Source organism: Fundulus heteroclitus, chromosome 9 (assembly GCF_011125445.2).
Source record: "Fundulus heteroclitus isolate FHET01 chromosome 9, MU-UCD_Fhet_4.1, whole genome shotgun sequence".
Classification (NCBI taxonomy): domain Eukaryota; kingdom Metazoa; phylum Chordata; class Actinopteri; order Cyprinodontiformes; family Fundulidae; genus Fundulus; species Fundulus heteroclitus.
Window position 1 is genome coordinate 14,733,599 of NC_046369.1, and position 144,179 is coordinate 14,877,777.

The 144,179-nt window shown below is 39.4% G+C and overlaps 3 protein-coding genes and 2 long non-coding RNA genes across 5 annotated transcripts; 1 reads left to right on the top strand and 4 right to left on the bottom strand.

Moving 5' to 3' along the window:
• Window positions 1–4,710: 4,710 nt before the first annotated feature.
• On the bottom strand, window positions 4,711–42,807 carry LOC118564148. The gene is made up of 3 exons (XR_004931672.1): window positions 42,731–42,807; window positions 42,531–42,579; window positions 4,711–4,942 (listed from the first exon to the last, which is right to left on the bottom strand). It is a non-coding gene; the product is annotated as an uncharacterized LOC118564148 (long non-coding RNA).
• Window positions 42,808–42,881: 74 nt separating this feature from the next.
• LOC110369140 lies at window positions 42,882–70,130 on the top strand. Its single transcript, XR_002428743.2, has 3 exons — window positions 42,882–43,158; window positions 56,404–56,581; window positions 69,363–70,130. It is a non-coding gene; the product is annotated as an uncharacterized LOC110369140 (long non-coding RNA).
• A 10,908-nt stretch (window positions 70,131–81,038) lies between these two features.
• ankle1 (ankyrin repeat and LEM domain containing 1) lies at window positions 81,039–101,587 on the bottom strand. Its single transcript, XM_012872589.3, has 9 exons — window positions 101,175–101,587; window positions 98,946–99,098; window positions 98,687–98,792; window positions 95,815–95,941; window positions 92,938–95,262; window positions 92,674–92,842; window positions 90,050–90,212; window positions 89,819–89,951; window positions 81,039–81,887 (listed from the first exon to the last, which is right to left on the bottom strand). Exons 1-9 carry the CDS (start codon window positions 101,237–101,239, stop codon window positions 81,721–81,723), a joined length of 3,408 nt encoding a protein of 1,135 aa, XP_012728043.2. The 5' UTR covers window positions 101,240–101,587; the 3' UTR covers window positions 81,039–81,720.
• Window positions 101,588–103,732: 2,145 nt separating this feature from the next.
• On the bottom strand, window positions 103,733–112,299 carry LOC105933169 (alkaline phosphatase). Its single transcript, XM_012872588.3, has 11 exons — window positions 112,141–112,299; window positions 111,584–111,700; window positions 110,396–110,511; window positions 109,169–109,343; window positions 108,794–108,966; window positions 107,489–107,614; window positions 107,288–107,357; window positions 106,648–106,782; window positions 105,125–105,316; window positions 104,917–105,033; window positions 103,733–104,367 (listed from the first exon to the last, which is right to left on the bottom strand). Exons 1-11 carry the CDS (start codon window positions 112,214–112,216, stop codon window positions 104,102–104,104), a joined length of 1,563 nt encoding a protein of 520 aa, XP_012728042.2. The 5' UTR covers window positions 112,217–112,299; the 3' UTR covers window positions 103,733–104,101.
• A 2,174-nt stretch (window positions 112,300–114,473) lies between these two features.
• Window positions 114,474–128,419, bottom strand: alpi.1 (alkaline phosphatase, intestinal, tandem duplicate 1). The gene is made up of 11 exons (XM_012872566.3): window positions 128,244–128,419; window positions 127,639–127,764; window positions 124,979–125,094; window positions 120,910–121,084; window positions 120,470–120,642; window positions 118,858–118,992; window positions 118,694–118,769; window positions 118,196–118,330; window positions 117,813–118,004; window positions 117,436–117,552; window positions 114,474–115,605 (listed from the first exon to the last, which is right to left on the bottom strand). Exons 1-11 carry the CDS (start codon window positions 128,335–128,337, stop codon window positions 115,331–115,333), a joined length of 1,614 nt encoding a protein of 537 aa, XP_012728020.2. The 5' UTR covers window positions 128,338–128,419; the 3' UTR covers window positions 114,474–115,330.
• Window positions 128,420–144,179: the final 15,760 nt, after the last annotated feature.

Below are 144,179 nucleotides of genomic sequence, written 5' to 3' on the forward strand. Positions count from 1 at the left end.
TTCAAGCAGTTTTGTCAAGGCATGACTTCAAAGAATACTGTAATACATGCCTTTATCTCACCTTGTCTCAAGTATTACAATGCACATTAATTAATACACACAGACATGAGCACATCTCATGTGTCTTGTCCTCCCTTTATTTGCTTCCTGTGCATCACAGAATTTATTCTAATATCTTAATGTTGGCTTATAAATTCTTAAATGTTCTTGCCCCTCTTTACCTCTGGTTTACTCGAGCCTCATCTTCCATCGGGGGTCCTTAGATCAGCCACCTATCTGGTTGGAGTTGTCCAAAAAACAAGGAGATCGAGCTTTTTCTGTTTTTGGACACATTGACTTTAAACAGTAGACTGCCATCATTGCTTCCTGTTTTTACATCTCGTTTCAAAAAAAAATTTGTTCGTCCTTTTCTCTTTCTGTAGTCATTGTATTTATAGTTACAAGGAGCTCATATCATTAAATGTTCAATATTATTATTTACTGAGCAAATGTCAGGGTGAACTCTTAATAACTTACAGCCAATTTATGTGAAAACCATATTTAAACAGTAAACATTTTTAAAATTTGATAAATTTAATTATTCGAAATTAGCTCAAGAAACTTTCAAGAATCTTATCAACCATTTGCATAATCTGAACTGGACTGATGAAACATTAAATAAAATAAGCGTTTTTGGGTACAGTTGTTGATTTAGGTGGGGGGGAACATCCAGTTTGAACAGTTAAATCAATGATGAAGTCACATTAAAAGCAAAAAGATGTCATTCAGAACCATGTGAAAATAATCTAGTTCATCACAGGAGGATGCTAAGACCATCGTAGTTAAAGGCAACACCCTAGCAGAAAAGGGCAAATGGGCTCTAAACATGTTGAAAGGCTTACGACAAAGAGGCCTTCAGTTTACTACTCTTGAGGAACCTCAATAGAGGAAAGTAGGAAACAATAGTGGGTTAACATGATTGTAATTGTGGCTTTGAGAAGGACAGGGAGCTTTCTGTTGTCTTTGCTGTTCCTTTCCCAGTGAAGGGGAAGTGAGGCGTACTGATGACAAAAGCGACAAGTGCTTGGGAGCACAAAGGAGCTGGTTAAGCATGGCCCTAAACTCCAGGAAGTGTTAATCAACTGAATCCTTAGGCAGCCGAGCTACTGTGCAATTTTCACCCTGAGGTAGATTGGAGTTTAGCGGCTGGGAGGCGATAGCGAAGGGAACATTGAGTTATGAGGGATTTGTTGAGTATGGCTGATTTGTTTGATTTGTTACTAACATATTTGTTCGGGCTTCATGCCAGCGTTTATTTGCTTCATTAGCAGCTGGTTTAAGCATTCACGCTTACAGTAATCTTAGTCTGCAAAAGGATGACAAAAAATCTGAAGGAAATATTTAAATCTGTGACAAAACTATTAATGTCCTCTATATTGTGTTAATACTGAAGACACTTTGTGTTTTTTTTCCTTCACCTTAAAACACAAAGATATAACATTGTTCCATCACCTCACAACTTAAATAACACATGATATAGTTATTTTACCCTCCAACAGCCATGAAAGAACACGGAGACAGCGGGAGCCATTTAAAACATCCAGATTAACTGCTAAACAGATTTTCTGGGCACATTATGACATCTCTATGATTCTACTGGCTTGCAGCGGAATACGCGGGCTCAGAAATAATACACTGCCCAATCCCTGCGTACACAAATATATCTATAATGAGCAGTGTCCTAGATGTTCAATTCATTACAGAGGTTCTAATGCTTTCATCTTGCGCTCCAGCATGAGTGTAATGCAACAAACCGTGCATGTCACAGAAGTTGTGGGCGCTTTGTGTGGTTGCCTGTGTGCAAGAGGGAACAGTGAAGGGTTAGTTCTAAGTATGAGCACATTTGTATTAAATCTTTCTGCTCTTCTAGCTCGAGAAGCCAGCTTTAATTAGCACTGTCTGCCCGAGTTAATACCATGCACGCCTGCCCACAAACAGGCAACAACAGGAAGTAAGCAAGGGCCTCTTCACCTCAAAGCAACATTTTCTTTCCTTTATACAATTTTAGTGAGGGCTCATATCCAAAAGGATCCCTGGATTGCTCTCCACGGGGAGTTGAAGGCTTCCAACTGCTGCACTCTGGCTCAGGCTTGGATGAGCAAAATTCCTAATTAATTGTTTAGGTTTCCCGGTAAATGAATCTTGTTCTCTGCTTCTTTTTTTTTTCTTTTTTCTTTTTGCCTTTGAGATGGGGGTTGAGTGAACTAGTTAGGAATTAAGATTGCAAGTTTTCATGGAATGCACTTCTTTCTAATTCATTCAGTGATCTCCTCTGAGATGTCAAGCTGTAGCTTATCTGCCTGCTTTGATAGAAACTTCATGTGTTGGCAGGTTTTTTTTTTTCTCCACTCACTTCCAACACTTGAAACTGTTGACTCTAATGGAAATCTTTGAAGAGGAACTGCTGTGACCTTAATTAAACATGTGAAGAAAAAAAAAACTGGGCACACTCTCAGCTTGAATGTAAAGCAGACCTTACAAAAATAGTCCATACATTTTTGTGGCCAAAGCCAACCTCAGAATGTGAAGCATTTTATTTGATGTTTCAATAAAGCTGTAACAAGTCCTTGCCTATAGCTAAGATGTCTTTCTAGTTTCTCGCTATTGACCATTCTCAGTCATAATGTTTGAAGTGCTGTCATAGATCCACTAACAGTCAATATAAACTAAATAAAAGTATGGATTGCTATATAGCTATATTTTATGCATTTATTATCATTTTCTAGCTGAATATTATGCCAGAATCTTTATTTTTAAATAAAAAGACTTCTAACTCACTTCCAACTAAGCAAACAAGCTATGCACTACACATTAACTAAGCAAGCTTTATTATTTCTATGACTTACAGTAGCGTGAAAAGTAAATGTGCACCATTTTGAATTGTGTGGCCTATTTGTTCTCAATTTTTGGTAACGCTTCAACCTCCAAATATTGATTTTAGCCTATTACATTTTTCTTGGATAACTATGACGCTGCAGTATAAAAGAACAGAACATAAATGTTGTTTTTATAAACTGTGAATAATTTTTTTTTTGTATTGGGAACATAGGCAACGCCACACTGTGTGTGTCTGCCTGCGTGCGTGCGTGTGTGCATGTGACAAATTGCTTAGAAACTGATATTTTAAGCTACCCTATAACTTCTCATTTGCAATTTTCACAATTAGCATGATCACCATTACTGCAGACATCAGTCTGGGTGTGCATTACCAGGAGAATGGATACCCTTACCTTCCAAAATGCTGCAAAAGTTTCCAAATCAAGTAGGTTTTATGACAGACACAACCCAAGATCAAAGGGCTAAAGAATAAAACAGTGATGTTCAGCCTTCCTGTTACCTGCTTAAGACTTGCTCTCTTTTGAAGCAGTGGCCTGACGGAACTGACATGTCTCTTTAGAAAGTACAGATTTTAACTTCTTACACATTTTGTGCTTTTTCAGATTTAATTTTTTTGAAGCCTCACTAAAACAGAATTCTCAAAATACCCACCGTATGTTTTCGGACAATAAGGCACACTTAAAATCTTTAAATATTCTCATAAATTGATGGTACGCCTTATGATCTGGTGCACCTTATTTATGATTATCGTTGTGCTTACTGACTGATTTTATGTGGTACAATGTGCTCAAAAATCTGTTAAAATGGGTGGGTACGACTTTGGCAAGCAACGAAGCACTCCACTTAATGGCTATTTGGAACATTATGGTACACTGTCACTACATGATTGGACCCCTGAGCTGTCCTCAAGACTGCCTGATTGTAATATATATATATTGAGTGTCTTTGACGTAGTAAGAGACTCTTACTAAGAGTCATGCAAAGTAAAGGGGACAAACATTGCAAAGTCAAGATGTCGAAAGATTGTGTAAGATACATGGCACATGTGGAGAACGTTTTAAAATTATTTATCACAGTCACGATCTTTTTACATCACAAAAACCTGGTAGTTTACCAGGTGTGTATAATTTTGTGAAAGCCACAGTAAAAAGCATCCATTTGGCAATATGGTGACATGGTGACCATACCATGCCTGTCTTTGCTGCTGTTTTCCAACAGAGACCCTTCTTACTGTGCATGGTCCTCATCAAGCCAGTGGCTAAGAGAAATGGGTCTCTGTCTTATGTCATCTCTACACCCCTGGGAAACAGGAAGTTGTAAATCACAACTTAAAAGTTCATAGAACTTAAAAATAAGTTATATGAAGAATTTAAAAGGCATACAAGTTTCATACAAGTTGTTATGGTTTGCAATATCTTTAATTTTGTATATCTTTCATATATATATATATATATATATATATATATATATATATATATATATATATATATATATATATATATATATAGTTATTTCTGGACCATTTCTGTTGCATGGTTCCCAAAAATATTGAAATGATAAATCGGAATAAAAAAAAGCTATTAGTGCGACAATGTGCTTAAATCGTTCTATGACTTTTGTTCATAATTGTACAGAGAATTACTCACAATGCAGGGCAAGAAGACATGCACTATCTTTGTAGTACATAGAAATAACAGATAAATAAAACCTATGTATGCATTCAAATATCTAAAACTGATCTCTGTCTCTGCAAAACTAGTATTTTAAAACAGTTATTTAAAAAAAAAGATCTGGAGTGCAGGCTGAGTAAAGCTCAGCAAAGGGTGAAGAGAAATGACACTTTCATACTTTTGATAAGGAATTTATGATCTTAAACACAAAATAGAGTTAGAGATATCACTGGTCTGCAAGCTCAGCACCAAGGGCCGCTGATGCTGTATTATTAGTGTGCAAGATGGAGTTAGTTCAGTCATCACCCAGTGTGAGGTGGCGGCTGTCTCTGCTCGTCTGGCTGCTCCTCTGCTCCTCTCTCACTGCATTAACAGCAGGGAGTCGCCTCCCAAAGCTTGAAAAAGACACACTCCATTAATTCTTCTGCAGGACCCAGACACAGCTCAGATGTGTGATGAAAAAAAGAACATAAAAAAGAGATAAAACACCAAACTCAGCTAAAATTCACTGCACATCGCTTTTTGTTTTTCACATAATTTTTATGTTTGTGTACACGCACACAGAATTAAACTTGTGTGCAACACAGATGTCTTTTAATCTCAAGTGAGCAGAATTTTCAAGAGACAATTCTGTGTGAATTAGTATTACTTACTGGCAAAATTAAACAAAGGATGCATAACTAAAAGAACTTTACATTTCTTAACATTTTATTTAATGTTATAACAACATAAGTAACAGATAGGGTCAGTGGGGATAAAGCTGCTTGCTTATTTTTGGCTTTTGACTAGTGTTGAGATTTAGCCACTAACACTGAGTGATAGTTTGACATCATCATCCGTAACTAAATGTATACTTGTCACCCTCGCTGTTGAAGTATTACTGATTCACTTTTGAAATGTTATGGCAAATCCATGTTATTTTGTTTTCACTGCACTTGATGTTGGCAACAGCTGCAGTTGTTTGTGCTCTGCAAAAAAAAAAAATTCTTTCTGATATAAAATCAAACTGTACTCGGAGGTTCTTCTGGTAATTGATATGAATATTTTTCTTTGTAAGGTTTGACTTGTGTTGCCATTCAAGCACACATTAATGACCAAAAAGTATGGGTATTGATTTATGCTCTTTCACAGGAGGGACAGGAGAGCAATCAGCTTCTTCCTCATAACACGTGGTGCATAAAAATAATTGGCAGTGTCCAATTATCCTTTGATTTATGTTCAGGAGATCTGACAAGCCAAGTGAATCCAAACTTTTTTTTTAATCAGGAAGCCTCAAATATGACTTACAGAGAGGTTTCTGTATAAAGTCTGACTTTTGAGAAATTGCACAAAAACAACAGTGCTATGATATTTCTGATGTTTTTTTACTTTTTTGTAAGTAAAAAACAGCAGACATTTTTGGATGTTTATTTGAAAAGTATCATTGACTTTGGATGTGCACTCACAAAAGCAACCTTTTCAAGAAGGTAAAATGTACGAATGTAAAAAGTGGTGTGTGGGGACAGTTGGGGGGAGGGGCTGCTGACTGCTGTCAAATTTATAACCAATAGAAATGTATTAACATTTGAGCCTGATTAATTTACAAACAACCCCTCACAAGGTAAATCTTCACTAAAACAGATGTCTATATAATTAGTTGGTCTAATCTAGTTTACGTGATTTAGCATCCTTTTCCTGACTTCTGTCACAGGCTTACAGTTTCAGAATAAATGAAATGTTTGGATTGATCAACCATACAGTAAAGAAATCACGTGAAAATGCCAGCATCAATTACTCATGTTTTATGCATCAATAAGCAGCAGAAACAGAGGTAAAATCATTTTAAAGGAAGAAAAACTATACCCTCAGTGTTTCAAGATGGTTAGCATTTAGGTTACCCAACATCATCACACAAATGTGTTCGTACAGTGTAGAAATACCACTTGCAATATTTAGGAAAAAAATTTGTTTCCATATCAAAGTTTAAATCAAACTACAGATCTCATGAAGTTTATATCTGTATCTCACATAGTGCAGATGGTGAGTAAGTTAGCCACATCTACACTACCACTCAAAGTTTGGGGTCACCCAAAAAATGTCATGTTTTTTCCGCGAAAAGTCAGACTTTACTAATCAAATTAGTTAGCAAATGTAAAAAAATATATAGTCAATTTGACATTGCAGCTGTCAATTTGTTGAGGTAATCTGAGGGAATTTCACCCCTTGCTTACTGAAGCATGGGTTTCATGGGCACTTTTTAGAAACCAAACAGTCAAGCCCCTCCCACAACAGCTCAATATGGTTGACATCTGGTGACCGTGCTGGCCAGTCCATTATAAACAAAATGCCACATTGACAATGTGTACACTGCATTTCTGGTTGATTTAATGTTATTTTCATTGAATAAAATTGTGCTTTTTGATAAAAATATAAAGACATTTCTAAATGACCTCAAACTTTTTGGCGATAGTGTATGTTTCTATAAAGGAATTTACATATAGTATCATCAGCATCTTTGTACAGTAAATTTTTTCCAGCTTCCAACTTTGTTGTTTAACTGTCTACATAATCTATGTAGACATAGCTGTAATGCTTTTCAATTCTAGTCAGTACATGAATAGGAATGTGGCGGGCAATGAAATTTACAGGGTCCTGCCGGAGGACACTGCACACATTGTGCACAGCTGTCACGCCCACCTATTTCCAGAGATGGACAGTGAGAAAATTGGAGTAAATAACAAATGTCTAACATCAAGGACCCACATGAAAGATCAAGAGGCATAGCTAAACACTTTATAGGGTAGGGATACAGTGACAGGTCAAGCTTGAGACAGAGCACTCAGAAAGAATGTCTTCCAACCATGAAATGTCATTGCTGTCAATCACTGGGCAGATTTAAACTGGCATCAGACATGGTATAAGGTGGCTTCTGTCAGTTAGGACATATCATTGTTGTTTTTCAGACAGAAAGACCTTAATTCAAACAAATGAATACATAATTATGCTCGGGTGCAGTTTGATCCATGTGTTGGATTGGATGATGGGAAAATGTAAGACGAGAGTATTGAAATTAGATGTCCGCTCAATTCAGTTGGTTTGATTGACCATGAGTAGTGTTAAGGTAGGTCAGTAAACAGAACAGTATCGCTTAATATTCTGTTGATTCACCTAATGTCCTGGCAACATACATTCCCTTACTGCGGCAGCCTCATTAGAAATGCTTTTCCTAATTTTAGCTGGTCAGCATACGAAAAAACAACAACACAGTTCTGATTAGGAATAAACCTGTAGTCTGTTCACATAGGCAAATGATTTAGTGTGTTGACTTGTTTTAATAGACATTTAACAGACACTAAAAATTTTCTTGGTTTTGATGCATTTAATAAATGGGAAAAAGTTCAGATTTTTCAGTGTCTGACCTACTGATGACAGGACAGAGTCAATAAAGCAAAATGACCAATTCTAGATTCTGACTGATTGATCAAGAATCAAGAATCTTTATCACTATGTGTTAGCATAGATTAAATTTGTGATGAGACAAATGTGATGAGACAAATTCCCTGCTTTAATGGAGCAATTTCTCATTCAAGAGATTTAAAAAAATAAATTCTGGACCAGAATATCATCATTACACATTCTCAAAAGGTGCCTAATGCAAGTTTTGGATATGAATATAATTAATATAATTAAATATAATTTTTTCCCCATAAATGTTCTTACAATTGCCTAACGTGTAAAATGAATTATCCTCTGTTTACCGCAGTTGCCTCTACATTATTGACTGGATTAGTCAGTTTATGAGAGAGTGATTCGGGCTGAATCCTCTGGGCTTGCACATGGGTGTGACGTGCTGCGTGCGCTCCTTCACCTGGCTACTTTGTTGAGTCTCCGTCATAATTGATGCATTAGCGAGAGAACACTGGCAAACTTCAATATTTCATGCATGTGAATAACACTGGTGTCATTTTAACTTGTCACCAGAGGGGGCAGGTGTCTGCAAAAATCCTGGAATTTCCGCTATGCTCCTTTAATAGAGTGTGTGGGTTTCCTTTGCTAGGGCTAAGGCACTCTAGAACTCCCTAGACGTTGAAATACTTTCAAAACTATTGCATCATTTTTGAATCTTAAAATAGTTAAAGCAACTAGAAAATTAAGCTGTTCAAGAAAAATGTCTTGTGTTCACATGCCATTGTTATCCTTTTTCTGAATACCTACACTTCATAATCATGCAGTATATTAAAAAAGGTATAATGGCCAATCTTTTTTCAGCTTTCAGTTCCAGGGATTATCTTATCTATTGTTGTTCCACATGTCAATCATTGTGACATGTAACATCAATGTGCGTGCACATTCCTTGCTAGTTTCCTCTTGCTGGCTGTGTTAATGTATCCAGTTAGCTTCGGTTTCAGTCAGTCGTTGTAGCTCTACTGCTCTAACTTTATACTTTGAAAATGGCTGAGAGTCGCCAAGAAGCAAACTAGCTTACAACTTTAGGAGAGGAAGAGGAAGGCCTTAGATGACAGAAATGAGACCAGAATGTATTTGGGAGATTCTTTCACGTGATCCCCCTGATGTGCAGATGAGCGGGTAAGATATAAGAATAATGCATGCGCAATTATTCAAAATGGAATTGGACATTTCTTACCCGAATTTCTGGAAAAATCATCCATTCTTCCTATAATGGGCCAATATGTGGGATAAATATAAGTCCAATGGGTATAAATATTTTTGCACTGCATAAAACAGATGTTTTCTTCCTTTTTGGTTTGTGAACAAGCAAACTGATAAAACTCTAAATGTGAAACGCAACGAATGTCAACTGCACATGTCAAAAAAAATGTTCATGTATATGTTCTCCACAGTCCCAAAACATTGAATTTTCTTGCAGCACATCATTTAGCTGAGATAAATGGCAAACTGTGAGCCAGCAAGGGAGAGGCTACATCAGCTTATGCTTGGGTGAGCATGTAGGGCATGGATGCGCCACACGCCCTGAGGTGAGTGGAGCAGGGCTGTTTTTTTTCTTTTCTTTTTTATACATACAAGTCAACCATGCTTCACTGCTTCCTTGTGACACAACCCCTGCCTTTGCAAAGAGTCAGGCCTGTCCTGAATTAAAGAAATATATTCTTAAAAAAAAAAAAAATCTAATAAATAAATGATAAATTGTTTGAAGTAAAAAAAAACATTCTGATGGTTTTTGGAACATGACATTAGTTAATGGTGGTATACTTGTACAATTTTAATTAAACCCATTTGCAACACATATTTATTTATGTTTCATCTGTTTTGCTGTGTAGCAAAAGCAATGAGGTTAAGGTCAGAGCCCACTATCGAGTTTTACTCTTACTCTTACTCTATAATTCTTACTCTATGCTTACATGATGGCCTTTCCCTTAAATTCCAGATAAATAAAGCTTTAACTTTGGGGGAGAGAAAAACAGCCAGAACACCAATACTTACTCTGGAGGAGCTACAAAGATCTGCAGCACAGGTAGTAGAATCTGTTGATAGGGCATCAATTAGTCATGCACTCTAAATCTGGCCTTTATTGAAGAATGACAAGAAGAAAGTTGGTGTTGTCAAAAAGCATAAACTGTTTGGAGTTTGTGTCAAACCTTGTAAGGGACACTGCTAACATGAAGGGGGTGAAACACATTCAAACAGAAAACGAAATCTGAAAAATTACCCCGAACGAACCATTCTTTGTTTGTTTTAAAGGAGACACTTGTGGAAAACAGGAAACTCCCAGAGACACGGAGAAGAACCACTGCTGGAACAGAAGACAGGTTAGTGGCTGCTGAGAACTCAGGGAATGTGAGGAAACTCTAAAATAAAGCTGGTAACCTTTTCAGATGCCAGGCTGGGACACGGTGCTGTTAAGTGATTCTTTCCGTCCGTTGAGAATCCAGCCAGCAATAGTGGAGAGCAAGATGACGTCACAACAGGCTGTGGCTCGTATATAGAGGGAGCTAGCTTTAAACTCTGTGGAACCATCAGGCTGAATCTCAGAAGCTTGATCAGGATCAGTAAGACAGGCGTGGGTCATGCATGTAAAGGCTGGGTATGCCAACCAAATCCAAGGGTTAGCCAAAAGCCGATGGTCAATGGGAAGAATCAAGGTCATGGTTCAGAAATCAGATGAGGACAAGGTAAGACAAGGAAATCCAGAAGACCTAGTCGGGGTTCATAACAAGGCAGGCTGTCAAAAAGCGCTGCACATCTACAGGCAAAGGCTTTCAATAATCTGGCACTGTCATTCAGCAGCAGGCCTACAAAGCTGGAGAAGCAGGTGAGAGTGAAGAAATTGATTGTGTGTGCCTTGGAAGACATTAAATGAGTGTGAAGCAGGAGATGCACGGATGCATGCAAACAGACAGGCCAGAATCATAACATATGTCGTGAAACTTGGGAATTGCTGTTTGCATGCTCTGTCCATCCAATGTGTTTGAGCTTAAGATGATTTGCTCCCTATTAAAGAAATATGTAGTGCCAAGAAACGTCAGCAAATTCATGAGGCTCTAGATGTGCAAAGCGGTTTAAGACATATCCCAAAAGACTTGCAGCTCTAAAGGGGGCGGAAAACCAATGGTGACCAAATTATTCAGATTGTTATCTAAAAAAATTAAATAAATAAAAAAACATGGAGAGAAGTGCTAGCAAGTGCTGGGCCAGGAACACAATAGGGTCATGGAGAACAAAGCCATGGGTCTTGGGACGATTTCAAGACAGCAAATAAAATTTAGCAAGCATTTGTAAAATGACAGTAATTGCTGTTTGTGTTCTCGTTATCTAACTTGACCTACGTTTATGCAGTGTTGTGCAGTGTTTCACAATGTCCACCCACCATCTCACAGGTTACAAGTCTCTGTCAATTGCATTGTCTGAAAGGAAAAGTTTGGAAACAGATGCTTTAGGTGTCATGTATGGGGCGGTATTTATGCAAATGAAAATAGTCATATGTAAGAGGACAGTGCTGAATTTAACATACCAAAAGAGATTTGGTGTACTCTGTTCTTGGGAATGTGACCTATCAAATCTTCTGATGGAAATGAGCAATCCAATCCTTATTCCTTGTTAGAAATCCTTGGTGAGATTAGATATATAATTTGAATATGAATAAGACTATCTGGGCTAATTATAACCCCTCATTCAGCTACCTCGTTTGCGCAGAGCAATGCAGTTGAAAGAAAAAGTCGAAAAGAAGAAAAACACAGATGATTGGAGGATGAGACCAAGCAGCAGGATGAAAAGAAGTAGGAGGGGGAAAGAGGAAAGAAATGATGAGGAAGAAGTCAAAAAGATCAATCCCTAGTTTGGGATTATCTGTGCTCCGATAACATCCTCCACCCCACCCATTGCCACGAAGATCTGCTACCTTTTAGGGGTAAATAATTCATTCACCTCAATGTGCACACTTCCACATACACAAAAAAAGCACCTTCGCTCATACTGCATCCCCCCCCATCCAGATAATGCTGCTGGCCAATTTTACATCTTGCTCCACGGTTACAGTCTCCAAATGCGATTAGCGCTTATCTGAAGAGAGACCAAACCACCGTCATCATCGAGTTCATCATCATATCCATATTCATGTCTTTTAAATCCCCTCCAGAGTAAAACTAAAGGGATTCAAGCACCTGAAAACACTGAGCTCTTAGTGGCGGAGGAAGGATTGCAGATTCCTCTATTGAGGTCAGAGCTTGGTATGAAACATATTCAGGAGTTTTGTTCTCACGAAAAAGCATTGGTTGCAGAAAAAAAAAGTGACAATTTTGTTCAAACAGAACAGGATTAAAACCATTGTGTACCATTATAAAAATTTTGTTTTTTATCAATTTTAAATAAAACAAAAAAAAATTGTATAGAGTTTACTTCCAAGTCAACTGTCCAATTGTCTTGCTATTTGTTTATTTATTTATTTATTTTGTCAAGCAGCATATGTTGCTTCATGAACAAATATTATTTCTTAAGCTTTAAAGAGACAGCATCCATAATATGAAATCAAAACAAATTATTATTATTTTTATTATTATTTGTGAACCTATCCAGTATGATACTGTCATCCCCAAATTAGTTTGATCTAGGAGGGGAGTAGTTTTTGCTGCAGTTCGTTTGTATATAATTTATACCCCAGAGTAGTATATGTCATTAAAAATGGAAATATGCATCCATTTGCTCATTTTTAATGTAATGTAATTTATCTGGTCACTTCCTGTGATTGTTATCCAAGCTTTTGCCCAAAACCTGCAATCAGGCCTAATTTATCAAAGTCTGAGCAACATAAGAAAAATAAGATGTCACAGTAACGTACATTTCGTCATCTGTACCCACCCACTGGGGTCAGCGAGAGGTCTCCACAGAGATCCACGTGCAGCCGAGATTTCTGTGAACACGTTTGGCTGTACATGCCGGGAGGGACAACGACACTCCCAGTCAGAGGGTGCCGCCAAAATGAATGGCAACAGCACATTATCCAGGCCTTAAAGGCTGCAGTGAAAAGTGTAGATCCCAGAGAGGTGCGTGGTTGTTCAGCTGAGCTACAAACAGAATAAATAGGAGCGCGGGGTTTGATCGCAAGGATCAAGCAGCTCACATACATGGGCACGGCGAGGTATATCAAGCCCTTAAAGGCTATACTAATCTGTCCAACAAAAAAAAAAAAATCAAGAACAAGGACTTTGAAACCAACATAATATTTATAGATCCTGCATCTCAGTTTTATAAATGCAATGCTACTCGTCAAGAAATCAGCAGACATTGTTAAGAAGAAAGGCAAATTTATTCAAGACACAACTGGAAACATTTGGATGTTGTAAGACGGACGTTCAAGGCTACCTTAAAGCCTCTTGAAGTGAAATGCTAAAGAAATTAAAAAAAATTCCAAATGTTACATTAGAATGCTGCACTTCAGGGCTCACACACACTGTGTACAGTATGTGTGAGCAGGGAAGGTAGAGTAACAAAAAGATGGAGCATAATGCAAAGCAGGTCGAACATCTGCTCCCAAATTGGCAGATGATGAAAATAAAGAATACCAGCTACGCTGTTTTTTGTTGTTGTTGTTTCTGTCTTGCTTGTTCTTACCTTCCCTTACGTTTCATTGTAGTTAAACAGCTGATCGTTCGGGATGGAGCCCCACTCCAGAGGTGCAATCTCCTCACCCTGCAGCTCATCTACTCATCAAGCCTCCAGCATACGATAAGACCAGTGTGAACCTCTGTTCTTTAACCAAAATGTTCATCTTTTTTTGCCATAATTACACCTATTTTTCTCCAGTTCTTCTGATTTTTTTTCTTCTGGCGTCACAAAACTTTGCTAAAAAAACTCTACCCTAAGTTGCTTGTCACTTTTCTGATGTTCTCTTTGTCACCTCCCATGAACTCATGTGAACTCACACGAGGCACATCCTCTGGAGGTTGCCTGCTAAAAACCATGTGCCTGAACTGTGCCACCTTAAAGGTCACACATGGCCTCCTCAACATAAGTATTGAGCCGTAACTTCCCTGTCTTCTCTTTTTTGTCAACGCTGACCTGTCCCATCTGATGAACTTATGAGACAAATATGTGTTAGAATACAACTACATAAAGACAATAATTTCGTTACTTTGCCAGGTAAAACAATCTGTTGGACCAACCAGCAAGGCTAAATTGGTAATCAGTTCCAGTAGCCGTATGGTTTTGTATCCACCGTTTGCTGTTCCCCAATTAAACATTTCATGTTATCACTTTTCTTAGCTTGTTGTGGTTGGTTTCCAACATGAATTAGGTCAAACAAAAAAATTTTAAAAGACTTCCATTTGTAAAATAATTGTTTTTTTCCAATGATTTGAATTATTCAGACGAGAAAAGTTGAAGGAAAACAAAATGGTGCTCCGTTTCAGATCCAAAACCACAAAATGAAATATGTGGTAAGATTAAAGCTTTCCCTTTTACATTTCTACTCCTCTTGCTTCGCCTTTCATTGTATTTCTAATGCTTTTTTGTCTCTCCTATGTTCTGCCTTCCTATGCCGTGGCTTCAGGTCTTCTATACTACTGTAACGAACGTTTCCCATCATCAACCACATAGGCCTACCTTCAAAACCACGGCCTCAACGGTTGTTTACCGCTTCCACCTCCTTCTTTACTGTGTGTGTGTGTGTGTGTGTGTGTGTGTGTGTGTGTAAGAGTACTGCGTGCAGCCTGCAGCTGCCGAAAAAGCATCTGAAACCCTGATAGCATCATCGCACAGGAAAGAAGCGAGAGACCTAGAGACACTAGCTTGTGCTGCTAAATTTGGAGGAAAGGGGAGAAGTGGGGTTGAGTGCTGCATATAATCTGTCTTATTGTGGAAAAGGCAGATGTTCAGTGAGCATGGGAACCCATCAAACCTCTTCACTGTGGCTTTTTTTATTGAAGGAAGAGTCGCAACGTGTCCTTACCCCAAAGTTTGTCGCTACTAATTAGTAACGATGGGTGTACAGTGTGTGTAACTGAATATGTATACAAAGGTTTTATGGCTCTATCAAAGGATGGATGGTAAACTCAGCCGTGTAGACGTGCATCCTCTCCAAACCTTTTAACCCTAAAAATAACTTCTTCTGAGGCGTCTATCTTTTTTTGTTGCTTTTTGTAGACATTGCTATTCGTATTCAAAGCTGATGACTGAAGCAATGTCATATTGCTGTTGCTTGATTGTCGGTATTTCGTATTGAAAGTATTTTCAATATACATTTTAGGCGTAAATAGTTGTATATTCAAAAATGCCTCGCTGCGCCAGGAATCACTTGATCCAGTCTACAGCAAGTGGTGTTTTCCAACAACATTACATCCAAAGACACTGCAGATATTTCCAAGTACAGGCTTATGTGGAACTGTAAGCTACATCACAAACAATAGTTGAGTGTGATATTTTTACAGTCTACCTTACAAGAATGTTAATAACTTGAACTTTTGACATTTTGTCATGTCACAACCAGCAAATTCAATGTATTTCTTAGGGATTTTATATGATTCAAAAACACAACAGAAGTGTATAAGTGTATAAGTGAGGAGGAAATTAAACATGGGTTACAAAATCTTCCACTAATACAAATAATAATACACTAAGAAAAACAGTGATGTGTATTAGTATGGATGGCCTCTAAGTTAATATCTTGTTGAATCAGTTGCCTTGTGAGTTATATCTTCGCCAGCGTTGCACATCTACAGACTAAAGTTTTGGCACTTTCTTGATCTGAGAAGCAGCCAAGCTCAGACTCAGTCAGATTGGATAGAAAGGGCACATAAACATCCATTTGCTACTCTTGCCACAGATTACTAGATTAGGGTTTAAACCTTTAACACAAAGTTATGCTGCAAACTAAACTATTCTGTTTCAGCCCTGGCTGTGTGTTTAGGGTTATTGTCCTTCTTGTTCCACTCTCTCTGAGGCCTCTAATAGTTTTTCCACAATTTCTTTGTATTTAGCTTCTTTCATCTTCTCTCCAACTCTGACCATTTCCTTCTCCCTATTAAAGAAAAGCATCCCACTCCATCATGCTGATATGTAGCATTAGTTTTCTCTCACAATTCTGGTGTCAACCAACCAAAACGTCCGTTCCCATATGTTTGCTGTGTCCCCTTGACAGCGGGATCTGTGGAGTGCACCACCAATAGTTTTCTTGTGAACAGATGCTCCCACCTGAGCTGTGGAGCTCTGCAACTGCTCCATTGGCTTCTCAGCAGATTCTCAATCTTAATTCTCTGATTTGTCGGTTTATGTGGTACCACCATGTCTTGATATTTATAGACTTATACGATGTTCTACATTTTCAGATAATGGATTAAAGAGCGTATCATTAGATGTTCAAAGTAGTGGATGATGTTTTATGATCTAATCCTGTGTTAAACCTCTCCTCAGGTTTATCCTTGACCTTTCTTCGTGTGTTCCTTGTTCTTCATGGTGATGTTTGTTTTTTTAAAGTTCTCTAACAAACCACTGTGGTCTTCACGGAACAGCTGTATTCATACTAAAATTCAATTACACACAGGTGGAGTTTAAAATCAGTTGTTTGTACTGGAGTAAAGCGGGCAATACTTATACACACCACGGTCATGCACTGTTTCCAGTTGATGGATCATACAAGATATTATTGAAACGCAGTAAAATGTGTGGCTTTCATCTGACAAAAATGTAAACATGTTTAAGCGCTATGGATATTTGCCATACAATATATTTTTGCATTTATTCATTCACAAAGATCCCCCACATATTTACCTTCTCCTATTCCACGGACTGATCACTGAAACAAAAAAAACCAAAACAAAAATAAAAATAAAATAAAAAAAGCACTAATGTTAAAAATTCCATAGAAATACTTCAAATATTAAACCGGTGTAAATAGTGGTATTCTATGAATAATAAAAAAAAGGAATATCTACTACTAAACTACAACCTTACATTGAAGCTAAGTTAAAAAAAAAAAAACTTTCAAGTTACTTTCAGTGCAGTTCTAAAGAGTGCCATGAAATTAGGAATAAAGGAAAATGTCTGAACATTGACTGTTTTAAGGGTTGGATCTATAAAGAGAAAGTTCCTTGATCCTAAGTTTTCAATAAATATTCCCAAGGCAAGAGATGCATATCTTTTCATAATCTGGTTTACCAATCAGCTAATCTAATGTGCTGTGGGTGAACTTTGTTCACACTCCACATGTTCTATCCTTGTCCCCTCTGCCATACCCCCCTTCCCCTTCTCTCTGACTCCACTCCTTTCATCACTCCACATCCGCAGGGGAGATGTAAAGCTTTTGGAGTAAATCAAGGCTCTCTCCTTCATAAACGCCCTTGCAATTAACTTAGCTCTTTCTCCTTCTGATTTACGCCGACCATGTTGGGGACTGGAGTCAGTCACAGGCCCTCTGGGTTTCAAAAGAAAAGACTCGTTGGCCAACTTCCCTCACACTCTTTCTGAAAGACACACTCATGCGCGCACGCATTCGCATATGGAACCGCAGAAATTGCTTACGCATAGACAGATTCATTCACATCTGCTGCGCTGAAAAGAAAACGATGAGTGGAAAGGAATAAAAAAGCAACGAGTGAAACAATGTGGCCTAATGACAGAGGAGTTGATGACTGGAAGCTGCTGCTCCAGTTCATCTGACACTGTTTCTCGAAATGCAGGACGTACAGAACATCCATGAACATATATGTTAAATCTGTCTGCAACATATTACGTAAAAAAAAAAAAAAAAAAATCTTTTAAAACGCATTATAAACATCGATAAGTTGTAATTACAATCTTAGTGAAAAAGTGTTGTTTTCTGGAACAATAATTCAAAAATAATTTGCTCTAAAATAGAAAGAAAACGATCACCAGGAAATACAGTTTTGTGATTCTCTGTGACGTTTTTGGAAAGGTTCACAACTTCATTCCTTTCAAAATGACATGAATAGTAAATAAAAGAAACAGTAAAGAAAAGTTGGCGTTTTGTAGCATTTTCAGCTTGAATGAGAGCTATACCCCGCAATGTTTCACAAGTATTGCACAACTTGGCTGCCGAGTGGAGAACACCTGTAGTTTTGGTGGTTTTATTTCTTGAACTGGAACCAACCATATGGGCGTCTTGGACTTTGAAGTTTTCCAAGTTCAGCAAGACTGTTCGTAGGTATATGGGGGTGGCTGTTTGACAGAAATGGCTGCATTGCTTTTTTTTTTACTGTGAGATATAACCTCAGATGTGTGTTTTTTTTCCCCTTTCCTATTCCACTAATAGTAATGCTCTGCCTCATTTGCTCGTATTATACTTAACGTAAATGATACTAATTTAAATGAAATGCATCAAATGTTCACCGTTCACTTTTTTTTTTTTTTGTCTTATATGGTTATGTTCAAGGAAAACAGAAATGAGCTAAATGTGGTACAATACGTACTAATAAGGGGTGGGGGTTGGCAGGATGAGGCTGTGGGCAGTAGGATTAAGGAGAGCTCGTTGAGAAGACGCCGTTACTGAAACAGCGTGTGTCACTTCTGAGAGAAGTACTGCAGAGTATTATGCTGAAGAGTCCTTGAGCAAAAATATTAACATATACCACACATTAAGTCACTTAAAATGTTGCAATAGATCTTTGTCAGATTAAAGAGCTGCTTCTGAAGATGACTGAAAGCACCAGAATTCATTATACGCTCAGGTGCCATTTGTCAGCTCATGGAATATGTAATTTCTTTGTATTTTCACAATGCACTAGACTGCTTATCTAAAATAAATGTGTTAGCTGAGCCCAAATACCCTGTGTAAATGTGTCCTTTTGTTTTTAACAGAGTGCTGTGTATTTAGCATGGCTTCTGTGCTTACTAGTTCAGCAGAACTGCAGCTAACAAAGGGGTGTGCAGCTAGCGAAAGACTTCTGATGTTGCGCGGCGCATTTCTAAGTTTTTTTTTTTGCGTTCAAATCCTCTGTGTGCTGTTTATAGAGAAGCGTCTAAATTTAGCGCGGCAACATCCATGATTTTAATCATTTGTTCCCAAACTAGCCGGAAAAGATCAACTTTCACATCCTTCAAGGGCTTTGTACTTCAAATGCGCCCACAGATCTCTCCGTTTGTCACACTGCGACTCCCAGAACATCTCCGATTCTATTTGTGTCTCAGTCTATTTACTTAAACGCATTTCAAATGTATTGGCAAAGGCCCCTCCCAAAACCAACCCACATTTCCAAAGCCTGCTGCGCCCCCCGACACGCACTCTTTCACACACTGTCACACACACACACACACACACACATACACACATGGCCCTGGAAAATGCTGTGCCCTGCCCTTGTCTGTTATAGCGGCCTCACACACACTGGCTTCATTCTTCCACGCCATGGACTGAGAAGGTTGATGCATCTGTGTATTTCTGTGTGTGTTAGAGTGCACCGGTGCACACAATGTAATGAGCACGCTGGGACGCCGGTGTGTGTGTGTGTGTGTGTGTGTGTGATTGTGTGAGCATGCGTGAGCGCAGTGGATTAAAGGAAGCAGTTATGTGTTTCATGTTTTTCTAGTGATTACACTGTTAGCATTTGTGGTCAAGGCATAAACTGCAGATGGGTTTTATCCATGCGAAAGGCTAATGTGAGCACATCTATTTGCATGTGACGGACGCAGCTAGAGCGTGTCGAGATGTGTGGGGGGAGAATTCAGGCAGATGACCTTCTTCAACCACCTCTCATCCCCTGTCCAATCCAGAACGCCGTCCCACCTCGACGTGCCTCCACCTCAAACTTTTTCAGCTCCGTTGCACCGTGATCGGGCTTGTGCGCAATGTTCCTAGCTTGCCCGGAAGTGAAATCACCACCATTCCTGGATTTTAAATGCATTACCTTGTAGCTCATAACTTACTAGTACATTCATTTCTATGCATACTTTGACCTGTTTGCTGTTGAGTGCTTTCGGTCATAGTGTTGCATTAGAATTCAAGACATACTCCAACACTTGCACACACAAAAAAAAAAAAAAAAAAAAAAAACTGCTCGTCTGATGCAGTGTAACACCAAAAGCTTTTTTTTTTTTTATGTCTTAATACATTGAGTGTCTCCGGTGATGCAACCAAGTTGCCGTATGATTATATAACCTTATTTTGTGTACAGGTTTGTACTCCTATTGCAACCACACTCATGTCCAGCCTTAAAATGTGCTCACTGTGTGGTCCTTTGTCCAAAGAAAAACTGTTCCAGATCACTTTGCCATAGTTTTTTGCATTAATCTCCTTTAAAATCTGTTTTTAGAAGTATAATCCCCCTTGTCCTTTAGCCCATCCATCTCCGTAAGATTATTTTTTTTTTAAATCTGCACAGCAGGTAGACGTGACTCTACTTTACATAGCATTTATACAGTAAGCTTATAAAGTAAACCTCAGAGTCTTTTTTGTGTATCGTGATCTTTGGTCGAAGCGTGTGCTTTAATGCTAAGGTGCCCTGAATGTGGTGTTGCTTAGCAATGAAAGGAAAAAAGGGGTAAAGTCCTGTAAAATCCTATGCCAAGTGCCTTTAATATGTCAATAAATGTAGAATTAATCTATTGTTTTGCAGTATTCTCCACATTTATTGGCATTTTGTTATAAAAGGCCAATAAATGTAAAAAAAAAAAAAATAAATAATAATAATTATTACAAGAAATCCATAAAAAATTATTCACACAAAAGGTAAAAGACTGCATTCAATTTCACCACGTTTATTCAGTGGCTAAAAAACAAATCCGCCACACTTTGTAATTAGAAATATACATAAATACGACGCATCGCAGAGGTCCATTTCTCTTAAGCTGTCATCAAAATGGCAAAGTCAGTTGAGAAGTAGTGATTGTGTTCCTCTTTAACTGAAACAGAAAATGGCTACAAGGGAATAGCTTCTCACGTAAAGTTCAGAGCAATAATGGAAAAAGTTGAAAACAACTGGAGCGAACATACAAAGCTGGACACAGACATCTGCGACCTTGCAATTGCACACATTGAGGAGGATAGTAAGTGATGTAAAAAATAATCTCCAAAGTTTACTGAAGTAGCAGCTTCTAATTTTTAAATGTAAGGGAATTTAATTCCTACGTCTTGATCAAGGGTAACAGAGTGCAGGTATTTAAATCAAAGTCTGGAATTAGTGTAATTATGATGATTATGAAACTTAAAGTAAAACCTTCTTTTTTTTTTTACTTTAAACTTGAGTTTGTTTTTCAAAGCAACCTGAATTCAGTAATTCTTTATTACATTCAAACTGTATTCTTTTTTTTTTGTATGCCGTCTTTGTTTTGCATTCTTTATAATGTAACAAAAATGACTTTGATCCGGGAATGGCAGAGCATGTGAGGGCATTTACACGCTAAACTAAAATGTACCATGATGTGGCCTGACATGCTTAAACCCTAAACCTAAAGCTACCCCTGGCTTTTTTTTTTTCCTTTTCGTTCACCACTCGGGCACTAAATCAGAGAGACAGAAACATAACAGCAGCTTACCTTGGTGTCAGCCCAAGGCACCAAGTGCTTTTCTCCCCTCCCTACATCTTCACTTTGTAGCCCCTGCCAAACACTGTCACCCCAAATCTCCCACTAGCCCGCCTCCTTATGGCAGCAGTGCTCACAAGGCGACCGCAGTGGCATGGCGGAGCCACACGGCACCATCTGCTTGAGCAGGACACGTGGTGGATGGAAAGGACGGGCTTCCTCCATGTGCTCTATCCCCTCAACCTTCTTTATCCCAAATCCTTCTCCCTGTGTGCCGCAGCCCCGATCACCCCCCACCGTCACCCCCCCCAGCCCCTCTACTTTCCGCCATCCCACCCCCCACAGAAAAAAAAAAAATCCTGCTGATAATTTTTAAGGAATGAAGAGTCCCTCTGTGGTCGGATTTATGAACTCTTGTTGTAGTCATAGCAACCAGCTGCAACTTGTATTTTAGGAGGGGGGAGATGGGCGGAGTGAAGGGGATTTTGGGTGGGGAGAGCGGCAATGAAATCAGTGTGTGTGTGTGTGTGTGTGTGTGTGTGTGTGTGTGTGTGTGTGTGTGTGTGTGTGTGTGTGTGTGTGTGTGTGTGTGTGTTTTCATGGTGCTGGTAATGTTGTTGGGGGTGTCCTGTGGAGAAAGAAGAGGCATTGTTGTATTGGTATTCAGGGTGTCAGCAAACCAGAGTAATTGCTTGGTCTTTATGAAAACGGGGATGAGCTAAAAGCTTGAATGGGGAGATGCATTCATTCCCAAAACTCCCCGAATAGAAGAAAAAAGGCAATATACACTTGTTCTATTTTTATTAACTGCTGTTGAATATTAAGTTGATCTCTCTCTCTCTCTCTCTCTCTCTCTCTCTCTCTCTCTCTCTCTCTTTTTTTTTTAGCTTAGCAATGAAAGGGTCAATTCAGTCTGCCGTCATGTAAGCGCGGGACGCAAATGTTCATCCCAGCCGTCCCTTCACGATACATTTTGGAACTTTTTGCATTTACCTCATGCTAGCACCTCCGTATCTTATGCTGCGTGTAAATCCAAGTAACATACGGCCGTGTGATCTGTTTACTGTCTCACCGGCTGTGTTTCTGCAGCTCACTCTGGGATGTATATATCTAGCTTTTAGCTTCTTATCACACCCTTGCAGCGTTCCCTTTAAAGCTCAAACTCAACCACTATAGAGACATACTTGCTGTGGGAGAGAAAAAAAAAATGAGAGAAAGAGTAGAGAAATGGGGAGGGAAGGAAATAGAGAGGGGAAAGAAAAAAAAAAAAAACTCCTGACACCTCAGACTCCACTTCACAGCCAGTGGAGGAAGAAAGTGAGCAAGCCGCTAAGCCTTTCCTCCCCACAGCCGCCTGCAAGGTGAAGATATTGCTGCTCACATTTGGACAGATGCGGAGATCCTTTTGCATTGTGTGTGTGTGTGTGTGTGTGTGCGGGTGGGTGGGTGTGTGTACTGTAGACCTTCAGCCATCTCTGTTGAATTTCATATTTTTATTGTCAATGATTAAGTCAGATAGCACGAAAATAAAAAAAATAAAACAGTCAAAGCGAAATTTGGAATGTTTACTTTTTTCTTGTGGGAGATTTCAATTTGCAACCCGTTGTAAACTGTTTGTGTCGACATTAAGGGTGAATTGGACACTTGCTGGGAACAATAGATGCTTGCTGAGGTTTATGTATCCCAAATAGCCAATTCCAAGAGCCTGTAAATGGGTTTGTTATGCTCTAATTTCTAATTGCACAGCAGGATTTTTTGAGTGCATGCTATGAAAGGCTCTGTGATTGAGCTGCGAGGGGAGTCAAAACAAACATACTGTTAAAAAAACGCGGCCCTGTTCGGTGTAAAGCTGGGTACTGTGTGTGTCGAGACAGCGGCGGTATAATCAAACATGACATGATCTTATTGCTCTCCCGATGTCAATTGCTAGTGGCAAACACTCAGGGTCAGGGGGGGGGGAGCTTCGGCTAAAGAGAGGATAGCCACTGCTGCTTGCAGAAAAGCAAAAACAACAACAACAAAAAAAGGGATTTAGAAAAAGTAAAAACAGCTGCAGATAAAATTGCGCAAAACAGATCGCTTGGAGGACGTCTTGCTGTCTTGTCCAAACCCTAAACTCATGACTTATGCACTTTCATGTTGCATTATATTTAATTATAGATCATACCGGGGCAACCCTTAACAGAGTCTGCATGCCTCACAGGTACAAACAGTTGAATAATTCAGCAGCTGGCATGTCGGGTAGGATGTGGTGTGAGTGCAGCGGGAGAATAAACCCGCTCTTGTTCAACTCCCCGCTTCATCTTGCTGCGGGACAAAAATGGAGATTGAAGGAGGTTAAATATCTGATTTTTAACCAGCTTGTCCCAGGCCTGAGTGACCGGAGATACGTGTCGGGTATCTGGCAGAGAGGGGGGGGAAAAAAAAGGAAACACATCAACGATTTAGTTTACGCGAGACTGACAGCAGCTGGGTGGTGTTTTTCTTTCTTTCTTTTTTTTTTAAGGCCAGTTCATGTCATTGGCAAACCATTTGTGCGAGAAGCAATTCAAACACAGAGAAGACAATAAAGCATTCAGTTATGTCCAGAGTTTCAGACTTCACTATGTAACAAATGGAGATTTGACTGCTTTCCTTCCTGACCAAATCCATTACTGTTATCTGTGGATACCATATCATCTTAGACTCTCTCCATTAGTTGGGGGGGAAATTGCAAATGGGGCTGCGTGTAAAAATGGAACTGCCGATAAAAGGGAGAGAGAACAGCAAATACTAGCATTGCTGTGTTTTGTTTTCCCTTATCACCTTTATTTTAGGGATTTTCTAGATTCCTAAATGAGTTTGAAAAAAAAAGTGTCATCCAGATTAAAATTCAACCCAGTATTACAATAGATGTACATATATTTGATGTTTCTTTATCTTATAGTTTCTCAAAAATAAGATATAACCTAGAACGGACAAGTATTCCTAAAATCTGAAAAGTCTATTATTTTGCCTGATAAATGTGGGGAAAAGGTAAAACCTAGAAGAAGATATTGCTACCCTTTTTTGCTGCGGCTTTCACAACATAAAATGCCCAAGTGAGGCATAAATTCAGCTGGCGCTCTTTTACAGGGAAACAAAATTGGGGCAGAATGAAAGCTGTCTTTTCCATTCGTCACAGATATAACCAATGTGATTTGGCAGAGGATCGTCAGTGCTGCTTACAGAGCTTCTCTTCACTGAATCCTAAACTGAGGGAAAGTATCAGTTTTAGAGTGTTCATTTGCTCATAAAAGCTATTAGGCTAAAATTGCTCCCATAGATACCATGCTCCTATAGGATGCAAAATATTTAATGATGAATCTGACCAGTAGTTTTGTAATTTGAGGCTTTCGGTGCCTTGCTAAAGCACACACACACTGCTTGAACCTGTCCACACTTTGTCACGTTACACCTATGAACAATGTATTTTAATGGGAGTGTATGTGATAGACACAAAGTAGCACATAACTGTAAAGCCAAACGACAATAATATGTAGTGTTCATTTTTATATTTCCAAATGAAGATCTCAAAAGGGTGTCAGAAACTATATTGCAATTAACTGTCTGGAGAAATTTCTTAGTAAGTAAATATTCTTTAAAAGCCAGAGAAGTTCGATAACATAGGTGAACAAACAGTATGAAGATTTAAGAACACGAGAAAGTTGGGGCGACGTTTAATCAGGGTTAGGTTATAAAACAGTTACTTAAGCTTTGAACACAATTAAATTGATAATTTAATAACAGAACAATTGATTTCCTATGCAGTCTGAAAAATCTGGGATTTAATTTCAGTGGCCAGTAATTTCAGGTCTGGATGAGCAAAGAAAAAAAGAAATATTAATTTCTGTTTCTAGTCTTTATTCCCTATACCAATGTTTAATGATGTGTCCTCCATTCCTTCCTTCCTTTATTTTTTGTATCTTTCTCTCCTCATGTTGTTCCTTCCTTTTTTTGCATCATGTGTTCATCATGTTCTCGCTTACTTCCTTGTATCTGTCCTCTTCTTCTTCTTTACTTCTCCTTAATCCCTTGTATACTTCATTCCCATCTTTAGTCCTTCTTTGCATTACTCATTCCTCCAGTATGGCCTTCCTTCTATCCTTCCTTCCTTGTTCTTAATTTCTTTTTTGTATCCTGCCCTCTTCATTCCTCAAATCCTTTTTCCCTTTGTCACTTCCCTCCATTGCATCCTTCATTCATTCTACTTCCTTCTTCCCAGGTGTCAAATGAAAAGCCTAGACACTGAGATCACTCAATATAAATTCTAAGTATTTCATATTTTCAAATTTTAAAAGAGGAATTTAAAGGAAGAAGAAGGAAAGCATATAACCAGTTTAAATGAAATTTGTGTAATGCTGGAAAGACTATGTCACAACTGCAGCACTGCCAAGTTTTGACTGTCTCGGTAGTTCTTGCCCAGTCTCATCTGACAGGATGTGCAGAAATCCACTGTTTATGTTAGACAATCTCAACAGGACAATTAGAGGGGATACAAAAAGTCTAACTACTCCTGATGAAGTGAGAGATTTTTGTGAAGTAAAAAAAGGACGCAAAGATAAATCATTCCCATTTTCTTCCACTTTAAACATCTTTGTGCTGTTCCGTTCAACTGAAAAACAAACGCTTGTTTATGAGGTGATCATGAAAAATAAAATAAAAATTTGCAGTAACCTCATAGCAGAAGTGTGGATACCTTAGAGATAACACTGTGTTGAAGCACCTTTTGAATACATTTTAGCATTCGGTATGTTTTGCTAGTAGACTGTCAGTATTGCACATCTTGACCTTGCCCTTGCTGCCTTGCAAACATTCTTCCAATCTTTAATTCTACATAGGCCGTTTCAAAAATAAAATTTTCTTCAGGTGAAACCAATTTAAAAAGTAGAATTGCACATCATCTTAAAACTAGGGTCGGTGAATTTTGCGGAAGTCTCTTTTGCATAACTGCACTTGCACAAGACCGACTTATGTCGTTCTTCCTCTCTTCTGGGGGATCGCGTCTTAAAAATCTCCCAAATCCACTCTGGTTTTCTTACTTTCTGCTGAGGCCTTCCTCTTCTTCTCATAAACATGAACGTGGTTCGCTTCATGCGACTCTCAGCCATGGTCAAAGTATACGGTGAGAGCAGCGGAGCTACGATGAATGGCTAACCTAGCCGATAACCTAACCGGATACTACATAAATGCCAGAAGTTCGCATGTAGCCAGGGGCAATTATAAAGCAACGAGCACGGACATTGGCATTACGTGAGCACGTCAGAATGATTGGAATGTGGGACAACCAATAGATATGGCGATACCCCTGGAACTTGAGGGATAGAGGGGGGTGAGTATATATCGTCTATGGATAAGAACAGGAACAAAACTCAGAAAAATTCATGCTCTTCGGACCGAGGGGCATGGATTGGTTAGTTTTTACAGGCCTGCAGCTCCCACAGAAAACAATTTTTTACCTCCTTTTTGTGAATATATAATGTATTTACTCATATTTGTATTTACTAGGGTAATATAATGTATTTACTACTTTCAGGATGCAAAGACCATTTATCCAGTATTACAAAAAGTGTTCCTGAACAGGATTACCAACTATAGCTTTAAACTGATAGATTAAGATGACCTCAGCTAATTATGAATAGTAGGCGATTTTTCCGGAGATTTAGGTAAGAAACAGCAAACTCTTTTTTTAAATAACTGCACCTTTTATCAAGACCATCGTACCCGCTCTTCCGCTACTCAGGGGGATCGGATAAAAGAATCTTCCAAAAACACTCTGGTGTTATTTCTTTCTTCTGAGGCCTTCCTCTTCTCATAAACTTGAGAGACAGTTTGCTTCTTGCGACTCTCAGCCATTTACAAAGCATACGGTGAGAGCAGCGGCGCTACAATGAATGGCTAACACCAAAGCTAACCAGATACATAAACACTAGAAGTGCGCACGTGCACCCAGAAAGCGGAAACTAACAAGGAGCGTGCACACACACCGGCATTATGTGAGCTTGTCACAATGACTGCCATGTGGGACAACCAATTGATAAGGTGAACCCAAAGCCAAAAAAGATCGGCCACTATAACTTTAATGATTTGGATCAAAACATTGACTCAAATTTAACTGTTAATGATTTTAGTCTCCTTTGTTAATGGGCTGTGTTGTTTTTAAGCTAAGTTTACCTTTTGTAATTAGGGCCAAACTTTCAAGTTTGGTTTCATCAAGCTACAGTATAACACATTTTCTGGCCTGGTTTAGGGAGAGTTTAGTCAGGCTTTTTAGCCAGGAATCCAAGAATCCAAGTCACATATAAAACTTACGTTTTGGTTACTTCTGTTCAAAATCTTGTGTCAAAAGATTAGGCTTGGCTATTCAAATTATCATGCTCACTGTTTTGATTCAAACATAACAGAAACTTAAACATGTACCAGGATAAAACCCTTGTCATTCTGTTTGTGCTTGACCAACACATCAAACTGTATTTAACACAACAGAAATAGTTGTTTTGTACTCTTACAGCGCTGGCACACTTTGGGAAAAAAACAGGCCACAGACACAATATCTAAAAAAGATGCTTCTAGTAAGATTTTAGTGTTTCCAGCTGCCGTCTCTGCTGACTGTGCTGGGAGGAAGCGTTGGATGCACAGCGGGAGACAGGAGTGGGTGGAATGTGTTCTGCTCCTTAGTGGTTCCCGCTGAAACTCAACAAAGAGAGGGAAACTGCGTATCTGTGCCGTCATCTTCTCCAGTGGAGTTAGTGGAAGAAGAAAGGGTGACTTTGCCTGTGGCTTGTTGGATATGTCTCTACTTTATTAGTTTAAATCTTCTGAAACAGTGTAACAAAAGTAAATTCAGAAGGCATGAGGTTTATTTGAATCAGACTCAAGGGGAGTGATAATTGTTGCCAAATTGTCCTGTCTGTATTGGATCCCCCCCAGTTTTGCTATTTTACTTTACAACTTATAATGTTTGAAACAGATAGAAAAGTGTAAGGTTTTAACATGCATGTGATAAAACAAAGATGGGTTATGGGACATGCAATTAAAAAGTAAGATGTGGGAGGGAGTGACTGACTGGGAAAGTAGTATGCACAAGAGAGAGAGGAGTGGATGTAAGGGACAGAAAGCATCCGGAATAAATTCCCAGAGATGGCCACGCATGGCTGGGCTGAACTGGCCTGGATCTGGGAGGTGGAGGTTGGGTGGGTGGAGGGGTTGAGAGGCTCTGCACGTCCAGCTGGACAGAAAAAGAGAGGGAGAGGCCCCCAAGCGCTGACAGGTGTAGCCTTCCACTCCAGCTGAGGCCACACAGCTGACCTGGATCTCTGGATATTTGTCTTTATGCATATTTCTCCCTAGCTCCCCCTGTCCAAATATGTTCCAATTTAAACTCAAAAGGTTACACATGTAACAATTTTCAATACCTGCTCCCTATTCATCATTTTTGCAGGGCCAAGCTCCCCAACCAAGGAGCCAAACATTTTTTGGTCAGTAAGGCAAGTATCTTTAAGAGTAGGCTTAAAACTATCCTTTTTGATAAAGCATATTGTTAGAATGTCTTAGGTTATGCTGAGCTATCTCTGTAGTAGTAACGCTGCTATAGACTTAGGCTGTTGGAAGGCATAATAGCCTATTTTCCACACTATGCTACATTCTCCTACTACTCTCCTACTTTACATTATTTGGCATTATTTAAACATGTCGCTACATGCTCATTCAGGAAAAGTGAATGCTTGAAGTCAGTGACCTAATGCAATATGCAGGGTTTCCTCAGACAGACAAATGTTTTAGCCAGTCTGTCTGTATGGTTTGACAAAACTGACTTTGTTAAGTGCCTTCATATGATGCGTTGTGAACTGGTGCTATTTAAATGAAGTGAATTGAAAGTTGAAACTCAATGCGTTCATTGTGCTTATTGGCTAGGTGAACATATTCTACAGCATAAACGCCATTCAGTGATATGATATAAAAGAATAGACTATAAACACAGTCTAGGATCCTGAGCCACAACCATCTGAAAAAGACCTGTTCGCTCTCCTAAAGTTCCATCAATTATTACCACTTCTTAAATAATATACTCTCCGAAAACTTTATTGGGTAAACCTTGCCAGGACTGTATTGGACCTTCTATTGGCTTCCAACTTCTCTGGGTAACTGTCATAATTTCAAAACTGCGGTCATGGAAGCATCAAGACAATCACCAAGAATATTTAGGTGGGCTTTGGCATTTAAAAATGATTCAGGGTGCCATATTTATGGTCACTTTTATGCCCTTTATCATACTCTTATCATCAGACCCATGCCTATTGCACAGGACAAGAAAACGTTTCACTTTTTAGCTCCTTATAGAGTAACACAAGCATAACTATCTAATATTTCCTGGCAAATTGATCTGGCTTTCTGCACAGATAACTGCACTGCAGCCAGCTGCTTAACATACATACTGCCAGTAACATGTCTAAAGAAGTTTCAAAACAGCATCACCTAGAAAAGAATGATAAGTGGTACTAATTCAGGTTTCAGTCACTGATGGTCTTTGTTTTTTTCGCAACTTTCTCCTAATTAGCAAAATTTGTATTTGTTATAAAAAGAACTGAACTACATAAAGAAAAACAATAGAAAGCTAAAACTACAGGTTCCAGAAAGCCCAGCACCTTTCTTTTTTTTATTGGCAGCTACCAGCAACGGTGAGTTACAGCTGAAATCTTGGAAGTTACAAAACTCTGCACACTGCATTTTTCTTATTCTTTGCCTGCAGCTCTTCACAGACTGCATTGGGGAGGAAATGCATATGAATGTCTTGATATTGCTGGCCAAGTAAAAGACTGCATCTTTAAAGAAGCCTTGGAAACAAAGTAAAGTACAGTCGGCTAAATGTGTATCCAGTAACTGAACCCTGGCAGAAAATGAGACTAGCCACCTGAAACTGGCCTCCTGAGGTCCTGCAGAAAATAATCTGAGCCAAAGATTCTCCAAGAACAAAGGGGTTGTCTCTAATGATGAAGCGGTTTCCCTTCCACTTCCATGAAGAAGACGGGATTTAAAACATGCGCCAGTCGGAGCAGACGCTCGCTGCAGCTGCTAGACCAAGATTCGCTGCCATCTCTTCTCTGTTCATCAGACCTTCTGAACTCAATGTGCTCTCCTGTTCATCAGAATGGATAACGGTAAAAGGTTACGTCTGCGCAGAGAAAATTTGTTCAGGATAAAACTATTCAAATATTGTTTTTTCATTGTGTTTTGCTTTGTTTTGATGCCTTAGCGTTGTCGGGCCAAGACAAAGGGGAGCCTGGGCGACTGGTGATTGAAACCATCTGAATGGGTGGTTTGAGCACTGATAGGCCAATAATGTGAGCTTGATTTAATTTGTCAGTCTTTTCCCTTCTTCTCTTCCCTCTAACCTGCACAAAATATGTCCGTATAGTTCTTTATAAACGTATCAAATTGTGTTGTCGCTATTCCATCTGCTAATGATAAGACAGAAGCCACCATTAGTCCTGCTGTGTTTAGTACACAACTCGTTCTGTTCTCCCTCTTACACATTAATATTTTCATCAGTGGTACGTAAAAATATAGGTCGGACTTAGGCCGTTTGCTGTGACATCACAGCCCTCTGTCCACCAAATTGTGATTCCACAGCACACAGCCCTCTTGGTAGTCTATTATTACATTCAATCAGCCACTGTGTTGGTTAACACAACATTTAGAATCATCCGTCCACCCATAATTTATACCCACTTATCCTTCCAGGGTTGTGGAGGGGCTAGTGCCTATCTCCAGTTGACTTTGCACAAGAGCCGGGGTCCATCATGGACAGGTCAACATTTAGAATCAGTGTTCCCAAAAGTTAGTAATTCATAATTCAATAAATAATATTTTAAACATTATTTTATAAAAATAGTAATTTATGTTCCTCTCTGCTTTGCATTGTGAAGTGGTTATTTTAACAATTAGCAGGTGTTGACCTCTCTTAGTTTTCAGAGCTAATTTGGCCTCAATCCCAACTCCTCAAAATAAACCATGATTCCTAGACATACATATTCACTCTGAACTGGAATATTACTGCAAAGTTTTAGTTGTTTGTTTTAGTTTTATACCTATTTGCTCCTCTTTATATTTGACCTGTGTCATCTATTAGTTTTTCTCATTCTTTTAATTTTATTTAGTAGCTTAGTTAAATGTTATTAATTAAATAATTTCTTGGTTTAAGTATTTTAACTGCTTGAGTTCAATTGTAGTATTCTGCTAATGAATTCTTGCATTTTGGAGAGAGGTTGGTTGTTCTTATTTCTTATTGGAGTGTAATGTTTGATGTTCGAGAATACCTCTGCACAAATTCACTTCTTCATAAATTTTTCTATGCTGCATGTCCCTCACCAGGCAGGTATTCATAAAACAATGACTGACTAGAGAGCTAGTTTGCTATTATTTCCTGAAGATCAGGTAGTTTCCCAACATAGTAATGGTGCGTTCGCACCGAACGCTGTGACTTCGAAATTTGCGCCTGCACTGCACGGTGTTGACCGCTGTGCATTTCGCATGCACAAAAGGTGGCACTGGCTTCAGTGCGAGTCACCCCACCATCAAATAGGAGAAGCTCTATCCGCTTTTCTGTTCAACTCAACATGGCGGACCGGGGTTTTACCAAGCTAGTCACGGTGCTGCATTTAATGGGGAAAGAACAACAGCCCTGACGTCCCTGCTATGGAGCTCAGACAGAAGCACCGGGAGAGCAGTGGAAGACAGCATAGCAAGGCGCCGACAGACAGATTACCCAACCCGCCCACAGAAAGGACGGCTGGTCCATCCAGTTCTGGAGCTACAAGAGGAGGACGAATGATGAATGGTTTAACAGTCCTTTCAAGGGCTAAATTAAAACGTCTTCTTTCAAAGCCAAGCAAAAACCTCTAAAGAGCATTCCATCCATCCATCCATCCATTTTCTAACACGTCTATCCCTTGTGGGGTCGTGATGGGTGCTGGTGCCTATCTCCAGCTGTCAAGAGGCGGGGTACACCCTGGACAGGTCGCCAGTCTATCGCAGGGCAACACAGAGACAAACAGGACAAACCACCATTCTCACACACACTCACACCTAAGGAGAATTTAGAGAGGCCTAAAGAGCGTTCCTTCCTTAATAATTTTTCAATCTCCTATTTTGTTTGATAAAAGCTTTGTCTCCGCTGCGCTCCTCCACCCTGTGTCACAACAACAACAACCAGTCCCTGGTTGGTTGTCGTGACACGATTTGACAGAAAAGTTCAGATTTTTTAACTCCAGTGAAAGTCTGCACTCCGCTCCGCTCCGCTCGTTTGCAGCAACTGCACAAAGGTGCCCCATTCACTGCTCCTGACCGCGCCATTTGTGTAGATATAACATGTAAATCCACCATTCACGCCACGGACACCACGTTCAGTCCGAACGCACCATAATGTCGATTAAATTTATTACTTTATTGATAATTGCCTTTGCCACTTATTAATAGTTATTCATAGCCAAACCAAACCTATTGTTGCACAAAAACTAAAAAAAATTTTGTGTTGCCTGTGGCATTGTTTTTGAAATTTGTGAAATAACATAATGAAAGGATGTCATATTGAAACCTAAATCTAATCAAACAGTAATTAGGAACAAGCCTGAAAAACCATAGGTGTAAGGCAGTCATTTCCTTCAAGAAAAAAAACATTAAAGTACACAGAGTATGAAACTTGAATGTTTGTAAAGTGCCTTGAGATGACGTGTTGTAAACTGACGGTATATAAATAAAATTTTATTGAATTTAATCTTTTTAGTCCTTCTTATGCCTACTTGCCTAACCTTATGCAAACTTAGTTTGCCATTTATCAGGCAAATATGCTTTATTGGGTGTGGTTCTGGTTGTTGTTCCATGAAAGAAGACGAGGTGTATATACAATGGAAGGTGTCGTTTTTGGCTGAGTCAGCAACAAGTATAGGGCGACAGCAAATGCTTCATACTAGATTCACAATAAAGACATGACAATTAAACAACTTAGCTCTCCAGATATGATGGACACCACAGAATAACCACCAAAAATGTAATGAATGCAATTGCACTAGGGACAAAAGTAAATTGGACAATAAGACATTAATGATGCAAGAAGACTCAATGCTTATACTTACATATCATCCTTGGCATTGTCAGTGCTTCTGAAATTTAAACCACTTTTACCATAACTTTTACTGCTTCCCACCATAAAGACAACAGAGCCTTCTTAAGCAAAGCGTTTTATTTCCCCCAGTTTGCTTTGCAGAAGAGAAACAAGCTAATGTAATCTTTATTCACTCTAATTCAAAGCTTCAGCTCTGTTTGTATAGTGTAGTTAATTATTAGATTCCCTTCCCAAAATCAATGTGATAATGATTAACTGTGTTTAAAATTACACTTACATTACATTTAATAGATGGTTTGTAGCCACTTCAACTGTTCCTTTTATTATCACGCAGTGCACAAGATCTCTCCCAATCCTCTTCTTGTGAAATTTTGTCAGATTACTATAAGTTTATGATTTCATATTGTGAAAATGATCCTTCTTTTTTATGTTTCATCACCCAGACTGTTCTGACTTGCAGAGATGTCAGCAAAATTGAAATTAGCCCCAATTTAATTCAGTTTGCTATCCCCGCCTAATTAGGTGATGAGACTCTACACATGATGAAAAATTAGTATTCCAATATGACAAGTAAAAATGATAAGGTCAATGCTCTTGAACAAAGAGAGCTTATTTTCCACAAATTGACTAAAGAGGAAATTATGCTCATGTTCAAATAGCAATGAACTGGAGCAAGTGGATGAGAACAGATTGATTTGCAGTTAGCAACAAAAGGAATCAGATGGTGTGAATCAGGCAAGAGGAAAAGCACAAAGGCTGGTAAAACACTATGAGAAGCTTCATGGAAGTCATGTTGCTTTATTTTCAGACGTCTTAGTTTAATGCACTGTACCTATTCAAAACTTTGTGTTTACATGCCTACAGAGGGTTCACACTTGTGTGTGTGTGTGTGTATAACTTTAATGTTCTTAAATGCAGCACACTAATGCCTCTGCCTTGGCAAAATTGTGATATCAGTCAGTTTCTGCATTTATGAAGACATTTTTGCATTTTCATCAGTTGTACTTTTTCTTGTGCTTTCCAGAAAGCAAAACCTTACCTCAAGAGGAAACATTTCTGTAAACACTCCTATTAAGATTTAACGCTAAACTGCACAACTTCTGTTACTTTGGGGACCAGCATTTTTTGTCTTCGCCATCATATTGGTCCATTTCCACAAATGTGTGCAAAAGTGTGTGCAACCACAGCTACACATACACACACTTACGTGCACAACCGAGCCTCTGGTTGCATGTACAACCCATACTCACCCAACTGCACTCGCACGTACACTCCGGTGGATACTATCAGTCGTGCTCAGCTGAGGCTCTGGGCCTGTCCGGTCCCCACGGCGTGGCGGTGACCAGGGAAGGGAAGAGCTTATCTCGCCCCCAGGCCCTTCCCTCGGCCCCAAACCTTGGCTTCAGGAGCAAGTCGGCAGATGCCATGCAGACCCCCGGCATGCCGTGTTTGTGCGGCCAAAGCATATAGCGTATAATGCTTAAGGGACGGGCATTTGAACCAGACAGTCGATCTTGCCTGTCTATCCATCTGTGTGTAAATGTGTGTGGTTGTGCAGACCACACAGCAGATGGAGGTAAAAGCTCTTAGTATGACCAACTCCCACAGTCCAACCTGGGCCGCTTCAGAGCATTTGGTACCCACACACACATTCTATCAGCGTAGTATAAAATACGTCTGGATGTTACCCAAGCGCGATGTTCTTTTCATTCTATGAATTTAAACGAAACACAGTCACTGAGATGTTAGATTACGAAAAGAAAGAGAGGAGAATAACCATGATGTGCTGTGCCATCAAAAATAATCATACCCTTTTTTTGGCACTTTTTTGTCCATTTTAACGCTGGTTGTGTGGTAGTCATCATCCTGTTGGAAGGTGATTCAACAGCATGCCATCTCAATTCTTTTAGGATTACATTGTGATTACACTTGCTCCAAGCACCCCTGGGTGCCTGGAGCAAACACCCAGGGGGGGTGAACGGACAGTGCAGTGAATGGAATACAGTGCACTCGCAGCCCATTTAGTATGGGCTTTGTTTTCAGTGTGAGGAATGTCATGTGAGGCGTGTGAAGTCAGGAAAATGTGTGTCTCACACTCATTGCATGAGACTTGAGAGCTCTTCATTAGTTTGGGTGTATCTGGTTGCTAAAGAGCGCTATAGTTGCGATTTTCTTTGCTGTTAGCTGAGCCGCTAATCAATCAAGCCTGCTGCCAATTCGCCAAATTGTGAGTCCACATCCATAGCACACCGCCATCTGGGAAGTCTATCACCCTATTCAACCAGTATTGAGGTGGCTAGTTATTAACACAACATTTAGAATCAATTGTACAAGCTGTTAATGATCTCTAATTCAGCAAACCATTTTTAAAACATCACTTTATTAAAATGACTGGCTTTATGTTCCTTTCTGATTTGCATTTTGAACTGGGCATTTTAACATGTGGCAACTGTTGTTTTTCATTAGCATTAAAGCAAATTTGACCTCATTCCAGATTCCAAAAAAACAACCTTGGTTCTTAAAAATACATATTAAAGACTTAAGTGTGCATATGTTCTCCCTTACCTATTGTTCTATAACACTACTTCTGACCAGACAGGTATTCATAAAACACTAGCGGAATATTATTTCATGATAAGCGAATGGTGCCCCGACTTGGTCAATTTGGTAACTTTGGCTCTTGATTTTTAGTCATTTATGGCCAAACCAAACCCCAACAATAGCGTTTAGAGTTGATTTCACGTAAAAACTCTTCAGAGCAGATGATCAGGTGTCTCCTGGAATAATGGCTCAAAAAATTTTGGATATCCATTTTACTATCATCACATTCATAAACAACTCCGTCAGAACAGGCTTGTATCTATAAGGCCATGAAGATGAGAGGGAGCATTTTGGAATGCACATGTGTAAACCCGTTCACAAGATTAACAGAGATCCAGGTAACATAACTGAGAAGCGTCCTTCATCTCAGCGATTTATGCCAAGTGTTCCCAAAACGTTGGTCTAAAGATAGGGATACAACACGTTGCAAATTACCTATACAGTGATGGGTGTTGTTTAACACAGCAGCACAGAGCGGTCTTCTCTTTTCGACTGGCAATGCTTTGAACCCCACAGCTAAAATAAGGTGAATGTTTTCTGTCGTTAGAGAAAATTCCACATGCTCGCATGTTCGGACAAACCAGTTGTAGTGTTAGCCTTTCTGGGCGACTGCCGCAGAATAAGAATTATGCCACTGGAGTTTATTTTTTTGAGTGCGAGCATCTTCCTCTTGGCTGTTTGAAGGTATTAAAGAGAGAGTGACATTTTAGCTCGCTGGGTAAGCTCCAATCACAGAAGCTTGCAACCGATGAAAACATTCACTGGCTTGACTTTGCTCAAGTCCTGTTTCAGCAAAGACACCCATCCTCTAATACTGCAGCTTTTTTTTCCCCTTTGATGTGCAATCACACATTCACATGTCTGCCGCTCAGACACTCACCCAAGCACAATACATTTGCTGAAATAAAGACACTGCAGTGTATGTGACCCATTTTGCAGAGGCAGGGCTTTGCTTTCATAACAGCGGAGCATGAGGGAATGTGCAAGTGTATGAATGCGTAAATGGTGTATTCTTGCGCTGGGACGCTGCTGCACGACAAGCTTTTAAATCTTGAAAAGGAAATGATAGGTTGGTTTCTTGGCGAGAAATGCTGCTGTCATGCGTCCAGCAATAAGGCCGTTAGCCATACTTCACTGGGGTTTGCGCGCGAGAGACAGAACCAAACGTGCTACCAAAAGGTGGAAAAAGGAGGAAGCGTCATAATCTGGTCACAAAAAAAGGAAAAGATATAGTCCATGGACTGCGTGCGTTCTTAAGTGTGTGGACAAGCCTCAAAACCCTTGAACACACTCCTCGAGCAGTTAATAATCACTGTTTCACGGCGATTGAGGAGCAAAGCAGAGATAATGTTTTGTATTGAGATAACACCTTGCCTCATTCCTGCCGCCTCGCATTAACGCAGGAGACAAACGGAACAGGAGCATCGCCTTGAAGCCATCCAAATGAGGGTGTCTGCAATGGAGTGAAGTGAACTGAAGTGAAGGAGGAGGTGGAGGAGGCAGAAGAGGGAAGTGGAGAGGGGGGAGGGGGGGGCATGAGGGGTAGGAGGCAAGTGCCACAAAAATCAGGGAGAGGCTGCTCGACCCTCGCGGCGCATTACGGCAGCAGTCAAGTGAATGTGAAAACAAGGGAAAGCTTTGCGGAATATCGATTTAATGCTGCAGCCTGAGCAGGGGGAAGATGCGTGCTCCAGATTACATGCGCTCTATTTCCCACCCATACAGGATCCTTGAGCTCCTCTGTCTCCACACTCTGGAGGACCACAGAGAGACGGGGAGAGGATGCTCTTTTATGTGCCGTTTCCCTCTGTGAAGTCCAACTGTGTAAAGAATTAATGCAGAAATAAAGAAAACTGCAGGAGAACACAAATAGGAGGAACGTTTTGATGCCAACCTCCGTGTCTATTGGTTGGCTTCCTCTCTTTTAATTATGTCCACATCTCCTAAATAATAAATGGGTTTGGGACCTTATGAGGGTAAAATAAATCTATAGTAAAATGAACTGGTGTAGATCTTTTCAAGCTATAATAGTAAAGTAGCAGGAACATTTCCAAACTACTGTTTAGTACGCTTGTGAGAATGAAAATGTGTTGTTAACTGTGAGATGTGTGTGATAAGGAAATATATTCTCTCTTCTTTTGTATTTATCATGTTTGTGAAAATATGTCACATTGCACTCTACAGGAGACTACTGTGTCATATTTCTTACAAAGACAATTTATGATAAGACACCATGGGCTCATTACTGAGCAAGTTATCCATGAAAACTAATCTGCAGATCAAACTGGATGAGTCACAAATTGTATCGTGCTGAAATTGTCTTATCGTGAACTTTTTTATTTTCCCTGCGACATCAAAGTCAGATCTAAACCATGAAAAGATCTGTGGAGTTCACAGGACTGTGTTCTACTGTAGACTCTAGAAGTCACCGCTGGTTTTTGACATGGTTCACGGCTTAGGGAAGCATTCCGTCAAGTTGAGCCACAAGCGCTGATAAAAAACGGTATCCGCTAGGTGTTCCCTGAGTAGTTTCTCTTTAAAATATTGGAATGTCCATTCAATGGGAAGTGGGCAATCTCTTTTGTTTTGCACAGTCTTAGCACAGTAAAAGAAAAAATAGGCCATTGTTGAAAGATTTCTTAAGTGCTAAATTTGGTGATTTGTGCTAGACTCCAGGATTATTTCATTATTAAGTGAGGAACCAGGACAGCACTTCATCAGTCATAGTTCAAAATCTGTAATCCATAAACTGGCCAAACATAAACTACAGTATTTGCAATTTTTAATAGGATATTATATTTCAAGTGTTGTGCATTAAACACTAGCATATTGGTAATGTATTCAGCGAGTTGGATAAACTAACTGTCCTTCATGTCCACACCTGATGTTTATTTTTAGGGGCTGAGATGCTAAAAATGATGAAGAGTTGAGGGAAAATTGTTTAATGGTAAAGCAAGACACTGTCAGAAATGTTGGTTAACTATAATCAACATTATCGTTGCAATTTTCTGCAACAGAATGGCTAAGAAATATTTTTCGTGATATTGTGCAGCCCTAGTTGCAACCAGCACATTCAACTGAAATTTTCTGACAAAAATGGCACTATTTAACGGGAATAAACATGCATTTTAAATGGTGTAAGATTTGTTTCCAAGAAGCAGCATTATAGCTAAGAAAAAAATAAATTGACCAAATTTCATTAACTCTTGTGTTGATCACGATAAGAGTGAAAACTGCTATGTATGGTTGAACAAGGTGTAGCAAACGCTGATCTGTTGGCTGCTCACGATAATGCAAATCTCCTGTTCCTTAACAAAATTGGACCAAGATCTGGTGAGTGCAGAGGACCGTGAACCAGCTAGCAAGCATCTGAGCTTTGTGATGTGGTTCATTGCCTGGATGGAAGCAACCTTGCCTGCAAGCTGAGTTCTTGTGGTATTTGTGTATTCACAGTATTTTGTGTATTCGCGGTATTCACACAGACACGGGAATCCATCTTGTCCCGCTCCCATCTCAATCGTTCAGGCCCGGACCAAAAAACGTTTCGGACCAATCACGTTGCAGTGTTATGATTTAAGGCGAAACATAAAGCTGTGATGAAAACATGAGCTGCTGAGCCCACAACCGAACCAACATAGAAGAGCAGGACGACACGTGTAGCTGCTGCTGTTTTGTCAGACTCCACGATTTCTTCTTTGAAAGTAGAACAGCAATAAGTGCCTTGACCAGCATAAACTTGTTGTGGTTTCTCGTACCGCCTGCTGCTTACATAATAGGCTAAAACTAACCTTTGGTAGGCGGGCACTAGGTGCCACTTCGCTCAATCAGCTTGGAGAGTTCTGCTGGATGCACATTATCAATCTGTCTTGCCAGGTTAGGATGCAGGTAGCTACCAGAAGATGAGTACACATAAAGGGGGGAACATGCTCAGCAGCAATACTCAAATTGAGTAGGTCCTTTGGACAGGTACTTCTGAGCAAAAATAAAAAAATAAAATAAAAAAAATTCTAAATTGGTACTAAGGGCCCAAGGTATGCCAAGACAATGTCCCTCATACCATGACACCAAGGCCACCGGCCTAAGCTGATGATAGGATTGCCGTTTCATGATGTTTATTCCAAATTCTACCCCTAAAATCTAAATATAGCTCAAACTTGAGGCTCATGGGCTTGCAAAAAGTTTTTAAACAGTCTGTTATTTTCCAATTATGATGAGTATGTGTGCATTTTAGTCACAGTTTCCTCTCAATAGCTTGCTTCCAAGGTGATCTTTAGCTGCTGGAGCTCATCTTCCTCAGTGTTTTACATGTTGCGCATTCAGAGATGGTATTACGTATACAGAAAGTCTTTATTTGATAAATATTAACCGAACATTCTGTTGGCAGCTTGTAAAAAAGCAATCAGGAGAAAATGGAATACGTCAGGTTGACAACTAACACAGGATCACTGGATGAAAATTGTGAACAAAATATATTTGATGGATCAGTTGACTCATAATTTAAGGACTTATAAAGACGAGTGCTCAATTAAAAGTAGGCAGAAGTGGGTTATCTCATCAACGACAGGCAACGAAAAACTGAACTGATAATCTATAAACAAATGTGAGATGCATGACAATCCAACATGTTAGTTTTTGTTTTTTGTAATTATTTGTCTCCTCTTTCCCTAAGAGACCTGTGTTGTTCTGTCAAAAACGCAATAAAGAAAAAGGGGGAAACAAGGAAAAAGTCTTTATTTGAGCTGATGTTGCCTTTCTAAAAGCTGAAACCAGACAGCCCATTCTCCTCTGACCGCCGACATCTACACAGCATTTTCAGCCACAGGATTGCCGCTCACAAGAACTGTTCTACTTATTGGACCATTCTCTGTAAACCCGAGAGATGGTTGTGCATGAAAATCAAAGTAGCCTAGTTCACCATTTCCTGAAAACTCAGGTCAGCCCGCCTGACACCAACAACTAAAATGTCATTTTCAAAGTCACTTAAACAACCTTTCTTCCCCATCAGCCAAATGTCATATGTAGCACATCTAGATGCACAGAACCGCTGCCATGATAAGTGGTAGATGGGTGTGTATGTGTGTGTGTGTGTATGCAGGCATAGCATAGTAGGATTTTAAAATAGTCGGCCTGATTTTCAAAGCCTGAGAGACGACACACGTAACAATAAAAAAAATAAATCGTAGATAAAACAGGTTTGGTTGTACAGTGTGTGGTGTCGGGTCAGACGGCAAGCACAACACACCACAAGCAAACAGATTTCACTCAGGGTCGTTCAGATATCAGACCGGAAATCTTGCAAAACCTCTCAAGATCAAAACTTGCATTCAGAGTAAATAAACGTGGACGACGGGGACGTTTGTGGACTGATTTTAACAGAGAAATAACAAAACAAAAATAAAAAGGCACCGGTTAAACAAGTGGAGACCTTGTGACCGTGAGGCTCTACGTTTGTTGTACTAATATAAGGAGATGAGTTGTTTTTTTTTTTTGTTTTTTTTGGTCTCGGGGTTTCCCTCACCTCGCTTTCTGATTGGCTACATGTCATATTTAACCTGCTCGTTTGTCCTCGGGGAACACCACACACACGGTAGGATATCAGACCAATTCAATCCAACATGTTAAATATCCCCGATTTGAGGTCAGAGCGGTCCTGACGTTCCACCATTTGGACCAGATCCCTCTTAACACACCACACACACAGCAGGATAATCTCTTAAGATTATTTTAAGAGACACACAGATTTGTGCTTTGATCATTGGGATTAGCATATTGTAGATATATTGTACTTTTATTGACATTCAGAGGACGATTTTTGATTGTGTTACATCCAACATCACCATGTGCACATGTTCTGCTGGATTTTTTGTTTTCCCTGAAATTGGCTGCAGCTTTCTGCTCTCATCTCATTCTAGTTAATAAGAAACTGATTGGGTGATCATCTGAACCCAAAAATAATTGAAACATGAGTATTTTGTTTTGTGTAAAGTTGATACAAACTTCTTTGGGCAATTTATTTTTTTTTGACAATGTTATTATCCTTTTAAGCACATAAATGTTAATTTTTCATGTTTTACTTTGAAATGTTAGTATTTTATGGAGTTAAACCAAAAATGTTGTTTTTACTTGAATGCATACTGATAAGTAAAATTATAAATACTTTAAAACTTTAATGTGGAGAAGCAGGTTTACCGTCAATGGTGCCATTCATCCAAGAAAGGCAACTGAGGTAGATTGAAGCAAAAACAAAGAACGGAAATTTTAATGGGAGAGCTGCAGATTGCTAAAAATGTTTTTAAAGTTCACACATGAGGACTTACCCAGGAAACCAGCCAGGAAATGGAGCGCGTAGATGTTTCCTGATTCGCTCTTGGCAAAAAAAAAAAAAAAAAAAAAAGCAAACCAGTGGATTAAAAAGCATAACATCTCAATACCAATTTGTTACTTATGCTCTCTTACCGCCCACCCCCCACCCGGTTTTGCCATGTTGAAAATTATGAACACTCAGATTCACACTCACATTCTTGCGCACAGCCAAATGAGGAGGCGCCTCCGCGTCCGACCTGGGCCAATGGTGCGCATGGTAGCCTTATCATACTTCTATCCGGCTGGCCAATGGGCGCAGCGCTCCCCTGCTCACATGACGCCTGTTCCGTGCGCTCCCCCGTCCTTTCAGGCGCTCAATCCCGGCGAGTGCAGGCATCACTGAAGACCTGACGTCGGAGGAAATCGGACGTCCGCTCTTCGCGCTCCTCTCCCTGCAACCGATTGACCAGGCGTTAATCTTAGACAGAACTTTATCTGCTTCCAACGAGGCTGATAAAGCGCTCATGTCGGCGGAGGACGAACCGCTGGAAGAGACTTTTTTTTTTTTTGTGTGCGTGTGTGTCCATACGGGGGAAAGCCAGGCGGCGAGACAATAACACCCAGAAGTTATTGAAATGAATTGTAAGTGACGAGATATGATATTTTCCCCTTTTTTTCGGGTTGCTTTTGTTCGCAAAAGTAATGATTTGTAATCAACTTTATTTTCAAATGTATGTGTTGTTTCACTTTTGCACGGCATGCGTTCTGTTCGTTTTTTTTTCTTTCCGTTTTTTTTTTGTCCTCAAAAAGATAGATGTTCAAACATTTAAAAAAAACAACACACTATGTGCAAATATATCATGACAAATTTGACTTCGGTTAATGTTTGAGAAATATGAGTTTATTTGTTCCTGTCTTTGCTGCCGGCATTCTTTGTGTGCGTCTCTGTGAATGTCCTCATTGTGAATGTGTGCGCTGTCTCCGCGCAGCGCCATAGAATGAAATATAGATAAAAAGCACACAGTAAACCCGTTGACCCCAGTCAGGCAGGCGGGCGGGCGGGCAGGCTGTGCAGCCGGTCCACACGGCTCAATGAGGACAATTAAGGGGGGCCAACAGGAGAAATGGAGTACTTGAGGCGCACTGAAACAGGTCTGCCCTTCACTTGAGAACTGCCTGACAGAGATGAAGGTGGATTAAAATTCTTATATCAAGATTAAAAAAAAAACGTTTTTCCTCTAATTTCTTAAATAAAGTTCCTTAAATGTCAAATTTCAGTGAATTAGATTTCACCTTATGCACCTTATGGGGTCATGTCACTCAGTGAACCTTTTTATTGATTGGAAATTAGAGGGTGATGGGGGTCACACGGGGAGGGAGCGCAAAATTTATGTACACTGGAGTCCAAGTAAAAAAAAAAAAAAAAAAATAGGAGCCCTCTGATTTTTTTTTTCTTTTTTTTTTCTTTTTTTTTTTGCACCTACCACACCATCAGAAGGAAAGAGCAGGGGACCGGGGCCATTTGATGTTTTGAAAGGCTTCAGATGGCTTTAATTAGGACCTATAAAATCTGTCTGCCCCATTCTCTCAGGCAGCAGTCTGGAGAAGCAAGGGAGGGAGGGGAATGGGGCGAGAAGAGAGAAGGAGAAAAAGAAAAAAGAAAGAGAAAAGCAAACCCGACACAGAAATTCACTTCAGCGGAGCATCGTCTAATCAAATTTTTATAACCCTGCTCTTTTTTTTTTTTTTTCTTTTTGTCGCTCCCTCCCTTGACTCCCACCCTCTGTTCCTTGATGCTGGTGGTATGTAGGCAGTGCCTCTTATTCCCCCTCTTTGTCTGGGTGCTGTGTTATCTACTTTCACCCACCCCATCCTCCCACCCACCCTCCAACCTAACCATCGCCTACAGTATGCCGACCCGAGACACCTGAAGGCTAGACATAATGATCAAGAGAAGTTTCAGTCTGTCTGAAGTGCAGCCAGTTGTTTTTTAGGTTTTCATCTTCTCCTCCCACTTTTTTTTTTTTCTTTCCCCCGCTCCTGTTCTCCTGCTGGCCCGGCTTGCCCAGCCCGTCCCTCGCTCCTCGAGCCCAAATCAACACACGCAATGTTGTTTGTGAGTTTGTGTCTTTGCATGCACAAGGGTTGCTGCTTTGCTGCTGCCGCCGTGCAGCCTAGTATGGATGTTGGATGAATGTGGGTGACTCACAGAGCTGCAACAGACACATGCACAAACACACACACACATGAGGAAACATCAAAGACTTCTGCTGTCTTCTATTGTGTGTGTTTGTGTGTTTGTGTGTGTGTGTGTGTGTGTGTGTGACTGAGGAAGATTCTGTTTGTGTTCATCAGGCAAGCATCTACAAGAATGTAGTTTTTGGTGGTATGCTCTGTAGTTCCCTATACATCGTTTGCTCAATATCACTATTGTTACAAAAAATGTTTTCATGCTAACCGCTGCACTCTTTGATCCATGATGTTTTTTTTTATTTTTTTATCGTTTAAGTTCTTCCTCTTTGGGCGGCTTTAACTGTTGATACAGAATACGGTCCATAACCCACCAGAACGTCCTTAGTCAAGTCTTAGCTGAGTACTCCATCTCTTGAACAAAGACTGATTGATGGCGTAGAGAAGCCCTTCCGATGGCCCGCCCCGAGCGCAATTCTGTTGAGTAGTCATGGAAAAGACAACATTGCTTTGCCATCTCAGAAACACATGTAAATGTGGTTGAGAAGGGAGATGTGGAATATATCTCAGATATATAAATATAAGATGCATTTTTCTTCAAATGTGAATGAAAGATGATTGAAATTGTTCTAACGGGATAACCAGGTCTGACTTTCAGTGTCTTTGGGTTGGTAAAATTTGGATGTGACCTATGAGCTAAAAAAAAAGTCACATTTCCAACATGTTTTTTTGAGGCTAATAAGAACTGAGAACTGGCTATTAAAAGATGCCTTCAGACGTCCGCTGGCCATGTTGGAGGGAGTTGTCTTTAAGTTTAACGATTAAAGTCTTTTAGCACATGAGTCCTAAATACATACTATAAAATGATAAATTATTGGAATGTGAAGGTTCCAACCAGGCAGATACACGGTCCTTTCACAGATTTATCTTCAACAGCTTCTCCCACTTGAACATCTCTTTGTTTTCTCGATGCGGATTACGTCACGATTCTTACCGTTTAGCTATTATAGATATTAAGACAGCTTGGTTTGCAGAATATGATCCGCTGGATTCTGAAACCCAGAACAAATGTGGTCCATTTGTCACCAGTGTATTACTATTATTATTAACCTGCAGATAAGTCTTTATTTTGTCTCAACTAAGCGCTCCATCTCTTGAACAAAGACTGATTTGTGTCGCTGTGAGATGCATACAATGGCCCACCATCGATAAAATTGAATTCCACAGCTACAGAGAAGACATATCTTTTCGAACTAAATATTCACATTTGGTTAAAATTCACACTTGAAGATCTTTGATTTCTTGGTGCTTGTTGGTTGAGATTGTATATTTTTGTTTATGACGGCATAGCTCCGTTTTAAACTAGTTTACCTCACAGAAAATGGCTCGTAGGGGGCTTAAATGCTGATTTTTGAATATGGTGTGTAAAACGAACCATATTCAAAAAACATGTTACAGTTAAATACGCCTTCTCTTGAGCAAAGACTGAATCGTGTCACTGAAGCTCTCACAAAGCAACATTTTATTACACAGACATGGAAAAGATGATGCTCCATGTCAATATGCTAGGAGAACCACAGACATCCATGTGAAGACCCCAGTTGATGTCTGGATGTGATTAAGGTAATTGGCTGTGACTTAATGGTCTAACCAAGCTTGAATTTGAGCGTCCTTTTTTTTTTTTTTTTAGGCTAACAATTTTAAACATAAAAACATTCATAGTTCAAAGTTCAATAAAGACAAGGACTGCTCAAGCTAAAATAGTCATAAAGAAGATGTCCATATATGGGACATTTTTAAGTTGACCATTAAGGTTTTTGTGGCTTTTAAAAATAAAAATTTCTAAAAAGGCAAAGTAAATATATTCATCTTAAGATCAAAGTTGGCGAATGTGCTTTGGCAGATTTATCTCCAAAGCTTTTTCCCGTTAGACGCCTCCTTTGTTTTCACCTCTTTGTTAGTTTTGCATGACATCATTCCATTTCTGACGGGTTAGCTGGAGATTAAGCTAGTTTGCCTGGCAGAAAACGGCTGGTCGGGCTCTTTGTTAGACACCCGGTGAACAAGGAGATATTTTTAGCAAGCCACCAGTTGTTTTTCTCGAATGGTCCATTTTTGATAAACTTGTTTGTTTGAGGATTATCTCGGAACAGCTGGAGTGGGGTGGGTGTTCTGTGTGTATGTGTATGTGTGTGTGTGTGTGTGGGGGGGGGGGGGCCTCAACAACAACGTAATCTGCTCAAATGCGATGTTTTGAAGAACAAGTGTCTGTAAAAATCTGTCACTGAGCTCCAGTCGCAAACCTCGCTCTTGTTTTGTGTTTGTTTTCTGCAACTCTTCGCATCATCGCATCAAGGGGGCACGGGGCCTGTCTCTTCTTCTGCCACCACCCTCTCAAGGGGGAAGTAATAAAAAAGCTCAATGGGTGCAACAAGCTGTTCCTCCCTCCTAGACTTTGAGGCTCTCTACCTGGAGATGAATAGGAGGCCCCTCTGTATGGAAGGAGGTTTATTGAAGGTTGAAGATGGGGAGGATGTGTGGTGTAGCTTAGAGACCCTTTGCAGCGAAATCATCTAGTTGTGCCATTTTTCCGACATCACTTTCATTTGAACTTATTAAAATGATTTGATCACACAAAAGGTCTGTTTTCTTGTAACCACCACCCGGGGGGGGGGGGGGGGGGTAAAAAAAAGTAGTCTTCACAGCTTGATAATGCAACATCTATGGTAATAACGTTGACCAATCACAAAGCCGCAGATTAGGATTTTGGTAACCAGATTTATGCGTGAAGAAGAGAAGTCATGGTCAGGAATGTAAATGGTGGAGTCATTCAATTACAATCATGCCCTTTCCTGGGAAAAGTCCCCAGCCGTGAAGAGGTTAATTGTTTTTGAATCTCCATCCGAGGGGAGAAAATAGAGGAACAGGAGGGATAATTGAGCTGCTGATAGTTGAGTGGGTTATGGATTACTGTGCCTTTTTTTTTTTCCAAAAGGAGAAAAGAAAAGGAGGTGACCAGCAGAGGAAGGAGAGAAGGGGGGGGGGAGAAAAGGAAGGAAGGGGGCGTGAAAGACTCGCTTGTGCGATTTAGCCATCCGTCTGGCCTCCTTTTAGGAAGAGGGGAAAACGCTTACCGACCCTGTTTAGCCCACGAGGTGACTCTTGGCCCCTTCGCCTGCTCCTCCCTGCTCCAGGTGCAAGCCCTCACTGCTGGCAGCTCACACACAGAAACTCGCTGCGAGCCAATTCCTCACAAACACTGCAAACAGGGGAAAAGTACCGCATAAAAAAAAGCAGCTCCCATTCATATCTCCCCCCCCCCCCCCCCCCGCCCCCCCTCCCTTTAGCTTCATACTACCCTATTGTCTGGGGTTGAAGATCCAAACCTGCTTGTCGGGATGCGGTGAGTGCTGCCATAATATGTTTCCTCCAACCACGATGATGGATAACTGTCTTTAAAAGGGGAGTAAATGGGATTTTTACATGGTGTAATAATCACAGAAGTGTTAATCAGAGGGATGTCATGTATAATTACAACAGTGTTTGATATCGCCACAGAAAACTACCTCGGGCCATTAGCAAAAGTTTCCCGATGTTATTAATGGGCGTTAATAAGATTCAAGAAAGCCCAGATTGAATAAGCCCTTTGCATGGCCCACTGGTTAAAGCACTGTAAGGTTAATGAACCAATTTACATCCTTTTCTGCTGCCATCTGGGTGGAGTGACAAGGCAGATGCTTCCCCACGCTGCACTGCGCTGTTCAACATGGTGGAATGTGTCAAGTCCTCAGAGGTCAATGAGCACGTTTAGCGTTTGGCTTCTGGTCAGAAACATCCGAGAGGGAGCTGAAAATCAATTCTTCCAAACTGAGAGGAGGCCCTTACCAGACTGCGTTTTGTTTCTTGTCTCCATTTAACCATTTTTTTTCCCCAAGTGGATAAAAAGGAAGACTTGCTCAAAGTAGAAATGAACTCTCTAGCATGGATTGTACCCTGACCTCAGGAGCCTCAGATAATGCTGATCTTGACAGAGATGAGCCACAAAATATCACAATGCTTGAGACAGGGGAGGAGGAAAAAAAGAAAAGAAAAAAAAAAGAGGATTAGGATCCGTCAATCTCTCTGCCATCCTCGTCTGGGTGATCATGTTACCAGTGGAGCGTTTTGGAAGCAGAAGAACAAAATGAGGGATGTGGGCGATCAATAAAGCAGTGTGAAAGCGGAGGGATATACTTTAAAAAAAAAGGAAAGGCTGCGGTTGGCACGGCCAGGGTCTTGCCCCATTTGGTGGAATCAGATAAGGGGCTTTGGAGTAAAGGATGTTTAGCTCCAGGGCGGCTTGAATTTACGGATATCCCTTTCACTGGCACCCACTGCAGACTGATCTCATCAGCAAATGGGCAAAATCAAACTAAAATGAAATTCGGGGATCTATGCGGTGTCTTTTTTTTTAATACAGTACACGTGAAAGAGCAGCCGAATGATTGGACGAGTAAAATAAAACAGGGTGTATATAATCCCAGCATTGTGTAACATGGAGCCGTTTTTCTCTAAGCGCCGGGTTGGGTTGCCCCTCCGAGGAACGGCGGCTTACGCGTCAGCCGTCACTTTACGCGCTGTACGGAAAATAAAATCGGCCAAGGTTTTTGCGACGACAATGTGTCGGAGCCAGCGCGAGTGTTTGTCTCAGATTAGTTCTTTGTGCCACCAGAGAGGGAAAAGGCGAAGTGAAGCAGTGGGGGGCGATGGGGTGGGGGAACAATACAGCCCCAATCCCAGTTGAAAGAAATAATTTGCACAATTTTCTGAGAGCAGTATTTGTCCGGTTGGATGGTTCTATCAAAGCCCGGCAGCCACAGTGGAACGTGATTTTTAAATGACATGGTGAGCTACAAAGCTGGCGATATGTCGGGTTAGAGTCATTTCTCAGCTGAACGATCTCCAGGTGACTGCAGCTAACGTGTTCCCCTGTTTCTTTTCTTTTTTTTTCTTTTCTCAAAGACGACTAATTTTTACTGATGGTTGTGACACCAGCGCTGCCACAGCTTCTGTTCACAGGCTTAGCTTGTATAGCACTTGCTGGGTGGAGATGAAAAGACATTAGAGGAACATTTTATGCCTTTTGAATTCATCTGCAAACACGCAAATCAGAAGCTTTATGTGTCTTGTACTTCTTACGGGATTATCAACCTTGTTTTTCCCCTCGTTTCTATCCACTCTCTGCTCCTCGAAATTCTCCTACTTCTATCACGCAAGCTTAAATTGTCACATTGATGATTTTTAAGAGTGAGGGTGAAGATATATTAAGCGTGATTTTATAAGTTAAAATCTGTTCTCTTGCAGTTGGGATAAAAGGGGATTTGCCTCTGCGCACATCTGTTATCTTAAGTTCCAAAACCCCCTACAGTCTTTCATGGTGACTCACTTCTTTCCGAGCCATTTATGCTTGAAAACGTCCCGAGGATGAACAGCACGTTTTCTCGGGTTTTATCGTCAATGAGGGACCATTGGGCATAATGAAGTTTCTGTTTCCCAGCGTGAGTTTGGAAGGCTCATGATTACAAATGCTCCTCTCATTGTCTCTCATCATCTCTTCCCCTAATTGAAGACAATATAATGAGACAATGGGGTCTCGCTCATCATTCTGCATCAGCGGCGCTCTCCGTGGAACGTGCCGGTCGGTTGAAAAGCGGGGTTGGCGATACTGGGCGGGGCGTGCGAGCGTACGGACACTTGAACGAGCTTGAGCCTCGTTTAATATGGACCCAAGAATATGGACAATTAAAGTACGTCTCCCAGGGGGGCTGTTCATTTCTGGTCAGCTCCTCCACTTCATGGCCGCCTGCCCTTGTAAACACTCCTGGATGTGTCTGGGACATGGGTTTGGAGGGGAGGGGGCGGGGACTTGTTGGCGGGAAGATCTGCCTCTGGAGGGGCTGTCTCAGACGATTAGGACAGCTGAGAGAAGAGGGTCCCTCTGTGCCTGGCCCCCTTCACCTCCCTAATATGCTCTGAATAAGTCTACCTCCTCCCTGCGTTTGTTGTGGGGCTTTAGTGGGAGGTGGGGGGGGTGGATTATGTCTGGCTATGGTTTAGGAGTGTTTGTCATCTGCCCTCTTGAGGCCTACGTTGGCCCCCTTTGTCTGAATGTCAGGTCAACAATGTCAAAACACACAATGCGCCTATCCAATCAGAGCACCTTGGGTTAAGAAGCGACAGCAGGATTGCTTTGTAAATTCACTGGAATGTCTTCTAAAAGCCTTTTTCCTTGTTTCAATTTTTAACTCTATGTATTTTTGCACATTATTCCGTTCTACTCATTGTTTTTAATGGCCAGGGAGGCATCACATTTCCTATAACATTCCTTTTTTTTTTTTGCTCTTCAGTAAATTACATTTGAAATACACAAGAAACGTATTCTTAGAATATTGACACTGTATGATTTTTTTTTTTCCGATGAGTAAACAAAGGGCTTTTGATATGAGTCACTGAAAATCAACAAACTCGACGCAGTGTTGCGCTAATGCTCAGTTCTTATGAAAAGGAAAATCGATCAAAGAGGCAGAAGAGGTGCTCATCAATAATCCAAAATGATTTGCTGTCACATGTTCATAGCTAATGTATTTTTGCCAGTAGGAGATCCATCAAGCCTCTTAATAGTTTCTTTAATAAATCAGCTAAATGCACGTCTCAGCCTAACTTTGTTTTCAACCTGACAGAAATTATTGAAAAATAAATAAATTGTCTTCTAACTTACACTAATTTATTCTTCGTTGAATGAATAAAATAATGCACTAGGAAATGCAAGACTAGATGAAACTTTAATAGTCAGTTGGGGTTTATTCCGTATCATAGAGAAACAAAAATCTAATTAAAATAAATTGCTATTAGCCACTTTATACTGGTTAATATTCTTTTTCTAGGTGGCTACATATATTATCTGCACATCAAATTACTGGTCTCAGAGGAGTCTCTATATGGTTCTACACAGAGCAACTCTGTATGAAATTTGGAAGAAGGATTCATTCATCACCGCACAATGGCTAACAAAGAGGCCACTGAGTTCTGGCCAAGTATCACAAGTTATATTGAATGCACACAAAACGGTCTAGCAGCACACTCAGGAGGCAGAAAAACCTCTCAATGACTGATAACCGTTCTGCAAGATTTAGCTTCTGTGGGAGAAAATGACCTCGGTGGCTTTGCCATCAAGTCATTTAGGGCCCAAGGAAATTACACACATTCCTCTTTCCCAGTTACCAGAATAAACTTGAATGTAGAATGGCAAACGTTCTGTATGATTATGCTGAACTTCGTATAGTAACTGTATTATTTAGTAAACCATGCATATGTTGGTGTTGCATGTTTTTAAAAGAAATCAAAAGTTCAAAACTATAGGGACATTGAGATTTAAGTATGATTAATTAATGGCTTGCTTACATTTCCACAATAAAATGCAATGTAAGGCAGACTATTTTCTTTCTGTACTACTAACTGTGGTTTATTTTTTTGATAAAATTTATGAAAACTAGAATCACACATTCATTACAGGCATGGTTTGATACTGAGATTCTCACAGCATGATAACTTTGCGTAAAGGCCTCCTCACCTATCAGTGCATCCATGGAAATGCTCCCAGTTAGCTTAAAGAACTGCTTGCTTCACACACCACAGTACGTTTCCCTCCATTCAACAACTTCGGAACTCCAAATCCCAAGAACCAAACTAACTTTCATTGGAGGCCAGGCCTTCTGTACAGCTGTACCTCCAAAGGCTCTCCCAGAGAACCTCAGGGCGTCACAGACTGGCAAGTCCTTCAAGAAAGGACTAAAAAACCCTGCTGTAAAAAATATATTTTTACTTAATTTTAATCATTTCTGATTTTACACTTTTATTCCATTTTTTTTCTTTATAAACTTTTAATTGTAGCACTTTGAGATTGGCAAACAGATGTAAAGTGCATTAAAAATAAAATGTATTACTATTTTTGAGTAAATATAGGTCATCATAATATTTTAATAAAAAGGTACATTATCTAGTTGTTGCTTTTCTATTTTAAAAAAGAATAACTATTACTTTTGCCATTTTTAACAAATCTTGATCAAGTTCATAATGACTAATAGCATTTTTGGTTTTCAAAACATTAAACACCTGCTAAATTTAGCGGTATTAAACTGCTTATTTTGGCTGATGGAATGCTTTTTTACCGTAACAGAAGCAAACTTATGTTTGCTGGGTAATTAGTCAGGCTCTCTGCTCTGGTAGCCTGCCGACTTAACAGACAACTGCAGTTCTAAAGCAATGTTACTTTAACAACAGCGATAGGTGGCATTAATGCAGTCTCCAAAGCATGACTACTGTTCTTTTGCAACTCAGTGCTTCCAAACAGCCAACCCTGTCTTTCTTGTAAGCAGGGGGGAAGTTTTAAGAGCCTTAAAGGGGTAGCGTAACACTAAGTCACGTCAAAGTGGCTCTATAACTGTATTCCATTCCTCTGATCTGCTCTAGTTTATAAATCAAAACATTGTACTTAAATTATCTTTATCCCAAAAGCTGTTTTCTTTTTACATCTGCGCAATTAAAAGTAGCTAATTGTTTGGAATCACAAGACACACATATCTATGATTTATAGCATTCTCATCTTGGAATGTCTTAAATCGAAATGTTCCCAGTTTGTTGCTTAAATGAATGTAAAGATGAAACTGGGAGTGTGGTTAAACCTTCTCCAATATTGATATTTGTTGGGGTTGTAAAAGTTTAACTTAGAGAAGTTCTAATAAATTTCACTCTTTGCCACTTATTCCTGTCTTGTGTTTTTTTTTTTTTTTTTGTCACACCTTGCACAACTATAACTGGGATCCTGTTGTTCTAACAGTTCCAAAGTTTTTAAAGCACCCAAAAATACTTCAAAACACCAAATTACCAGAAGTCTTTCCCTTTTTTCCTCACATGAAAGGCAGAGTTTATTTAAGGTTTTGATGTGATTTTCACACGGCCTGACTGTACCCAAAGAGGTATAATAAACTTATAAATACTAAGATTTTCTCAGTAAGCCCTTTAAGACACTTTCTCTTTTTAGCTCAGGATTTACAAAAAGAGTTTGACTAACACACCAAGTGTTGTATGTGCGTTTGTAAGAACAGGTAATTACAGCTGTGTGTGTGTGTACTTGAAATCAAGGATAAAACTGAATGAAAGATGTTGATACTCAAGGCTTGTATCCCATTTGAAAAAGAGAAACAACTGGTGGAGCGTAGTTGCTGTAATTTAGTTTTTTTTTGTATTTGCGCTTTTTATTTATTTTCACGTTTATTGAAAATCTCAGTACCAGATGGTGGCAAAATTCTGTAAAAAAAGCATCTAAACAGAAAGGTAAAATCTAGCACTTTTTCTCTTTTTTTTTGAAGGCTCAAAGGCTTCAGGACAACACAAGTCTATTCAAATCATCAAATAGACAATAGTTACAAGAAGGAAAATACAACGCAGATGATCTGTGTGGGCAGGGAAGCCTCAAAGGTTTTGCATCATGTCTGCCACGTTCGACCTGGGGGCACTGGAGTCTACGTGGATGCAGAAACGCACACAGTTGGGAATGCGCGCCACCGTTTTTCCGTCATGGCACAGCAGGAGTCTGTCTTCATCTGTCCTATTGATTAATGAAGCAGGCGCAGCGGGTGTCGCATGCAGGCAGGAGTTTAGATCAAGGCGCGGAGCTGCAGACACACACACACACACACACACACACATGACATGTTCTTTCTGTCTTACAGCCTGAGCTCCACACACAGACAGCCATGACACATGCGTGTACATGGAATCTGAGAGACGTGGCTCGCCGTGTGTCACCGCTTACATATACTGCCTATCCTGGAGGTCAGAGTGAATTAACGTGACCCGCCACATACAACCCCACATAGCTGGGAACGTGTTTACAATAAACACGCCGTTTTGTAGATCAGTTATGGTTAACGATCCGATTTTCCTCCAAGCTGCCGTGGCGTTTGTGTGTTTTTAGCTAAAAAAAGGTGCCGCTCGACCTACGCCTGCGTCCGCCTCGCTATCAAACGAGACGTTCCCCAGAAACTACCACAGGAGCAGTATTTATGGTATTAGGGAGCTGGATTTGCAGCTCCTGGCTAACCTCAGCGGGCTACTGCCTGGTATTTTTTTTTTTTTTTTTTTTTTGCATAAATGAGAAATTATACGTTATGTACTCGCGGCTATTTTTACCAATTCCCCGTCAGAATATCTCGCACATTATTATTTAACCGTGAAAGCCAATGAGCAGAGCCGCTTTTCAAAGAGAAGAAATTAGTCTTGATATCCCCCCCCCCCCCCCACTTGTCTTTTCCATCTTTGCTTTAGAGTTTAAAATTAGCTTCACTGCCCAAACCAGCTGTGCTCCTTTGGAAATTACTTTCAGCGATGGTTAAATCTGGAGTCGAAGGGTTCACTGAGGGTGTGGTCACTTGAAACCCACCTTTTTTTTTTTTTTTTTCCTTTCACCACAAACGCTGCCTGAACTCGCACTCATCTAGGTCTGAATAAATAGCAGAAAAGTACAGAAAGAATGACAAAAATTGACTGTTAGACCCCTACTTATCCCCCGCTCCACCCCCACCGACCTTCCTCCACCTATATTTTTCCTCCTGGATCCCCCTCCCTTCCTCTCTCCTCTGGCGTTCCTGTTGAGGCATGCCTCCGTCCCCGCCAACCAGCATCACTCAGGGCAGGATGAGGGGGCAAGGAGAGAAAGGAGGGGAGGAGGACAGACAAAGGAGCACTGTTGCCTCCTTGTCCAAGGGTCGACACCAGACTGGAGGGGAGTGGTTAGAGGGGCGCAGGCGAGGAGAGAGTGTGACCGAAGAGGGTTTATCATTAAGAAAAAGAGATTGGAATGAATGGAAGGATAGCAGGGGTGTCTGCACTGCTCCCAGTAATAAAGAGGACAAGCGGTGCCAGTCATTTTTCCGCACTTGCAGCTGGCACGCTTTTTTTTTTTTTTTTTTTTTTTTTTTTTTTAGCAGTGCTAACACTTGGAGCGAGTGTGTGCGAGGGAGTGATAGAGGAGGGACATTGTTTTCTGGCTATTGTGCATTATTTGCTTAACCCTCGTGCTTTATCGGTGCAGCTGTATGCTACAAATGAGACGGCGAAAAGGAGGGTTTGTGTGCTCAATGGCGGCTGTCACAGCTGTTAGCAATTTCATCAGTGCACTGTAAGACGCACCCCCCCCCCCCCCCCCCCTCCTGCTCGCACGCTCGCAAAACAAACCGTGTCAATTATTTCGAAGCTGTTACAGCCATGAGAAAATTGCCCACACTGCGCATGTCAGCACCGTTTAGGCAAAGAGAAGAAGGCCGAAACGGACAGAGGAACAAGTCAAAACAGTTATGCAAACTATAAATGACACTTATGTAGTCATATGATGCGTAAATGTTTGCCTTTCATTAAATGACTGTTCTTTACCATAGACCGCCAATTAGTGTTTGCTGACATTAATTTTAGCTCCCCTTTTTTTTTTGTTTTGTAAGCAAAGATAGTGTTGATTTGTAATTTTGTATGCCATGCAGGAGAAAGGATTTGGACAAATGGAGCTTTAAATGTATGTTGTTGTTTTTATTATTTTATTTCTTCCAGTATTTCACTTAAAGAATCTTTTGGATCATTTCTTAATAATTTGTCATCCCCTTTTAGGTCCTCCTCTGAGTCAGGTCATGAAGGGAGCTGACACAAGAGGAAGAAGCTGAAGAGAAGAGTTGGCTCTCACCAAAGAGTCGAGAAGGAAAGCAGAACCCATCCCCCCATCATCATCATCATCATCATCATCATCACCAACAACTAAATTAGTGAGGTGCGAGACGAATATGACAAGGTGAGAACTTAGTTTGTGCCTTGTTCCACAGAATCTCTCTCCACTGTCCTTTTCCACCTGGTTGCCTGAGTCAGGTGTTCACCAGGGGTAGGTTTGATGTTTGCATGCTTGCATGTTTCTGTTTAAGCTCTGAACTGAGCCTGTCTTGGTTTGTGTGTCCCTTGTGGTTTTCTTTCAAGAAACAAATTGAATTTTCCGACCTATGTTAATCCACATTTCCACATTTAGTTTATTTTTTTTTAACTTTTTTGTAACTTTCCTTAAACACTTTTCCTTTGGTGTGTTTCCCAAAGCATTTTACAAACCGGCACATGCAATATAAAGAAAATTAAAAAGGGTAATTTGCAACGTATAATTAGCTATTCCATAACACTATAATGCTTGCGAGCAAGTAGGTGTGATTTTTGTGATTAGTCTAGGGGAGACCTTATTTGGTTCTGAGCAGCTGCAGCTGAATGTCAATCAACTTTTGCCTATGCTGGGGTTTTTCATATTAAATAAGGCTGCACAATTTTAGGGAAAAATATAATTGCAGTAATTCTGTCTAAAGATCCAATGACTAAATGCTATCTGTTTCAATTAACTTATGTCACTTTTTTTCCATCTTAAATGATCAAGATGTCCAACGTTTCCCTGGGAGCTTTAGCATCTCAGCCAATGAACTTTACATCATCTGTGGCCATTAAGGGCAGTGGAAGCCCATTAGCCTTACCAAAGCTGCAAAAGCATATGTCATCTAAACTATAATAGCCCAGCACATAATTCATCTTAACAGTACTATCTAATGTGGATATGAGACAGTAATATCATGATGATTGGTATTTGAAATATTGTCATGTTGTTATTGTGAAATTGAACTGATGTACAGGCGACTGAAAGAAAATAATATGACAACCTTTTTCTACATCACCCTGAACTTCCAGAGAGCATGGACGGAGAAATCAATACTGATTGCTTTTCCATTTGCAACATTTTTTTACCTTTTTCACCCACCCTTTGATCATCGATATAGCAAGTTGTGGCACAAAGAGATAAGTTTAAATGATTTTATAAAAAACACAAGCATTTTTGTTTAATGTGTCACAGGACAAAGAGCTATTTGAAGCAGTAAGGTAGCAGGACATCATAAATCTTGCAACGTCTACAGAAGATTTACTCACTTGTATACAAAAACCGCTTATAAACTGAGATTTTTTGTTTAAGCCACTATTGAATTGAACATCCATATCGTGCAAAAAAAAAATCATATCCAGCTATGTAAAAACAACAAAAAAAGCTTCCCAAAGTGGAAAATTCTAAAAACACAATTTGTGGTACAATGCGGACCGCAAATCTAGACATTTGTAAAAGCAATTGTAGAAGCTAAAAAGCCCTGAGCTAGAAGCCACGGCAAAAGTACGTGTTCACAAATCTGTCTCACTTTGTGCTGACTCCTTTGTGTTAAACTTCAAATGAAAGCAAAAAAAAAAACTAGGTAAATAAAGTAAGTCTTAGATTTAAATTGCCTTTTTTACTCTCAACAGTTACCCTGAGAATTTGGCTGAATGCAAAATCAGATATAGGGAATGCTCCCCCCTCCTTCCCTTATATAACCAAAGTTATGAGCTGAGTTTAAGTCGAGCAGCAGAACGCAACCTTTAAGAAAGCTGTGGAGGTGGAGACTAATTTACATATTCATACATCCACACATTATAAATGAGGTGAAGGTGTTGAAGTACATCTAAGCCGTTTTTAGTCATGAGGGGATTATTTCCGTTCGCAAAAACTGTAGATAAGGAATTTAGGGGAACAGGAATATATGTAATTTTTTTCCAGTGGGTTAATCAATGCCAGGAGATTAATTTTAAATCCGCACTGACAGAAAATTCCATTGAAATTATAAAATCCTTCTATTTGAAGTGGCCCATGGTCATGGATACTTAATTAAGAAGGTAGCAAAAAAAAAAAAAAAAAGTTTTTCTGTAAGGAAACATCTTAATCAGGTGTCATTTTTATCCTTAATGATGTAACCCGCTGCATGTGAACTCCACCTGTGTGATCACAGAATCCATTTCACCGTAGTTAGACGTTTTCTTCCAACCACCATTAGAGTATGAAAAGCCTAACAATGCTGGGATGTAGAGAAGGAGAAATAAATCATTACCTTGGAGAACGGCATACCCACAAGGCAAAACATTGGAATGAACCTGAGAGAGGAGACACCTTATTGTCTTAACTGTGTTTCAGCGGTTCTCAAAGTGAGCGCCGTCTCGGTGAGTAATCTTCTCACTTTCTGTGTGAAGCTGAAAGCAGCAGTAAATCATTTTCCTCCATGCAGGCATGCTCAGAATGGCCACCAGCGTTCACAGATAGGGGGGGGGTGGTTAAAGAGGGGATTCAGCAAGAGGCAAAAGACAATGTTGTTTTTCTCAGTACTTGTCATCCTCCCTTCAGATGAAACCCTCTTCCACCTCAGCCTTCCACCCAGAGGTTACAACAGCAATGATGGGATTTTTCTTCAAAGCTTTTCATAGGGGTTTTAGTTTTTAATCCATCTATTCTTCTCCACTTCCCTCTTGAGTTTTTTTTTTTTTTCTAAAAGTATACATACTAGTTAAACCTTTGTTATTTTAGAATTAATTTATCTTTAGCAAGTACAAAACATATTTTTTCTGACCTTTTTCCAACACAACTTAGACATTGTATGCGCGTTCTCCGTGTCGTACTCATCCACCACGCACGTCAGCTTTTCAGCTGCAGGTATTACATCACCAACCTTCGATCTGAACTGCAGCTCACATTCACGTTCAGCGAATTCAATTCCACATTCGGTCCGTTTCATTTCAGGTTAACACATTTCATTTTAAACCAGTGTAGACGAACCAAGCTCTCTCTTCTCTCTCTTGCACTTATGTGTTACAGTGTGTCTAAACTGATTTTATGGTCTCTTCAATTTTTTTTGTTGTTTGTTTTGTTTCGTATATATCCAACTAGCATTCATTTCTATTAATATACTTGTATTAATGTATGCCTTTCATGACAATGGACTCAAAAAGTGGCATGTCTTTCTTTTTTTTTCAAAAGCAGGGGAAAAAAAACAGAACAAATAAAAACGGGAGATGATGAAATGGTTTGGAAGGGTTATGGGAAGTTGAGCTTTGGTTGTGTCTGTCTAAATCATACGAGCAAGACAAGAAAAAATATTGTTACAGAAAAGTGGTTGAGAACTCCTTGGAGGAAAAAAATTCTTTCTTTCATCGTTCTTTAGATGGATGTGCCATCTATCAACGACCTGGGATTAGTGGAGACCTAAATTGTAATGTGATAAGCAATCCCATTGTTTTAGGGACCTGTCAAAGGGTGCGTAAGTTGTTTTGGGAAGAATGGAAGGATAAAGGTGGAGGATGTAAGAAAGTATTCAGACATGCTACTGCCTTTTTCTCTTTGCCTTCTTCCCACCCTCCCCCCCTCCCTCTGAAGTCGTGATGTGTTTCAGCCGCAGAGGAGTCTTTCCAAGCTAGCTTTGACTGAAAAAGTAGCTCGGATCTCTATTTGTGTCCATACGAATAAAGAGAGACAAGGTTAGAAAACGCTCAAGCCGCAGTGTGTGACAAGATTTCATTTTACCGATGTACACGTACGGGAAGATGACAGGCAAATGAGTCGCTTTGTCATGTCATATCGATTCAGTGGAGGATTTTGGAGGGACACAGCAGGTAATCGTTGGTTTCATGCTAGCGCAAAAAAAAAAAAAAAAAAAAAAGCAAATGGTGCACAATGGTCATGGCCAAGACAGCTGGTGAGCAAGCATGAAAACTTAAAAGACAAGTGGAAGACTAGATGACATTTGTGTTTGCACAAAGACCTATAACGGTGTCTGATGCCACTGCGGTTTGAAACCGGAGGTATCACTGAAAGGTTCTCAGAAAGGGGGCATAACTGATTTTGCAGACAAGAATTTACAGTGTAGGGATTCAACAACAACAACAACAACAGAGGGAGAAATGTAGGCCACTAAGTTTCCAAGTTAGCTTTCGAGATAATTGAAAGACTGAATGGATAATGTGGAACCAGTAAATCTAGAAGTGTTGAGGGTGCGTGCAGTGGAGTCTCCAATGTCTTTATAAGATCATAAAAGCAATGCACTTCCTGGCCTCTCTCTAATTGCTGTGAGGAAAGGGATGGGGGAGTCGCAACGCTGTGTGGCTACTAAATGAAGCTTCCAACTCCTTGGTGCACGGCTTATATGGGGTGGTTCATTATTTACAACCACGTCGGTAAAATTCGACACAGAGGGAGAGCAGTTCGCATTGGAATATTTTAGGCTAAGAAACGAGATGGAAAGGAATTGTTGTAATGTTAGCGGTAAAGCTGAATGAAAAGAGACAAAGGCTTATCCGCGAGGTAACATCCAAGCCCTGTCTATGCAGTTTTCAACAAAAGCAAAGTTAGACTGTAGATAGAGCGAGATGTTTTACTGAGTCAGCAGGAAAATGACTCAGCTTCCCCAAGGAGGAGGGAGGGGGGGTGGGCTTTACACTGAAAATGTGGGAAGCAACATTTGACACCATTGGAAAAGAAGACATTTTCATGAACCGAGCCTCAACATCCAACACACAAACACCACAAGGATGAACATAGCCTTCAAATATGAAAAAATAAGTTGTTTCTTCTATTTCTTCGTACACAAATGCAAACACTTTAGATTTGTCCCCCCCACTCCCCTCCCCAAAAAAAATATATATACAAGAAATGGTTTGTATGCCGACAAACTTGGACAAACCATAATTGGTAAAATGGGTAGTGACAGAATCAGCTCATCAGGCTGGAAATGTTCCATTCATGTCTGCTGGCAGATGTCATGGATCTAAGGATTAACACGATTAACACGACAGAAAAAGCTTTGGGAACGTTGTTGGCATAGAGATACAAATCACAAAATTCCAACCAAGAAGAATATTTGTGTCTGTTATGGTCCTAGAATACTCTTTTTATAGTGTCACCGAAAATACTTTCAAAACATGCTTCTAGCGCTTTCGTGTTGTTTTCCCCTCTCCATTCTACCCACTCCTGGTGACATTGTGATTTTGTTTTGCTAAATGTAAATTCTGGCTTCTTAATCTCCATCTTTTGTCAGCGACTTATGAGGTTTTGAGCTGTGGCTCTAACTTTTTCTTATTTTGTTGATGAGCACACAGGGCTCTGGGGCTTATTGTAACCGACCTAGCCGCACTATAGGAGCCATATAAGAGTTGCTGGTTTTTTTTTTTGTACCCAGTTTTATCTGTGGGTGAACAAATGAAAGAGGAGTCAAAGGCAGCCCCCTAAGCTTTTCATAATGCGTCCCAAGAGGAGACAAAGGCCTGCATTCACTGCTGGGTGTCGATAAGACCTATCATTAGCCTGCCATAGGAGGTATTACTGGCACACACAAACACGTTTATACACACACATACACAAGAGTGCAGTAGGTACTTATTCTGGTCCTCTGTTCTCTTTTCTACATACACACACACACACACACACACACACATAAAATATCCTTGTGCATGCCAGAAGTAAAAGAGGCAGACATGCTCTACTCGAATCGAATAAAAGCCGAGGAGTGGACCCCCCGCTGTTCTCCCATTACAGCCGAATTCTCTCTGCCTCGTATGGTGGGAACGTCCAGGCCCGGCTGTAGTCTATGCATACATTTCATCTCCTTCATGTACAGCAGCAACTTTGAAGAGTCATTAAGCAGTTATTGATAAGAAATGGAGTTCTTAAAAAAAAAATTAAAAGGAAGTGTTTGTGACTTTATAAAAATAACCTACATAACACCAACCAGCTTGTGTCTTTGCCCGTTTGTGCCACCACTTGGTAACCAAATGTCCCAAGTTACTTTCAATTTTGTGGCTGTAAACAAACACTCCTTGTTATGTGCAAATGTACTGTGCAGGATTATCATTTCAATTACCTCATGGTTTTATTTTTATTTATTTATTGACATATATATATATATATATATATATATATATATATATATATATATATATATATATATATATATATATATATATATATATATATATATATATATATATATGATCACACATACTATGTTATTTAGATGTAGATCCCATTTCCATTGATTGTGGGTCTGATTGCCATTTGGACTTTTGTTTTGAAATATGAAAGATGACCCCTAATGACACTAAACTGAAGGGAGTATTATTTTAGTCCTGCTGCTACACGTTTTGGAGTAATACAACCACATTTTCACACACTAATCTGTGGCTAGACTATAGATCATTACTTAAACATTACTAGAATTCATCCTTTGTCAATGAGGGTAGAAAACATCCTCGTGGTCGGTATAAAAAACCTGCAAACAAGTCTCAAGAAGATCTAAATGACAAAGAAGTGATTTAAACAGTTCCCTTTAAAACCTAATTTAAGAGCCACTGACTTATTTCTTTTGGAGTTGAGTTTAACTTTAATAAGCAGTTTTGTAAAAAAACAAAAAGAAAACACATTTCTAAAGAGTTACTAGTGTCTTGTATTAGATACACTGTATTTAAACATTCGTCCATTTTTTTTTATACTTGTGCATCCATCCGGGGTGCCTATCTCCAGCAGCTAATGGGTGAGAGGTGGGGTATTCCCTGCACTAAAACCAGTCTATCACAGGTATTTACACTTATAAAAATTCATTGAAAAAAGAAAAAAGAAAAAACAACAATAGAATAAGGCTCAGCATTTAGACACAACAGAAAACTGTAGGATGAAACTTTTAAAGAAGACAATGCCATTTTTGAGCAAGTGAGCCACTCCCAGCCATCTGTTCTTGAACATACGTCGTGAACAACGCATCAAAACCGACATGCACATTTTGTTAATTCTATAGCCTAATCTGAAAAGAGATTTTATTTTTTAAAGAAAAAGATACTATAAAGGTGCCATCTTTTGTTTCTGGATTTTGGCCGTCACACCCCGCCCCTCCCCCCCATAGAATGTAGAGGAATTCGTATCCAAACATGGACCTTAATATTTATTTAGATAAGTTTAGTGTGCTTAGTTTGTGGAGAACTGAGTCAGACCTGCTCTTAGAAAATACAACTTGACCACAATTATAGTCAAATACAAGACCCAACCCTTGTTTGTTCTTGTAACATAATTATTTATGTTCAGTTATTCTAAAGACTGAGTCAGTCTAGTGGTTCACATTTGACGTATCAGCTGTACTGTTTCAGCTGTACTGTTTACATTTCCAGATAAAGCAAAAAAAAGATATACATTTTTTTTAAAGTAAATATTATCAGACACTGTTCATACATGTGTTTAGTACCCAACAACAGTCAGTTGCATTTGTGGTGCTTTGTAAAAAGATTTTATTTAGCACGCCTGTATTAAAGGCTTTTCCTATTATTAATGGTCATCAACAGGTAGTCTTTATTACAGTGGTAATACCAAAACGTATGTGTCAAGATTTCTCCCAAACCTTTTTACTCATAAAACACACATTGTGTGTTTGTGTTTGTGTTAACATCCCAGCCCATCTGTTATCCTGTGTGCTGTAAAGTGGGTCTAGTAAGCAAAGTGACCCAGCAGTCCAGATGATGCCAACCAAGTGGTTAAACGAAAGAAAAGGCAAATGGAAACAGTCTGCTATCCTGATGATGGAACTCCTTGTTTACAGTAATAATACCAATGTCTCAGAGTTAATGGGCTATTGACTTATTGATGATTGCATGCAACACATATTGCATTTACTTAACAAGACAGGAGTGAAATTAGATGGGGAAGAAGAGTTGTGTTTGTGTGTCTTGTCGAATCGTGGTTGTGGGTGGGAAGGAGCTGCTAAGACAGCGCCGCTGTCTAGATCCTAAGTAGATGATGGACCGTAGCTCGTATTCCCATTCCCTCTCATTAACTTGGCCCCCTGAGAACATATGAGGTTACTTACCTTCCTTTGCTCCCTGCCTAACGCCAAGAGTCAGATCAGGGTCATTAGCCTCGCTACTTGGAACAAATGGCTTTAGATAGCATCTCAGCCAAACTACAAGAAGAAGAGATTAACCCCTTGATCCCCTTATTGCGTTTTAAAAATGTCTTTTTAAAGGTAGTAGTATATCTCAATGGTTTATTTTTTTTTATTCTTAGCATTGTTGGGTGTTAAATTGGCATTTGGTCGTAATGAACTTTCACAGCAGTCCCTTTTTTTTTTTTTTTTAGCCTTGGAATCTTGCTGCATTTCAGCAAAACATCGCAGCTGTGTGTGCAAAGACAAAAACCACAGAGGGACAAGTGGGCAGCGGATCAAAGAGCGAGGAGGATTTGTCTGGCAGATAGTCACCGAGGTCCTGCCTGGTTAGACTCTCTCTCCTGCTGTTTCTTCGTGGGCCTTTTCATGTCTGGCCGGGCTCAACCCAAAACAGTTGCCCCCCCTCGCATTCCCAACACGAAAATTATCATCGCAGGCAGGAACGGGTCAGTCAAAACAGCGTCCCCTTTCAGCAGCTGTTTTTCTAATGAGACTCATGTTTGGATCCACATGCACAAGCTGTCATGTCTTTCCTCCTGCTAATTAAGTGGCAAGCATTTCACAGGTGTCTATTGTAGTGAGCTGTCGACCCTTTACTTTAACTTTCTTGATTCATTTTGCTGCAGCCACCTGAAGTCCTGGACACGTCTCGTTTTAAAAAGATAATAATAATAAGCCAATGCTACACTTGTTTGTTTTTTCATCCAAAGTCAGCGTGATGACCATACAGTTCTTTCCATAAAGTTCTTTCCATAAAGCTTTGTGATGAGGTTTGTGGCCTATCGGTGGAGGGGTGGCTCAGATGTCTGCTTGGCGCTGGAAGTCACGCCCAGAAGATGGATATAATTAAGACTAGAGCGTTTCTTTGGGGAGGGTGTTTGGGTAACGTCTCTGGGTGGTCTAGCTCTACATGTCTGTGCTAGTTTTATTGGAAACAGGCACAACATGGTAAGAGCACATACGCACTGACAAAGCAGATTAGCAACGCAGTGTGACGTGAACGTAACCCCGACCAACAGCCGTGCCGTACGTTTCCTGCTCCCCTGCCCCGCTCCGATTGGGTGGACGCAGTGCGGCAGAGCTGATCAAAGCAGGGCCTGACATTCATAGACTTAAACAGGGGACGCTTTGCTTTACTAAGAACAACTGTGAATGTGCACCCATTCTGCGTTTCGTCACGTAGCTAACTTTCGCCTCCATCCAAACCCGTGTTTAGCTTCTGAATAGATGCCAGATGGTCAAAAACCGAAGGGTTGCACTTATGCGTTAACTTGCCATAAAAATCAGAAATGCTTCTCTGGTCTTTGGCATGCATTTATGATCTCAAAGCATTCCCATAGCCAAGAGAGGCTGTGACAAAATGTCAGCATTTTTCTGTCAACATCTCACATATTGTACATTTCAAACCTGGGTGGCCTGTTAGAAGAGGAACTCTTAAATCATCCTGTGTTTTTCTCCACTCACTGAAACCACTATGGACCACATTCACTTTTAAGTGAAACAGGACAAAAACGACACTCGGGTCAATGGAAGGTTTAAGTATCTTGTGGCTGCGTGCCTCCATATTATTATTTCTTGTGAAAGCAAAAATCCAACATTATACCTGAATGCAAACATTAACTTTAGAAGGAAACCATTAGACGCATAATAAAGCTTCTTAATAGTGCAGTTTGAAAAGTTGCAATGCATTGATTACCTTCTAATAATTACATTTTGGCACATGGACTTTATAGTAAAATGGAATGCTGGTAAGTCCCAAAACAGGATCTTTACCAGCAATCCTGATCCATGGGGTTTCCTCTTTAACAAAAAAACACTTCTTGTGTTCCATAAAATGCTCAAGTATCTCAATTTGCAGTTGTTTTTCCCCATTAAAGTCTATTGGCCTCCTTGGCCAGTAGGGTAAACATGGATTTTTATGGTTGCATTTTATTTTGCAAACACTTGGGTGGTCCCATTCGTTTAAATGTACTAAGGGGTTTACATTGGTTAGCATACTGGGGCTTTAATGATGGCAGTACACTTTTTCTGTTCTCAGCAGGCACCGAGACTGAAAGATGGAACAGTAGGAGACAGAAGGGGAAAAGAGAGAGAGAGAGAGAGAGCTTGGTGAGAAATGATGCAGGAAGTTGCTAGAAAATGCAGCAACATGCCATAAAAAAGAGGCATGCCTGTAGGATTCACCACTTCCCACTTAACGAAATAGGAAATGTAAATGAAAAAATTCTGTTACTGGCAGATTCCAGTAGTTTGACATTCTCTTGTTACTATAACATCGAGCTATTGCATTTTGGGGTTTACACAAAAAATATAACAAACGTGTACATAACAACTGATTTGATTGATAACTAAAAGCAACATATTTTGATGTTGCTAAAATAGATTTTAATCATATAATACTACTATTTTTAGAATATTTGTTTATTTTGATCCATAAACTTCATCAAAAATAATGAATAACCTGCGTAGTTTAGTAATAGTTATCCAAGTGTGTAATAAACAAACTACAAAATACTTCAAGTATACCAGGTTTGTATTACAGTATAAGAGAAAAAATATCTGCTCCTTTAAATGTTGCAGTCAGCTGCTTACTTTGCAGACTCTCTGCTTGTAGCTTGCCAAGTAAACATCTAAAATGGTCCCTTTAATAAAGGGCACATTGCTTTCCACACCATGAATTGCCAATGTTTTTTGTAATGTTACCAAAAATATTTCTGAACAGAAGTATTTGTCATTCTTGTAAGCAGAAAAGGTGCAGTATTATTTGTTCAGCCAGCGGATTGGCAGTGTGCAACAACAGGTTAGGGTGAAATGCAGCTCTGCTTCAAAACTGTAACGTTTTAAAACTTTAAAATCCTTTTTTTTTTTTGATACATGTAACCACACTGTACTGGACCTGAGATGCTTTTTTTTTATTTGTATTGTGAACTGAGGACGGACGTTCTTAGCATAAAAGATCTAATTTCTCCTTTGTCTGAAGCGAGCAGTTTTCCTGTGCTGCCTTCTTTCCCTGTATTTAACATCAAAGGAAAGTATGAGCAATTTTTTTTTGTACGGTCAAGGTCAATCATTGTTCCCTCCTGAGAATGTAGATCCGGCAGAGTAACCATGTTTCCATGGTGCGTCTGTTTCAGCAAGCCATCCTTTTTAGTCAGATATTTGATGAATTTGAAATTATTGTATGCTTTTTTTTTCTTTCTTTCTAAGTTAGATTTTTCGTTGTATTATAGTTATAATTACCTTGAAATTTCCAGCCCATTACAGCTGTGGTTTTAGTCTGCAAAGTGTTTTTTTCTTTTTCTTTTCTTAATAAAAACTAATAAGACTAATATGAGGGTAAGTATTGTTCCATAATTCTGTTCATTTTGAAACAGTGGTGTTTATAGAAAAAAGAAAAAGTGGTATACTTAGTGTGCTTAAAAATGATAGTATAACTTAAACATATATATTTAGTAACTTGCCATATTTGATTTTGACCACTTGCTATGTTTTTTTTGTTTTGTTTTTTTTTTTTTTTTGCCAAAATGATTCAAAGCCAGAAAAGATGGACGCTAAAAATGATTGACTACTTAAAACTACAAGCAGTGGGGCACCTGCAGAAATCATTAATTCAGCTAAAGCAGCTTCAAAGAAGCACGGATGAATATGACTTCCATGGGAACTGTGATGTTCTTTACTGACCGCAAATAAACAGTCAGTTTTCAGAATGCACTGCACCGTGCTTGTTATCCATAACAGAAGTGAATGAAAGAAAAGCGTCAGGATATGATGCAACTAGAAAAAAACAGAAAATATAAATCAATGGTATTTTTTTTTTTTAGTTTCCAAAAGAAAAGAGAACATTGGATAATTACTAATAAAAAGACGTAATTTTTTGGTAGTATAACAAGAAATATAACTTTTTTAAACATATGCTTTAAAATGGATCAATAAACCCAGAAAATATATTCTATATAGTGTAGTTGTTTCATTCTTCCTTGCTAGTCTGGACAGCTGCAGACTTTAGACTCAAATTCTTTTTGATACTTTATTCTGTCTCAACGCTCATTCTCTTTCGGCCTCTTCCTGCTGTTTCTGCGTCAGGCGTGACGTTATAGTATATAATGCTTTACAGCCACTGGCCACATAATCCAGAAATTCTTCAGTTTGCGTAGAGTACCACATAAAAAGCGCACAGTTTCCACAGCAGCTCTGTTATAGGAGATAAAAACGGCCACTTCAATGTGCAACTTGTAGTGTTTTTTTTTTTTTTTTTTTTTTTTATCAAGGTCTTGTATTAAACAGCCTCCAAAGATACTCATTTCATGTTTCTGAGAGTGGGGCTCTTTTGTTGCTAAATCAGAGGTTAATGTACACAGACAGCATCTCCTCCTCTGGGCTCCCTAGGACCACCCAGGGTGTTGCGAGAATTTGGTCGGATTCAGAGTGGGCTTTTTGCACAAATAAAGTCATGCGAGCTCTTTAGCAGAGTTGAAGCAAATATAGTTTGCACATCAGCTGTTGTTGAATAATTTAAACCCGAATTTTAAAACAGCTTTAACCACTAGCTTTAACACACACGCGTCGAACGCAGTGTGCTAATTGGAATCAGCTCCCTGTTAGCATCTTGTCTTTTTTTTTTGAGTGCACGTGCATGCGCCTCTTTCCACCGTTTGTGCACGCACCATGATGAATCTGCGTGCATAACATTTTAATAACATGCTTTAACCAGACGACACCTTGAATTTACCCTGTACTGTTTTTTTTTTCTCTCTCCTCTGTTTGTTTTCTGCCCAGGTCCAGACATGAAAGAGGCACGCAAGCATCCACATGAACCCAGTGCAATGGCACCTAGAGGCTGTCTGCGGTCTACCTCCTTGCTACACACACACACACACTCTCACACACACACACACTTGCGGACAAAGCCTGTTACAGTAAGGTTTAAAAGACCACCGAGTCAGGATGATAGTAATAGCTGGAATTTTGTAAAACACATTTATCAGATGTCAAATTTATAGAAAAAAAAGGACTAATAGTAAGATGTAGTAAAAACAAGCTAGAACAGTATTGCCTTTTGTTTAAATCAAATCTCTATTTTTGAGCCTAGATGTTTCAAGGCTATTTAAAATATGTCATAGTGCGTTAACGTTTGTGCGTGTGCATGCTTCGGGGGAAGCCAACATCCATTTTTATCCCTCTTATTTCATACCATCAAGACCTATTCATACAAGTTTAACAGCCCCACCACACATCCCACAACACCTCCGTAACCGACCTGCATAACCCACCCAGCGCCCCTCCCAGGCTTCCCAGCATCCTGCCGAGCGCACCCTCCAAAATAAATCCTTCAAGCCGAAATTACAGTGCGGCACTGTGGGAAACCCTTCCCTCTTTTTGTATCATTGCATTTTCCCCTCCTCCCGTCTTATCTGCCCCTCGTTTGACTTTGCTTGATTCCAAACGCAGCTTATTTTATCCTAAATTAGACTGTCGTACAGCTGCCCACACTAATTTCAATCTGTAGCTACAGCTAAGTTTAGAAGGTATGAATATAGCCTTTTTTTAAAATAAAAAAAAATCTGTGTGTGTGTGTGTGTGTGTGTGTGTGTGTGTGGTTTTTCAGAATCAGCTATATTCACAAAGTTTGCGCACACCAACAAGAAACTTGACTTTGGTTCCACTTTGCTTTCAGTGGAGACATCTTAAATATAATTATACAAGAATGGATTTAAAAAATTGTCGTAAATTTGTATAAGTATCATATTTTTTTTACAAAAGTGGAAGACGTGGTTGGATCTTGCAAGAGTGAATTGAAAGGGAGGTCGATAATTAGTTTGTGTTATAATGACTAAACGGGAGAAGAAAAATGTTCACATTTGTAATGCCCATTACTAATTAGCATAATAATTAATTTGCTTTGATATTCTTTTTAATGCATCCTCACGTTATCACATCGAGCCACTCAGAACGCACCACCGTGAAGAGGCTACAACTGCTCAGGCTTTGCGTGAAGAAAAAAAAAATAATAACGTGTACACTTCAGTGTTGCATTCATATTTTTAAATGCTATCCAGAGGCCACAGTTAACCACAAATAAATGTGGCTGTCAAGAGCCAAGACCAGCAGAATTACCAAACTGGAGCTAATTACACAGATTTAAAACTTTAACTGAATAAAAAAAAAAAAAAAAACAGTAAAGTACTAGCTACTGGGATGAGAAAGCAGCACTGATCATTTTCAGCTTTTGGGTTAACCTACGACACCGACCACACAGCGGCCGTGTCACAGTCAAGCTTTAATGATACACTCCATCAGTTCAGCTTTTTTTTTGCTGCACGAGGCCAGCTTGGTTAACAGTCGGTCGAGGGTATGTGTGTGCGTGCGTGTGTGCGCACCGACTATTAAAGCACTTGAGAATCAGAGAGGAAAGAACTCACGCTGCTAATGGATGTGTCTATTGATGTTCCCATTTGGCGGCACACTGTAAACGATAGGGCAATGATTGTGTTGAAGATGGAAGGTGGCGGTGGTGGAGGAGAGGAGAGGAGAGCAGTTTGGCTTGGCAATGATAATGACAAGGAAGGTTGTTATTCACCGCCCCATGGAGTCGCTCTCTCTCTCCTTTTTTTTTTTTTTTTTTTTTTTTTGTCGTGTGCGTTTGTGTATGTGTGTGTTTTAGCAAGAGAGAGAGTAGTGGTACTCATCCTCCATGTCTCTCAATGATGTTGCCTTCCCAGCCCATTGGCTATTATTAACTTCTCGCTTTTTCTCCCCCAGCCCACACCTCTCATGACATTACTTACTGTTGCTGCTCTTCATCCAATCATGGCTGTCTCTTCACCATAAACACCTCATTTTCCTTTTCCAAATTGTCCGTATTCTTTAATCCACAGTGCATATCATTTGCAATGGTGGGTAAAATAGCCACACACACCCAAAAAAACAAAAAAAAGAACTCAAAGATAACAGCGAAACCAAAGAAATACGGCTGCATTGTAAACCTGGCATGAGCCTATATGAGATTCTCAGGTTATAAGCTTTTTTTTTTAGTTTTTTTTTTCTTGCATCATGGTAAGCACACAAATTTTGAACTAAACTGTGTAGGATGATATGACTGCTTTAATTTGAGCCAGAAAAGTAACAGCTATTCCCACTTCAAACATGAGCACATTTATTATTATGGCTATTATAATCATATTTTCTACGACATTTATTTGTGGTTATTTTGAGTGTGATTCATAAACTTAAGCACAAGAAGAAGAAGAAAAAGAAAGAAAAAAAACGTCCACCAGATTTAGCAGTAGTAAAAACAAAAATCTGACATCTAAGCTGATGTTAGCAGGCTAATTAGGCGGGCTATCTGCTCAGTAGCCGGACTGTAGTAAGTTGCTTATCGGGCATCATAGCTTTTGCTAGCTGTAGTTATAAAATAGTGTAACCTTAATAAGTCACTAGGTGGCGCTCACACCATGACTGTCCAGACATCTTGTCTTGTAACGTGCAGTAGCTTCTTTCCGCCAGCTGACTGACAGTGCTCAGCAACAGGTGGGGGAGGGTCAGCACTATGACTCTGTGCTGTAAACAGTCAAAAGATGCTCAGGTCAGAGGGACTTTAAATCACAGCAGTGGTATGAGAAAATTTTAGCAATTTTAAAAACCGTGACTTGTTTTTTTACCTCGGTACAATGGATAATCGACCCATGCCTACTCTAAAAAAAACGAAACACTGGAGAGTGATTCAATAGCTAGTTTTTTACCTGAGTGCATGTGAGAATGTGTGTGTGTGTGTGTGTGTGTGTGTGTGTGTGTCCTGTCAGTTCCAATCAGTGTGTGCGTGTGATGAATATGAATAGTCAGCCTCCCCGCAGCTTTGGCAGGAGACCACCTCCAGCTGGACTCAGACCCCTGCTCAAGTGTCTCGGTGTGTGTTTTGTGAGTGCGGTTGTACAAGTCACTTTGTATCTGTCAACGCGGTGACAACCTCAGGGGGAAACGACAAACTGTGCATGCAAATCGCAGAAACGAACGCTTCAAGCTCATTTTAAATAGCTTTTTTTAAATTTTTATTTTTGGTTGTATAACAAAAACTTTTAAACATATTTGTGTGACGTCAACGTTTCATTCCATCTTCCCCCGTTTCTTTTGTTAGCTACTTTCATCAGTTCAGTTCTTCCATCTGAACCGTTTGGTCCTTTTTTTTTCCTAATTGTAAAGGATTGAAAATAATTTCTCAAATATCTTGACCTTGTAAGAATCCATCTATCCATCTGTGTGCGTGTGTGTGCTCATAATTGCAGTGCTGCAGATAAAGAAGGATGTGCCATTCCAGCTGTGTGGAGACAGGAGGCATGTACGCACAGTCAGAATAAACACCCCACACACACACACACACACAGATGCGTTTGCACTCACGTGGCGAGTGGGGGTTGAGCACGAGCAGGTGAGCATTAAGTCAGGGCGCTAAACAGATCACGTCGCGGTGTGATATCTGCAGACAGGCAGACAGAGGAGGCCGGTCTGTACCTGCAGGCTCAGAGCGGCGACTCGCAGCACCCTCGCCAGGAATTTCCTCCCGTCTCCCGGGAGGAGGGCGGGTTGAAGGTGAAAGACCGCCGTAAAACGGGGCTTCCGCTGTTTTTCTTCAAAGCTACATTCCGCTAACCTCATCCAGTCTGAAACGGCTGCAGTTAATAACAATTTTTATAACGGTTTCCATTTATATTCACTAAATGTGTGTATGCAATTTCTTTTTTTTTTGTCAAAGGTTGAAAACAGCCTAAAGCATGTAGCGAGGCTAACTGCAAACAATTTTTTTTTTTTTTTTTTGCTTCTCTGTTACACATTTATTTCGTTATTTGCAAACTATTTGTTTCTGTCTTTTAATTCCTTTTATTGTGTCATAAGAAACCTCACCTTCTTGATTTATTATCGAGTTATTTTTAAATTTGATGCATATTCTCCCTCCAGGCAAAAGCTCACACTTGCAAGCCTAAAATTAGCTGCCGTGATGAAATGGAGCAGAGGAATCTGATTGACAGCGGTGAAGGAAAAATAGGTGGAAAAATCTCTGCACGCGTCCCGTGTTTTGGCAGAACACATTTCTGTCCCTACGTTCTCCCACAAAACTCAGCTAATGAAAGGACAAAAAAAAAAATAGAACAGTGTGTTCACAAGCTTGTCAAACGGAGCAGAGTTTGCGAGGATTTTAATAACCTCTTGTATGATTTGTCTGTCTGGAATTACTAGTCTGTTCTGACAGAGTCTGCGGCGCTAATTGTGAAATGCTGACAGTGCTCATTACACAAACCTGCCTTACGATTTTCCTGGAGCATTGTCAGGACTCCCTTTTTGTTAATTTTTTTTATTTTTTTTTTCCCTCCCGTCCTTCCTCTCAGTCTGCTGATGGCCTCGCCTTTATCGGTGGCGATATGTATCACTCACTTCGCTGCTCAACGTCTGCTGTTTTGTCCTCTCGCCGCTCGTCACCAAGCAGATGCGCGGAACCGAACGTACGGCGGATTGCCGACGAGCAAATGTGCGATTTGAGTTTCTAAAAGAACACGGCGTTTTGTTGGGTTCGCCGGGCCCTTCGGTCAGACTCATCTAGAGTCGCCTCGTTTTTAAAACGATGCTGTTTGAGTCATTCACAGCGTTTCCCAAGCGGTCTAAGCTGCGTTAATCTTGGAGGGAAAATTTGTTGAAGTGAGGTTCTGTTAAAAGGTTTAGAATCCATTGCTGCCGTACACAACTTGGTGTCTTCATTCGGTACCTGGCTCTGGATGCTGCCCAAGAGGGGCCAAGACCAAAGTGGACCTCCTAGCTCTTTAAAGCAACATAATTCTGAGTGCAAATTATATTTCATATGCCTTTTAAGCCTTTTTGGCTATATAAAGAGGCGCCAACAGTGACTTCCACAGGAAATGAAAGTGCGCAATCAATGATCTTCCTGTGTGAAACACTTATTGAGAAAGAAATTTGTAAAGCACGTCCACTTAGAGTAACTCTGCAATAAGAGGGAAGGGGTTTAAAACCAAAAAATGTTATAGGTGTTTATTTATTTTTTTGATTTCGACACTGTTTCTTCTTTTCTACCAGGGATGTACCAGAAACGCTTCACATACCCCGTTCTCACCACAGGTTACACACAGGGGCATCATTAGTGCCGCAGCGTCTCCAGCCTCTGTTGACTGTATAAATAATAATTTGCTAAAGTGTAATTACCTGCTCAATCCATACGTAGCTGCGGCTTAGAGATTCATAAAACGGTGCTTTAACACACCCACCATGACATTTTGGCTTCAGCTAATCTGAATTTACAGTTAACGAAGATGGAAAGAGAGTTAAGGTACTGTTGCTATTTTGCCTCCGTTTTAAACTTTTACAGAACCACACTGCAGTAATCCTGAACTATCCCTTTAACTTAAAGTTTTTATTGTATTTTTCAAAGCTTCCTATATTTAGCCCAAGTCTCAGCTCCCCCCCCCACTCCCTCACCCCGTCCACTTATCTAAAAATGATTCAGTGGTTAAATGTCAGAGCTGTCCGTGCCATTAAGGCCAGCGTGTTTGAAGGAAGGACACCCTCCCCTCCTTCCTCTGTCTCTTCATATCCTCCACCCCCACCCCCCCTTTAGCTCCCACATCCACCGGCACCCCCTCTCCATCGCTTCAACCCGGGCTGGTTTGAGGGATGATGTGCAGGCCTTGTCATTCAGATTAAGGCCACATTGTCAGCTCAGGGCTCTTCTCTCTTTAGTTTCGTGTCCCGGATCTTTCTTCCCACTGTCAGTCGCCCCGTCCCGCAGCCAGAGAAGACCTTAAAAAGCGACATTCCTTCTCATCCACTTCTGTCAATTCAAACACTGTCACTCACACCACTGTTCGGGGGGGGGGGAGGGTGACACAATAAGAACTTGCTTTTTATTTATATATATATATATATATATATATATATATATATATATATATATATATATATATATATATATATATATATATATATATATATATATATATATATTAATTAGAGTCTACAGGCCTGTAGACTCAAATGTTAGGTTTTCTTTGTTTGGCAGCGAAGAGATTTTTGCTAGATACAAATAAAAGAACAGCAGAGGCAGGAGGGACAAAAACAGGCAGCACACTACTCAAGTCTTCATACTCTTTGTAGAGAAGTCACCCAGCATCCATAGTTATAAATCAAAAATTGCATGGGTGGAAGGAGTTTTCAGGGAGGGTTAGGCAGGTGGTGACACATTCAACCAGACCACCTTAGTCACTCTTTATTATCCTGCTCTGTTAATGCTGTCCCGGCATGGTATTTATCACCCAAACGCACCTTGACTCACCAGCGTAGTCGCCGTCACATCATGTCTAATTACTACAGCAGCTCTGTGGCATTTGAGTTTCATGCTTCTTACCATCTGTACATTTTTTTTTCTTCTTCTTCTTTCCCAAGATGAGCAATGATTCAGCACTGCGTAAGACGGACAGTTTCTCTCTTGGTATTAGTGCAAAGAGGAAAGATAAATAAAGACCTTTTATGTTTTTCGGTCCTCAGACTCAGGGGGGGACCACATCATAACGAAACACCAAGCGCTACCGATCGGGGTGAGTCGACAGTTTCAAACCCGGCCTCTCCCTCGTCCTCAAATTTGTGCTGAAGCCTTTGAGGCATGTCGATGCTCCTCTAGAGGCCGAGCAGCTGTGCTTCAAAACAGCAGAACAAAAAAAAAAGAAAGACAGCCAACTGTGGCGTCTGCCCAGGTGCCGTGTTTACCAAGACCTACTATGAGTCAGGAGTTTCAAGATGACTTCCTTTGTGTAACTGCTACTTTCAGCAAAATAAGACGTGTTCCCATGCACTCACCCTCAGAGTAATTATGTGTCATGGAAGTAAAATTACGCTCGCATCACTGCTCGGTTTCAAAGATTTAAAGCAAAGGTGAGTCAAAGTTGTTTCTTTTCTTCATGGGCTGCGGTGGAAGAAACTGCTGGAGGAGGAAGAATCATATACTTGTGTTTTTGTCTTTTTTTTTTCCTTCATTTGAAGAAATGTTTTGGACATTTGTCATGTGGTGGCTTAATTTTGGAAATTATCAAAATAATGTTGATTTATTGTTGGCTGCGTTTATTTTATGTCACATATCTGGGAACAGCAACACTAATATGCTAAATTATTCACACCCCTGGCAGATTTAGGGTTTATGTAATCTTTAAATTCTACCAACATGTTCCTTTTTGACTGAATCTGACAGAAAATCTGTTGACGGAACTAAAGATTAGGGGAATGGCAAGGAGGCCTTCCAACCTCAAAGACTTGGAACTCATCACGAAAGATAAATCTCCAGAATTGCAGTGCAAACATGGAAAAAGCTCATCAGTAATTATAAAAGGCTTTGATTGCTTTAAAGCTAAAAAGATTAGTTAAATCCATTATTGAGAAGTACTTAGTTTACGACAATTTGTTTCATTACATTTTATTAAAAATGGTTTGTTTGAATGAAACAAATTTCACATGAAATGTTACTAAATCTGCCAGGGGTACGAATAAATTTTGAACTCAACTGCATTCAGTTCAAAAATTAATTGGCACTTGAGCTTTAAGTGTGCAACATTTTGTCATAGATTACTCAAGCTCCCATGACCTTCTCTGTCTACTTCTCAAGAATGAAAGAAAGATTTAGTTCATCAGTGTGAGAGAAGTTTCTCCTCCCACCGAACCCAACCTCTGGTTTCTAATCAAGACTTTAATCTCTGGTCAGCCGTCAGGTCCGTGCTCGCCCCAGAGAACATTCAACGCTGTCGGTGAGTTTGAGCTTACCTTACCAAAAACCATCGACCGTTGACTGTACCCTGTGGACAGCTTTTGTCACCGAGTCTTTTTAAAAGGGAGGTGAAGATAAAGCCCCGCCATCAGAATCGGAGTCATCAGACTGCCGCTGACTCCTCGGGAAAGCAAAATAATCCCGACATACTTCCAGTTTACTAAGTCACAGCAAAGGTCACAATCAACATTCATTGCTGTCGGTGGGTTTGACTTTGTGGAAGAGCTCACTGAACGATGAATGCAACTGTGTCCCAGATTTCATCCGACCGTCACAAGGAATTTTGTCACGACGCGCTGATGATGGCGTTATTTATTCCGCCTGTCTCCCTCCCTCAGCTACAGCGACGAGGGTGGTGTGAACTGGCTTCTCAACAGTTTGGCATTAAGAGAAAGAAAACTAAACTGCAGTCAGAGTATGAAATGTTAGACATGATTTGATTGTAAACTCTGAATTGAATGAAGCTGCTATGTACATGTATTTAACCGAAGGGATAAAATGGATGGTCTTCATTTTCTATGTTTCCTGGAAAGAAGCTGTAACTTACACATTTACTGTGTGTTTCTAATTGTTAACGCATTTCAGCCACTGTCTTTGATACTTCTCAATAAATCACACTTGGTTCTCAGTGAAGCTGTTGGTCTTTTATGTTACTCGTTGACTTGCCAGGAGAACATGTTGAACTGATGATGTCGAATGTAACATAGTCAAAGCTCCTCTTTTGAAACATGAATAAAACCGAAAGCTATCTGCAATATGCAAATCCCTCAGATCAAAGCACCCCAAGACAAGGTGAAAAAAAAATAATTTGAAAGCGATTTAGTCTGATTTATATATATATATATATATATATATATATATATATATATATATATATATATATATATATATATATATATTTTTTTTTTTTTTTTTTTGTCCTACTTTGTATAAAATATATTAAATGCACAGCCTTGTTAAAATAGCAGATGTAAACTTATGATATAAACTCATGAGAATAAAATAAATTGTTACAAAACTTTTTCTTTTCACATATAAATTGACATCTATCCTTTAAAATTCTAGTGAGAAAGATTGTTTAGAAGGAGAAAAAGTGAAAAGAATCCAAGTGTGCATGTTAATAATGTCATAAAAGTCACCTTCTGGATTTGGGGTCCAAAATTCTAATTTGGTTTTAGATCATTCTCCCAGAAGGTTTCAGAAGATTTTAGCCAAGCATGGGTATTTTGTATTAAAAAACAAAATAAAAAGCTCCTGCTTTAAAGCCCTACTCTATTTTCCAGACATTAAAAATGAATGTAAACATACAATCACTGCTTGGTAGAAATGCCTGTGTTGCTAACACCAGCCTTACTGACCAGATTCTCATCTCATATCTTTGTACATTTTACAGAAATGCACATTTTCTGTAATGCCTGTGTTATGCCATATTTTCTAAAACTATCATTTGTACAATAGGGTGCCTGAACAGTCTTAGTAACCTCCCTGCAAATGATTGCTTCAGCTAAAGGTCGAAAATGCCAGGAAGATTCCACACAGACAGTTAATCTTTATTTCTGGTTAACCGGATTGCCTACAATTGACGTTTTGTGCGTTCCTGATTAGACAGACTGCTAAAATTAAATCCAAATGTTCTTCGGCAAAATGTTAATTGAAAGATATGTTTCCCCGATGTGGTTATGAAGTTTCATTTACATTGTTTTTATGCCTAGTGTTCTATAAATTTAACGTCTACAAGATATTTCCACAGTATTGCAATTTGGTTAACTTTTAATTTCCTCTCCTAATAGATAGCTGGTTTCATCAGGATAAATGTCACCATTAGAGGAGGAAATTTTTTTTTAAAAGATCACATAAAAAAACTATTTAGTGGTGCTGAGCCACAGTAACTTAAACAGTAAAAGCAAAGATGCTTTTATGTTTTGTATATTTGTCTGTCAAACTGTAGTTTTGCAACTGGAATAGAGTTTGGACAAAGTTGCACCTTAGTTCGTAAAGAAATGTTAAACTAACAACTGTGCATTTAATGTTAATCCCCACAACACCCATTTCAAAAGTGTAACATGACATTTTCCGTCCTCCAAGTATATCTAGAGTAGACCTTTTTAAAAAGCAGAAATATAAAAATGTAACTGCATGATGTTTAATAAGAGCACAAGCATACTAAGTCCAAACAACATCTTTACGTGTGGATTTAGCGGTTTCTCGTGTCCACTTTTAAACAATTAAATATAAAAGATGCAGTGCGGGGTGATATAGCTGCCTTCTGTTTCTGGCGCAGACCGTGGTCTGGAAAGAACCTTCATTAAAAAAAGAAAACAAAAGCAACCGAAGGGTGTTAACTCTGAAATAAAACCACATCTTGACCACAATCGCTAAAGGACCCCCTTTTTTTTGTACAACACGGAGGTCGTGACTGTTGGAGATGATTTTCAGGCTTTCAAAGTCATTTCATTGTGATATTTTCACTGCTTAGAGCTACCATTTTTAGATGATTTTCACATTTTTCCGATTATTATTTGAGAAGTCTAAAATGTAAAGCGACTCAATGCAAATAAGCTGCAACTCTGACAAGATCAGGAGCCCCCTCTCCATCAGATTACATAATGCGTCATTTGGGTCACTGCTTTAGGATTAGCAGCAGCCTTAAAGAAAGGGCCTGTGGTGATACGGAGAAAATGATGATGATGATGATGATGCTGGTAAGAAAGTGCTCCCTAACCATTACCAAGAAACTGCAGCTGAAACTGAATGAGTCACGCTAACAGTAAAGGACAACCATTCTTGCAAAAGCAGATTCACATTTGATTAAGCACAAAAAAAAAAAAACAGTCTTATATAACTGAGTGGATGCACGTTGCTTATTCCTCTCCCTGTCATATACTATTATAAGAACTAGACAACTAAAGCTCACATTTATTTTATTTTAATTGTAAATCCAGATTTCTGCAAGTTTTATTTTTTTTTTGTATTCAAGACTTTTAGTTTGAATGTAAGATCTTCACAGATTAGAAAAATAGGTTGACCTAGCACTGTGACTTCAGAAATTATATTTAGCTTACCTAAGAATTTAAGCAAGATATAAAACTTGGGTTGAGGTTTTTCCAACTCTCAAAGGACCTCTGTGCTTAAAACATGTAGGTTAGCTAACTGCAATTAACTCTTACAGCATAGTTAGCCCCATTACAACTACTGATGATCCGCGTTCCTGTAGGGGTCATCGTGTGGAGTAGAAAGCCGATTTCTCATTTTAGTTGTCTAAACTGTCACTTCTCAAAATAATTAGAATGTTTATTGGGGAAAAAAAGGTTAAATAGAAAAATATATATATATTTAGACCACAACTAAATGCAATTTAACATGCAGAATTTAGACAAAAGTTGTTTTTTTTAAAAAGGCATAAAAATTATTATTCAATTTCAGACTTTATATAGACTCTGCAGAGACCGTTAAATACTTTTTAAAAGATATTTGAGTTGTTAAACTTATCCTTAAAGGAATTAATTATGACAAAGAAAAATTGTCTGATATTCTCATAATGATCAGTAAAGATGGTGGGAACTACACCATAAAAATGGCTGTTTGAAGAGATTAATAACCCCCTTAGCCCACTAGAGGGACACCAAGCAACAGGATAGAAAGACTGAAAAATGAAAAGGGTCTGGTTTATTCTAAGTTTCTGCATTCTCCCTTTGTATTTAGAAAAACTAAAAGATATGTAAAGAGAAAACAACAAAACAGTCAAATAGACAGTGTAATCAGAATATTAAAAAAACAAATTTCATTAACTACAAAAACATTTGTTCATCATTCAAGATGGGGAGCTTTCTTTTTTTTACTATAAAAGAAATCAGAAGTAATGCACAGCGCAACACACGACACATAATTGTAGACTAATTTGACAAACACAACCTTATCTTGACTTTTTTGACATGTGAAAAAAAATAAATCAACCTAATAAAACAAAGAATAATTATTAAAGTAAGTCTAATCAAAATGTCCATTTCTCAAAAACTACACAACACAGACGAAACAATCTCAACAAACATGTTCAATGACTCCTTGGATATAGAGAACAGGCGGGGTTCAATGTTCAGTTAAAGGGTGTGAAGAAATAATGCTGGTTCAGATTCACTGGTGGTGATCAATTTGACTCAGGAATACTTTCGCACAGGAAGGATGGCTCGTCTTAAATGCTGATCGTTAAAAAAAAATTTTTTCCCTGATGGTTCCTTTCACCGAAGGAAAGTTTTAAAATCACCAAGCCTTTGTTCATGTACATAGTGGTATTTCACCCCGTCAGCGTTAGGGGGGTGGAGGGTCTCTTTACTGCCTGATGTCTGCTGGTCTAAGCTGTCTCTCACCCTCAGCCAGGAAGATCTGCATGGCTCTGTATAGCAGGTTGATCCCGAGCTCCCGTTTCCTCTTCAGCTCCCATGTGGACACGACGCCATAGAAATCTCCTCGCTTCTGATTGGTCAGCATTTTCAGCCCTGGAAAAAAGACAGGTCCAAAGATGTTGCACTTTTTCCTTTCATTTCAGACAAAATCAACAAGGGTGTCAAGACCGTTCCTTAAAGAAAAACGCTGGTGGTTTCTAAATGGGAAACAACTAAATAGGTGCGAGTGTGAACAGGCTATACAATGGTGTTATTTTTTCTAAGAGACAAATCGTTTATTTGATCCAACAGGTCTTCTAACCTGCATAGTGAAACAGATTTTCAGCTAATACGTTGTTACTCCTCTCATTTATGAATTTCCACATTGTTAAATTTTCATTCCATCCACATGCTCTTACTCCCGAAAATTAGTGATAAAAGCAAGAAAAAGAAGCTAATAAAAGGGGACAGTAGAAGGCTTTTAGCCCAACTAGAAATTTGTTGATTTGGACAAACATGTTTTGCTTTTATTTTTGTAATGCAATGCCACTGTAAATAAAGTGTTGGTGTAAAGAGCTACATCAATAATAAGACAAAGAAAAGTGATGTTTAGTTTTTTTTTTTTTAGCTTGTGAGACTTAAATTGGATAGAAAGTGTCCCTTATTTAGTTGTTCACGTGCCTGAGTAATTAACCTGGACTCAGGTTAATCTGATGCAGAAAACACCCGCCTGTAAGTACAACCCTTAATATTCAAGCCGATTTTGAACCAGTTTTTGGGTTTTTCAACCTTGAGCTTTTCAAACTGTTAATGTTTCTGTTTCCACCTTTTTTAAGTTGATTTGATATTATATTCCATTTCCTGGATGGAAATGGGACATATACAAAAGGCCCCATTTCCATACTACGTACAGTACGTGGCAGTAAGCAGGGGCAAACCACCAGGGCCTGATTTAAGAGCACATGGGCCACTGGGCGGCAGGGCTGGACTGGCACAAAAGATAGGCCCAGGCATTTTGAGCAAAGAGTCTGACACACCGGGTAGTGATGGAAGGACGATGAAGGATATAAGTGAAAAACTTTCTTGTGAAAGTGCTTGCATATACAATGGTGTATATTTACTTGTCTAATAAACTTAAACCTACACCATCCCCCCAGTCCCATTATTGTATAAAGAGCAGAAACCAAAATGCTGCTTGGTCTAGTTAACCTCCTAAACAATCTACAACATATAATAGATTCCTGAAGTTTGGACAGAGGAACAGAGGCGAGGCACGATCGTTGATGAATATTAAAATGTATAAATGACTGATTGTGAGTGACTTATATTTTTTTTTACAGAGCATGTACTCATCACATCAATAAAAAGTCTCTCTAAACCTTCACAGCAGTAACACTTAAAATATTTAGTCAAACATGAAAACCTTTAAGTGAAAGGAGACAGAGAAAAGTGAGAAAGAATGATACTTGATCGACTTGCTCAGATGATCAAAGTCTAATTATTCTAGAAAAATAGTTGAATAATTTATTTTATACGGTACTTACTTCTCAAATAGTGTGGTGTGTCCCCTAGGGGCCTGATTTAAAATACAGGCCTTCTAAATCATTCTAAATGTGACAACAGCACCCCCTGCTGTCTGATCTTTACCTGCAGCCAGTAGTATGATGAATACTATTCATAAACTCCTAGAAAAGGACAAACTTAATGTAACTGAGGCTTGTCTTTAATATTAATGGCTGGATATTTCTGCCATATGAGGTTCATAGCTAGTTAAAAGTTGACTGCAGGTACGTGTCGGGCTAAAAACCTTTTATATTGTTGTTAATATTATGGTTAAAAGGCAATGTTCAAACATCCTAGTTGTTAGAAACCATTGTTATATGGTTGAAATGAACCCATACATGTGTTATTCATTTTAAAAAGGGATTCTGGGTAACCTTCAGAACAACAGCTTTAATGCATTCAAACCGAAAACGCTAAAAGTTAAATTTTTGACCCATTTTGTTGGGGATGGAGTACCTGAAAGTTTTTCCTTCTTCAAAGGGGGGCGCAACAGAAAACATTTGAGAACCACTGACTTAGAGGAACCCACAGCAGGCTTAAAAAAATCCAAGTTCAGATTTTCCCACACTGGTCTCTCCTCCTCTTGCCGACCTTTCACCTCTTCCACCTGCAGGTGTTACACCGTTTTCTGAGACCCATGAAATTCTGGGACCCCACCAGAACAAACATAGGGCCCCTCTAGTGCGCAGATCGGAAATGCAATCTAGTGAACCTCATAACGTGCATGTACTTCATATTCACTCTGCTTGAACAGCACTTTGAACGATACTAAATATTAGTCACGTCTGACCCAAGTTGGTTGTGTTTTTTAACCCAACTTTGACAGTAAATTAAAATAAGCTTTAGTTTGCAAACTCTAATAATTTAAATCATTAGCCTATAAGAAAGTTAAGCCACGGCCGCGCATACCTCTGCCATTATTGCCGTTATGAATTAAACTTAGTATTATGAACGATTAGAGCCTTTGGAGTCACTGTGCTGTGAATCACCTTCCTCCGCTGTCGGCACCTGCAGCTGCTTCGGATGCTGCTGCTGAAGTGGAAGCTCCACCACAGCCACCAGCAACGCCTGTGGTATTTTCACACATTTGGCAGCATCTGCCTGAAGGGCTTGCCTGTTTTTAACTGTATTTTTTCGGCTTTTGCCATTCTCCATGTTGCTCCTCGTTCTCCTCGCTCTGCATATGATTGATTGATTGACAGCAGTGGCCTGACAGGGAGGGGTCGTCGGCTACTGTAATTGATCCAACTCAGAATCAATCATGATTATTGGGCCAATTTAATAGTTTTGCGTACCAATAAGCATTATAACTAGAAAACAATAACGAGAAGAAAAAAAAAACTGCCAGGTCCAAAATAACCACCGGTGTGATCACCTGTGGGAAATGCATTCATACAAGTTATGTGTCCCGCACACGCACTAGAAGACGCAATGACTTCACAAGTAGCGAGTGTACTCTGTTTGCGGAAGTAAACATGGATGGTAATGCTGGAGCGTATCTTGCGATCGTTAAATTATTTTACAACCGGGCCAGAACACATTAACAATGCAATCTTTTTAAGAAAACTACGGCCGTGGGCTGCCTAAAGGCTCCCACATACTTGGGCGTACTGTGCACTATTGACACAGAATACCGCAACGCTCCGAATATCCATTGAGCGGAGCAGCTTCATTGTTTAATAAAGTCATACTTACACATTTTAACTGATTTTTGAGCCTATTGTACCACTTAAAAATCGGTCAGTAAACACAACGGTAATTGTATACAAAGTGCGCCTTATAGTCCGAGAAAAATACTGTAATTCTTTTGATCTGTGTACTTTACATTTTTTAGAACACTGAAGAGATAATGGGTGTTCAAGTGCCTATCATTCTGCCTGATGACCCTGCTTGCCCCCTTCGAAGCTGACTGCTTAAAGGATATTCTGAGACATGAACGCTGACAGCTAAGCAACGGTACTTAAATGAACACCACAGCAGAACTAGGGATGACTGTGGAGTGCACCTTTGGCCAGCTGAAGGGCCGGTGGAGGTGCCTTGGTAAACGCCTGGATGTGGACATCTCTGCTGTTGCCAACGTCATAAGTGCATGTTGCACAATCCACAACGTCTGTGAAATGCAGTGAGGCCTACGAGGAACCGGGTGCACCTCTTCCTCCCGTTGAAAGATGGGCAGAAGGAGATGCTTTAGCAGATGTGCAGCCCGCAAGAGTCAGAGAAGCACTCACTCAGGTTTTCTTAGCCAAAGTTGAACTACAAACTTTTTTTTTTGGTGTTCAAGTGCTTACTTACATGATAACACATTTTTATTGAATATCAACAAAATAAATTTTTCAACAATGTTTCCTGTGTTTCTCTCTTAATTAAAACAATAGTATGGCCTTCGTAGTGCAATTTCTATCCATTTTAACAGCATATAACAATTGTTTTAGAATACAAAAACAGAACGGTTTATATAAAAAAATAGTGCTCCTCTGAAATTCAAGTATTAACAAATGAGGCAAAACTTAACCTTGCATTGCAACTGCGTACTATTTAAACAAAATGCAGATCTGCATCCTTCAAAAAGAAAAGCTGCTCAAATGTGCTTAAGCTGGTTTGCATTTCATCCTCATGAAAAAAAACTCAAAAGAATTAAGAAGCGTGGATACCGGCCAGCATCTCTTCTTGTTTTTATTAGGAAGCTGTTGAGCAATGGGAGCAGACAGCTATTAACGTTTTTTTATGGAGCTCTATCTGCTACTGCTGTGTGTGGATGTGTAGTGAGAGCCGGGAGAGTGACGTGAAAGACAAAAGACCGGCTGTCGTGTACGGTTCCACGCCCTCACTCAAAGTTGCTCTGAGATTCATTTTTTAAATTTGGAAAATGTACAGAAATTTCTTTGCAACATTTAGTTGCAATACATGACTGATCACTAGATTGTGCCTCTAATGCAGGGGTTAAAGCAAAAATACCCCTAACTTGACCGAAACATTTTTCTACTCAGCCCATACATTCCCGGGGCCGTGGACGTCATCCCACATTAGGTACCACAATTGCTTATTGTGCAATGTCAACTTTATCCAAATCTAGCAGTTTTAAATTATGCACTGAATACTCCTATATCTCTTCCACCTTTCAGCTTAAGAGTCTTGGCGTCATCATGGACAGTCCTCTCCATCCTCTTCTTCACTTTCCACATCCATAACATCACCTGGTTAACTTGCGTTCATCTTTGCAGCATTAAGCAAGTTCTTCATTCACACTTTTGCCAAACTGGTTCACAGTCCACTCACCTGACCTTCCCTCCCTGTCCCCCAGAAAACCCTCCATAAAATGCAACTAGTACAAAAGACAGCAGCTTGCATCATTACATCATCTACTTTACACCTGTACATCAACTCCACTGGCTCCCTGTCACCTTCAGTATAAATCAATCCCATGAACATAAAAGGCCAACCACAACCTTGTCATTTCGTAAAATTCTTACTTTCATATCTATCCAAGTGAATGCAAGTTCAAATCATTTGCTAAGCTATTTATCTTTTTATTATTTTATTTAGTACCATGTTAATCCATATGGTGATCTTAAGGTGGTTCTAAATAAAATGTTATATCACAATAAAAGGTGAACACAAACAAACTAAACGACTGAAATACTGAAGACAACAGGGAAGTGATTTGAAACCAATTTTGCCTTCAACAGGTTCAAGTTGCATTTTTTTTCTAGCCATTTGCTTGTTTGACAGAGTTTATAATTTTATCATACAAATGAAAGGCTATAATTTTTTTCTGTGTACGTTTATATTTATTTTTATTCAACGTGTGGCAGTTCCTACATCTGCAATATTGACCTTTCTGGAGGCCAGATGCTGAGTCACCACTTTACCCAAGACGTCATCATAGATTTGCACCGGTACATTAATAATTCTGTTCATGTTTGTATTTGTTGACTCATCTGAGTCAACAAATACACCCTTTTTTTGCAGTTTGGCTAACAATTCTGTTTTACACTGGCCAGTAATGCTGTTTGTACAGAGGTAAGAGGCATGTGTAGCCGTTGCACCAGGTAAGACGTCTTTTGGGTAAGGACTCTTGTATTAACGTATTTCAAGTATAACTTGTATTTGAGCAGGGTGCTGCAATGTGGGTTTGATGAACAAACAACATTATTTAAAATGGCAGTTGTGTTACATCTGGTTACGTGTGGCATTTGCGGTCCTCTGGTTATGTTGCCAAAAACTTGTGGCCCATTCCTTCATTGAAGTTGCCCGTCCCCGTTCCATTGTTTGCGTGTAAAAAAGTTAGCCCTATGCGAAAAAGTACTTACACTCTAATACCTTAAGGTTTATTGTGCAGGTCTTTCACATCACCGTGGATGAGTTTTTGGCTGCCTATTCTTCGTAGAACCGTTTTAATTCAGCAATACCGGAAGACTATCAAGCATGAATGACATGTTTAATCATACCACAGCATTTCAGTGGAACGTAGGTTTGGGCTTTGATAAGGCCACTCCAAACCTTAATTTTGTGGTTTTTGAGCCGTTCAGAGACCAACTTGCTGGTGTGCTTTGGATCACTGTCCTGCAGCATAAAGCATGTTTTCTAGGGCTCATCATCATCATCATCTTATACAGATGGCCAAACAATTATTTTCTGACAGAGGGCGATATTCATGGCTCTAATAATACATCCAATTCCTGCAGGAGCAAAGCAAACCCCAGACTTTATTCTGGTATAATTTTCTTTTGGGGAAATGGTGTGTTAGTTTTAAATCCAGCTTTAATGAGACACGAGACTACAAACACATTCCCCTTTAGTCTCATCAGTCAACATATTTTACCAAAACCCTTTTTTGGGAATGTGAGACAGGCCTTTCTGGTCTTTTTTGCTCAGCAGCATTTCTCCCCAGTCTTTTACTTATTGTTGAATTATGACCTATGTGAGTAACTGAGTCAAGAGACATGTGCATTGCTTTAGATGTTGTTCTGGGCTGTAAGGATATCAACTGGGTCGGTGGTGTATAGTTATTCTGGTAAGCCAGACACTCCTGGAAAGGTTCACCACTCTTGCTTTTTCATTGGCGAATGATGGCTCTCAGTGGTTCAGAGCCCCAGAGCCTGAGAAATAGCTTTGTAACCCTTTCTAGACTGATGGACATAAATTCATCTTTTGTTTGTTCTCGAATTTCTGTTCAATTATGTATTTAAATCGAGACATGTTTTTTTTTTTAAGCTTTTAGCCAACTTAATCGGTTCTATTTAAGTGACTTTTAGATTCTACACGTCGAGCGCAAATCTAATACAACTAAACTCTGAAACATTCCAAAGAATTTGGCTAATCACAGTAAATTTATGAGTTAGCTAAGGGGGCATTAGCTTCTTCACATGCATAAAATTAGATTTGAACAGCTTTTGTCTTTTAATAAATGAACACTCTCAAACTTTAATTTTCACTCTAGTTACCTTTGGATGAGTTTAAAAATTTGCAATGATGTAAAAAAGTTAAGCGTTCCAATTAGGGATGCAATACATCGATTATAGTCTAACATTGATCGATCTTATCAATTGACTTGTATTCTCTTTTATCAAGAGGGTCCTTCCATAACAGGGAGAGGGCTATTTATTTTAATTTTATTTTTTAATCTGAATTTTAAGAGGCACATTATTAGAGTTTAACAATTGTTTGTGCCACCTGTATTAAATGCTGACTGAATAAACCAAAAGAATTGTGTTTTGTTTCCCACGCATTATTAAACTTGGACATATTTATAAAATATAAATAAGCATGAACCATACACAAGTTGTATAGAATAAAATATATGAAACACTAATAATCCTCGAAATCCCTGACTATTAACCATGCTTTTGGCATGTTGTCTTTTTCTATCATGTTACAGTTTTTTGCATAATATTCCTCCGTTTTTTTTGCAGCATTGTCACTAAACAGTGCAAGATAATTCCACACTGCACTCTTTGGACCGTTTCACGCTGCCTTATAACCACTGTGGTCTGACTGGCTACGCTTTAGAATGAGCGGCAGCGCCCTCTTCTGGATGGTGGCCATACTAAAACACTCAAAGAAGGTCCGTAAACGGACGCCATCAATTAGTCTGTACAAACTTTAATCTAATTAACCATTAATCGACAATTCTAAGTCGATTATTTGTTTTGCATCCCTAGTTCTAATAAAGCAAAAGCACATAATATTTAGTAATTTGGGCATACTTTCTTATTTACAGCACTGTATAAATATTCTTAAGAAACTTAAGAAAAAAAAAAAAAAGGAAAAAAAATTCCCAGGTAGGCCTTTGTTAAAGTGAACTGCTGTCAACCCAAAAACGTCCTCCCAAATAATCTGCAGTGCAACTGATTTTAATCAGGCTCCCAAAGCTATGACGCTATCTTCGTTGAGTTGTTCAGATTTACACCTTCTTGGACTGACATCATTCAGCTCACAGATAGTTATCGGGCAACAAGTCTCAACTCCTCCTCCTCACTCACCGATAGCCTCCACCATGCAGGCCTCTCTTGTGTAAGCTTCCACAGGAATGACGTTCTGAAAGCAGTGGAGAGAGATGACTCCCTGTTCGGCGGCCCACACCTGCAGGATGTGCTGTACTTTTGCACACAGTTTCTGTCGAAGGAGAGAAAAGCAGCCCTTTTATATAACCTAGGACAACTTTGTTTACTTCCTTTTAATTTTACAAGACAGATCTGTCTGGGCAGCCTTACCTTAGCGGTCTTCTCCCCTCGGTAGTACTCTAGAGCTTCGTAAAGGTGACTGTAGGGGCGGGAGCGTTTTCCTTTGCCCACGTAAAATATGGCGCGGATGAAAGTCTGAAAACACTCCTGGGGAGTTATGGTGTGACTGCGGAATGGGAGGTTTTTTGTCACCCTGATGAATGAAACAAAACAAAAAAAAAAGTTGTAGCAGTTCATCAGAATTAAAGGGTTTTGTTCATTAAAACCCAAATCAGTGATTAAAAGTAGTTTTAAATAACTTGACACCTGATGAATTGCTTGATCTTTTGTGGTCTTTCAGAAAAGTTAAAATTAAATTACACAGTTGTACATTACAGCATTTTTAGCACTTGTTGATGTCCTTAGGTGCATCAATCTACTCTATTACGGCCCTATATAAAAAGGGGCAATGATTTTGTGCTGCAATAATTTAGTTACACACCAATATAATTTTACCAGAGTTAAATAATACTATAATTATAATATAGTATAAGTAATACTATAATTTTATTAATGTTATAATTACGTCTTTTTAGCAGCGGTATATTGCATACAACCATGGGCACGCTACTGGAATTAATGTACACAAAAAATGTAAAAACTAACTACTTCAAAATGGCTCTTATTGCCTGCCATACCAGTCCAAAACTTTAACGTCCTTCTAATGGGATGTCAGAGAAGGGATGAGAGTGACCAAAGTTTTCTCCAGCTGTATGGAACATAGAGTCCAATGTAACAGCATTTCCCCTACAATATATTCACCTCCCTTACATGTTTCAATCTTTTATTGCGTTTAAAAATTAAGTCCTGGTCAATATAGTTTGGCTTTTCAGGCAAGAGATTGTAAGAAAAACTCTTAAGAAATCAAAATGAAAACAGATTTGTAAAAAGCATTAAAACCATATGAACTCAATTAGCATAAATATTCAATTAGCAACAACTAGCTGAACCTCTTGTTATAGGGTTGAACAATTAATCACATTTGCAATATAATCACAATTTAAAAAAAACGCAATTTCCAAATAGCAGAGGTCTACAATGTTTGTCTATGTAATGAGCCAAAAATGTAACGGCTCTATCTATGTAATGAGATAAGACAAATCCTTTAGGTGTCAGTAATAAGTTTAAGGTGGGTTTGCCTCCACATGGAAGGGACGAGAGTTGCAGCAGTGAGATAATCTAATTTTATTATTTCTTTTAGAGTTTATATAATCATACTGTTTTTACCAGAAACCTTTCAGGAATCTCACTACAGCATTAAGTACTGGTCAAAATGTATAATACATAGACTCGTTAGTTGGTTGTTGCACTTTATGTTCAACAAGAACTGATGTCCAACGCAACAAGCTATTCTCTTGAATAATAATATTTTGTTTGATAAAAACTGTTAAATTTTGTATTTTAAATTGTCCTTGTATCTTTATCTATAGGCCTTTTTTGTTGCTTGTGGTTAATGCAGAGAAAAGTCAAAATTAAATCACAATTGCAATTATGGTTGAAATATATCGCAATTTAAATTTTTGGCTAAATTGTGCAGCTCTACTCTGTTAGAAATTAGGTAAGTCAAATTTAAAAGGGGTTGCATATACATGCAGATACCTATTTATCACCATATATTGTGAGAAATTTTAAATACGGGATTTTTAGGACAAAAAAAAGATTAGCTTCTGGAATTACTTGCATAGAAAATGCAAACTGAAACAAAGGAGAAATAACTATAAAGCGGTTATCTGTCATTTCATTTTATTATTATATTATTCTGGGCCCTGGATCCAGCGATTGGACTCATTGAGGCGACAATAACGTTGTGATGAACAGTACTTAAGTTAAAACACGTGACACCATGAGGCTTTGGTTTCGATAGGGTACTAGTTAGTATTTTCTGTTTTCTTAGGATGACACCTGGAAGAAACAAACACAGAGTGGGTGGCGGTTCAACGCCCAACCAGGGACTGAGAGACACATGGACAGGAGTATTTGCGGGGCCCTGAACCAGGACAATGCACTGGCAGAGCAATAAAAGTAAGAAGAAACTAATCCAAGAAACAACGAGTCATTCAAACAGACCAAGGACAGAGACTGAACTTTACAGCAATGCTGCTGAGAATTTATTTGATGTTACAGCTTCAAGCTCGTCTTTTCTTGTTTTGATCTTTTCATGTTAGAATTTAAAGTGGCTTTGAAGTATTTTGATCTGATCTGTCTCTGATGGAATAGAAACATTTATACTGGTGATATGCTGCTTTTTTTTTTTATTAACCGATGTTCGTTTTTTTAAAATCAGTTTTCACTTCGACCATGATTTAAAAGTGGGAAAAAGCATCCTAGTCGACACTGAATCGCTGTGCACTGCTAGTTAGCAATGAGGATTATTAAAGTAATTCTATCTATCCTATTCAAAAACATAAAAAAAATTAAGTAAAACATAGCAATAGAGCAATCATGTAATACAGGCTCAGGAAGGTTGGGAGAACAAAAACTGGGTGAAAGTGCACAGGTTAAGTAAATTCACATTAATCAAACTCTGAAACTAAAAAAAAAAGTTCCCGGAGGGGAGGAAAGACTTTGCAGCAGAAGTCAAAAGTAAATAAAAAAAATCCAACAGAAGGCCTTACCTGGGGTCAAGCAGCAGGTAGTTGAAGCTGGACTTGATAATGCCCTCCCTCCACTTCCTGTTTTGGTCCGGCTGGTCGAACTGCTGGCACAAAGTCTGCTCATCATCGTGGGAGCTGGGCAGCTGGAACGTCTGCAGGACCCGACAGAGTTCTGGACTATAACCTAAATCTAGCAAAGTTACAACAGAGGACATCTGTGAATGCTTTGACCGATTGAAACACTACACACACAAAACCCGATATCATGAAATAAAAAAACGTTACCTTTCTGGGGATGGTCGGACGGCTTCCTGGGATGCTGTGTCCTGCAGTTTTCCTCCTGCATCAGGCTGCACAGCCTTCTCAGGTAAGTGGGCCTGGTGCGGCTGCTGATGGGGCCCGGGCTCTCTCCCAGCTCCACCAGCCTCAGTCTCAGCTCCCTGTCAGTCATTCCTCTAGTATCTGTCAACAGTTTGCCCGCAGCTTTATCAGGCACCTCTTCCTGAGCCGCTGCCTCCTCGGGTTGCTGGTTCTCTTTGCCTTTGTTGCTCTTCATTGCAGTTTGCAAGGATCGCCAGTCGTACAGAACGGTCTCGTCACAGACGCTGGTACTCGGGCCAGAGCTGAGCGAGGTGTCCGACGTGGGTGGGACGTGCGTCTCGATGAACTTGTGGCCTTGCTCTGTATCGGTGTAGAGGTACTCCGTCGGTTCGTCCAGGTCCTGAATGACTGGACGCCCGCCGGGGGTGAAAGACAAGTTTGCCAGGCGCTGTGGTCGGTGGCAGCTCGACAGCCGGCTCATGCTGTACCTCGGGGTGCACCCGGTGCCTGGGGTGCAGGGAGGGTCAGAGTCCTCTGTGGACCTCCTTGGAGAAAGACAGGCGGAGGTGGACGAAGAGGACGCGGAGTCGGACCGTGAGCTGGAGTCTTCAGTGACCCAGACGTCATCATTGTGAAAACTCTCTGCCTGATCCTCAGCTGTCGGGTCTTCTGCTTTTGCCTCGTTCGAACTAGCCAGGTCATCCGTCATTTCTCCGTCTTCAGAAAGATCTCGGTTCTGTCCTCTGACGGCGCGGATGATCTCAGCCAGATTTCTTACATAAGCGTCAATCGAGTTGTCCTGGTTCTTTTCTAACACGACGGTGTCATCCAAAGACTGTGACTGTGACTCAGCAGAGTCAGATAGGCTCTTGTGCAGAATGAGAGTATCAGCTTGGCTGTTACTGGCGCTTGGACCGCTAAGGGTGCCGGACTGCGTGTCCTGGCTCTCCTCGGGTAGCGAATCTCCTTCGGCGCATCTCTCCGAAGACTCTGTCGCGTAACCAGGAGTATAAGGTGAGTTGAAACAACGTCCGCTGCCATGAGACCTGGGCGTCTGCCGGATTGTCCGAACTGGCATCGGCAGCGTATCCTCAAACAAGGAAGCCATTGACAGGCTCTCCGGGGTTCTGCTCGTTCTCATCGAGCAGCGGCTCAATCTAGACCGCGTCCTGCCGGTCACAAAGGGGCTGGGTGTGAATTTGAGTGCACTGGTTTCCTCTGATACCTCACCATCTTGTCTGACCACATGTAGTTGTTTTGCAGCACTTGAAAAAGAACCACTACAAGCTCCCGAAACCTTTTGTTCTTCAGCCATGGTCAGTTTATCAAACAAGTCTGATAAAGGCTCTGTGGTTTCAGGTTTTGAGTCTGTCTTTGGTTCTGCTTGAACAATGTCATCTCCCTTTAAAAGTTCATTCTCAGACTCTGTAGAATCCAGTTTGGTCCTTTTGTCCGATTGAGGGCCCTCCACTGGAGGGAATACAGGCTGTTCTGGGGGTACAGGAGGATCCAGACAGCTGGTGTAGTGGTCACTCTCGCAGCTACTGTAATGACTGCCACTAGTCCCGCTGCTGCTACTGGCCAAATGGGCCTGCTCCTGTCGTTCAGAAGGATTCACCGGAGGTTCTCTGGTATTGTTGTTCTGCCCTTCCGGTTCATCATCATCCAGTTTGAGAGAAATGTGACCGATGACCGTTTTCTCCAAGTCCTCCTCTGTGCTTTCACTGCTGTCCCTACAGAAGACGAACACATGGTCCGGCGATGTCACGTCGATCCCCTGCTGTGGCAAAACGCTGGCCATGCGATCTGAGTCTAGAAAGTCGGGGTATTCAGCCATGTCGAACGGTAACGCGTCCGGGCACTGGATGATTTCACTGCTTTGCTCGGGGGGGGATTTGGGGCTGAAAACAGGAAAATATTCATCTACATTTAGGAAGCTAACACTCTTCCGACTTGCTCGCCTGGAGAAAAACTCGGGAGGAGCATTCATTCTGGAAGGAGATATAACACCATTGTCAGGAGCTGCCTGTTCATTATCCTTTGTAATTAACGCTTCCTCAAAACATGAAACCTCCTCTTTTGGAGCTGCAGGTCTTGCTGCAGAAATGCGAGTGCTTGATAGGACAGAAGGTCCGGCAAACGATACCCCCCTGCAACTTGGTCCTCCGTTGATGTTAGACAAGTTGAAAAGGGATGAAAGCCTCGTGCTGCTAAGTCCGACGTGACTGGAACTGAAGCTGCAGTCGGATTCAGGATAGCCGGACATGTCAGTCTGGTCTGAGCACACAGCTGTGACAAGAAGAAAGACGTTTTTTTACTACAGGGTTAAGCTGTGTACATTCGCACTAGCCCTTGAGTTTACCTACTTCTTGTCAAACATTTAAAGCGCTAGCTTGGCTGATCTGCTGGTACCGTCCCTTTCAGAAGAACGAAGGCAGCTGACTTTTACATGCAACTGAATTATTTATGTCGCACTATAACAACGTCTAAAATAGCAAAGGATCAGTAAACATTGCAATTACTTACAACTATACGCTACTGCTTATGGACTTGTTGGTATCATTGTTGATACACTTTTGTTTCTGCAGTTGGGACTTTTTTTTTATTTAAATACATAATGACTTACAGAAATGCAAACGTGCTAATCTTCATTTGTTATATTTATCCATTTTTTTAATTAACGATGACAACAGTGAGCATTTTTTCTTTGTACATAAAGTAATTTCCCCCTGGGATCATTAAAGTATGTCTGAATCTGAAATCATTTTAAAATGTAGGGAACAACTATCTGATCACATTTGGAGGAGTCTGCAACTAGATAACTACACAAACATATCTTACAGTACTGATAATGAGGGAAGTCCTCCTCCTCTTCCGTGTCAGCTGAGCTGAACTGGTATTGTTGAAGAAGACGGGCACATCTTTTATTGTCATGTTGCTCTGCGAGCTTGGCCGGTGTGTTCCCTTCCTGCAACAGCAAACAGATAATAATGGTAATATTAGATAAAGCTAGTATTCTAGATAGGCAAAGATGGCTCCTCCAAAACTTCGTTGGCCCTTACATTAACATTCTGCAGCATCCCAACACTTATGTTAGGATGCTATCCGTAGACTTTAGCTCAGCCTTTAAACCCGTGCTCCCAGACATGCTGGCCCTGAAGCATTGACTTCCTCACCAGCATGCCCCATGTGGTGAGGATAGGGAAACTCACATCTGCCCCACTGATCCTCAACACTGACGTGCCACAGGGTTGCGTCCTCAGACCTGCTCTCGTTACCGTCTTCACCAACGACTGCTCTGCAACCCACCCCACAAACATGGTAGAGAAGTTTGCAGATGACACCATTGTGGTGATTCTCTTATCCAACAATGACGAGACTCACTACAGACAGAAGGTCCACAATCTAACACAGTGGCGATCCAGGAACAACCGCATCCTGAACACCACAAGACCAAAGATGTCATAGTGGACAACAGTAGGTCAAGGAAGACTGAACACGTGCCTCTCTGCATACAGGGGGAGATGGTGAAACGTGTGGACACAGCATGAAGTTGCTGGGCATTTAAATTTGCTTTGACCTTTCCTGGACTGTGTACACCTCCCACTTTGAGAAGAAGGCCCAACCGCGGCTCTTTTTCTCAGGAAACTTAAACGGACTGGACCTCTATACTTCTGCAACAATTGAAAGCATCCTGTGTCTCAGCGTGACAGCGTGGTGCGGGAGCTGCACGGCACGACAGAGTAAGGATCTAGAGCGGGTGGTGAAGTCAGCACACGGGATTGTGGGATGCCATCTAGACACGGTTTATGCTGCACGAGTCCGGAAAAGGTCCAGACGTATTGCCACAGATCCCAACCACCAGGCGAAAGCACTCCTTGCCCTTTTCTATCAGGTAAATGATTTAGGAACACTCAATCAAAAACTAATAGACTTAAAAACAGCTTCTTTCCCAAAACAGCGAAGGCTCTCGACCCCTGCTGAATATCAAATATACCACCAGCCCAGTTCAAGTCTGTTACATGTTTACAGACGTATTACTGTTTCCGCATGTTCTGGATCCGACTGAGTTATTAAACTGCATCTGATATGCTAATGTCTATTTGAACCCTTTTAGCTTCTCGGGGAGTGTTCGTTTGGACATTCATCCAAAATGCAAATTTTTTACATTGCTCTGTGAATCAACTGCTTCTCTTCTTAAAAATAACATTTCATCATTAACTTAATATGCCGTATAAACCATGTTTCCCGTTCTATATGTGTTTCTCCTCTGTTGTACAGCATAACTTCATATATATAGCTTTTTTTTCTCCATATGGTATTTTTGCTTTTCTGAGCTCTTCTCTAGGAGTGCTCATTCTTCGTTCTTCCATGGGTGTTTTTGATTTGGGTCTGTGTGTTATGTATGCCTTCAGAGGCGACGTCTCGCTAAAAATTTCATTATCACTGCATAATGACAAAGATTCTTGCATGTATGTACAGACAGTAAAAAGGAAAACTTCCCTTTCACAGGAAGAAACCTCTAGCAAGTTGCGACTAGGGCTGTGGCTTTTTAAAGTGATGTGGCTTTAAAAAAATCTCTGATTTTACTATACCAAATTCGATTAGTCCATTTTTTCCTCCTTTTCGTCCCCCAAAAAGAAATAAAAGAAATTATTTTAAAAACTTGCTTTTATGTCAAGCTTTTTGACTGGAAGTGGACCTGAATTCAATAGTGCAACTAAATTCAAGCTGTGAAACATGCTTGTCACACTGAAAATATAACAAAATGTTTGCTGCTGGTGGTTTTACACAATAAGGTAAGATCAGGATTCACTTCAATTACCTAACCATAAACTAACTTAAAAATAATAAATAGATGAGTAAATCAAAGTACCTTGCATTATGGTAAAAAATAAAAATTTCCTCTTTACAATATACTTTCCTTAACATATAGTCAGCATTGCATGCTATTCCCTTTGTGGAAGCCCAATGAGTGCCTTGGCAAAATAAAATCCTGACTTTCCAAAAATGTAATCTTGAAAAGTTGTAAATTCTAATGAATCGACTAAATCTATTTATGGCCCAGCCCTAATTGCGACTTAGCATTAACGGCCATGTGCCACGACCGACTGGGGGTTTGAGAAGACAGAGCATACGGACAAAAAGAACACAGAAGCAATGATCCCGTGAGAGAAAAGTAGAAATGCGATAGCAGTAGTAGCTCCTTTAGAGGATTCATCTAGAAGATAAACATAGCTAAGTAGAAAGAAAAGAATTTTTTTTTTTTTAAATAAGCCTGTTTTCAAGCCTATGGGGATGAAAGAGAGCACCTGCAATTAGTCACAGTAAAAGCACAGCCAATAGCTATGGTTAAACAGTGAAAGACAGACCAAAGTGTATAATTTTAGGAAGTGTATCATCATACCTAACAGAATATCGTGACCAGCACTGGACAAGTAAAGACACAAGTCAATTATCTGAGGCTATGAAAAGATCATTGGGGAATTCCCAGTGGTGTTTCAGTGCTATGAGGAGCTCTAAAACCTCACTGAAACGCCAGCCCAAAGACTCTCTCACAGCTGGCTGTTAAGAGCAGCGGCCTGGAAGTTTCCCTTCATACAAACTACGTAAAGTGAGTTTCCATCACCAGTGATCCCTTAGCATCCATGCGAATTGAACAATTACACCCATCAATCAGCTGCGATTAAGCTGTCTAACTGTTAAGACTTACATTATCTTTCATATGTGGGTTCCCTCCATTCGTTAGGAGCACCTTGAGATTTTGACAACATCCCCAAATAGCAGCAACATGAAGAGGAGTTAGACCCTCAGAAGACCTGAGACGAATACAGATGAGAAATACAATAAATATGAAATCAGAGGACACTGCTGTGGAATATACAAGTTTAAATTAACGATCAGTTTAATTGGGCTGTCATCTGTAGGCTGATAAAACAACATGCTTTCAATTCCAATGTAGAAAACAATACCTGATATTGGGGTCAGCTTCATGCTGCAGCAACATTTTCAAGCAGCGCATGTTCTTCTCCGTTTCCCTACCGACGGCCAAGTGTATCGCTGCCACACCTTTTCTTCCCACCAGGTTAGGGCTTGCGCCCTTAGATAGGAGCAGCTGCACAGATCTGCAAAGAATCAGCAGGCGTTACTTTCTGGCATAAACGTGTTACATGATCACAAACATGCGATTTATCAAAGAGCTATGAATAGTTACGTAAAGCAAAGCAGATATTCAAAGAAGTGGAACTAAAAAAAATTGCCATCAAAGTATATTTATTTATTTATTTACAAAGGGAAAATGCATTTAGAGTATTACAATAAAAGTACTAAAAAAAAAAAATATATATATATATATATATATATATATATATATATATATATATATATATATATATATATATATATATATATATATATATATATATATATATATATAAATAAAATACAGGATTATAGCTACGGCTAATTTCCATCCTCTGTCCCATGCCAGTTAACCTCCTGCACATTTGTCATACCTGAACCCATCCATCCCTTATAAAAGTCCACAGTAAATTGTCAAACCATTTCGTATCACAGAATACATTTACAGTCTCCAATGTACCAAGGAACCAGAACAACAGTGGAGCAGCTCCTCCGATTTCCAAGTGAGGGCAGTTTTGATTGTCCAGTAGCCATGATTTGAGGTGTTTTGAGAAAGAGCTGATTGTAGACAGCGCTCTTATAGAGTTCCAGGTTATAGAGGCACGGTAGGAAAACACTGCCGGTCCAAAGGAACTTCTTCGAGATGGAATTACAGTCTCCTCTGGAACTTGTTGGTCTGTTTGCGTGTCTGAGCATGTTTTCCCAACTTGGCAGTTCAAGTGTCTTTAAAATTTCACAGTAGTGATGGGACTTTGGTTTTCTGTACAAACTTTTAGGGGCTTGTTTATGCATCGTTTCAGAGTGGTTTTACATGTTCGCCCCCGACTTGTAACGCTGTATGTCATACGCAAAACAATCATTGCCCCAAAATACAATTTAGCTGACTTCAATGTTAAGGCTGTCTGTAATAAATCTAAAGTTATACAGGTTGTGTTTAATTTTACTCACCGTTTTTTTTTTTACCTGTTTTGAGTCCAGTATTATTCCTAAACATTTAAATACCTCGAATGTTTCAATTTTAGATCCCAGGATCATCACAGAAGGATTAGTTTCTTCCACACTCCCATTTTTTTTTTTTGAGAAGTACATACTGACTGTTTTTGCTATATTGAGTACAAGGGACTTTTGCAGCCATTCTGAAACCTTACACATTGCTAATAAAAGTTATTGGGCTGCCTTATGTTTGGTTTTTGCGTCGATGTATATGACAACGTCGTCTGCGTATCTGGCACCTACGATGGGCGGGCAACGATTTGGTAAGTAATTTACGTATAGACTTAATAAAGCAGAGCCCTGGGGTAACCCTAATGTGTTCTCACAGGTTGGATGAGACTGCTTTTGCAACCTTACATATTGTTTTTGTTTTAATCAGTTAGGAATCCATCCACTGCTCAGAATTACTCAATCTGTTTGGCACAAAGCACACTATACTAAACTAAATTGGTGTCAGGTTCAAACACCTAAAACATTCATTAACAACACAAGAAGGAGAGACAACAATGAGATTGGTTTTCAAATAATCTTGCAAGGAGATCGAACGGAGATGCTTAATGAATCTTTAACACTTCAGTAATTCTTCAAAAAAAAAAATCTGTTCGGCACAAAGCACACTATACTAAACTAAATTAGGCTGCAGGGGGTTGACATTTACAGCAAAGTTATTTTTAAACAAGGGTAGCAGCTTATCAGTGAAATATCCAAGAAAAACGAATTATTTAAAATATTTGTTATAGTTTTGCATGAACCCCTATTCTGGAAATCTCTAGAGGCCACAGCTGAGGGATAAATGCACGATGCATTAACTTGAGCAATCTAACTGTCTAACCATGACACTTATCAGCGATCACATCCGCGCTGTAATTAAACTTTAAAGGACTCCCGTCCTTTAAAGGACACCAAACATTATGCCCCGATCACTTTATTGAAGACGTGTCCAAGCATCAGCAACTGGGAAACCCAACCCTGCAGCCCAAACTATCCGGCTTTCCGATGTCTGCCTCGTCTCTTTTCCACTTGGGACATGCCCGGACCAAACAAAGGCCAGTGTGGATGTTACCGACCTGGGATCTCCGTTGTTCACCGCGGCGCACAGCTGACTCGCCAGCCTCCTCCTGGTGCCATCCATGGTGATCGATGTTCGCGCAAAGCTATGCCAACTTACTTGCAGTCTCTTTTTTTTAGTTTAGCTCATGGTGAAATCAATCCGAAAGCTGTGGAGAACATGCAGCCGATGTTAGCTAACAGAGCAAATTCTGCAGAAGCAACTGCACGCCGCCCACACATGTCGGACTACATTTTTATGCAATTAGCCGACAGATTTATTTAATCCGTTGTTCTTTAACTAAATGTCCACGAATGTTTTAAATCCTGAAAAATGCCAAAGTGAGAGCCTATCCGCAGCTCCGGTGAAGCTACGTGTTTTGATGCTTAAACTTCCCTCCAAACAACAAGGCGGAAGTCCCGCCCCTCGGCTCCTCTGATTGGACAACTTCCCATCAATCAAGTGCTGCTTCATACTGTTGCAGGACACAGACATATGTAGACGCCTCATTGGGCACAGTTTTGCACGCAAAAAGCAGTGAACGTCTATGTTTTAAATATTTAGATAGAAAGATATTGAAGAAGCTTACATATACTTGTAAAGAAAGTAGATTGGAAGCCAGATTGGATTTTGATCGATGTGCATATATATTTTTAAGTATTGAGTATAGACACAGATTAGCAACAGACTTTTTGGGGGAATATTAAAGAGATAAAATTACTAATATGAGAAAAAAGTAATAGGAGAATAAAGTTAAAAAAAAGACAAAAGTGGTAATATTATGAGAAAACTTGTCATATTATGACAATTAAGGGGGAACATTTCCAGAATAGTCACAGTTTGAATGCTGCTTGTCGGGACTCTGATGCAATCAACTGGTTTCCCTTATATAGGAAATATGATTGAATTTGACTTTGTAAAGTGCCTTGTGATGACATGTTTCATAAATTGGCGCTATATAAATAAAATGGAATTGAAAAAGTTTGCAGAACTATCTTAGTCCTGGAGTAATAGGGCCAGGTTAGATTCTCATAATTATTTTTATTCTTTACGAGAATAGAGTCAGGAGAATGAAGCCAAAGGGATACGAAAATAAACTTGTAATATAACAAAAATAAAAATATTACGTATATAAAGTATATTCTGAGATTAAAGTCCCTCTGATACTGTTTAAGTGACTGAGTCTAACAGCAGAATTACCACATTCAACATGGCAGACGCTCTGACGCATCTGCAGCATAGGCAGAACCCGCCCAACAAGGCATCTACGTATAATGTCTATGTTGCAGAATAACACCTTATAAAAGTTGCACTGCTAATAGATATATTTCAAACATTGACAAAGATAAAGTTCTTTTAAATAACTATTCAGCATGGAGGATGACAAAAACATGAAAAAATACTCTTTTGGAGTATTTTTTTCCAACAAATATATACTAACAATAAAAAACATCTACTGGGTAAAAAAAGCATAGATTTCAACAAAATATGTAAAGTTAAAAAAGCGCATTCATTGCTGCTTCTGTCATTGTGTCTCATTTGTGTGGATGACATCACGAGAGGCAAAGAGAGCTGATTAGCTGGAATAGTTGAACATTATAGCAGACGAGCGGTTTTTGATCGGTTTTAACAGATTCTGAACCATTCCAGCTGCAGCTCTTCTCATCGATTTTGACCAGAATGAAGACTTCAGTTGCACAGGCTATAAGGTGGGACTAACCGGTGGATTAGGGCTTGTCATAAGTCTGTATGTTTGGCAAACCTTTTCCCCAGAAACAGATGAGGGAGCGAAAAAAAAACAACCTAATGGAACATGTTGACCAAACCCTACAGATTTCATAAAAACCTTGGTCAAACTAATTATTCATGATCTTTGATAATGAAATCTGTCTATTTCAGTTTTCCATGGTACTCTTTAAAAATAGCTGCCATCCATCTTCAACAGTTTTTTTCCCAGATTTTCCTGAAATACATGCTGTGTTTTCAGATGACTAAATGCAAGCAAACCCTCTTTTATAGGAGGGATTTGATTAAACATACATAAAGAAGAAAAAACAACAACAAAAGCTGCCAGGTTGCCTTATTCCTTGTGATGTCACCAGAGGCGCGTGCACATGGCATGGGAGTTGTAGATTTTTACCATTAAAAAGCAATTTACAGCAAAAATAGCAAAACAAATACAAAAACTGACTACTTTGTTCCCTAAGTGACAAATTATATCCAAAATGAGTTTGAAAAAGGGAGCAACTTTAAAAATATATATTTTAACATATGCTGTGGGACAATGTTCTTTCTTTTTGCTTTTATGTGAAGTTAAAGAACTTGCTCATTAGATTTTTTTTATCTTCCTCAATACTGGAATATAAGCCAAATTTCTTTGTAACATTATTTGTTAGTCATAATTAGTGATAAAATGTAACTATGAAAGCCTTAATAGAAGCTTAAAAATTCAGACTTTCAGCTGAAGCATAATATGAAATAGAAAGTCTGGAATATCATGGCACCTAAAATGAGCAGTCAACCATAAAACATCACAGCAATTCAAATCCTCTAATGTTTTGTTTTAACAGTCTTTATTTTATTTCCAGTTGATGTTTATTCGTGGAGGCAGGGCACATTTCAAACGGACTCATGGCCTATCAGGGAAAACAAAGCTAGCTGTTGTAAATAGCATATTAAAAAAAAGTTTTCAATCCTATCTTAGATATACGTTTAACAAAGGGTTAAAATTTGCAGCTCTAATGTTCAGCAATAACAGATACCCTTTTTCGTCTCATTGCTGGACAAAAATAAATTACTCTGAATGGCTCCAAAGGTAAAAGCTGAGCATAAGAGAAACATTTAAATTCTATACAGGATTACGTCAACAATAAGTTATGTTTCAACCAAAACAAAAGATTGCAGATTCATTCTAACATCTTAACAAATCCTGCTGGGAACGTGATGTCAGGCAGAGCAGAGGGTAAGCAACAGCCCCATCAGGAGGAGAAGCAGGCTGGGGTGAATTCCTCCAACGCTGCCTGGGAGTAGATTGCAGTTTTCATAGGGTTCTATACAGGCGGCGTAAGCCATGGCGTGTGGAATGTAACTTTGCTCCTGAACCCCGTGGAAAAGGTGAGACATTGGTCCTTTGGCAAATATGGCCACGTCTTCTATACCGTGGGTCTCTGAGCTGAGAGGGACCGGAGTCTGCTGTAGGTAATCATTCGTCGCTGAGGGAGAAATGGGAGAGGAGGGCGTTCTGTTGTGGTTTTCTCACAATGTTTTGGCACAGAATTTGCAAACCTAATGTTAGCATGTGTGTGTGTGATCATTTCTGAAGACTTAGGCAAGTTACTTGGATGTAAAATATCAGCGTGAGAGTGGACAGGCATGGCTCTAAAGAGTTTTTGCCACCAAAATGTTAACTCTGCCAAACTGAAATGTTTCTTTGAGTTTTTATATTGAATGTATGTGAAGATAAGATTTTTTGCTGAGCTGACACAACCGGAGAAATAGGTGACAGTGTCAGGTGCACTGCAAATGAGTAAACATAAGACTTCTCACTTTAAATTGTTAAGTGAAGGCTAATTTCTCCTTTTGATAAGATAATCTTTAACAGAGTGCCTACAGCTATTCAGACAAATAATCACTATGTTTTTACTAAGCCAACAAAATAAAACCTAATCTTGTGTGTATGCAGAAAGTATCATGTCGCACCAGTAGATGGCGCTGTTGACTTTTTTAAATTTTTTTTATAAAGATCCTCAGCATGCACTCACATGAAATTGATTCATTCATGTCAGGGCGAGTTCCATTGACTATCTGATATCCTGGTCCGTTGCCGTACACAGCAGTGGTATAGTGCTTGTCGTCCTTGGCCAATTCACGAGAAACTCCTGTGGATAATAGAAGAAATTGTTGTTGTTTTTTTAAACGGACACATTCGATATGCTCTCTGCAAGTAATTTTTCTCATGGAGCATCTTACCAAACACAGAGTTTCCTCTGGCAGAATGCCCTCCAAAAGCAAAGACGTGAGAGTGGTCAGCAGTGACTACAGTCAGTGTGTCTAGTTCGCTGGTGAGTTCGGCTGCTCGGCCGATTGCACGGTCAAGCTCTACGGCTTCGTGGAGAGCCTTTTTGGCCAGGGTGCCGTGGTGACCGTGATCAATTCTCCCCCTTAAAGTTTAAGAGAAGCACAATGACACACATGCATAACAATTCCATCCTTTAAAGCAGGGGTGTCAAACTAATTTCTATATGGGGCCACTTTGGCATCATGAAGTCATTAAAAGGGCCGCTTGCATGTGTAGAGACAATACTTTTCATTTCATAATTTCATTCCAGTTCACACAGTAGTATAAAAAATGCACAGTAACATAAAAGTAGCACCCTTAGGCCCAGTTTATACAGTTTATCTGCAAAAAAAGTTGATATTGGGGTGAGTTACATTTACAGGAGGCACAGTTTTAGCCACTTTATACACTTTAAAAGGATATACGCCCTTTTTTGGCTCTCAAGGGCCAGATAATTTACCTTGACGGGCCGGATTTGGCCCGCGGGCCTTGAGTTTGACACCTGTGCTTTAAAGGAATAGTTTGACATTTTTGCAGTGAGGTTTTGGTCAAATGTTACCAATAGTATCTTACATGCTGAGTGTCTTTGCATCTTTAATAAGTATGAATCCAGATTTGTTGCTCCCAAAGTCTAAAGCTAATGCTTAGTACAAAAGGGCCCAAGTCAAAAGTAGATTTCTGCCATCTTAAAAAAAACTTTTTAATGACCATTTGTATTATGTTGTTATCTGCAAACAAACCAATGACTATACAAGAAATTTTGGTCTTGTGCCATTAATGATCTCCCTGTGTGAGACACATACAGAGAACAGCACATGTATAGCATGCCCTGTCATACTAAGTGACTGATTTAAAAGTGAAGCAGTGTAAAAAGCAAAAATACTGTAACAGTTTGATTGAACGCTATTTTATAGATTTGTATACTGTTTTACTTTTGTATAACGGCATTAACCTGACTAGAAACTCTTCACACATTCCCTGTTTTCACACAGGCAGGTCATTAGTGGTGCACCACCCCCTACATTAATTCCCTCTCAAATTTATGATTTGCTTCTTTGTAAATAACCTTCTAATGTAAACATGGGCTCATAAAATTTAATCGCATAAAGTGCTATGACATTATTGAGAATGGACGGTACGTATTGCGGAGAGAGGTACAATATCTACTGCAGGTGCGATATTAACTCCTGATTAAGTTTTAACAGAACCTCATATCAACAATACCAACGATAGATCCTTTAATGAGTAAACAACAGCTCATTTGATAAAAGAGTGTTTCATATTGTGTTTCTTCAAAAGCACAAGAGATAAAGCAAAAAATACGGGACTTTAAAATACAAACCTATACAACAAAAGGAATGTCAGTTCTACAAACTTTAAAGCAACATATTTAGAAAAGGTTTTTCCAATGTTGTGTGTGTGCAAGTATACTTATCTTCCACAAACAGAAAAAATCCTTTGGGATTCTTACTGAGAATCTTGATTGCTTTCTCTGTCATCTCTGTAAGCGAAGGGTCCATGGACCGGTCCCGCTCCAGCTCATAGCGACAGTCTTTGGGTTCAAACAAACCTGAATGCAAAGAGAATTTGAAAGCGTTTTACTTTAAAGCTGAGATATACTGGATTTTTTTGAATATGTACACTTTTAAGTAAAACGAGTTCTTGCTTTTCTTGCTCTATGTAGCCTGATGAACTCCCATGACTACACCAAACTCTATTTATTTAAACTTTAAAGGGCTCCACTAAGCACTTCTTTCATGGTTTTGCATGTTATTTCTGTTTTTTTACCTCAGGATACGATTTTGACACTAATTATATAGTTAATGTACTGATTTTGAAGTCAAATTTTACAAAAACAACATGTCAGGGTCACGGGAAGTTGCAAACAACTTGCTTAAGATCAACAATACATTACAGCCAAATGGGGCCAAAAATAGCCAAGCTGTACTCACAAAGTATAGCTTGTCTATACTTTGTGAGTATAGCAACAAATAGCTGGGAAAATACTTTTAAACCAGCTATATAGTCATTTTATTCTGTCTAGTTTCAGAATATACTTAAAAAAAATTGCTTACCTAGAAGGAAGTTTGTTTGTCGAGGATTGACTGCATCAAAATCAGCTTTATTCCAAACATATTTAGCTTTCTGCAAGTCACAGTAAAAGACATATTGGCAAATTTGGAAAGAACATAAGCTCATGTGTAAAATCCAGAAATAGTTACATTACTGAAGAATATCCGATTTCAAGTAATGTGGACGTAAAAGATTAAATTTACTTTTTTATTCTTAGCCCATTCAACAATAAGATTCTGTCCGTCTATCCGGTCTCCGGTCTCATCCGGATACTCAGGATCTGGAGTGTCTCTGGGTAACATGTACTGTCGACCTCCACCGAGGATGACCTGCATAGAAAAAGATGATAAAGTTTGCATGTTTGTTGAATCTGTAAGTGCTATGCAAGTATACTGTCGTATGTACTGTTGCACTGTAATGTCTGGCACAGATGATCCTCTGAAGCGGCAAGAGCTCTGACAGGAATTAAAAGGAGAGCTCATATTCATCTAATGTTAGCTTCTCTTCATTGTCAGCTAGGTAAATCTTGTCATAATCTTGTCACAGTCATATTCAATACATTTGAACATGCCTTCCGACTAGGCTTGTTTTCGATTAAAAGTATCTTTTAACAGGAACCTTTATGCAGGTGTTGTATATGCTTTTCATCAAGCCCACTCTCCTGTGTTATTTTTTTAATATATAGTTTGGATGTCATATTCACTTCTTCAATGTTGGGTTTTCAGTAGCAGCGAGATAAATAATATCATAACTAATGAACATAAAGCCTTCACAATTTCAGTTTGTTTATGATTAATCTAGCTGAGCTAAGTTACTGAAATACATGAACCTTCCAATGATATTACATTATTTGATATCTATAAAGCCTTTAATAACCAAGCTCAATCCTATTTTAGAGATGGGATTGAGCCATATGCTCCCAACACAACACCTTCCTCTCAGACTGTAGTTGGAGGTCAGAGCTAATCTGTTAACCATGTTTTTCGCTTTGATGAAGCTATCAAAAGAGCAACTACTGCAATTAACACTTACATTTTTGCTTGACATAGCTAGTACTCTGCTGGAGGTTTTCTTTCAAGGTAAATTTGTATTGTCAATTTCAGCAAACAATACAATTTAAAGTGCTTTACACCAAAGGGAGTCTTTTGTTTCTGCTGTCCCCAGATGCTTGTTCAGGAGGACGAACTGCAGCAAAATCAGTGACTGGATGCAATCAGCTGGATTTCCTCAGAAAGCATACTTTATATTATTGTTGGCATCTTTAACTTATCCACACAGTATTGGAATATATGAAACTGACTCGGACTCTGTCTATATGATTGGGTTAACCTGATACTTCTATATAAGATTTGGATTGGTTTGTTTATGAAGGAATATAATAGGACATTTGTTATAAATTGATACCACAAGCTATGCTTAAGTTTTTTTTTACTGTCCAACATGCGTTATTGCATTCACTGACACAGTGGACGTTGCCTCAAGGAAGTGATGCATAAATGCAGGCTCACATCTATCTCTGTGTTGTGCACCAGTTGGTATGCAATATCCCGGCAGCCATTTTGGAGAGCTTCATCGGGGAGGTCAGAGTCAGAATACCAGTCTCTGTTGGCGGAGTGAGCGTAACTCGCAGCAGGCGAAGCATGTTGCACTCTCGTCGTCGTGACGATCCCAACTGACTTTCCTAAAACGAATATGGTAGTTTTCAGACTGATAGAGCAACAAGTTTTCTTAAAACTTTGTCTTTATTTCTACAAAAATGCATCTAAAGTGAAGATCATTGTCTCAAAAGCCTTCTGTACCTTCTTACAACATTTCTTATACTAAAAAGAGATGCCCTTTAGAAACGGGTATGTTGATGAAGCTTTGTAGGAAATGATGCCTACCTGCACTCTTGGCACGGTGGAGAATAGATGTGACTTCATTGCCAGAAGTAGCGCTACATTTACCCCTTGGAGTGGAAGCAGTGACTCCCAGGGTCCCATAGTTGGCTTTCACTCCACATAAGTATGCCGTCGCCGTGCCCGCACTGTCAGGCATCTGCTGGTCTACATTGTACGTCTGCAGGCATCAAATGTTGCCGAAAACCAGTCAAATCACTGTGTGCAAAGTATTGTGACGTGAACTAACAAGTAATTCTAACAAGGGTTGATATTTTACCATGAAAACTCAAAAATTGGAATTGTCTGTCGAACATTTGGGAAGACCTACCATGACGACCTAATTTATTTTTATTTTTTTTCTCACAGTTCAGTAATTCAGTTTTGATGGAGAAAATGTTTTGGAAGGAGATTGCAGGTTGCTGGTTTACTCAGCTACAGTCCTCCCTAAAGATTGATCACACTCTCACACGTGTAAATACTATTTGTTTGGCAATGGTTTTTATCAGACAGTAATGTTAGAGGAGTAGAGAGTGTAACATCTGAATTGGGAGAAATGTATGTTTGTTGTGGCACAGTTGTTTCCTAAAACTCACGTCCATTGAGTAAGGAAGCAGGTTTGGCTTTGGATGAAGTTTTGGCAGCCTTAGTCCTTACTCTCATGTCAGCTAAGTACACCTAACTAACAGATTAATCTGTCTGATCGAAGGTTAAATTTACCATTAATTGAAAAATAATTTTTTTTTTTTTTTACAAAAATCCTAACAAAGGGTGTAATCTTGATTTAACAAGATCTGAAAATACAAACCGTTATTAGCTAAGCCCAAGATTGAAACCAAACCCGTCCCAGCACCTATTACATAGGATAACAATACAAAACACACCATATGTAGAAACAAAACTAAAAGGATGTATGGAAAAACTGTCACCCAAAAAAAAAAAATCACGGAAATATTAACAAAGTAATTTTATAAGGGCACAGCAGTTTCAAAAGATAGAGTTTGGGGTGATGGCTAAAGGTTGTTTCCAAAATTTAAAAGGCGTTGAAATAATGCTGTAAACTGATTTCAATAGATTTTTTTGCCTCAGTTTAGTCTTTATGCTTTTACTGTCAAATATAATGGTTATTATTAGTTAAGGGTTAGCTTCTCCCATTAGATAATGTGTTTCGTATTATTTTAGATACAGACATGCCCACTGAGCAGTCAATGTGTGCATTCAAAGAGAGCTGACCTTAGACAGGGCCAGATGAGGGAAGGTATCCATGACCAAACTTCCCTCCTCTCCTGAATTCCCTTCCAGCTGGCCTTTTAGGATCCGGGCAGCCGTCACTGTCGGCATACCCATTCCTGAAAGCAGAATCAGAGACTGCAGGGTTAATATCATACTATATGAACCTTGTAGGACCTGGCTGATGTGAGATTTCACACAACAGTAAAGGACACACATGTTGTTTACAATCACAGACAATGGGACATGTGTGATGTAATAAATACACATATCATTCACCATTAGTTCAGAGCTGCATACTTTACTCATAACTAATTCCTTTTTGATTAACATTTTCACTCTCAAAAACTGTTACCTTTTAAATGATGTTTAGCTGATTCGCAGTGGCAGAAATATTTGTAATTATTTTTATTTGCATTTGAAATGAGCAGTAAACGTTTCCTTTACTGACATTGCTAGAGATTACTGGAACCTTCTTTTGTTTCCCTCTTGGTACAGTGTTGCCATCTGATCATTTACAACAGGAACTTTGTGATTTGTTGTCATAAACATACTAGATTACAGGGTAATGAAATGTTACTGATCAATCTCCAACACAGATGAAGCCCTTAACATGCTGCAGTCAGCATTTCTTCCAGGAGGGAGTGGATTCTGTTGTAAGCACAGCTCCAAAATATGGCTGGAAACTTGCAATTTTACCAAAGTCACAATGATAATCTGGATGTCATGATATGATGTGAATACTAGTTGAAATTCAGTTTTATTTCACCAGAGAAGATCTTTTCATTTGTTTTTACCTCTCTTAAGTAATATTTAACATAAAATGATCACTTGTAAGAAAAAAAAGGAGTGCCACATCAGCTGAATATATTGAACTTCTCAAGAACATTTTATGGCATCATTTTGTTTGCGTTGCCATTGGTTTGGAGCACATAAACAAGTGGTTCCCCAAGACATGCAAAATGGTCCCTCAGTTCTGCTACACATGCTCTACTACTTTAAAAAAACAGGAATTATAGGGTTAGCGCATTTATTTTGCAACACTATGCCATTTTCTATTGGATATTACATAAAAAGTGATTGCTAGACTTACACTATAAAGTTCAGCTAACATTGTTTTGCCTGAACAAACGAACCGAGGTAAAACAAGATGATCCAGAGAAAAGCTCTTCGATGGTAGAAAAGACTCACCATCCCCCAGGAAGAGGATGAGGTTCTTGGCTCGGTGCACGTTAGGCTGAACATTCAGGGCAGTGTGAAGAGCTTGTTTTGCTTTGTTGTTCCAGTACTCAGCATGAAGTTCTTCCTCTGTGGTTTGGACAAACACATTAAGCTGGTAATTTGACATTAAATATGGGTTATCTTTCATCCAGTCTCATTATGAACTAACAAATGGACAAAGATGGAAGTGTAAGCAAACTGACAAGAGATCATAAGTTATGAAAAGGAACAAAGTTTGAAGTCAAATATAGAACTATTATATAACAGTTGCTTTCTTTGTACAAACTATTTCAAATGAAAATGACAGTGACATTATGTTCAGCCCTAAAACAGTTTGGTGTGCACTACAGATAAGATTATTTAACAGCTTGTTTTCCTTTGTATAAATTACAAGCTGATTGTTTTTTTTTTTTTTCCACATTTGTTATAACAGATTACAATTGCCTTACAAATACATGTTTTATCTTAAAACAGTGTTTTTAGCTGATATAAACACTTACTAATAGAAATATTAAATACATTCTTACCTATAACACACGATGTCCACTGAACTGAGATGAATATTAAAAATCCAGTGAAGATGAATTTTTGTGTCTTTGCCATTGTGCTAGTTACAGGTAAACCTACAAATATGTGCTTGTGTGAGTTGACCCGAGTCCCTTTATAGGTTCAGAAGGAGCAAAGGGCACATTGACATGCTGTTGGACGTAACAAGTTTATGCATAACAGCCGAACACATGCACTCAAACATTTACAAAGAGAAAGAGACAGTGAACTGTTGAAAACGGATACAAAATATTTCAATATTCAGACTACCAATCGTCTGTGACAGTTCGTGTGTGTGATGAAATGTAATTAACAAGTTGATAAGGGTTTTTTTGAGTCTTTAAAACATTAAGGATGGAAGAAATGCTGGCAATTGTTGCATTTTTATATACTTTTGTTTTTATGTACTTGTGTACATAAAAGTTTCAGCATCCCGCTTTCAGTTTATTAAATTTGTTTTTTTTTTATTATTTTGACTTGTTTTCCCTGAATCACTACAGAATTGCAGTTTTCATTTTAAATGTGTTTAATACTTGAAAATCAATAATACATTAATCATTTTAACACAAATCAGATGACACAGAAAATGAGGATGAAGTTAATCATTAATCTTAAATGGGATCCAATAAATGTATTAGCTGATTTAATTCTCTGTATGCGTATTTGTTCCTAGTAATCTCAGGCACACACAACAGAAAGCCCTGGTGAATATTAACCCACTATTAGTCTCATTTTATAGTCATCATAAAACACCGTAGTGTGGCCTCATAATGATATCTAGTGAAATATTGCACTGTGGCAGCATGGTGTAACAGATGTTAGCAGTGGTCGTTCCTTCCATGAATGGCGCCTTGAGCAAGCCCTTCTTTCTGCCCCTAACGATCACATCCAAACACACATTAACTTCCCTCAAAGGACCCCATTCTGCAGTTAAAAATGTTTATTTATCAAAGCTTTCAGAAATACTTGGAGTTATAACATATTGATCTCATTTTGAGAGAGACAGCATGTAATCAGTGTTGAATCAGTCAGTGTAGGAATAACCTTTAGTTCATCACAAATCTTAAATTGCAAGTAAGACAGATACGAACACCTCTCACCCCTTGTAAATTGCAGCATTTTCTATACAATATTTACATTGTACACACCACCTTAAGTAGCTATTAGTGCTTTCCCATTGACTGGAGATAAAAAATAAGAAAACTCGGAAGGTTCTGGGTTCAAATCCTGTCTGCTCGGTAGTATTTCCGTGTGGAGTTTGCATGTTCAACTAGTGCTAAGTTTTCAAATTTCCATCAGCGGGTGGTTATGATGTTGGTTAAGCAGTGAGTCTAGGGGGGTTATGAGTCGGCACACAGAGAGCTGGGGTTGGCAGTCTAAGCGGCGGGTTGTGTAATGCTGCACAGCTAGCTGGAGTTTGTGGTGGATGTAGGAGTGTGGACATGCAGGCGGTGGAGCGGTTGGATAACGTCTTGTCAGTGCAGGAGCGTGGATAGACGCTCCTGCCTCCTCTTATGCTCCTCTTGATTGCTACTGAGTAGAATCACCTGTGGGTGTCTCACCCTGAAGAGAGAGAGAGGGGGAGGGAGAGAGAGAGAGAGAGAGAGAGAGAGAGAGAGAGAGAGAGAGAGAGGCCTCCACACAGATCTGCGCACAAACCTTCCCCCTTGGTTTGACAGTTTCTTTTTGTCTTAGTTCATCTCGATCCGTGTTAATTAGTCTCCCTCCCTTTGTCTCCCTGCGTAACTTCTGCCATAACTAGTCAACATTATCACCAGATTTACACATTTGCATTCTATGTCATCCTCCAATCTACAGTATATAAGATCGCTGTTGTCATTGTTCATTGCTGGATTCTTCAGTGAACTGTCATTTAATTTGTTGCTTTCTTTTTACTTAAAAAAAATGACTGCCTTGTCCCTAGACCCTTTTTTCTGTTTTACTTCTCCCTGTTGTATCATTAAACTTGTCAGTTTCTAGAATCTGAAGTCTGCACATGGGTCTTTTACAAACCTTCAGCATGAATAAAAGATGAGAGACCAAAGATTTGGCTTTAGGTTGTTACATTGCACACAAGTGCTTAAATCCTTCTTGAGGATTTCCTTTTGATAAGAGTACTTGTATAAAAATATGCCTTATTCTTAAAACATTGAATTACTGTAGCCTTCAAGACACCAAGAGAGGTGAAAAACCTGGAAGTTATTAAATGAGAACAAAAAGAGTCTCTGCAGTAATAGTAATGATTTATAGTATTATATACATTTTCAGAAACAAACTGTATAAAAATACATTAACAATTTGCAGACAAATTATATGTATTTACAATAAAAACACATTTAATATATTGTAACACTGAACCAAAAACAACTATAACAGGATGCCAAATCTTATGCACTAGTCATAAAAGACCACGTATACCGCCTTTTTATCAGCCCATATGAGGTCATTTATTTAATGTAACTCACAATGTCATAACAGCTCAAAGTTCAGGTTTATTTTATGTTAACATTTATTTTTTTTCCCCATCTGTGCATGTAACATGGATATACATGTACCTGTAGAGTACAGGCACTGCACAATGCCCCCCCCCCCCTCCTACCCAGCTTTCTTAATTGGCTTCAAGTCATTCAGGGAAAATCATTTATGAACACACAGTACATTTTCACTCCATGTAAATCTGTGACATTGAAAACTTCTCATTTAATGATGAATTTACATGTAAATTCAAGTCTGTAGTCTCTTTTGAAGTTGTACATTGTTTAACTGGAATGTCGAATGAGTTACTGAGTCTTAATTTTTCTCTCTTGGAAAACTATCTACAAAGGAATAGCAATTAATCTTTGCGTACACGCTGTCAGTGCTTGCCTTTTTTATTTCCATGCAGCTGAGATGAGTTAACGCTTGCATGCCTAAACTTGCATTTGAAATGCATGGCAAGGAAAAAGGGTGTGGATTAATACCACATGATGCACGGAGTATTTTGGTAATAAATACAGTCCTGTCAATGTTTATCCTTGCAGTGGGATTTTCCAGCCCACGCACAGAACGGGCATGTTTGCATATTTACCTGGGAGCACTTTGCCCATAGTCTTTGTTTTACTGCATGCGAATATTCTAACAGTTTAAATGTTTGCCTAGATGAGTGTGTGTGTATGTGTGTGTGTTTGAAGGTCATCTTAAAAACCCTAGAAGGACAAGCATGCTGAGTAAAAGGCCTAAATGCGTGTGCAGACCCCCGGCTGAGGAATGGCTGTGATGGTGAGGAGGGCAGAGTTTGTAGGGCTCCAAACAGGCTGCGTAGGCCATAACATGCGCCACATAGTTCTGCTCCTTCACTCCATGAAATAGGTGAGCCATTGGGCCTTTGGCGTAGATGGCCACGTCTTCTCCCCCGTGTGTCTCAGCGTCCAACGGGACAGCAGCCTGCTGCATGTACTCTTCATCCACTACAAGGGGACAGGTTCGAAGTGCAAAAAAGGAATAAGGGAAATTGACAGATTAAACAGCACATCTGTATTTATGAGTCACTATTACGTACAAAACCAGCAAACAAGATTTTAGAGGATAGAGTAGGGAACGCAAGTATTGAACTTGTGTTTTCTCCCAAAACGTATTTCAAATGGTCATATTGGCATGAAATTTATGCATTCATTCATGTATCTTTCACAAGACAAAATAATCCATACATATAAAGAAATCTACAAAAATTTGTCCTGAGTTAGGTTATGTACAAATAACTGGAGTGGAATGGGAAATAGGTTTTGAACACATGAAAAAAAATGGTAAAAAAACTGCAGAAAAACAGAAATATTGCTGGAATCTGTTAGTATTTGGAAAGCAAAACCTCTCCTCATGAGCACAAATTCATATCAGCTAATTTAATCCTAAGTGACGGCCACTGGCAAGCCACTGCACAAAACTCCACTGCTAAAGAAAAAGAGCATTGAAAATTGTTAAACGTTTGCTACTGGACTTTTGAACAAGCCAGTTAAACATTGATAATTATTCTGGTCATATGAGATCATATGAGATCAGCCCCCCAAAAAAATCATAATACCAACAGTAAAGTTCTTCAGACTTTATGTAACTGCAGAAGGAATGAATCAAGGAATGTGCTTTATAAAAACATGAGGATGATGCATTTTTCAGCTACCAATTATCCTAAATACATAGTAAGGAAACTCTGAAATGGTCTTAGAGTAACAAAAATAGAGCTGCCCAGTCAGTCACCTTAGTTGAATCCAACTGATCAGAACCCCCCAAAAGGAAGAATGAATGAAAATTTTCCAAACTATTCTATTGAGTATGACTATATACTGAGAAATATGTTAACATGTTCCATGCGTATTTTCCCCATTGTATAAAAATATAAACAGAGTGTTACTACTAAAGTGTCCTAGCTTTACTCTCCTTGCTTTTAATACTTTTTTTGTTTGTTGTTCTTGCTTTTGCTCTAATACCATAATTGCATTTGCCTGGTAGATGTTTTTAAAGTCATTTGGCCCATAAGATAGGGTTTTCCAAAGCTTCCATAATTTACTTAAACAAAACTAATTACAGCCTTCCAAAATCCCACAAGGCAATTGAACTTCTTTTGAAGTAAATTGCAGAAATAGTGCCTGCCTTTTAAAATAAAACAAGCACATGTTACACAGGAAATAAGATAAAATATTCTGAAATTATGATTATAAATATTACAATCTTTTCTGCACTCCAGATAAAGTCTTTTTTCCCCCCATAATGTGTGCAGATGGTTGGAAAAGTACCGTGGAGCCTTTTACTCTCTTGTTGCTTCAGAACCTTAGCGTCAAAAGTGTACATGGAGTACTTTTGCAAATCTCCCAGCCTCCCCAGATGGATACATTTTAAAATCTCATTCCATTACCGAGCTGGGTTCAGTGTATAGTTATTAGACATAAAAACTGGTTCCAAAAAATAATGCTGGTCCATTTGAAAAAGGGGCAAAACTGTGGGTTATAAAAGGTATTTGAGGCAATAATTTGAGGCATGGGTGTTTATATGTTTTCCAACAGGTCACTGCAGTTGAATGCTTAACAAAGACATGCAAATGCTTTTTAAAAGTTCAGTTTGAGGAATGCAAAGGATTCTGGGGCAACAAGAGAACAGACCATAATGCAATGAATGCATCATGTTTCATCTTTGTTTTTCCGATGAATATAGGCATGAGTCAGCCATAACCACATCAGTTAAAGCTGTCTGTACACAGATCAGTGCAGACAAGCGGCGGCACATGAAAACCATTATCCCGGACTCACAGTAATCCACCGTTGTGATGTTTCCTCTGGTTCCATTTACATGCACATAACCAGGGCCATTGGCATAAAGGATGCTGGTGAAAGGCATTTCGTCATCGGCTTTCTTTGGCGCCAGGCCTGAATCGTGGTGTGGGAAATGAAAAATACTTGTCATGCAATTCCTAGATACTTGGATACGCTTTGACATCACAATGAAAGCAGATTACAAGGAACCTGAATCACCTTTATTCATGACTTTCTAGAGTTAAGAAATTCAAGGCTAGGTCAATGCTTTCTCGTCTTCAGTCAAATAACCTTTGTTGGTCTTAAACATTCTCTATACTTTCACACAACTTTTAATGTGGACAGGATGAAAGTGGCAATGCTTAGAATCTTACCAAAAATAGGGTTCCCTCGAGGTGTGCTACCACCAAAGGTAAAGACATGAGAGTGATCCGCAGTTACCACAGTCAGCGTGTCAGATTCCCTGGTGATCTTCGCCGCCCGCTCAATGGCACGATCGAACATCTCAGCTTCAGTCAGCGCCAGTTTAGCAATGCCATCATGGTGGCCGTGGTCAATTCTCCCTCGTATTACAGCACAAGTGAGGATACACGTCAACATGGGGTAAATATTAGCTATTGTGTGATTTTCAAATAATTACATGGGCAATCAGGATTCTGTTTCACTTCAAATATAACGTGGTAAATAGGTACATATTAGTAAATCGCTAGAGGTGTCATTGTGATTTTCTGTTCATGGATAGGGCCATAATACTTATCTTCAACAAAGAGGAAGTATCCTTTTGGATTCTTCCTGAGGATTTGAATGGCTTTTTCTGTCATCTCCACAATGGACGGGTCTCGGGAGGTATTTCGAAAAACATCAAATCTCATGTCCTTGGGTTCAAAAAGGCCTAAACCAGCAGAAAAAAAAGGTTATAAAATATAAGCATTACATGGTGCTGGAGACAGCAAAGATTTGGCCACATTTAGGAGCAATGAGTTTGTGAAAAGGAAAACCTGCACAAAACCATGTAAACGTGCAAGAATCTAAACATTTTACAGAGGATGAGACGATAGTAAGATAATTAAGACTGTGTGCTCCTAGTGGCTGCATCTGGATTACTGTTATATGCATAATCATGGCAAGCAATGCACCCTTGAGACTTTATCTCTGTAGCTGATAATGCTAGTTAAAAGTAAATTCACATAACACATAATGGTTTTACACTGCTATAAAGATGAAAGGTGACATTCAAGATTACTTGTATACCCACCCATAAGACGATCTGTAGTTTTCACATTTATCTCATCAAACTCCTTCTTATGCCAGACATAGAGGGATTTCTTGTTCTGAAACACAAAGGTCACACGCATCTGTTTGTAGCAGAGGTCCATAAAGTAGGAGATAATATATCAGATTAATGCTCATTAACTCTACCGGTTTAGCTTTCAACCACACATCAATGAGGTTTTTCTTGTCTTTGCGGTTTCCCCTGCGAGAATTGGAGGTTGGATACTCAGGATCTGGAGTGCCTTTTGGTGTCATGTACATCCTGCCTCCCCCTAGAATCACCTTTTTTAAAAAAAAAAAAGAAAAAAACACGTGACAGAATGTAGCTTCAAGTAATTGAAAATCTATGTAATTTTTAAAATGCATGCGAGAGGTGGTTAAAGTCAGTGTGAGGTGTGTCAAGATCTGATTCCAAATATTAACTCTGTTTGAGGTGTTGTTGTTTTTTTTACAGAACCAGCACTGAAGTAATTATCTGCACTCAGCTCCTGATTATCTTTTATAGTTGCCATAAAACATTGCTATTCAAATGGGACAAGTTGTACCCAACAGGCCTTTAGTTTGAAACTGTTTTAAAACTGACAATGACAATAAAAAATAATCATGAAAGCAGTTCAATCCCTAGTTGATGTTCAGGTTTTTCTCTAGGTGACAATAAAAGAGTAACATGGCCGGCCAGATTAACGTTATACAACTAAATAAAGCGAGTAAGGTTAAGCAACACACATTTCCAAGTGGATTGCTTGGGATGGCCAACCCTATAGTCTGGTGTATAATAGTTCATCGGGTTTTTTTTACAGTTGCAGGAGCCACAGTACATCCCCCTATCTCAAAGCTATATTGCAGAAATGTCGCTACCTGAGCGGGATACAATAAAAAATTTACCTGTGGTTTATCTTATCTTAGGTGACTGCTATTGACTCCAGGACATGCGTTTGAGGACTGGAGGCATGCCTGATGTCACTGCTTAGCCTCATAATAGACTAGATAGATCTGTCACTGACTAAAAATTAACTGCACAGTTGTGCGCGTCTCATACTTCAGAGCATACAAGCAAGAAGAGATATTAAAAAAGACAACAGTGAACCTTCACATGTCTGGATCACCCTTGGCTACAGCGTGGTAATATCTAGCTATTATACCAGGAAGGAAGGAGACGGGTTATGTGCCTCAGAATTCAATGTGTGCTGGTGTGAAATGTGGGTATCAACCCAAAAACAAAACCAAAAGACCTGGGGAAGACGCTGGTAAAACAGAGCGTCTTACACACAGTGAAAGGAGTTCTGTACTGACGTGGGCGGAAAGACCACACAGAGAGGAAGAAGCCATGACTCCAAAAGCAACATAAAAACCCATATTGAACTTTTCAAAGGCACTCAGGGATAGACCTTTACTTTTTTTTTTAGACACGTTCCTTAATTTGATGAAATTTAGATCGAGCTGATCATAATGACCATTGTTATTTTTGCAGGTAAAGAGGGAAGTTTATAAGCCTGTACACTGGAAAAAAGTGTATGTGTCCTTTATGTCATATACGTAAATATCTGAATTCTGTCAGATTAAATGGCTATAAATTTTTTTATTTTAATAATTTAATCTTAAAAGAAATAGCTGGTGATATGGTAATATTAAATGGGTTTCAGTAATACAAGATTTTCAGAGATGTTACCATAAATAATAGGAAATAGTATAATATAAATAGGAAATTGTATAATAATAGGAAAGGAAAAGGTGCCAAAAAGAACTGGTCTTTCCATACATCAATGTCAAAGTTGGTGACGAGCTGGGTGGCAATATCCACACAGCCATGCCTGTGAGCGCTAGAGGGAAGATCTGCGTCGCTGTACCAGCTGCGGCTGACAGAGTGGGCATAGGCTGCAGCTGGTGAGGCATGCTGGACACGTGTGGTGGTCACTATACCCACAGATTTACCTGGACAACACAGAAACACTCAAATCACAACCAAATCTGTTTTTTTTTTTTTTTTCAGAAATAAACAAAATGCTTGCTAAAAGGTTGATCACTACAGTTAGTTCTGTACGCTGCACTGAACAGTAATATGTGACACTATCAGCATATCATCGTCTTTCTCAGGTGAGTATGGTTAATCTGTACCTTGAGGTTAAGCATGCAGGTTGAACTGGTTGACCTTTTCCATTATGTAGCACACCCGCTACTATCATCTACTACTGTATTTACCTTGGGCTTTAGCACGTCGTAGCACTGAGTAGACCTCATTGCCAAAGGTGGTGTTGCACTCATAGGCCACCGCTTTAGCACTGAGTCCAACTGTCTTGGCGTTGGCCTTAACCCCACAGTGATAGGCTGTGGCCGTGCTGGCGCTGTCTGCAACCTGCTTATCCACACTGTAGGTCTGCAGAAAGGGAACACAATTGAACCTATTAACCTGAAGAGGATTCAGTGCAAAACAAACACATTTATTTGGTTTGTATTTAATTTGGTTTGTATTTATTTATTATACACAGTTTGTCCAAAATGTAGATGAGCGATTTGTTGCGTCACATTGATCATTCCTGCCTGCAGCCATCAGCATCTACAACAACTTGTTCGAAGAAACCCCTATGAGCTACTTTAACATTTAATTTCCCCTGGGATTAATTTCCTTTTGAGATTGAATTAATGTGATTTCAAGTTAACAAATATTCCAGGGTTATAAATGGTCAAAGTTTTTGATTTGATTTACTAGCTGATGATATAAACCCAATTAAGATGTTATTTTTACAGAATTACCACTGCTGCCCTAGGGTTAGGCGGTTGGGACGAACCCTAACCCTAACCCCACAGAAGTCACTGTAAAATAATAGGAATTATGTTAAGATATTTATGTTTCACTTTTTAAATTCATCAACAAACATTTACTCAATATTCAGTCACTTGCTGGTCCCTGAGACATAGACATGATGCAACGGTGTGGTCAAGTTTACCTAGATGTTCTTCTAAATGGGAAAAACAAGAGAACATATAATTCAAGTAAAGCAGATGTGTGTTTTTCTTGTGCTTATTCTGGATGACCCAAATGGGGGTAGGATATATTATGCAATGAGTTCTTCCTGCTCTGTTTCAACCTGAATATGAAGGTTTTATGTTAAGTTTCACTGTTATTATTATTTTTATTATTTTGAAACAAAGACATGTTCAAAATAAAAATGTTATTAATTTCAGGAATTTATGAGTCTGAAAATTGCTACACTCAAAAAGCTATTTCCACATATCTATATTCGGAGAGATAATTTAAAAAGTTACAGGCTTTAGGGCTTCCACTTGGTGGTATTTTACAGGACATTGTAGCAAAGCTGTACACAATAAGACTTTACGCTATATATCTTGAAAAGTTAAGGATGCGTCTTTGGCAAGGCTCATCTTGTCACTTTACTTATAAGAGCCAAAATTACACGTTCCCAAAAGAAAATCAATGTCCTAAAATGTAGCCCAACCAATGGCAACACCTTGTCGTGACACCAGGCTCTCCCAATAAATGAATGTTTTGTCTCCTTAGTGAAGATCTTGGGGGTTGCATAAACAAAAAAATATTATGTATACTTTTCTAAAGCATAAAATAAATCTGTCTTGATTGTAGGTTGAGGCAGAAAAACTACAATTAATAAATTCTTATCTTTTCCATACTGCTCAAGTTACAATAATTTAAGGATTACACTTGCCCTGAAAGCCATGTGAGACCCAGAATGTTTGTTCACTATCTACAGCTTATAGTCAGCATTTTAACTAAAGGGGGATTTTAACAAAATCCTTTAAATCTCTTTTAGTTCTGTGGTTTAAGAACTCAGATTGCAGTAGGTGCTCATTAACAGACAGGATGCAACATGCAGATGGAAAGCAAAGGGCCACTTCTGTTTTTCACCTTCTTTCTCTCTATTAAAAATGAACAGTGCCTCTTTACCAAGCAGCCACAAAAACTTTAAAGGGTTTAAATGCATGCATGTGTATGCTTAAACCTTAATACCGCTATAGTATCTCTATGCAGGCTCATGTTGCGTGTGAGTCTGTGTTGGTAAATATGTTTAAAGGTGACAGAGAGCTGGAAAATTAGTTCAGATTTACTTGGTGTAGCTAGTTTTACAGTTTTCTTTGTGTTAGAGCGATTAGCATTCTGTCAAATTATTTGCTGACCAAATCCAATATAAACTATTTAAATAAGTGAGTAAAACGATACTGGGTTAAATTTGCTTCTGAATGCTGACATTCTTTAGCTATTTTAACCTTGATTTACATTCGTATGGCTCACAGCAACTTCCTACTTGTGAAAGGATCACCTGGACCTGAAGCGATACGGATCATGGGACTGACAAAGCCCACATCAATTCCCAGCAGTTTTCATAAAAGTGCTTTTAACAGCTGTTAACCTCAAGTTCCAATGCAATTCTATGTGCCAATAACTGCTGAAAGTCACACTTTTCACGCAGAGTCTTGCAATTTACTTGAGTTGTGTCAAAAGGAGAATGCAATGCAAATGCTTAAAGAGTGAAACACACCAAACCATCCTATCCGTCCGACTCGATGTTCGGATCCATACAGATTTTTTTCCACACCTACTGACTCCGTAGTAGAGGCTCCCTCTATAGACCACCGGACTCGTGAGATCAAGTATCCCCACGAGAATATATGCCGCAAATTCCAGATTTTCCGCCAACATAAGCAAGCCGAGCAGTAAAGCTGCAGTTGCTGCTTGAACAAGCTTAAAGAAGATTGCTGTTTAATTTTATTTGTTTGCTGTACTTCCAAGCTCCAACCATGGGAAAGTACACAACTTATTGAAATGTTTTATTAATTATTTATTGAGCATTGTGTTTTCTGGGACAGACCTATAAGTGGACGAAGCTGGTCTGAAATTGTGTTCCGTTTACCTTGCGGTTTGGAGATTTTATTTTGTATTTTTCCCCAAAGCAGACATGTTTTACTTTGTCAAAGTGTCTTTCTTCCTGTCTGACTCATACCGTCAAAATTCTGCGTAACTCCAACCAGGATAGAGCAGGTGTCTACCTTGGTTGCAACTACGCAGTACAGCAGAAAAGGGCAAGCCGGTCTGCCCGGTCCCACTCACTTCAACGAGAGCTAATTGGTACAACACAATTTTCCATCGGATCGGACGGATCGGATGGTTTGGTGTGTTTCAGCCTTGACAAAGTAATCACTCTGGAAACACTGTGGGAACAAACACTGTGCATGAACAAAGTGCTCAATTTTCCACAGTATTTTTCAAATTTGTTTAGGAATCAAGACTTTATTCTTATCTAAGCTGCACTGTACGCTTTTTCTTCCACTTGCCACTTATAAAGTACAAGCCTGGCCAGCCAGACTGACGTTGCTATGCATATTCAATACACAGCTTGTCGGTCTGGACAGGCTCTAAAACTTACTGGACCAATCACAGTGCTGGACACGGGAGTTTAGGAGCTGTCACTCTTTACCCATAATGCAGCAGCGCTTTTCTGTGACCACCCATAACAGTCAAAATGGTGGCCGCAACAAAGTGATGTTTTAATGAGGCCCTATATTATGTCCAGAATGATCTGTATATATTTGTAAAAACTGAACAACTGGCTGCTCTAACAGCTAATACAGAGTGTGTTGCTTGGAGCTTGCCTCAAATCCTTAGTCAAATCCTTAGTTATCTGATTGGTTCTACCCTGTTTCCACTGACCCTGTTAACCCTGTTAATCCTGCCTTAGAAACTTTCCAGACTGATAGGCCGTATTTACTGCCTAAGTCAGTCTGGCTGACCAGGCTAATAAAGTACTAGTCAAAGAGCTTGATGCAGCATTCTTATCAAACTGTAAAATGTCTGAAAGCTTACTTTGAAATAACTTTGTGGTTGAGAAATGATAATAAAATTGACTAAATGGCAGCATTAATAAGAGCTGATTGAGTTTTAATGGTTTCTACAGGAGCTCATCAACTATGTGTTATGAAAAGAAACACTAGAGTTTCTTGCTGTTGAAAATCCAAAGGAACTCCTGGTCATTTTTCATCCACAGAAACTCAAACACTTATTATAAATAAGAACTGAGTGAGTGTGAATTACCAGCTCAAACATTATTTTTCCATCCCTTCATCGAAATGCCGAAAAGGCCCAAATGTTTAGAAAAAAAGTGCTTAGTAAATCATTTTTAGAACAGCCTTGGTTTCCTTTAGTTGCCTCTCAAGCTTAATAAAATGGAAATGTTTAAGACTCTTTGATAATTCATTGGAAGACCACCTGGAAGTAAGCGGTCCTGCTTTGTATCGTTACCTTGGAGAGGGCAACATATGGGAAGGTATCCATGGCCAGCACCGTTTCTTCCCCAGACCTGCCCTCATTCTGACCTCGCAGGATACGTGTTGCTGAAACAGTGGACACACCCATCCCTGCCAAAGGATGAGAGACACAATAAAATCACTTTTATGTTCTTCTGCTTTTCTCGTTGTCGCTATCTCAAAGTGATTACATAATTAATTCCATATTTAGAAAGCAATGGTTCACATATTTGCATTCCTGGCCCATTGTGGTTACACTAAGTCTCAGCACATTCTCTGCAAATTATCTTCTCCCAAGTTGTTAATATGAAACACACAACCACTGGCGTATGCAGCTACCTTCAAAACTGCTTCCTCTTAGTGTGAATAGGTCAGAATGTATGAAGCTGGGGATTTCTAGGAATAGCATACAACTATCAAAATCAGCATTTAGATTATTTGTTTCTTCTCTTTGCAAAATGGCACTGGAGAACTATTTAGTTTACAGAGATAGATGTGTGAAGAAACAAATATAGTAGTGAAACAGTTAATGGATGTGCTGTATCTTCTGTACTATGTCCCTTACTTTAAAAACCACAAAACCTACCTGAGTAATGCAGCAGCAGTAAATTTAACTCAACAATCACAGTCATAAAACTTAGAACAGGCTCTACACATGGCAGACGAAAAGGGGAGATGCAAAAAGAAAACTGAACCCCGACCACCCAGAAATGTGACTAAGTGGGTTTGATTTAAAACAGATACTGTGGTAGTTAACTGGAAAACAGCTCTTTAATCCATGTGCGTTTAAACAGCTCCTCCTGCAAAGATGAATTTAATGCCTTGCCGGCTGTAAATATAAACACAAAATAAGAATTTCTATCCGATCCAGATGTAAACAGCCTCCTTTTGAGTGTAGCTGTCTCCACTGAGTTTGGAGTGCCAGAGGACAAGGCTAACATATCGGCACTGGCTATCCAAGTCAGCAAACACAACACAAAGGTGCCCTTTTAAGCTAGAAACTATGAAACTTTACGAGGCAATTTCATTTATAAATTCCTCAATATTGAGGGAACGATCAAACACAGGCAAAATGAGCTGTTGCTAAGACCTGCTGGAGACTCTTTACTTAGCACCTAATCAGCTGTATATGGTGCCAATGTAGCAGTGTACCAAAAAAGAAAGCAAAGGTACCCAAAACGCTTTATAAGGAACATTCAATTGCTTTCAACTGTGTATTAAGAACAAAAATATATACAGCCAACAGACTATACTTATACAGACAACAGATAATTAATTTCCATCCAACTGAGGCAGTTTCCAGGAGAGATCTATTATTTAACCCTAGCCATTTAATGCATATGTGGGGTTTTAAACCTTTTAATAAAACTTCTGTTAACCTAGCTGTTACAGTGTACAATGCATAGCTTCCAATGATATAATGAAAATGTCACACTATGTGATCTCTTCCTTTAAAAATATTTAAAAACAACCCTATGTTATCCATATTGTGGAATTAGACAGATGGAAATAGCTTATCACATCTTGACTTGCAATATTTGCCCAACCAAGCTTGCAAAAGTTCTCCAAACCTATTAGACTGTAAGAATTTCTTTCGTCCACAACCTTTTTCAGTATCATATTGTTTTCCTTTGGTGATGTACTGTGTTATTTTTGTGTCAATGTTACCATTTGGAATTGTGTCCAAAACTTTGGTTGAGGTTTCACTGGACCATTGCATATTCTGCAGTGGGTTTTGGGGAGGTATCAGCCAGGGCTGCTGCCTGGGCATTTTATTTGGAACACCAGGCTTCTGTTTGGAGCCCTGCTCCTGAGTTTGGACTTGCACAGGTTTTATCATATGTACAACACAACTGTAGCTCCTTCAGTGTTACTGACAGGCTATTTGCAGATTTTCACCTTGTTTTGCCAAGAATTCCTGAGAAACATCTGTTTTTTGTGATGTCCTTGTTTCATATTTTCTCCAATTATTGACACTATCTCTATTTTGCACAGCTACAAATATATTGCTGTTATTTTGTTTCTGCCCTTCACCTGACTGATACCTTTGTACAATTAGACCATCTGTAACCTCTTTGCAAACTATTTCTTTGTCTAAAGGATGTCAATAAAAATCCTTTAAGGACAGCCAAAGTTTTTAGTTTACAAGATTTGTGATAATTCTTGGGATGTGTACAGAAAAATTATTCCTGGAAAGTGAATAAAATAGATGTTTGAACAAAGTATCAGTTAGCACAATTGAAAATTGAGGAACATATTTGTTTTGCTATGATTTTGAAATGATTCGTATTCATTATGAAAAAACAAAACAACTCCTTGTATCATACCATAGTCTTGAGAAATGTCAAGTTTGATGACCTTGAGGTTATAAGGAAGGAACCTTCAGTGGTGTTGAAAACTAATTAATTATACAAAGTATGCTTTTAATGACTTTTGACATGATTTCTAGTTTTTGAACCATATGAAAGCTACAACGTTGAACATTTTATGTGCAAATATTACTAATTAAGTATAGCTTTAATAATGCAGTTTTTTCATTCATTCACATATAATGCTTATTGAATACACTAGGACAGGAACAATACCCATTAGAATTGTCATTACTTTAGCAAAAAACGTTGGTGAGTATAATTAAGATTTGCAGCATTTACGTACCATCACCAAGAAACAGAATAATGTTTTTAGCTCGGTGTTGTCGGGGATGGAGCTTCAGCGCAGCATCCAGTGTCGCCTTTGCGTTTGCATCCCAGTAGGATGGGTCCTTCTCAAGTTCATGCAAGGCTGCTCCAAAAACAGAAAGAATTACAAATGTTGAGAATGAAAGGATAGCATGGAAAGTAAATGTGTACACACATTTATTTTAGTCTTTTTCTGACACATTAGTGTTTACTTTGAAACCAGAAAAGGTTTTACACAGGAAAATTACATAAACTGCCAAGACAGTTAGAATTCTGTCCATTCATTCGCACCAAGAAGCCTAAAGTCAGTCAAGTAAAAAAAAAAAAAAAAAAACTTCATCCCGGAAAATTGGATGTCCCGTGGTTTACCTAAACGGGTTGACACAAGCATAAAGGTCTCACACAAGGGTTTGTTCATCTGCCCTGACTTTCTACACGCCCTAGCTGTGATCATGCCTTAATGCTATTCTCAACAACATCCATGCCGTCACAAACCCACACTTTCCAGGTCGTGGTTACCTGCTTGTATGCTTCAGTCTGCCCACAAACACTACCAATAACCTAACCCTGTCATCTTCTCACCTTGGCTGTCCATAGCGGCCAGGGCTATAGCCATCATGATGGGGCCCAAAATTATAACCTGAAAATTGCATGTCCTGCAGTGTTCCATCAGCATCACTAATCCAACCTGGAGACTGAAGAAGACGACGGAACAAGACCAAAAGGCAGAGGTACAGGCAGAGACTGTCTGGCTGCTGAGACCTCCGGCCCTCCTTTATAAAGCCCCGCTGGGGTGTGTAACAAGGAAGGGCCTGCGCCAGCTCATAGGCTCACAGCCATGAAAAAAAGAGAGAGAGAGGGGGGGGAGTGAAATCTAAGAGAAGGAGGAAGACACAGAGGAAAGACAGAAAAAGAATTGGAAAAGTTGGGACCACACAAGATCTGCGTTGCATCTAAGACCCTCGAAATGCCTGAGCTCTGGTTTACTGTTTTTGAGTTAATCGTGGTTTCCCTACCTTCTCTGGTTCCTTACTTTGTGCATGATAGAGATCTGAATGGTCTTCTGATGTGGTAAAAGCTCAAATATTCTGGCATACAGTAATCTGTCTAATAGGAAAAGAAAAATTTGGCACCTAGTTTATGTTGGCATCCTGCATGATAGAAATCCTAACTTGGCTCTTTCATTTCTTGCCCCCATCCCCTGGAAAAACAGTCCAAGAAAAGAAAGGGGGTAAATGTCCGAGCTATTCTAGAGAGTATCAAAATGTGCTCTGCTTTTGTGTCAGTTGGTCACGTTTCCATTTCCCTCCCTCTTTGAATTCTTGTGCTATATAGAAGACCCCAGTTTTCCCCTCACCAACTCATCTTGGCTGGATTTTCTGTGGGAAGTGAGGCATTTTTCTTCTGTGAGGTAGTGGAGCTGACTTGCAAAACAAAAAAATGTCTTCTCTTCTACATAAACACAACAGTTAATTTATGAAATGAGGTCAGCTAGGCCAGGCTTGTTCCTCATACAGTGAGGGGGAATCAAGCTCCAGGTGAACGCCTTTTTGCCTCGCGAACCCACAAGGTTCAGTGTTTGTTACATTTAAGAGCTCTGAACGTTCTCTTCTTTTCTACAGCCACAAATGTATTGCCAGCAGGGGTTTCCAGTGATGTGTCTGACACATCTAATCAAAACTGCAATAAAATCATACAAGTGATTGGGCTGAAAAGACCTCACGTGATGTTGCCCACTGCACATGAACAGGAAATATCCTCAGCAATTTGCAAGTATTGGAAAGCCTGTGTCGGCTTGTTTATCTGTTGATTTAGGTCTGCCGCTGAAAGAAAGCAGAGAATTTGTTGCGGAAGTAGGTTTCCTGTGTCACAAGTGTAAATACCTAGTGAACATCTTTGTTCTCAGTAATAAAAAAATGTTCACTGAACACAGTTAAAACAAGACATTTTCAAAATAGAAAATAACATTATTGTTCTTGTTCTTATTCTCTGAAAACAAACAAGATATTCTTTTTTTTTTCTTTTCTTTTTTTTTTTACAGTTTTTGTTTAGTCAGGTTACCAACAGGCTGGCCGGGCCCAATGGTGGCGCTGTGACAATGCCACAGAAACATGCAACAAAACACCGGACATGCGCAGACAACTCATGTGAAGTAAACACAGCACCGTGACAGGGGATCAGACACATTTACGCATGTCCAACGTGATCTTTATGTGGGTTGAAAGGGGACACGCTCTGTAGAGCAGGCTTGTTAGAAAGCAAGAGTCAGAGGAAGCTACTAACTGACACAACAAAGCAGCAACACCAGATGGCTGCATCTTTGTCGGTATTTGTAAGACAAGGCAAGGCAAATTTATTTATATAGCACAATTCAGTACAGAGACAATGCAAAGTGCTTTACATGATTAAAATATAGGAAAATAAAACAATTAAAATAAAAGCAAGTAGGGATAGAATGTAGAAACAAAAAATAACATTAAAAACAGTAAAACCGTTAAACTAGAACAGTCAAAGGCAGTTTTAAACAAATGTGTTTTTAATCTTGATATAAAAGAACTCAGGCTTTCCTCACTTTTACAGTTTTCTGGAAGTTTGTTCCAGGTAAGTGGAGCATAGGTACTAAATGCTGCTTCTCCGTGTTTGGTTCATGTTCTAGGTATGCAGAGTAGGCTGGAGCCAGAAGACCTTAGTGGTCTGGAGGGTTGATACACTGATAACAAGTCTGTGATGTATTTAGTTGCTAAGCCATTCAGGGGTTTATAGACTAATAAAAGTATTTTAAAGTTTATTCTCTGAGATACAGGGAGCCAGTGTAATGACTTTAGAACTGGGGTTATGTGCTCTACTTTCTTGGTCTTAGTGAGGATGTGGGCAGCAGCATTCTGGATCAGCTGCAGCTGTCTGATCCACTTTTTAGGCAGGCCTGTGAAAACACCGTTGCAGTAATCAATTCGACTAAAGATGAATGCATGGATTATTTTTTCCAGATCCTTCTGAGACATTAGTCCTTTAATCCTGGAAATGTTCCTCAGGTGATAGAAAGCCGACCTTGTAATTGTCTTTAGATGCTTTTGGAGGTTCAGGTCTGAGTCCATCACTACACCCAGATTTCGGGCCTGATCAGTGGTTTCTAGCTGAAGCAGCTGGAGCTGTGTGCTAACTTTTGATCTCTCCTCTATTTGTCCAAAGATTATAACTTCAGTTTTGTTTTTATTCAGTTGAAGAAAGTTTTGGCACATCCAGGCATTGATTTCTTCTAGGCATTTACTCAGTGCCTGAACTGGTTCATAGTCACCTGGTGACATGGTGATGTAAAGCTGTGTGTCGTCTGCATAGTTATGTATGTTGTTTTTTTATGATCTGAGCTAGAGGGAGCATGTAGATATTGAAAAGGAGGGGACCCAGGATGGACCCTTGGGGAACCCCACATTTGATTTTTGTCATATTTGATGTAAAGTTACCTACTGATACAAAAAATTCCCTGTCCTTTAAGTAGGATTTAAACCAGTGGAGAGCTGTACCAGAGAGGCCGACCCAGTTCTCCAGGCGTTCTAACAGAATGGAGTGATCGACAGTATCGAATGCTGCACTGAGGTCCAATAGAACCAGCACAGTGGTTCTTCCACAGTCTGTATTTATATGGATGTCATTAAAGACCTTGATAAGGGCGGTCTCTGTACTGTGGTGAGCACGGAAGCCAGACTGGAAAACGTCAAAGCGACTGGTCGTTGAGAAGGTGTTTACTTGTTAAAACACAGCTTTTTCAATAATCTTACTAATAAAGGGGAGGTTTGAGATGGGCCTATAGTTCTGGAGTAGTATTTTGTCTAAATTGTTCTTTTCAGCAGCGGTTTGATAATTGCTGTTTTTAGGGACTGGGGGAAAACACCTGACAGAAGGGACGTGTTTATTATCTGAGTCAAATCAGATGCTATGACAGGCAAAACTTTCTTAAAGAAAGCTGTGGGGAGAACATCAAGGCAGCAGGAGGAGGAACTTAGCTGCTGAATGATCTGCTCTAAGCTTGTGTGGCATATTTGGCTGAATTAGGACATTTTGTCAGAAATAGTTCCAGCTGAACACAGCATTGGTTCTGGTGTTGATATGGAAGTACAAAGTGATCCTTTAATTTTTAGGATTTTCTCCGTAAAGAAGTTAGCAAATTCATCGCAGGCCCTGGTGGAGTGGAGTTCGGAAGTCACGGACACAGAAGGATTTGTTAACCTGTCGACTGTGGCAAAAAAGACACAAGCATTATTAATGTTTTTCTTGATGATCTCAGAGAAGAAAGATTCCCTTGCATTTTTTAATTATAAGTTATATCTGTAAAGTCTCTCTTTATAGATGTCATAGTGAACCTGAAGCCTGTTCTTTCTTCACCTGCGTTCAGCTTTTTGACACTCCCTTTTTTCACCTCTAACTGCCGGAGCATTTCTCCAAGGAGATTTTTTCTTCCCGGAAAGAACTTTCACTTTAACTGGAGGAATGCAGTCAATGATGTCTGAGACTTTAGAATGAAAGTTATCTACTAGCTTATCTACTGAGTTGCAGTCCAAGGTTGAAGTAGCAGAGTAAGCTTGAATAAAAGTTTACGTGGCATTGTCCTTAAAGGTGCGTTTTCTTACAATGTCCCTTTGGCTAAATGAGTCACTGGAAATTATGCTTTCAAAGGTAACAGAAAAATGATCAGATAGCACAACATCAGTTACAATGACCTTAGAAATCTTCAGACCTTTAGTGATGATCAGGTCTAAAATATGTCCCCATTTGTGTGTTGGCTGTTTAACATGTGGAGTTAAACCAAAGTTTCTAAGTGTGTCACACTGGGCTTATCTGGGCTTATCATTTGTTTTGGTACTGGTTGAGCTTTGTTTTGGGACAAAGCTGATGATGCATGGTTCACAGAATAGAAAATGTTTGAAATCAGCCGTTTTGCACCTGACCTATTTAGAGAGAAACCATTGTCGCTAAACAGATGTCTCCTCTCCCATAAGATGTTAAAGTTGTCTATGATGGTTACAGTTGTTTGTTTGCATGTTTTTTCCAGCCATTTGTTTAGCATCAGAATTCTGGAAAAAATCTCATCTCCACAATTAACGGGCGCTTGAGGGCCATTGAGAAACACCTTGACATTAAGGCCATCAACCAAGTTCAACAGACAAATGTAATCCTCTTTCAATACTTCTGATTTTCTTATCCAGTTAATGTCGCCCAGGGCTTCAGCTTGTATTATGAGTTTTTCCAGGGTCGGGCGTTCTTTCAAGATCCTTGAAAGAACGCCTGATGTCTGATACATGTCTGAGACATCAGACACCAGGCCACAGTTCCTATCGTTATAAATCAACACCTCTGTGTTTTTCTTGTTACAGAAATGTTTAATCCCACTTACAGATCCATTGCATAATATCAGGGTCCTTGGCCTTGTGGCATGTCTTTTCTCTGATGTCTTAGAACAAAAATCGTTGACATACCTCTGATTATTGTCCTCCTGGGTCACATTTTGGAGCGGAGCGAATCTGTTTAGTAACGGAATTCCAGCATTTCAAGCAAGTTTACTCCTATCATTTGTTGTGAGAACAGCCCGCTGTTGTTTCACTTGTGTTGGGACATCTTCCTGTAGTCTCGGCCAGTTTTCTTTGTCTAGGTGTGGGGTTCGTTGATCCTTTGGTCTTGCACCCAGGGTGGTCCAGGGATTCTCATTTTCCTCAGGAAACTGTTTGTTCCCTGAGTCGCTGGGCTGGTGGTCACCGTTCGGAATCACAGGCAGGGTTGTTTCATTTCCATGCGCGGCGTCTACATCATAATTCACTTCGAGTCGACAGATTTTCAGTTCCATAACAGCTATCTTCTGTAAAAGCTTGTCAAAGTCTATTGTGTTGAAGGTAGGCATCTTTTCAAAATCAAAAGTAAAAAATAAATTAAATTAAATAAATAAAATAACTAAATCCAACTTTCTGTGGTTTTGGTTAAGAGATAAAAAGGAGATAAAAAGTAAAAGGCAGGAAAATGCAAGCAAGCAGGGAGCAGAGAAAAAAGCGTCCGAGCAGACAGAGAGGTGGAGAGAAAAAAAGTGAGGCGCATGAGGGTTACGGAGAGAGGCCGAAATCTTTCAAACCTGGAACCCGGCTTCAAAAATTATCATTTACGGTCTACCATAACAACACACACATGGGGATGCACAGCCAAAACAATAACATACCTTTGCAGATACACCCAATCTAATCTCCGTGTGGCCTTAATTTCTGGAAAAATATCCTATGGACCGATGAAATGGAAATTGAAGGATTTGGTCATGGTGACCGTTGTGACATTTGGAGGAAAAATGAGGGAAGCTTGAAAGCCTGAGGACATCATCCCAGTTGTGATTCGTGTGGGGACAGCATCATGTTGTGGAGGTGTTTAGCTGCAGGAGGGACTGGTGCACTTTACAAAATAGATGAGATCATAAGTAAAGAACATTTTGTGGAAATGTTGAAACATCTCAAACTATCAGCCAGGAAGTTAAAGCTTAGGTACAAATAGATCTTCTAAAGGGGGAGGACGATCCTAATAATGTTGGCAAATGTACTTTCAAAATGGCGTACGGTGAACAAAGCCCTGATCTCAGTCCCACAGAGAATTTGCAGGCAAAACTGAAAAAGTGTGCATAGGAAATGTGTCCTACTAGTCTGACTCAGTTACATGAGTTCTGTCAGGAGGAAGGGGCAAAAACCCCTGAAAACTACTGGAGGAAATAAAAACCCAGAATGTCTGACCCAGGTCACAAAGCTCACACAAAGGCAATTCTACCAAATACCAAGGTGTTCACTTCTGGCTTTAAACTAGTTTGTTTAGCAAACAGATACAATTTTCGTAATTTTCCATAAAACAGGAAAATATCGTCTGATTGATCGTCAGATTGTGAGGTTATGTGTGTTTTTATGTGGAGTCTGTATACATCTGGTTTCAACCGTATATGGCAAGCCTGACTGTTCATCCTAGAAGTAGAAACAAAGCCATTTTAGAAGATTTTTCAAAACAGTGTAAAACACCCAAACAACAACCTAAATGTGTAATAGAGAGGAGTCATGATTATTTAACTTGGCTTCTGGTGAAGACTGAGAGTATATTTATAGCATAGCAGATGGTGAATTGTGTTCACCGCTGACTGAGATCACAAATCAGCAGAAACTGGACAGGAGGGAGCTTTACTCCAAACCGGGGCAGGTTTAGGTACGCTTCCTGTTCTTTACTGCACAAGCAGCACATGTCCATATGTGTAAAAAATATTGCCCCCATTAGAGTATCTATTTTTTCTGGCATAGGAACTCATGCTGACTGTTGCTGAAGATGTGTTTTATATGATCACTGGATTATTTGCATGAATTACGGCAAGAAAATAACGTGCCCAAACAAACCTCTAAGTTCAAGGACTGTAAAAGGATTTATTTTCTTAAACCTCTAACAACATACATTCCAGACTTTCAAGACATATAAACTATTTTTCATTTTTTGTGTTGATAAATACAATGAAAAATTACATTAAATTAAATTCCAAAAAAAAACATTACATTAAATACAAGGGGCGTAACTTAAAGGTTCCTTTGTGCATTTCAGAGGATGAGGAATAAAAGCTTAAGGTTTTAGAAGCACATTTGCTCAAAGTAATAATAATAATAACTACTAATTTTTTTGTGATGCACTTTACATTTAAAAACACCTCAAGTATTACGTGTCACTGGGATAGAATTGCAAAAAAATAAAAATAAATCAGTGTGCTCAATCCTAAACAACTATTGTGTTGCAGAATATATCATTAGTATGTTTCCTTTTGTCTGAATGTAGCTCTCTTTTCCTTGTTCCACTGATTTGTACCATTTGCATTCTAAATATCTGAGACAGTCTCTCTACACCTTACCGGCCACTTCATTTGGTATACCTGTTCAATTGTTTATTTATACAAATCGCATAACTGCACAATCACATGGCATCAACGCAATGCATTTAGGCATCTAGACATAGTGAAAGGATTTTCCTGAAGTCCAATGCAAGCATCGGAATAGGGAAGAAAGGAGATTTAAGTGGTTTTGAACAAGGCATTGTTGTTGATGAGAGGCAAGCTGGTCCAGGGAAATTTTCACAGGTATTCATCTCTCAAGTTTGATTCAAGATGATTGGTTCAAGATGACAAGGTAACACAACCCTAAATGATTACTCGTCACAATCAAGCTAGACCATCTCTGAATAAACATCACATTGGACTGTGAAGCAGATGAGCCACAACTGCGGAAGACCAGGTGCCACACCTCTAAGTTAAAACAGGCTCACCAAAACTGGACAATAATCGCCCTTTTCCATTAGTACCTACTCAGCTCAACTCTATGCAGTTTGGGGAGTTTTCTTTCTCAGTTGAGTACCACTTCAATGTGGCTGGGGTTGGCATGGGGTCAGAACACAAAACAACAAGGAGGACATGGAAAAGCTGCTGCTCCATCCATGCCTTTTTTTCAGCATAAAGGTAAAATAATAGGGGCAAGAAAGACTGACTGCGGGAATGATGGGTACATGTTAGATGATATGTGAGGGTAAGTTAATAGTGCCTAATGCTGGCCTGCATTTTGGGTCATATGGCAGCCGTAGTTGTGCAAAACATATTTTTGCTTTTCCAAAGGAGGCTTTACCCCTCTAAATCCTCACTGACGGCCGTCCCTATGGCAGCCGTAGTTGTGCAAAACATATTTTTGCTTTTCCAAAGGAGGCTTTACCCCTCTTAATCCTCCCTGACGGCCGTCCCTAAATTATTGACTTTATAGCTGTAAAGGTGTTATGTATGATATGACAGAGGATGAGTGAAAGAGGAGTACCAAGGACAAGGTAAGACAAAGACAGAAAAGACAGATACACTAAAAAGATATGGACAAAACTACAAAATGTGACAACCACCTGCTACACAACAACTACAGGGCAACAGATCTACTGTGTTATGATTGCATAAGTGTGTGTGTGTGTGTGTGTGTGTGTGTGTGTGTGTGTGTGTGTGTGTGTGTGTGTGTGTGTGTGTGTGTGTGTGTGTGTGTGTGTGTGCGTGTGTGAACATGCGACATATGTTGTGTAGGCCTTACTCCTAATGGTGCTCAGTGATGGGTGCAGAAAGCCATGTTCACCCTCCCTCCAGGAATCAGAAGCAAGCAGAAAGGACTCCCAAGACTCAGGAAACCAGCAGTCCCACAGAGCACAGAGGCCAGGCAGCCAACCAAAGGGACACCATGTGTCCAACCAGAGAACTGCAGAGCCTCCACAGCCAAGGAGCTGATGTCCCGAGACCTCGCCCCCAAACCCCCCACCACCTCTATCACCCCCACCACCCACCCAATACCTGAGTGGTCAGCCCTCAGTGCCTCCCCCCTTGAGGCCATATTGACCACAGGTGGGCACAGTAGTGAGCACCGTGGAGACTCCAATCCCTTCCAGCTAGGAATCGGCATTAGCGTGACAGGGGGTAGAAAGCCCCAGCTCAAGCCCCATCCACAGTCAGCCAAGTCAACCCACTCACTCATCACTGACTTGAGCAAAGATGTTTTTTGAAAAATAAAAAATAAAAACACCAGGGACCCACCCCCTAGTTCACCAGAGCAGTCCAGAAAGGACCAAGCCTGCAGAAAAGTTGGTGAGAGTAGGAAAAAAAACTCTCCAATCCAGTTTTCTCACTCAGAGACGTTATATACTCGCTCCCCTCTGTCCCTCAAGGGGAATTGCCTGATCTATGGGTTGTCCCACATGCCAATAATTCTGACGCGCTCACATAACGCCAGTGTCGGTGCGCACTTCTAGTGTTTATGTATACGGTTAGTTTAGCAGCTAAGTTAGCGGTTAGCTGTTCATTGTAGTTCCCCGCCATGCACACTGTTGGATATGCTAGGTGAGCAACAGCACTTAAAAGGGCTAACATTGCTGCCGAAGTCACATTTGGTGTGAACGCCTGTCTCCATTACAAATGGAGACAGAGGGAGGCTTCCCAACCCTGGTTCCACTGGCACACCCAACAACCCAAAGATGTTTCTTTTAAGATATCATTTTCTTAAATGTGTGTCTCTGTTGTTTTTTGTCACGGCCAATGAGCCAGGTTGTGACTTTGTGTTTCAGATGTCTGTCCTTTTTGCAACTTTATTGCTACAGACCTTCAGTCTCTGCATTTAGTTGAGCCTCCCAGTGGAAATAGGACACAACTAGCAAGTTACTAGCAAAGTGTAGCTAAAAAAGTGGCTGCTGAGTAGATGTTTACCTAGATAGAATAACAGAAGTATAACGAAAGTAAGTATTTTCATGTTAATCAGGCTCCAATTTGATACTTTTGTGTATAATTAATGAGTTAAATTCAGCTCGTTTGTTACTGTGTTCTCAAAAATGACTGACAATTGCTATACTCTCCTGCCCCCACCCTCTGTGAAACATGCAAGGCTCTTTGAACCTATAGATTGTGTAAATTACAGTGGTTAGTTGGAGTTTGCGTTTAGATTACAGCTCATGCTGGGAAATGTTTAGGTTCAGGTTGTCAAAGCGAGGTTACACATGTGGGTGAGGTCAGACCACACAGCCCCAGTTAAAAAAAGGAGGGGTGGGGGTCTTTTCCCCTAACTGTTAACAGAAGATTTCAAGAAGATTTTTTTTTTCAGAGGGCAAAGATATCTGAGAAGTAGACCCCTCTCTTAGAGAGAAGAAAAGCAAAGCAGGAACTGGTGGAACAATTAAGCTACTTCTGCCAAGATGCTACTAATCTGCTCTGGTTTAGTCCAACAAAACATGCTTAGAATAACCTTCACATTAAAGTGGTGAAATATATATGGCTCAATTCAATGAGATACGGTAACTAATGAAGGTCCTGTTTATAAGAAACTGAAATCTCAGAATATTTAGAGAGACAGTTGTAAAGGTTTTACTGCTGACATAAAAATGAACAGGGGAGCACTTAAAGGTAAAGAACCACAAGCCTCTCATCTATGGTAAAGGCAGCCTCTCACATCAGCTATAGCAGGAAGCAGCTACCTTAACATCAGACAGGCTGACAGCTTTTAAAAGGGGCCTCTCTTACTTTTTAATTTGCCTCAAAAGAAAGATGGAACTTTTCCAGTTTGAGTACAGTGCATGTGTGGATTAGTATGTGTGTTCAATCAGTAAATTAAAGAGACTGCATGAACATGAACTGAACATGTGAAGTATGTACCGAAGCCAAGACATGTTTTATATAACTAATAGGTGTATTTAAACCTGTATAATCCAATAGAATCTGGTTTTGTTTTGTTTTTTTTTGGTTTTGTGAAATCCAAAAAAAGTGGCATACACTAATGATGGAAAACCACTTGGAACTGAGAAACTTGTTTTTCTAAAATATTTGAAGTCCTCTTAAATATTTAGCTATTTCAAAAAAAATTTTTTACATATGGACCTATTAATTTATTTAACTTTTGAGAAGAAAGTTATCTAATTACTGCAGATATTCCCAGAAAGTCCTCAGTGGATTTCATGACAGGTTTTGGGTCATTGTCAGTCTGGCTTCTTTTAAAAGTCAGTTGGGGCCTTTGATACAGTCTCATATACCATCCTTCTCGATAGACTTTCTTCTCTTGGCATCACAAGTACACCACTTACCTGGTTTCATTCAAACCCTTCAGACCGCACTCTGTTCATTCAGTTCATTCACTTGTTGTTTAGTTCCTGTCACCTCCAGTGTCCTCCAGTTCTCTGTCCTGGGGCACCTATCGTTCCTCATGTACACCCCTTACCCCCCTCAGTCATATTTTCCACAAATATAATATTCACTTTCAATGCTATGCGGATGATACCCAGCTCTACGTCACACCCAAACCACACTCCTAGCCTCATCCCTCACTGACTACCTCCTTGAAATAAAATTCTGGTTCACTTCAAACTTTCTTGAATTAAATCCCAAAAAACAGAACTTCTTTTAATAGGCATAAAATTGACATTAAACAAACTCCATAACTTTTCTATTCTTTTCGATAACTCTTCCATCTTTCCCTCCCCTCAGGTCAAAAGTCTGGGTGTCATCCTCGACAGAACTTTTTCCTTCACCTCTCATGTCAGTATCACTGGGTCTGCTTATTTCCATCTTCGTAACATACATCGTCTCCGTTCTTCTCCCACTCCTAACTCCATTACCAGTCCGGCGCGCATGCACGAAAAACCCGCATCAAAACAATAACAATGAACTACCCTATTCATGTTCACAGTCTCTTGTCACTTCCTGTTAGATTATTTCAATCATATTCTTTTTGGTCTTCCACATAAAATCCTTCATAAGTTAGAAATGGTCCAAATCTCAGCCGGCCATACCATCACAACCAGTCCTTCAATCACAACATCACACATAAGCTGCAGCAGCTTCATTGGCAATCACACATCGCATCAACTACAAAGTACTCCTCCTTACTTGGAAAGCTATTCACAACCTCGCCCCTCTATATATTTCTGATCTCCTACACATTGCAACACCTGTCTCCCCCCCCACAGATTCTCTTCCTCCGTTCATCTTACTGTACCTCCTGCCCATCTTGTTACCATGGGCAGTAGAGCATTCAGTTGCTCTGCTCCCCAGCTTTGGAACTCACTTCCACCTGACCTCCATAACACAAACTCACTACAACTTTTCAAATCCAAACTCAAAAGCCATCTGTTTAAACTAGCATACTCCCTAAGTTGTATTTAGAATGTTTTTTTTTATTGTTTTTGTTTTATAGTATCGTGCCTGTTATTGCATTTGATGTAAAGGGACCTTCAGAGTATTCTTTTTATTTCATGTCTGTTCATGTTTAGTGTAAGGTGACCTTGAATGTTAAGAAAGGTGCCTATAGTTAAAATGTATTATTCATTAGTAGTAGTAGTAGTAGTATCTTATTTTAAAGAGCTTATTATTCTAAAGAGCCCATATTAGTAATTTTCACCATGACCCTTTAAAAAGGCATAGAAATAAATGTAAAACTATTTAGGATCACTTTTATATAATTTATGCATTGAGCACAACCTACAGGCTAAATCAGATATACGATTTTAAAAAATTTTATGTTGTCTGTGCTTCTTCCTGTTAGATCTCGGTGCTGCATTTGATACAGCTGATCACAATATTCTCCCAGAAAGACTTGAACATACTGTGGGGGTTAAGGGAACAGCATAGGCTGGTTTAAACAGGACCAAGGCTGGTCCATAGTACCAAGATCAATAATTTCTAACATTATTTCAATGTGGTTTATTATGTAGCACAGATTAAAAAAGAAATCTCAAAGAATTTATAACATTAACATTTTTAGTTTTTTTTGTGTTTTTCGGTGTTGGGTGACATACTTCTGCAATGACCAGTGGGTGAGAGACTATACTTCAGACATCCAAACCCTTTCCAATAAAGGCAAATCATATTATCATCTTTTCTTTCTGATTACATGCAGTTCAATTCAGTCTGATACAGACAGATTAAGTTGTTAATTCAACACCATTTGATACACAGTATAATCTACCCTTATGGAAATTATATATTTAAATGTATCATTTTAGTTTAAACTAATATGTAATGCATCAAACAGTGAAACCAGATACAATAATCTTAGTCAATTTGTGCAAAACAAAACTTTTGGCTGTAATTTGACATACAATATCCTTAGTAGAAAAATGTTATATCAAACTTAAATGACTGGCCAATCAACTGTCAAACTGAGGATTGGTGAAACTACTGCAAGAAACATAAAAACTACTTGTGGTGTCACAAATGTAAGACATACATAAACTACAACCTAAAAGACTAATCACTCCTTTCTTGTTGGAGAAACACTTAATTTGGCACAAGATCAACACATTAGATAATTGCCACATTATCTTTTAGACTATATCAATACTTGGTTCTCTTTTAAAATAACCAGAGTATTACAGTAGTGCTTGCACCACTAAACAAGTGGTGTTTAGTGAGGTTACATGTTGTTATATATGTGTTTCTATTTATTTTCCATATTGGTAGGTAGCCCAGCCAATTGCATCGAGTCATAAACTGTGTCACAAATGTAAGACATACATAAACTACAACCTAAAAGACTAATCACTCCTTTCTTGTTGGAGAAACACTTAATTTGGCACATGATCCACACATTAGATAATTGCCACATTATCTTTTAGACTATATAAATACTTGGTTCTCTTTTAAAATAACCAGAGAGTATTATAGTAGTGCTTGCACCACTAAACAAGTGGTGTTTAGTGGGGTTAAATGTTGTTATATATGTGTTTCTATTTCTTTTCCATATTGGTAGGTAGCCCAGCCAATTGCATCGAGTCATAGGCTTTCTGGCAATCCCTCATTTTGAGCAAGCATAGGTGACGGTGGAAATGAACAGTTGCTATTTAACAGGAAGAATCCTTAGCAGAACCAAACTCAGCATGATTTGCCATCTGCTCTGACCAGTCAGGTTTAACTGGTTTCAGAGAACAGGAACAAGACAGAACATTATTCCAAATTACTGTTCCAGATGTATATTTCATAGCAGAGCAAAACAAAATACATATAGTTAATGTGATATCTCTGCCAATGGCTTTGACAAAGCGGAAAACATAAGTGCTGAACCACGAGTACTTTCTGTGGGAAAGAAAGATGAAAAAAAAGCCGTTATTGTAGCAATAATGCTTTTAGTAACGTTGTCCAGGAAGTAGGCACAGTTAAACAAAATCGCTGGGGCAAATGTATCTTCAGTGAAATAAGGAAAAAAAAAAGTAAATATAAGCTCATGGATAAGCTCATTGTGGCAATATAAATTTAACTCAACGTTCTTTCGGATCATGTTTCAATTTTCTGTAGAGGCTTTGGAAGACAAAATGAATTAAAACCAGTGTCCCAGAAAAAACCTTGAAGTCTTACAAAGATTTTTAAACGTTTTTTTCTCTGTCTTACAGGATTATCGTGTATAAATACGCATTTTCAATGAGCTTTAACTTTGTAGTCCATATGTTTTTAATATTTGCTTTTAGTTTCCATTTTCCTATGTTTTACTTTGTTTCAGTGTTTCTACATTTTATTCTAGCTTGTTTTTTTTTTCTTTTTCCTGTTTTAATCATGTAAAGCACTTTGCATTCTCATTGAACTGAAATGCATTATACAAATAAATTTGCCTCGCCTTGCCTTTTGTGAGTCTTTTGGAATGTGTTTTCAGCTTGATTTTTTCAATAGGGAGTGTTATAGAAATACATCAGGGTTTTCAAATCAGAAGGCAGACTCATTTATCCTGATGCTGTGTCCATCCTCTCACTTTGCAATACATTGAATCAAAAGTGTTTTTTGTTTTCCACTGCAGACACATCACTGTCTGTAGCTTACATTGGTTCAGGCTTCCTAGTTGGCTGCAGGAAATGCTTGAACTGTTTCAAATGAGTCAACGCGAACCACAGGATTTTGGGATAGCAGGCAAATAAACAAAAACAGGTCTTGGGTATTATGTGCAAAACCATAAAAGTTTACATATCCATTCATGGTAAATTTGGTTGAGCAAAGTCTGATCTACAAAGGGTTTTAATCGGCAGACACAACTGTGGTCCACCTGCCTTGCATCTCAACTTGGCGCGTACCTCAAGTAGAGTTTACATTAAAGAGGATTCATTAGAGATCCCATTATGACAGTGTCTCGCCCAAGGCCAAAATCAAATTTCGGTAGATTAAGAACTGATCTAAAAAGGAGCAAAAAAATTCCATAAAAATTAATACAACTCAAATTAAAAAAAATAATAATAATGGAATGTGGTTTATTGAATACAAGGTCTCTTTCTTCAAATGTCAATGTGAACTTTATTTATATAGCATGTTTAATACAGATGCCTCTGCCCAAAGTGCTGTACACAGGAACAACAAAACATCTAAATATGTATATACATACAAAAGAACAAATACGTAACACAAAATGAGAATAGTTCAAAATGATAAAGTTCAAATGCTAAAAACACTAAAAGAAATAAAAAGAAAAATGTATAAAAGAATGACAAAATAATCTGCTAAGCTTTGGTTAAATGCCAGTGCAAACAGGTGGGTTTCTAACAAAGACTTAAAGTGAAAAGATACTGGGCTGTTCTAATACTCAAAGGAAGACAGTTGCAGAGTCTCGGTCCCCTCTAGTTTTCAGACCAGATTTTGGCACAAACAATAATCAGTTGAGTCAAAGACATTGTTAGTTAATGACTTGATTTCTGATTAATTTGTCTCACAGAAATCTGGCTGCAAGGGGACTACGTTAGTATAAATGAGTCAACGCCTTCTAATTATTTGAATTTTCACATTTCTAGAGGTATGGGATGAGGAGGAGGAGTGGCACAATCATGCAGTTGGATTTATTAATTAGTGCCAGGCTAATTAATTGCTACAATTCTTTTGAACATTTAACCCTTAGTTTTCCTCATCCAAACTGCAAAGTAATAAAACCTCTTCTATTTGTTATTTTTTTATTGTCCACCGGGCCCTTACTCACATTTTTTAGATAATTTCTCAGACTTCTTATCTGA

Coding starts and splice junctions, on each gene's coding strand:
- ankle1 (XM_012872589.3), bottom strand. CDS start 101,239: ATGGATGGCACCAGGAGGAGGCTGGCGAGTCAGCTGTGCGCCGCGGTG. Junction 95,942..98,686: donor ACCCACATATGAAAGATAAT/GTAAGTCTTAAC, acceptor TTGCTGTTGCAG/GAAGGGAACACACCGGCCAA. Junction 95,263..95,814: donor CTTCCCTCATTATCAGTACT/GTAAGATATGTT, acceptor TTCTTGTCACAG/CTGTGTGCTCAGACCAGACT.
- LOC105933169 (XM_012872588.3), bottom strand. CDS start 112,216: ATGGCAAAGACACAAAAATTCATCTTCACTGGATTTTTAATATTCATC. Junction 109,344..110,395: donor CTCATCTGGCCCTGTCTAAG/GTCAGCTCTCTT, acceptor TGATGCCTGCAG/ACGTACAATGTAGACCAGCA. Junction 105,317..106,647: donor ATTTTTTCTGTTTGTGGAAG/ATAAGTATACTT, acceptor CTTAAACTTTAA/GGGGGAGAATTGATCACGGT.
- alpi.1 (XM_012872566.3), bottom strand. CDS start 128,337: ATGCTGATGGAACACTGCAGGACATGCAATTTTCAGGTTATAATTTTG. Junction 121,085..124,978: donor CATATGTTGCCCTCTCCAAG/GTAACGATACAA, acceptor CCCTTTCTGCAG/ACCTACAGTGTGGATAAGCA. Junction 118,993..120,469: donor TCACCAACTTTGACATTGAT/GTATGGAAAGAC, acceptor TTTTTAAAAAAG/GTGATTCTAGGGGGAGGCAG.